We start from the raw sequence: 144,179 nt of genomic DNA, 5'->3' as shown, positions 1-144,179 counted from the left end.
CATCTTGCCTTTCAAAAAGAAAAATGGTTTCCAAATTGGATCGGTCAAAGTGCCTTGTATAAAGAAATAGTTGAAGCCGATACAAAAACAAAACAGGTGGTGCTGACTAATTTTCAAACTGATTCAAGCTTTGCACCCACCCAACCTACGACTCCACTTAAGTCAAATCAAATCCACTAAGTGGGTTTGATGCCTGAGTTCAGGGCTCTGTTTGGGAACTGGTGAACGAGAGAGTTCATGCATTTGGGAATAACTTGGCATAAAATTTTCAAAAACCCCTAAAGTTTGGGCACTGATAAAATATATACCTGTTTAAAAAAAAATCAAAAGCACCTAATTTTTGCACCGTTAATCAAAAACAAACTTCCATCCATTTAAATAAGTTATCACTAACCCAAGATTAGTTAAGAGAATTATTTTATTATTTAACTCTTTAAAAGAAATCTTCCGGCTTTTTTAGGTCTGCTTTTTAAAATATGATATTGAGAATTAAATGATAATTTTAACATGAAACTTGGCGATAGTAAACTCTTGGGCCTTTATTTTTTTAGATGTATTTTTAATTTTTTTCAAAACTTAAGTGTATTTTTTATTAATACCCAAACTCTAGGTGCTTTTTCGTAAATTTTCCAAACTTGGTCAAACTTGTTTATTCTTGCAAACTTCAAGCTGTCATATCATCTTTATATTTTCACCAAATCGTAGACTTTTTGTTTTATTGAAAGGCAAGCTGGGGTTAGGCGGAGCCCTAACAGAACATCAGCAGCCCCATATGGCAGGGGGATTCGATCCTGGGCCTAAACAGGACCCCGCATACCACATAAAAAAATAAAAATACAAAATACTCGAGTTTTTTTAAGATAAAAACATAAATATTTTGTTTAATATGCAATATTATGTTTTTGCCAAAAAAAACTCATTATAATAATCTCCATTTTTAACTTTCAAATAATTTCTGCATATATTTTTAACCTTCAAATAATTTCTGCAGATATTTTCATCTTTCAATTAATTTCAGAAAATATTTTTAACTTTCAAATACTGAAAATTTTGAGATTTTGAATTTCAAATAATTTCAGCAAGATTTTCATAAAACTTGCAAGATTTGTCACTATGGTTTCTCATTCTGAAAAAGGATTAGATTAGGATACCAACTTGACACTTTTCCATGAAAATTGCATAAAACAAAAGAAGTCTCAGTTTGCACAACGGTTGTAGTTTGAAAACAGGTAGCTGACACCTAAGGCAAGTTTGGAAGAGAGAAAAAAGATAGAAACAGAAAGTACGGGTTTTCTTACAGTTTGGAAAGAAATTACAGTTTTTCTTACTGTTCCAGACGGTAAGAGAAATTTTCATTAAAAAAAACAGCTTTTGATAAAAAATGCATTTTTTTTTAAAAGAAAACTCTTTTCTTCACCTGAAGTGGTGGAAGATTATTTCGTACCACAAGAAAAAATTTGCATTAACGTGCTCAACGCCCTCATCATAATTAGAAGCAAGAAGAAAAGAGAACTTGGTGTCTTTGGGCAACTCCTAAACGACAGAGCCATGAGGGCTGTCGACCTTGACGGGGCAGCCAAAAATGGGCTTGGCATTGAAGGTAGGCATGACTTCAAGGCAGACATAGTATAGACTGAACGGAGAGATGCTGACAGCAGCACCATGGGCGTGGTCATGGAGTGAGCAGAGTGTTCAAGGTAGAAACTGAGGCTAAGGCTGATGAGGGGGCTTGGAGGTGGGGGTGGGAACGGTGGGAAGTGAGAATGGGATTTGACTGAACATGGAAGACAATGTGGTAGTGTGTAGAGGCCGGATTGTGGGAGAGTCTGGCTCCCAATTTGGGCTCCAGTGGATGCTGGACATGGCCGCAAGTGGTGCCGGTGAAGCAGGCTGGCGAAGCAAGGTCTCCAAACCCGACACTGTCTCACCGTCATTGCACCACCCTTTCTTTGGACCCTTTTTCGAACCAAACCAACAAAAATAGGGCTTTTTCTTTTACATGCTTTTTCTTATTAATTTCCATAGAACCGAGATGATGAAGACGCAATAATCGAGAGCTAAGCAATCACTTGGTAGATCAAGAGTATAATTTAGAAATCGTTTATTAGATTATAGAGTTGGATTTTTCTAGATTTCATTTTTCTCATGCTAAACAAACAAGTGAATTTTTCATTCAAAAAAATTATCATATCAAAACTTCTCACAGGCAAAAATTTCTTTTCCTCTGAGAAATTTCCTTGCATCGAAACGTGCACTCAGATTTTACACATTTGGGAAAGGAAGTGAGGCCCCCGACTTGGTATTTGCACCAAATCTTGGATTTGGTAAGCTCATATTTTCAAATGCATGAAACCTATTGAATGCATAACAGAAACAATTAAAAATACATTTATCAATTTTGAGTTCTAAACAAATCATGGATAGAAAACAAAAAAAAATCAACTTCATCAAGCCTTCATCAAATTTATGGCAGTTTACATTGGCACTCCTGGAGCCCCAAGTTAGGCTTCAACAGGATGAACCTTTCAGATCTCCATTCTTAGTATCAATCACTAGGCTTGTTCGAGAGAGAAGACAGTGGTGAAGGGAGTGGGAGAGAGGTTATATCACTTTTAAACACTGTCTAAGAAAATATGATAAGACTCTTTCAAATGTTGCAAGAAAAAATATGTTCAGTAAGGGTGTTGATGACTCACGGGAGGCTAGATAGATAGGGGACTGACCGAAACCTGCCTGGTTACTGTCACACGTTTGATATGCATTACAGGACCCGAAACAGACCAGACAGGACAAACAGCCGCCCCAACCTTTGTTTTTCAGTGGGGCATGGTATAACCCCTGAGTAGGGTGCTTCCTCACAGGTCCAGGACAAACAACACCTGGAATGTCCAGGCTGTATTTGTAAAGTGAATCAAACACCCCCATAGGACCAACCAAAATATCAGTGCCACCAAGTCCGACAAGGTGTCAAAGCCAAACAATGTCCTAATGCACGATCCATGCCCTACTATTAGGGGATAAATTCAAGTTGATCTCAGAAAGGACATGAGATTTATACAATCTTCTGGTGAGAAGAAACAGTAAAGATTTAAGAAGGAAAAAAGAAGCCATAAACAAAAAAACGATTACCAATGAAAAAAGCAACAGAAATAGTTAAGATAAAATATGTAAAAAGAATTCTTTCAAAGCTTACCTGTTATATGCTAAGAAACAACGATGCCTTTCAAAATTGGAAGAAAAAAAAGCGAAGCGCAAGAGCATAAAGAAATCTGTAGTTGGTGGTAAGAGTATGAAAAACAATTCGTACCTAAAACTCAAGAGCAACTAATGAAGTTCAGCCTCATTGGTTGAGTAACCAAAACTTGACTTTGAATTCCTTGAACAAAAGGAAACCGAAAACACGAGGAAAGATGTGTGTATGTGTGTCCGATCATAACTCAAACCATTGTAAAATGCAGAATCTGTAAATGCATCAGAGAGATTCCCAAGACAAGTCTTCAGTCTCCATGGGAGTGCAGATGTCCCTGTCTGTTTTTTCATCACTTGCAAAAAACATTCTGATTTGCATAAAATAAGGAAGGTCGAGCCCAGAATAAAAGAAAAGCCTATCAAAAAATAGGAAAGTATATAAACATATAGCAAATACAGATTACCGAACTTGAAACTCCAAAAGGATTTCTTCCATAGTATTTGTTCAAGTATATTAAAGCCATCACATGAATAAAGAAAGAAAAATGAACAATGGGGAGTGATGATAAAATGACTGATTAATGTGGTGGAGCAAAGAGAAGAAAAAAAGATCTTAGCAATCAAATGAAAGCAGTGAAGTGAGGCAGAACAAAACTGGTAAAAACGAAAAGGTCACCAAGTTTAAATAAAAAGAAGAGTCGTGTCAAATTGCCTCAGAGGTAGTGACAATCAAATGTATCATCACTAAGTAATTCTGATAATACGTGCAGGGTCGGCGCATCATCGAAAATCTAAATCTTAAACGTTCAAAATGTGCATTTCACTGTTACCAAAAATGATGAACTAACATGAAGCACCCAAATTAAAAGAGAAGCTCGTGATACCAAGAAAAGCTTTCAAACTGAATTTAATGCTTAGTCCACGAAACAAAAAAGACTCACAACTGGTTTCAAAATACTCTGGTAATAAACACTTGATTAAAAAAATGAGCACATAATTATGGCAGAACAGAGAACATAAGAAACAGAGAAGAATGAGCCATTATATCTAAACAGAAATAATCAAGGAAAAATAAATTTTGATTAGAGGATCATAACTGTGCTCATTATCAGGTCTAAAGTTGAATATCCATTACAGTAAGTAAGCTGCACAGAATTTTGGTGGAGGAAAGGTACACCAAGGATAGAGTTTTCAATAGTGAGAGCCTGCTAAGAAAAGTAAGATGCACGGGTTCTATGGCCAATGCATCTACGGAGATACACTCATTAACAGTTAAAGAAACTCACAAAAAAATTAAGCCACCAACATACAATCTTTTTCAATCAAATACATCAACTTCACCTACATATCTGGCAGCAGAAATAGTTGAAGTCACACTATATTTGATTCAGGTCCCCAATCAGCCAATCTTAAAGGACCAAAAGATAACCATACCAAAAAAGAAAACGCAAGCTAAAAAACAATAGAAACACATAACATGGATGAAGTTTAACCCATCCAAAATGATCGCACAACTCTTTTCTTTTCATAGTAGCTACTCAAAGTATATTTAAAACCATCATGGGCATCAATCACAGCCATTCACCCATACCTGCCCCCAAATAACCAAAAAATAAAAAAAAATAAAAAAGTAGGGAACAAGGAAAACCCATCTTGGTATAACATCGAAATAGATTAAGAGATTAATTAACTTTTAACAAATCAACGAAACGAACCATTAAAAAATAACATATAAAACACTAAAAGGGGAAAAAAAAACCAAATCTTTTAAAGGAAATCATCAAACGAAAAAACACGTCCCAGATTAACACCATTCATTCTTCAAGAAAACTTTGATTACAACAAATGGACAGTAAATCCCAATAAAAAGAGGAGAAAATATCCACACAAAATAGATCTAAGAGTAGAATAAAAAAGCCACAAGCAGCATCATTAAATAGACAGAACGATCAAATCATCCATCGAGTTATCCATATAGAGAAGAAACTAAACGACGTATTGCCCAAAAATTAACAGCAACCAACCATGGACAATCAGATCGAAGTGATGCATTAGCAACAAAACGATCCAGTATCTGAAGCAACGAAAAAGTAACAATAAAACCCTAGAATTTGGTAGGAGACAGGAAAGCTAAAGGAAAGAGGATCGGGGTTTATGAAGTCCCGTCAGAAGAGAGAGGGGCTTTTATCCCCTTCACCTAGGGTTAGGGTTTTGGGTTTTGTTTGGGGTTTTCGATCTTTTAGGATGGACGGTGGATCGACCGGTGTTGGTTTTTTGTGTCCGATGTAAACGGTTAGGATTCGGATCGGATGTAGCCAATACCAGATCGGTCCCCCGAAGCATCAGGTGCCCTCTTTCACTCACATTTCAAACAGTGCATATAAGCTTGGTTTATGACAATACAGAGTATTTTAACATGTTTATTATGGAGTTTAGCCTCATGTATGGATTTTGGATTCATAAACCAAAAAAGTACATAATTTAGGTAATTTAAATAAAACAACCAGAATATTATATTATTTTGATATAAAAATTTAAAATGTAAAAACCCTTAATCAATTCAAACCCTAAATGAGAAAGCCCTAAATCAAAAAGCCCTAATTCAAAACCCTAAATCCAAAAGCTATAATTCAAAAAACTAATCAAGAGAGAGGGTATGGCTGCCTATGAGGAAGAAGAGTCGGCTTCTCGTGATCATCACTAGTAACACCTCACCGCCGAGGAGGGGGTCAAGCGGATGGTGGATAAGAGAGGCTAAGGGGACGTTCGGTTGGATCATTCAAAATCGCTTTCTCTGATCAGAAAGCGATTCTAATAGCCTGAACATGAAATTTCAGGCAACCCATGATTCCAAATTATTCTGATTCAAAAGCACTTGTCCTAGGATTTAGAATAAAAAATGAATCCGGATGCGAATCTCTTAAAACCTGATATTTACAATTAATTGTGTTCAGGTTTTAGTTAAAAACAGATTTTAATCGAATTTGAGTCGGGTTTCAATGAAAAACTCAACATGGGACCCGAATCTGATTTTTAATCGAATCCAAATTTAGCTAATGAATCCAACTATTAATCAAATATGGATTCAGGTCGGATGTAGCGTTGCATCCGACCTATTACATCCTTAGCTGGCTAGTTATTAAACAAAAATAAAATTTTCAAATACACACCAAAGCTTTCAGTCTAATTTACACGCATACCAAACTTTTAAGGAATTTTCAATCCACCAAAGTTTTAATAAGGGTTAAGCAAAGGACATTGAGATTAGTTATGGTCACAAACCCTTGATATTTATGTTTATATTTACACAAAGAAACTGCCCCCACGAACAAAGGCTTAGTTGCGCTGACTCTTCTTGTCGTACTTACAATTACTATCCTGGCTGCCTTAAACTTTGTGGGCTTACCCTTTGCGCGCATAGAGTCATCTTGCACAAGGGTAACACTCATGAGATTTGAACCTAGACCACTTGCCTAGCGGCCTAGGCCACATCCCATTATGCCAAACCCCATTAAGGTCGAACCCTTGCTATTTTTTATTAAAATAACCAATCTATCCACACAATTTTAAGATAAATCTTTAGAAATCACAAACCCTGTTAATACCAATCATGCCCTCATCTGACCTATGTCTCCCCTGTTGACTTTCTCAAGACATCTGAATCCAAGATCTCCATTGGTATCAACTCTTTTTTTGTGTGTGAATAATCTCTTTTATTTAAAGTCTTGGTTGTTTATTTTTCTCTCGTATGTAGGGATGGCAGTGGGGCGGGGCGGGGCGGGGGACAAGGTTTCCACCCCCGCCCCGCCTCCGCGGCGGGGATGGATTTTATCCTCCACCCCCGCCTTCATCCCCGTTTCATGTCCTCCACCCCCGCCCCGTCCCCGTCCCCGTCCCCGCCCCGTCCCCGTCCCCGCCCCGCCCCCGCCCCGTCCCCGTCCCGACCCCGCCCCCGTCCCCGACCCCGCGGGATGAGCGTGCTCGTCACCGGCGCCGCTGGCTTTGTCGGCACCCACGTCTCGCTCGCCCTCCGGAAGCGCGGTGACGGTGTCGTCGGCCTCGACAACTTCAACGACTACTACGACCCCTCGCTCAAGAAGGCCCGCCGTCGAATCCTCGGCGACCACGGCGTCTTCGTCATCGCCGGCGACATCAACGACGCCCGGCTCCTGGCCAAGCTCTTCGACCTCGTCGCCTTCACCCACGTGATGCACCTCGCCGCCCAGGCCGGAGTCCGGTACGCTATCGAGAACCCGGCGTCCTACGTGCACAGTAACGTCGCCCGGCTCCAGGGTTAGGAAATTAGGGAAGGGAGTTAGGGTTAGTAAACAGTTCATCTGAGTTGGGGGCGGGGATGGGGCGGGGCCGGGACGGGGATGGGCCGGGGGCGGGGCGGGGATGGGCCGGGGCGGGGCCGGGGCGGGGATGGGGCGGGGCGGGGCGGGGCGGGGCGGGGGAACGTGCCAGTCCATCCCCGCCTCCACCCCCGGACGGGGATGGATTTTAACCTTCATCCCCGCCTCCATCCCCGTTTCATACCCTTCATCCCCGGTCCAAACGGGGCGAGGCGGGGCGGGGCCCCGCTTTCCCCCGGTCCACTGCCATCCCTACTCGTATGTTAAGAGCCACTTGTGAATGTCACCAAGTTGAGGGGACATCATAAGTTCAAAACTCATAAGTGGCACCCCTTGCCACAAGGTGACAGCTGGATGTACTCCTTGATGGGCAGGGGAGATGAAGGGTTTTACCAAATGGATCCAACAATGAAAAACAACTAAGTTTTTCAACATCAAGGTGGGTTCAGGTTGATATGTGACCTCCTCTAGGTCATATTAGGGCCAGAGGTTGACTTAAAACCTATATATGTTGGACCTTGCCCCAAATTCCATCATGTAAGTCAAGGAAAATATATATTTATTTTATAATAGTTGATTTGTGACAAGTGGAATCCAGATCCAACCATTGTTTTGTTCTAGCTTGATGGATGGTTACTTTAATCACCTATATTTGGAATAATAGATGCCACAAAATGACTCTCCTACCATCAGTCAGTGTTACAAACGTGTCAGATATATGGGATACATGAGTGAGTTTGTGATGTAGGACCAGCGCAGGATGTACCCGAGTCCATGATCTATTTATGGTCCATTTTATTTTTTCAAATTTTTTTTTTAACGTTTGGATCATAGTTAGAGTTTGCATTCAACCTGGATTCATATTAGATTAGGGTTTTTTTATATAATTTCTTGTTATGTGAGGGGATTAGAGGGATGGATGATTGAACTTCATTATTTTATTCTATATTTTTTTATAATTTTATTGCCTTCTTTTGATTATTGTGCATAGAAGAAGCAGTGTAATATATAGATTTTTCGAATCTTTGGGTTTAAAGGTGCATCAATTTGGTATCGTTGTCTTGGTTTCTTCTAGGGATGTCAGATTTGAAGATTTATCAAGTATTCAACACGGGAAATTTTTTGGACCGACAACGAGCATGGTTGTTGACAAGTGACATTACATGGCTGCACTCTCCTTCAAGGCATCAAACCATGGCTGCCACCAATAATTGTTGCTATCAGCCCTATACCGTGATGAGGCAATATGATCAAACAATTTTAAGAGTTGCAGCAGTCCCTACAAGACCACCACAAGCCCAAACGTTTTGGGGTACCAGTAAAGTGCTTCTAAACCTCTAAAGGTCATTATTTTATTCAAACCCAAGTTCTGACAACTTTTTCCTAGAAGCTTCGGAAGGATCGTGTGTTGTGAGCAGAGTCCATTGGAGAAAGAGTAAGGGATTTAGAAACGGTGTAAGGCCTTCTTCAGGGAGGATCTTTATATTTTTTATCTGTTATTATTCTTGAGCGAGAACCTTTCCTTAATATAGGAGAGTTGCTAGAACTGCTCCTCCTCTGAGTAGTTGTTACCTAGCAAAGATAGAGATTCTACTGATTTTCTCTCCTTAGAGGCGATAACTATAATACTCTCTGTGTCTATCAAGATGAGGTATATTTGAATATGCCTCATTTAGATAGGCCCACTATTGGGCGGTTCATGCATTGAAGAGAGAGTAGGCATACCTCTCTCTTTAATGCATGAACCCAAGCATGAACATGACCATCCATGGTCATGTATGACCAACATTTCCTACTTGGCCATGTGAATAGTATCATGATGCAGGATTTTACCTATCACTATTGAAGTATTTCAATTGCATTAAGATTACTATAATGAGTTGTATTTTCTTTGTCAGTTATCCAACTATATGTCTCATTAGACATATCTTAATCCCATACAAGATACATGTTTTGATAACATTTCGTCTGATATGCCTTTTGTCAAAGGATCAGCAATCATAGCAGATATAGGTAAGTAACTGACTATGATTTCATTATTTTTCAATCATGTCATAAATATAATGATACTTTACCATTATATGTTTACTTTTAGAACTATTTGCTCCACTCTTCGTAAGAGAAATGACAACCTGATTATCATAATAAAGTTATACTGGCATGTTGGTTATGTCTTGCTTCAAATCATTAATAAAGTGACTTATCCAAATAATAAATATGGTAGCAACATTGCAGGCAATATACTTTGCTTCCTGAGTATGCTGAGATATGCAACTTTGTTTCTTGCATGACCAAGAAATCGCTTCTTCTTTGAGGAGAAAAATATATCCAAAAGTGGATTTACTATCATCTATACTTCCAGCCAAATCAACATCAGAATATTCAGTCAGTTCTAAGACATCATCTTGAAAACACAATTTCAAGTTTATAGTCCTTTTTAAATATCAAAATATTATTTTCACTGCTTGCCAGTGAGGTCAACCAAGATTACTTTGATAGTGACTAACGCGGCCAACAACAAAGCTAATATTAGGCCTTGTGCATAGAATAACATATATCGAGCTTCCAATAGCTTGTGCATAAGGGACATTTAGTATTTCTTGTCCTTCACCTGGACTATTATTCTTGCTTAATTTGACATCTTTTACCACAGGCGTTCTAATAGGCTTGTAATCACTCATTCTAAATTTCTTGAGTATATGATTTATATACCTTTTTTGACTCAAACTCAAAAGTTTAGAATTTCTATCTCGAGTGATTTTAATTCTAAGAACATAAGATGTTTCTTCCATGTCTTTCATCTCCAATTGGCAATTTAACTATGACTTGGTTTTGACAATCATATCATTGTCGTTTTCAGTCAAAAGAATGTCATCCATATATAGTGAGCTAATAGAGAATTTGCTTTCACTTTTCTAAACATAAACACAGTGGTCAAATTTATTTGCCACAAATCTCAATGAGGTAATTGTCTTATAAAACTTTAAGTACCACTGACGTGATGATTGCTTAAGTCCATATAAGGATTTTTTTTAACCTATATACTTTATCTTCTTGGCCTTTAACAACATAGCCTTCAGGTTATTCCATGAAAATTCTTTTCTTAAGCTCATCATTTAAAGAATGTAGTTTTAACATTCATTTGATGTAGATCTAGATCATAATGAGCTACAATAGCAAGGATTATCCTTATTGATGCAAATTTTGCAACAGATAAATATGTATCAACATAGTTTAACCCTTCTTTCTGAAAAAAAAAACTTTAGCTACTAATCTAGCTTTAAATTTATCAATATTACCATCGAATTTGAATTTTTTCTTTAAAATTCATTTGCATCCAATGGCTTTCTTTTTCTTAGGAAAAACAATCATTTCTCAAACTTGATTTTTCTTAATGGTCTCAAATTCTTCATCCATAGCTTTTACCCAAGTAGTTGACTCAAGTGATTTTATTGTCTTATTATATAATAGGCTATCTTCCATGTCATCAAGGTCTAAAGCATAACACAGTTACTCTGACAAGTAGACATAATAATCATCCAAGTATGACGGAGGAGTTCTAGACCTTTTACGGCCAACCTGAGTCTGATGTGAAGTAGAAGGAGTACTAATTGTTGGTTCGTTATTACCTAACTGTTCTTGTGAATCATCAGAGTCATAGTAGAAATCAAGTGGATCATCTCCATTTATTTCAGGAATGACTGGTTCCATGTTTTGATCTCCCAATAATACAACATCTCTACCCTCAACTAAACCCTTATCAGGATGGTGGAATCTATAACCTTTGGATCATTTGGGACATCCAATAAAGATACACCTTATGGATCTGCTATCAAGTTTATCTCTTGATTGCTCTATAACCATTATATGTGCTATTGAATCTCATATACGAAGGTGTCTTAGGTTAAGTTTTCTTCTAGTCCATAACTCATAAGGTGTAGAGACTATAGTCTTACATGAAACCCTATTTAGAATATATGTTGTTGTATGTATCGCTTCTCCCCAAAATACTTTGGGTAATGAAGCATTAGACAACATGTATTTAACTATGTCAATAAAAGTCCTATTATATCTTTCAACTACACTATTTTGTTGAGGTGTTCCCAAAGTTGTAGTTTGAGGTCTGATTTCGCTAGCCTTACAATATTCAAAAAAATTATTTGAGGTATATTCTCCTCCTCGATCAGACCGTAAAACTTTAATCGTTCTACCAAGTTGGGTTTCAACTTCTTGATGATATTTCTTATTTTTTTTGAATGCTTTGTACTTATATGTTATAAGATATATATAATTGCATCTAAAATAATCATTAATAAAAGATATAAAATATTGCATTACTTTTTGAGTTTGGGTCCTGAAGGGACCACAAATATCTGAATGGATAATTTCTAATAATTCATATGCTCTAATTGCATTATTTGAAAATAGTTTTCTTGTCATTTTTTCATAAATACATGATTCACATATGTGAAAAGATGTTTTTTCAAAATTAGGCATTAGATTTAATTCGACAAGTTTCTTTATTTTTTTTAAATTAATATATTCGAGTCTTTGGTGCCATACATTCACATCCACATTAAGAACATTATCAATATAATCAGACATAGATGAAATTTTATTCATCTCAAAATCTGAAATTTTAAACAATTTATATTCTTTGTCAAAAACCTCATCAAACAAAAACTTACCATGTTTACCCATAATAACCTTTCCATGTAAGAACCTAACATCAAACCCCTTATTGACCAGTGTTGAAACTAACACTAGGTTTCATCTCATGAATGGTAGAAATAAAACATTTGGTAACAGAACATTATTTCTTGGGGTTTCAATACGATAAGTCTCAACACCCATAACATTAGAGTAGGTGTTGTTCACTATGTACACTTGATGTTCCCTGAGTTTATACTTAACCATATCCACCATTCCTTCCTTGCTTTTGGCTATATGTCACATCGCTCTAGAATCCGTCCACCATACAGAAAGTGCATGGTTTGCATATGAGCATTCTGATATCACGCAAATTATATCATGCATCTCTTTTTGCCTATCATTTTTGTTGTTCCTACTATTGTTTTTGTTCATGCGACTCCAACAATCTTTCTTGAAGTGTTCAGGTTTTCCACACTTAAAACACTTCACTTGGGAGGCAGTTGCTTGTGGTTTACGGAATGTTGAACCCTTTTTCTTATCAAATTTGCCATTATTTTTGAAGAACTTTCTTTTAAAATGTAGGTGCTTAGAAGGACTATGGCTACTATTTGAAGCATCTTTAGCTAAATGTAATTTGCTCTTCTTGTCTTGCTCATATGTTGTTACTCAAATTTTAGCTAAGCTGGCAACTCTTTTCTAATGTCAATTTTTTATAGTTTAACCTAATAACAGTTTGGACAATCTTCTATGAAGATGGGAGGCTATGCAGAATAGTAGATATCTGCATACGATCATGAATCTCATTCTCAACGATGGCAAAGTCCTTTGACATTACTAATATTTTATTCACGTGGTCAACTATATTGTCATTTTCTTTTATCTTACATGAATTATATTGCTCCAAGAGCAATTGAATATGGGTTTTTGAGGTAGTGTCATATTTCTTTGAGATGACTTCAAACATTAACTTTGCAATAGGGTAATCCTCGAACACCCTAATGAGATCATCATTCATGTATGTGAACATGATCATTCTAGCTAACATGTTATCATTTTTATATTTGATATGAGCATTTTTATCTGCTTCAGGAGCTTTGTCACCAGGGTCTCTCATTTCAGTATTCAGAGCATTCTCGATGCCCTCTAAGATAAAAGCAAGCGGAATCTTCCTCTTTCAGATATGGAAATTGATTCCATTCGGTTTATTGGTTTTAGCTAACTCGGTAGCACAGACCCTACTAGTCATTTTCTGATATTTGTTATTATGTATTGATAAGATATGATAAAAATACGTTCAACAACTAACAAAAGGCTAAACAACATAACATTAGCCATGAATACCTGAAATATCATGTTCATAATCAAGAAATACATGATATAAAACATATTTATTAATGCAAATATCAAAAAATATGAAAGAATATTAAGTTCTTCTTGCAATCAAATAGAGGAATATGAGGCAAATTGCACAAAATGGCCACTTTTCTATAATTTCAGAAAAGTTAAAGGTAGTTCTATAAAAAAACAAAAAAGACAGAAACCATAAAATAATAAACAAAACTTTTTGAGTTAATCAGAAAAGTTCAAGAGACTTTCCGTAATTTTTAGAAAATCAGAAGTCTGCCTCAGGTATTTTCTTGTATATAGGTTTCTTTCTGAAATTTACCAGAAATCGAGGCCCCTGTTTTATAAAAATAGAGGGTATAGATGTAAATACGAAATAAATAGAGGGCCGTGTTGTAAATGTATAATATATAAGATATAAGTAGAATTAATAGAAATAATCCGAGGCAAAATAGTAAAAGACCGTAAAGGGATATACCAAGTATTTATCAAAATGATTAGGGGTATAACTATAATTTCATGTAAGAAAAAGTATAAAAATGAAAAAGAGGGCTCTCAAAACTGAATCCCTTTCAATTTTTTTTTTTTGTTTTCATTTTTGGCAGTCATACCTCCAATGCAACCCTAACTAGCGGAGCTTCCTCTGACACAATAAGTCACTAGTGGAGCTTCCTCCAGTGCAACCTCTGACCGGCGGAGCTTCTTTCAGTGCAATAGGTCACCGGTGGAGTTTCCTCCTGTGCAACCTTTGATCGGCGAGAAAACTTTTAGCGCAACCCCTGATCGGCGAGAAAACTCCTCCAGCGGAGTTTCCTGCAGGTAGCCTCCTCGATCCCCTTTTCCCTTTTTTATTTCAGAAAATAGAGCTCGCCGAATTTCGGCAACCTTCAGTGATATTTTTTTGTTTTGTTTTTATTTTGATGTTAAAGCAGAGGTCGTCGGATTTGGCGACCTTCTATGATTTTTTTTCCAGCGACAAACAAAGAACAAAATATTTTTTTTAAATGTAATACAGTAACAAAGGTCACCGAAATTCGGTGACCTTTCTACAGCTAGATGCAGACCCCGATTCGGGATCTACCTTTTCTTAAAAAAGAAAGGGAACCCCAGAAGAAAGAGGGGTTTCCCTCTGCCTCAGATGGGGGCAGACTCTGTAGGATTCCGGTAGAGATCGACACCACACGAGCCCCCCTTTTTCTGATCAATCAGGGTTAAAAAAAAACATTTTGTATATATATATATATATACATATATATATATATATATCTTAACTTGTAAAATTTAATTGTGTAATCAATTTGGTTTCATCTAATTGTTTAAATTTTATTGTTTTTTTAAGAAGTTATTTATTTTCCCTAGATTTTGCCGATAAAAACTCACTCGAGAGAAATAATTTTTTTTGAAAATCTCACAAGAAATTCATAGTCCAGAAATTGCAGTTTTAAACTTTTGTCACTATGATCATAACTTTTGATACGCCTTTCTCTTCCTAAGGAGAAGAAAAAGAAGAAAAGAAGAAAAGAAGAAAAGAAGAAAAGAAGAAAAGAAGAAAAGAAGAAAAGAAGAAGAAGAAGAAAAGAAGAAGAAGAAGAAGAAGAAGAAGAAGAAGAAGAAGAAGAAGAAGAAGAAGAAGAAGCTTATAGCTTAGATGATGAGCATCAGTAGATCCTCTTCTGTTCCGTACCTGAGGAGGGCTCTCTTAGCCGGAATCCGGCAGTTCCCCTTCTCCTCAGAGGCTGCGGCCACGAAATCTCAGTCCCAAAAGCTCGAGCGCATCGCAGACGAGCTGATCAGTCTCACCAAGCTTGAGCGGTACGATTACACCATCCTCTTCCGTCACAAACTAGGGTTCCAGAACTACGGCCCCATGGTCTCCAGCCTCGGCTCCTCGGTGATAGCCTCATCCGGTGGAGCCTCTGCTGCATCTGCGGAGGCGAAGCCTGCCGACAAGACGACGTTCGATATCAGACTCGAGAAGTTCGATGTCTCGACGAAGATCAAGATCATCAAGGAGGTGAGAACGCTCACGGATTTGGGGTTGAAGGAGGCCAAGGATTTTGTGGAGAAGGCACTTGTTGTCATAAAGAAAGGGGCAACGAAGGAGGATGCAGACGCCATTGCTGAGAAGCTCACGGGGTTGGGGGCCTCCATCGTCTTAGAGTGAGCGAACGGTACATTTTTGATGGATTTTTTTTTGTTTTGTTTTTTGCATAATGGAAATCGAAAATCATGGCTATTGGGTTGCAGATGATGTTTTGCTTCTCATCACTTAGAAGGTAAATGTTTCAATTGCTGTAAAGATTGTGGGTAGAGACTCCATGAGATGAGGCTTCTAGAATTGAATGAGATAGTTTTTCACATCTGAATGATGTGATTTCATTCAGTAATGATTTGTTTTTTTTTTCCTCTGATAAAAATGGTGAATATATGACATGCTACTGAATTTTTTTTCTTTTTTCCCTGCAATATCTGTAAATTTTTCAATGTTCCAATTGGGGAAGCTAGTATAACTCGTTTTAATTGGTAATTTCATTGTGTCATGGTTTCAAACATGCATCTTGGGATCACCAATGTGCTCCAATGTTCTACTTCCATGCTGAGTATATGTTGCGGAATTATGCATATTTGCGGAAGATTGGCTGTGACAGTTCTCCGCTACACCATGAAAGGCTGCATCAGTGTGGATGCCTTGATTCTTTGCAGAGATTTTAGATTAGGATCTATCCTGGATAACGAGAACCAGAACAACTCGTGGATGATCAAGACCAGCCCATGCATTAGACTGCATGCTGAACTGCCATTGCTTTCATCTTGTCTCATCCTGCTCTATGCCCCTTTACAGTCATGCTTGCATGCTGCCATTGGCTCATAGCCAAGTTAGCCAACCCACACTGCATGTCTTACATCTTGCATCTCCTGCACTACTGTGCCTGACTCCTGTATCCTCCTACAAGCCCTTTACACTACACTACCATGCAATATCACGTGCTACTATCTGTTGTTGCCAGCCAACAACCTGCATTATGGTGCAAGCTATCCATTCTCTAAACACTGTCATTGTTTTTCAACTTAGTTGACTTATTTTAATTGAATGAGGGATAAATCATAAACTATGAACTGTTTTTAGGCTCTGTTTGGGTGCTGGGAGCTGGAAGGAGTTTATGTATTTTGAAGAGTAGGAGCTAGCTACCGAATCTTAGATTTAGTAGCTACCACCTCTAAGAGGTGGTAGTTGCTAAATCTGGTTTTTAGTGCAAATACAAAGTGGAGACGATCTGACCTTTCTCATTTCCACAAATTACCTTCTCAACATCATTCTCCCAAACAACCTCCACCATAGTAGTTTTACCAGATTTAAAGTTTAAACCCAAATCCTCAACTCCCATCCCAGCTGCCACCTCTGAATCGAGCCTTAGTTTCTTTAGAACAAAAAAAGAAATTTTTTATCAAACTTAAAAGGTCTTGTAGGTAATTCATTTAAAAGACTAAATGAAGACAAAAGTGTTCAAAATTTATTTTGCAATACAAAAAAAACATACACTACTATTCACCCTTCTATATGCACTTCATGGATTTTATGCTACAGTTAATCTGTCAACTTATTTGTTGCTTAGTGGCTATTATGCCATTAGTGAATGACGATTTTTCTTTGTTTTTAACAATTGATATGAAATTTTGTTTTTGTGTCTAGCATACAATAAACTGATGCCATGATTATGTGATGAAGAAAGTTATTTCAAATCACATGAGCATCTTTTGGAAGGTAAACAAATAACCTCTTAATCCTGTGATGCATTAGTAGTATCATATATTACTAGTTTTATATGGCACTTCTTTCAAAGAAAAAAATTGTACAATAATGTAGACTTTTTTAGTTCTAACTTCTAAATTTTCTTATTATTTCCTTCCACCTCAAATGAACATAAAAATCCTTCATTTCTTGCTTTTGCTTTCCTCAAGCTTCCACACAACACATTGGTACTTTTGTCACTACATTTGTGCCCTCTAGGTACCTTTTTTATTTTTGATTGGAAAGCTTAGGGATACTCCCATGGGATTCAAATGTCAGGTGTGTTGGTCATGATAGTGTTACCTTATGGATCCCAATGTACTTTAGAATACGTCTCATGAGCCAAGAATACAATGTAATTAAACACTCATTTACAATGTATGAGTAGTGGTGAGAGAGGGAGGGACCTCTCTTTAAGAGATAGGGGTTATGGGGTGTGAAACGCCCACGATCCATGGGCCTATAAAAGCCCATGGGTCCCCTCTTTCTCAATCTCTCATTTTCAGTGAGAAAGAAAGAGAGAGGGAGAAGAGAGGAAGAAGGAGGAGAAATCAAGATAGAGGGAATTTGGGAGGCAGCGGTTGAGCACCATCAGTCGAGAGGTAAAACTCTCCTCCCTTTCATTGTGTTTTTTGGTTGTTTAAGAGGGAGAAAGAGAGAGAGAGAAAGTGAAAGAGAGAGGGAGAAGAAATGAAGGAGGAGAAATCGAGAGAGAGGGAGCGTGGAAGGCAGCGGTTGAGCATCGTCCGGCGAGAGGTAAAACTCTCCTCCTTTTCCTTGTGTTTCTTGGTCGTTTAAGAGGGAGAAAGAGAGAGAGGCACCGACAACCATGGTGGTGGTTGATGCCGGTCATCTTGAATGAAAGGTCAGCAACCACAAGGGTTGTCGGCACTATTGGTTGAAAATGAGTGAAAGGGGGAGATCAAAGCGGGGGGCTGGACTGAGAGCTTTTTCTCCCTGTCACAGCCTCAAACAAGCTCGTCTTGGTCTGGGCACGCCAGACTGAGACAAGCCAAAGAAAAAAGAGGGACAAGGAACTAAAGCTCCCTGTCCTGATTGGTATCTAGACCGACTCGGTCTGGGTATCCCAAACCGAGTCTGGTCACATACAGGCGAGATGGAGAGAATGAGAGATCGAGTTCTCTGTCTCAGCCCATGGTTTAGACCAACTCAGTTTGGGCACACCCAGACTGAGTTGAGTCTAAAAGGGGATGAGACAGAGAGTGAAAACTCTCTGTCTGGGAGATTGCCAGACTGAGTCATGTCAAAAAGCAGCAGTTGGGTAACAAACTTGAATTGGTCTGGATTTGCCCAGACTGAATCATGCTAGAAAATGGCGAGACAAAGATTCAAATTCTCTCTATCTCGGGTTGGAATTAAGACTTCACCTAGACCGAGCCGCATCTAAGGAGGAGCGAGACAGAGAGTTTAGTCTAATTATGGATCGACTAGGTTTGGGTGAACCCAGACCGAGATAGGCAAGTAAAAGGGGCGAGACAAAGAGTTTTAGCTCTTTGTCTCGATGCACTAACAGACCAACTCAGTTTGCGTTCACCCAGACTGAGCTGGGTTATATGATAGGGCCAAGATAGAGTTTCGAGCTCCCTGTCTCAGTCAGCAGGGCAGACTAACTCAGTCTGGGTGTAACCCAGACCGAGTGTGGTCATCGAATCGGGCGAGATAGACTGAGGCTCTATCTCAGTTTGAGGATCTTTAGACCGAAGCCAAAGACCCTGGTCTGGGTGTGAACCAGACTAGGTCCAAACCCAGACCAACTTGGTCTGGGTGAGACTCGGACCAAATACGAAAATAAAATAACAAATAATAATAAGAGCATGTAATATATATATATATATATATATATATATATATATATATATATATATATAAAGGGAAAAACGTTGACATTGGTTGTCTCAGTTTCCACTGTATCTGGGTTTGGGTCCAATTGGATCAAACCTATAACAAATCAAGTTTGGGTCCAGTTGGACCAAACCCAGAGTGAATCTGAGTAGATCCAAATCCAAAATTCAGAACGAATTTGGATCCGTTTAGCACCAAACCCAGAATGAACCGGGTCTGGATATGTTGTACCAAATCTGGATCGAGTATGAGAATTGAAGACTGGATCTCGGTCTGGTTTGGATCCATATTAGAGTAAATTTGGATATGGATCCAAGTTAAAAAATTCAGAACTAAACCAGAAAGGTCTAGTTTAGATTAAACCTAGACTAGGCTAAATTTGGGTTAGGTTCAGTGAAAGGTTAGGTTCAGTTTGGTGACTGAGCCCAGATCATGTTGGGTTTGGGTTAGGTTCAATGAATCCAGAATTTTGTCAAAGTGAATAATTGAGTATGAGAGGGTAGGGTTGGGGTTCGAACCCCAAACCTCTCATGAGAAGGAAACTACTCCTTACCTGTAGGCCAACCTAGGCTGGTTGGTCAAAGAGTGAAAATAAAATACATATATACTTGTTTTAGGTTGGATATATAAGATTCAAATCTGGGTCAGATCTGATCTAGAATTTGAGAATCAGATCAGGAAGGTCATTTGAATCTCTCAAAAATCTTGTTATCTAGATCTTGACCCGCTTGAGATGTGAAAAGATCATTTCCCCCTTGTTATACCCATTTTGTAAATCGGATATAACTCTTCACTTCGATATCGGATTTAGGTGATTTTTTGGACCCCTGAATTTCTCTCTTCGAGAATGATCCATTGGCATGGGGCAAGATGACAAACTTTGAGAGTTTAAGAACGGAGCCTGGCAATGAGGCATATTAGTATTTTTGTAATTTTACACAAACAAAGACTTTAATGAGGTTTTTTAGTAATTGCTTAGGATTTATGCTCATTTCGTATTAGGATTTGCAGAAAGACTAATGTTGATATCTAATTTGAGATTTAGGTGATCTGGGGTAAGTGAACATTTGCAAATAACTTCCTAGATAAATAAGATACAGTCTTGTTCGTAAATGCATCATATTATGTTATTTCATGTATTTTATAAGTATGCAAATTATTACATTTATATGAATAAATCGATTGAATTGCATGCTTAGGAATCTATACAACTGATGTTTTCAATAAGATGCATGAGAATTATGGTACATATTACATATTTATTTTGAGTAATTGATCACGTCATGTAAATGCTAGCAGATGATATGACTCGTATCATGAATGTGCTTATTGTGAAAATAAGAATTAATATTTTAACGTGTAATATGTCATGGAAAATAGAATGTGAAGCTCTGATATTGGAAAGTAGAGTTCCAAGGTTCTTAGAATATGATTTATTTTGAGAATGTCACGTGTATACCTTGGGAAGGGTATTGAAAGTTTTGTGACATGATGAATTGATATTGTGCCCCTGTGATGGATTGTTATCCATAGAACTAAGGCATGTATTTGTGATTACATATTGAACATTACTTAGTGAGCATACATTTGATATTATACAATACACTAACAGTGTAAAATGAAAGGAAAAGAATAATGCACCTAGGATAACAACACAAATAATGCTAAAAATCTTTACTAGGAAGGACATGGTCTAGGGCTTTCTTTGAGGTGTGTATCTCGTTTGTGCCCAGAATTTTTGAGGAATTCCTAGGTAACCCTTAGGGGTTAAAAAAACATTTCATATTAGACACATATACGATATAACATCAACCACAAACCTTTGAGGTAGGTATAACTTCTCGAACAGATTGGGGGTAGGTATTGCCTCTCAGGCTCTTTGGCTAGCTATCGATGGGCATTTTGAGTTCTCTGGCTTACAATCGATGAGCAAAACTGCAATGATAAGAAGTCCATAGTTTAGACAGGTTTGAACTATGCTGTTGTGAGTAGTTCATATGCTTGACCAACACTATAGACTCTAAAGTTGTCTACATGGGTTGCTATGCCTCAAGAGGCTATTTCCAGAATAGTCAATTAGTGTAGAGTACGACATCGAGAACGTCTATTTTGAGAATGAGGAAAGACAAATGACAAAGGGGGATAAAGACATAAACAAGTGTCCTTAGTTAGAAAATTAAACTAAAAATAGGAGCTTAGAGCTCACTACAATTGTAATGGCCGTGTCTTATGTCTATAAATGGAATTTTACTGAGTTTTAAACTCAACCCCATTTGGTTACAACTTTAGGATCAAGAAGCGTTGCTGTGAGGAGGACTTGACTCGTGGACTTGGACTCAACTATTGGTGGATCAAGAAGTACTTGGAAGTACTTTGTTTGTATTTTTGCGTTTTTCATATTTTAAACTTATACTTTGAACACTTTAGTTTTGAGAAGTTTGGATGGTTGTTATTGATGTTGAATGACTAGATTGATAGTTATATGGTGATCTTGTTATAAAAAAAAATTCTAGCATGGTTTTTTAGGTTGTTTTTTTAATTTCTCTGAAAATTAACGTCCACAAACCCATACTCGAGAGGCCCCGGTTCAAGTCGTTACAAGAATTGCCTGCAAGTACATATCTTTATAATTAAGCATGCTAACCTTTCTATTAGGAAAATAAGTTTACGATAAATAAGTGGGAATAGTCAACTTTAAATAAGAAGATTTTCATAATCCTCCAAGTTATATTAATTCCATTTGTTTCTTTGTGTCATGAATAAACAACCCCTCAAAAGTATTGAATTCTTTACAGAATGTGTGTAGTGTCACTAAAACATTGATTGAAATACAAGGTTAAAGTTCCACAGTATCAAGACTAGCTTAAGTGTAGATACTATGGAACCTGGTTTATTCGAATGTTGTCACCTCAACAGGATACAGTAAGCTAATAGAATTGCTATGCAAATGTGAACCAGGTGCCATAGTTCTGATTTCAAGATCTGAAATCTCAAAAAAAAAAAAACTCCTGAATTCAAGATCTATTATGTAAACGAAAAATGCAAACATGAACCCGGTGCCCTAGTTCCGATTTCAAGATCTAAAATTCAAAAATAAAATAAAACCTCTTGATTTGAAGATCTGCTATACAAACGTGAACCAAGTGCCCTAGTTTTGATTTTAAGATCTGAAATTTCAACCAAAAATAAAAAATAAAACCTCCTAATTTTAAGATCTCCACTATAGACCTACACAAGATCAAGGTATTTAAGGAAATAACCAATGATTTCCTCGAAAGATTCTGATATAATGTGGAAGCACTACCTACTATCAATCACTTATACGAGACCAAACAAAAGAAAGATGATAGTGCAACAAAATTCATACATAGATAGAGAATAGTTTTCAAGAAGATGTCTAAGCCTATTTCAGAAAAGAATGCTCTCACCATAATTTTAGATCAGAATAACAAGAGGACTTTATGTGGGGATCATAATAAAGTCAAGTTCAATAAATAAGGGTTATAAAAAGGGGACTATTAGAAAAATCAAGTCAATGTTGTCAAATATAACAACAACAACAACAATAACTATCATAGAAATGGCAACAAAGACTGGAAACCAAAAGGGGACCAAAGGGATTAAGGACAAAACCAAATCCAATTAAAGCAGACTAGTCAGAAACCAAAAGAACAAAACAGGCAGACAGGACAGAGGCAATACAAAAATTAGTGAGATAGGAACTAGATATTCACAAAAATTTGCTAAAGTTATGAAGAAGTCATGAACATCTTATTCTAGGCAAGTGTATTAAAGATTCCACTAGTCCCAAACCCACCGGTCATGAAAGAAAGAGATCTAACCAAGTTTTGCAAATGTCATCATCTAGTCGGACATGACATAGAGGAACACATGATCTTGAAAAATATAGTTACAGATAATTTAGACAAAAAAGCGCTAGTCTTAACTTGAAAAAATAAATCATTTACTTCTAACCAAGGCTTAGGAATTTATCAAAATCCATTCTCCAAACACCAAATCCAAGAAGTAGACATTGGGGCATTAGAAAAAATTGAGAATTGGCCCCAACCTAAAAACCCCCAAGAAGTGATTTGGGTCTCATCCTCACTTGAACAATCCTTCTAACCTATCTCAATTTTCTCTGTTATTCTTGAAGAAAACATTTCAATAACCCCTTCAAAGAAGAACAAAGTTTTTCCATAAAAAAACTTATTTTTTGGGGAATGTTATGATTCACCATCTCCATCCACATATCCTTTCAATACACCACTACCCTCTCCAAGTCCAAACTTACCTAGCCAGTCAACAACAAAATCAAGAAGAATCATATGGATCAAATAAAATAAGGGAAAGTTTGGACTCAAAAGGAGAAGTGACCTTAAAAGGAAGAATCAAAACCCAAGTCATGTCATCCCCAAGTGCCTATTTAAACAATATGAAAATTATTTCAAAAGTTCTGGTGGATCTAGAAGACAGGGCGAGAGTTATCCCAAGATGGACCCAAATTCTAGTCATAGAAGTGGGGTCCAGGCCAAACAAAAAGTCCAACAGGGAGTCATGATCTAAAATAAATAACATTTACCTAGACCATGATGTCAGGAAAATTACTCGGGGGCCTCCACTAAATGACTCTCAAAAGCCGATTACCAAAATTCTCTCAGAGGTATCCCATAAATCAAATCTAAAGAGAGTGAAAAATGTAACCCGATCAAGGATGATTTATCAACCTGAGAATCTTTATAAGTTCCTCCACCACCTTGTTTAAATCCCCCACCTCAAAAAGACAATCTAGCTTTATTGTTGAAATCAAACTCTGGTAAAAATAAGGTGTATGACATTGAAACCAAGCTCTTTATGACTTTGCCCATATATCTATTTTAAACTTGATAAAATCTTCTCTAGAGCATAAGAAGTCACTCAATGATATTCTCCACAAAATAAAAGTCCCAAGATCCATTGAATCTGAGAACCTGTTTACCTTAGTTTCTCAAGTCATGACTAACCTACCTCTCACATTCTTTAAAGAAAATAATCCCAAGCCAGTGTTTCACCACACAAAGGCCCTTTACATAACTATCCAAGTTAGAGGCATTTTAGTACCTAATTATCTGGTTGATGGAGGGGGAAAGAATGTTTGTTCTGGCCTAATCGCCAAAAGGTTAGGGATACCAAGGTCGGAATTTGGAACCACTAAATTCAGATAATTGGTTATGATGAAAATACAACCAGTGAAGGAACCATTATGTTTATAATGCTTAGCATTTTTGAAAATTCGGAATTTAACTTAATTTAATTTAATATAAATTATTTAATAATTAATTAATAGTGTTTAATTAATTAAATGGGTTAGTATGCCACATTGAATCATATGAGTGGATCTTATATTGAATCATGAACCTTTTAGATGGAATACATAATCCATGTAGGAGCCTATTATCCATAAAAAATAATATTTAAAATTTTAAAGAAATTAATTAGAAACCCTAATTAGGATTAGGTTGACTTTTCAACCTTCCTTGTAGTCTTCTAGAGAAAGAAAAGATGGACGTCCCCTTGAAGGGATCTCTCTAGAAAAGAGGGGCACCACATAGTATAAGGGTGAGAGAGCCTTAATTGTTTAGGTAATTAAGTAGGATTGTAATTAGGAAAGTAGTGGACTGTGTTGATTTTTTATTTCACTTAGAGGCCACATAGAAAACTTTCTAAAGGGGATTTTTTAGAAAGGAATCCGCTTTGGAAACCAAGGTGGGACGTCCTTAGTGAATCCACTTAGGATAGAGTGGTTCACAAGTAGGAAATCTAGAATCCCAAGGGTTGGGCGTCTCCTACTGGAATCCTTAGAGGATTAAGGTTAGGTAGACCTAACCTCCACTATTTAAGTTGAGGTCTAGCCTCCTAAGAATCCCCTATTCACATTTTTGTTAGAAGAGATAAAGAGAGAAGCGAGAAAAAGAAACATGTTGGGAGAGAAGGAGAGCTAGGAAGAAGAAGACCGGCCAAAGCCTAAATAAATTTTGTATTTTTTTTTATGACCAGTCGTAGGGGCTGATCACATTTTTTTTTATAATTTGGTCTGATACAAGGTCTAAACCTTGGCCTTAGATAACAACCTTGCTTCAGTGAAAAGAGTTTAGACCTTTTTCGGTGTTTTGGAAGTTCTTCATGGCGTTTTGATTTTCATTCACATTGTTGTGTTTCATTCAATTATATTCATAACAAGGTACGAGATTTTACAATGTTTAGCAAGTTTAGAATTTAGAATAGATTGATTAAACATGAAATCATGTTTCTACGTTTTGATTTAGGTTGAATTAATATTTAAAATCCTATTTCAATTTTATGGTATTTATTTTAATTCGTAGGAGCGATTTAACACATGTTTTGGTGAAAAATGATTCAGATCCAAGTTTAAATTTATGTTATAGGCTAAATTGAATGTTTACAACATGCTTCGATGATAAATTATAATCGTTGGATACATGTGGTGTTTTTGATGAAAAACATAAAGTTCTTCATGTGTTTTCTTAAAAACTATATTTTGTCATGTTTATTTATTTTGACCAGTCGTAAAGAAAAATCTGGTTTTCCAAAATGGTGAACTCATAAATCCTGGAAAATCCTTGAGTAATTTCAGACATATGGAAGCAATCTTAAAAAAAGTTTGAGCTCAAGTGAGTTTCTGGTTGAGAGATACAACATTTGCAAGTCGACATAAAATTTATCTTTTGATAGGAAATGTGTGTAGGTTGTACGTTTTTTGTAAAAATCATAGCTCTCAATATATTTTGGATTTGTGGATGATATTTTTATGTGTGTGAGGCTATATATTGAAGAATACACGATAAAAATCTTGTGGTCTGATTCTTTAAGGTTTCAAAATTAAAAATCTTGAAAGTTCAGTTTAGAACTTGTAATTTCTAGAGAATAGTCTATTAAATAACATAAATAACCTATATTGCATGGATTTCAGTTATCTGCATAAAATGAGTTTTAACTCAAGGTTTTTAGAGACTTGTGTAAGTCACATCAAGTTACCCTCAATAAAAATACCTGAATTTATTTCATTTTGTGTAATGCATGACTTTTGTTTTTTTGAAAAGGTTAAACCAAATAGGATTGTTTTGTGAACAAAAAACAATTAGTAGTATTTGAATTTTTGTTTTCTAATCCTAAATGAGTTAAGAAAACCAAGTGTATTATGTGTATCATGATGTGAATTATATGTGATTATGATAATCATGTACAACATGTTGTTATGGTATGCGGCTTGTAAGCATGATATACCACATAATGTGAAATACTTATTAGAATGCATGAGACCGTCCAAGAGGTGAACCATATTATATTGTGGCTTATGGTTGAGCTACATGGAGGCCTATTGAGGTTGTGTTTTGGTGCAGTATTGTTATAATAAACATGTGAACGCATTATTTGTATTGTGTTATGATGCATATGATTAATTGCAATTGTTGGCACACAATGATACACCATTATGACTAAGCGAGTGGTAGCCCAATAGGATGATACATGGTAAGTTGCATGCTGTTGATGTGTGGATTCATTATGTTCTTATGGAAAGAACGTATGATAATTTAAAAGAGGAATAAGAGACCTGAATAGTGATTAATAATTTGATTTTTTTGATGTCGGTTCATGATGGTGGGATCCTTAGGTGGAGGTAATGGGTGACCGCGAGGATACTGAACGCCATGTGCATTGTTTGCTTCAAGAACCTGATATAGAGGTTCATGTTCCTAGCCACGGTTGCAGGAAACTTTTCACCATTTTGCCTGGGGATGGTGAGGTTGGCTTAACTGTAGCATATTGGTATACCAAGAAAAGTGACATCGGAGGGTGTGGATGCCCTTGTCATCCTAACATTGGGTGCGGATGACCGATGTTCTAGCCAAGGGTGAGGATGCTTGACGTTGGTCGAGGAACATGTGTGAGATTCCAGTTAAAAATAAAGTACAATTATGTATGATTAAGATACAACTGGGATCTACCTTAGACCTCGGGTTTTACCCATGTCAATATGATCAAGATGAGAACTTAAATTAGTTTGCATTAAATATATATATGCATTCAAAAGCAATTGTCAATAAAGGAGATAAAAGTTATTAATGCAAATTGCACTAGTTAATGTATTTAATTTGTTCAAGTGGTAAGCATATCTGAATTGTTATGTATGCATAAATATTTTCTAAACTTAATGTTTGGTGGATTTATGCTATATTATGTACTATTGGATAATGTGAGATTTCATACAAGAGTTGAACCATAGATAAGTCATGACATCATTCACTTGTTTTTTTTTTTTAATCAAGTATTTTCAGGGGTAAATTTGGGGTCATTACAATGTTAGATATTACCATTAGTTTGATCACCCATAAGACTATTAAATATAGTTGATGTCCTACATCCTACAACCTATTGTTGGATAGACCTTAGATACATGAACTGAAAGCAGCACAATCTACCTATCACCAATGTCTTTAAAATTCCTTAGGAAGATCAGGTTGTGGTAGTGTTCGTCGATAACCCAACCATCAGGGTAACTCAACCCATGCTTCCCAAGACAGATGTTGACACAAATATGCTTACAGTTTAAGATAAGGTGGAAATGATAGCATTGGGAGAGGCTGAGCCAACCAAGATAGCAGTTATAGATTATTCTAAAAGAGCTAAGTTCTTCAAGAATTGAGGTAAGGTCAATTATTTAGATCTCAAGCAAGAAGAGTTGTATCCGGATTTCTCAAGATCAGACACTGGTTGGCCATTGATACTGAAAAATAGCTATCTACTATTTCAAGGCCTGAAAGCTGCCAATCAATTAATAGTAGAGCCAATCATTCCAGAAAAACACCCAGACACTTGCATTGGATTTTGGAATAACCCTTGGAATGGTCCATTCTTTAACTCTTATATACGAGAGAGACAAATTGTGTCTTTCTAATGTTAAACAAGTGTTTGTTAGGGAAGGTCTTGGCTTTTGGGGGACATGTGTATGCTCCCTTTTCTGTATTAGAGAATATATGGCACCACTTCTTTTCTTTTCATATGTCTCATGGAAGAGACTAGTTATGGTGGAAGGGTGATTGTAGTGAGAAAACCGTTACCAGGAAGGATACCTGGAACTCTATTCATAAGGAAACCTCTTTTCATCAGTGGCATAAGCATATCTGGGCCAAGAAGGTTTCCCTTAGATCCTCTTGGGTGGTATACTTGGCATGTTACAGGAGGTTACTAACACAAGATAAGCTGCAAAGTTTTGGTGTAGCCCTTCCTAATCGTTCTATTTTGTTGCAAAGATTTTTCATGCTTGGTTTTGCAAAATACATGAAAGCATTTATATAGCAGGTTTGGGAGAAGAAGAGTTCCACGTTCAGATGTTATTTGTAAGCCTATGTGGTGGATGTTTCATCCAATTTATGGTGTTTCATGTGGTGTTATGGAGGATTTGATGCTTAAGGAACACATCTTATCATGAAGGGGAGTTTCTTGGGAGAAAGACAATTGTTGAGAGTGTGGACAGATTGCAAGGACCAATTTACTTTGTGGGATTCAGGTAGTTTCCAATAGAAGTCATGGTGTAAAGTCCTGTATGCTATGTGTGAAAAATGTGGTTCTTTTCCTCCAGCCCTATCCTTTTCATAGCATGGTTCACATGGAGAGCTTTGTTCTTGCAATTCTTTATTTTGGAATAGCAAGCCACCTGATTGGCTCTCTCCTAGGGTGATCAGATATAATTGATTATCATCATTTATAGAATTTAGGGGCAACCCCCAACGTTTTCCTCTAAAAAAATGGATATTATAAAGTAAATGGACCATGATAAATCAATCCATGTAATCAAATTTACTTAACCATGCATGAATAATGAGATATTACTCATTGATACTATATTTGTATATACACACGTGTGTGTATATACAGATATAGTATCAATGAGTACTGTAAAGCCTGTATTTTTTTGAGATTTTAAATAAATAAAGAATTAACTTTACCTTCTAGTTAAAAATGTGCTTCTATCTTTTAAATGTCAAATATGGGCATTTTATATGCCTAATTATACTTTTTTGACCAATAAGGGTAAAATAGTTATTTTAAGATTTTTTTTAGATAAAATACTATTAAAACATTTAAATTATCATAAAAATAATTGTTTTAAAGAGTCACAACTTTATCTAGGTGTTTTCAATGTCTTTTGAACTTAACTAGATGCAATCCTGGTGGTTTTCAAAACAAATTCAAATAAAGGGCGTTTTAGTTATGAAATAATTTATGAGAAACACTCTAATCAATAAATTGCTATTTTTGAAAATACCAAAAATCCTTAGACTATTTAAATTTAGATGAGTAATTAATGCAAATAAAATGTGAGAAACTAATTTGGAAAAAATTTGAGGGATTTTGAAATAGACCCAAATTCTATACAAATGAGATCCAAATGGATTGACCTGAATATTTCATTTTAAGGGTGTCATATAATTAAACAAATATTATATTATATTTTTCAACCATGATTTTGTTTTAAAACAAATATTTGTTTAATATATATATATATATATATATATAAATTGTTATTTGTTAATTAGGTTTAGGTTTTAATTCTTAATTTTTTTTATGTGTCGTTTAGTTTTGTACCAAACCGGACCCTACTTGGGACCCGATTTGGCATGCGCACCCACCCTTAACCTTCTTCATTTCCCCCTAGTTTACACTCAGCTAAAAGCCTCCTCACGCTCTTCTCCCCCTTCGCTTCCTCCTTCCTCCTGTTTGGGCACCGACCGGAGGCCGACACCACCAACCTCTCCTTTCAGCACCTCAGTAGCAGCACCCTCCCCAAAGCGAGTTACTCTCTACACCATCCTTCGCTGAAATCCTCGCTGGATTTTCGGTTCTCATCTTGACGTCGAAAGGGTACTCCCTCCATCCCTTTTTTGTATGCTATGTGTGAAAAATGTGGTTCTTTTCCTCCAGCCCTATCCTTTTCATAGCATGGTTCACACAGAGAGTTTTGTTCTTGTAATTCTTTATTTTGGAAGAACAAGCCACCTGATTGGCTCTCTCCTAGGGTGATCAGATATAATTGATTATCATCATTTATAGAATTTAGGGGCAACCCCCAATGTTTTCCTCTAAAAAAAGGGATATTATAAAGTAAATGAACCATGATAAATCAATCCATATAATCAAATTTACTTAACCATGCATGAATAATGAGATATTACTCATTGATACTATATTTGTATATACACACGTGTGTGTATATACAAATATAGTATCAATGAGTACTGTAAAACCTGTAATTTTTTGAGATTTTAAATAAATAAAGAATTAGCTTTACCTTCTAGTTAAAAATGTGTTTCTATCTTTTATATGTCAAATATGGGCATTTTATATGCCTAATTATACTTTTCTGACCAATAAGGGTAAAATAGTTATTTTAAATTTTTTTTTAGATAAAATATTATTAAAAATTTTAAATTATCATAAAAATTAATTGTTTTAAAGAGTCACAACTTTATCTAGGTGTTTTCAATGTCTTTTTACTAGATGCAATCTGGTGGTTTTCAAAACAAATTCAAATAAAGGGCATTTTATTTATGAAATAATTTATGAGAAACACTCTAATCAATAAATTGCTATTTTTGAAAATATCAAAAATCCTTAGACTCTTTAAATTTAGATGAGTAATTAATGCAAATAAAATGTGAGAAACTAATTTGAAAAAAATTTGAGGGATTTTGAAATAGACCCAAATTCTATACGAATGAGATCCAAATGGATTGACCTGAATATTTCATTTTAAGGGTGTCATATAATTAAACAAATATTATATTATATTTTTCAACCATGATTTTGTTTTAAAACAAATATTTGTTTAATATATATATATATATGTATGTATATAAATTGTTATTTGTTAATTAGGTTTAGGTTTTAATTCTTAATTTTTTTATGTGTCGTTTAGTTTTGTACCAAACCGGACCCGACTTGGGACCCGATTTGGCATGCGCACCCACCCTACCACCCTTAACCTTCTTCAATTTCCCCTAGTTTTCACTCAGCTGAAAGCCTCCTCACGCTCTTCTCCCCCCTTCACTTCCTCCTTCCTCCTGTTTGGGCACCGACCGGAGGCCGACACCACCAACCTCTCTTTTCAGCACCTTAGTAGCAGCACCCTCCCCAAAGCGAGTTACTCTCTACACAATCCTTCGCTGAAATCCTTGCTGGATTTTTGGTTCTCATCTTGACGTCGAAAGGGTACTCCCTCCATCTCCTTTTTGTTTGTTTTTCTCATGTTGTTTTGCCGAATTTGGTTTGGGGAATCGTGTCCCAACCGGTTTGGAACCTCTTGCAGCTTTGTGGATGAGTATAGATATAATTCTACTTTTTTTTTTTAGCAATTTCCCATCTCACTTTCCATTTTTTTTAGCTAAGAATTTTCTCTAGCCGATTTACCTTAACTAGGGTTCTCTCTGATTTTTTGTGTTTCCCTACATATGGATCTGTACCCAACAGATCGAAGTCATTTTCACACTAGTTGGGGGGTTGAGGTACATATTTTATATTAATTACATTTCTAATTGTCATTTTTATTGATTTTGAACTTTCTCATTTTGCGTGCCTGATTCCTAGCATTGGGAATCATGTCAGGTTGTTGTCAACAACAATTTTAGCCATGACAACAAGTGTATCCTTTGCTTCGCTAGAATTTCTTTACGTGTTTTCCCATTTTTGGATTGGATTTCCAAGAGAATATAACTTTTCTCTTAAAATCATGTGCCTTGATCTTCGTGTCATTGCCATGGCGATGCATTAGACAGCGTGCAGACCAATGGAGATGCTCCACACTATGGTCCAATCATGTTTTGGACTTTTAGTATTTTATTTCATGTTTTTCACTATTCGGATTAACGATTTACATTGTAAATTTTGTCGCTCGTGTGTGAAAGCACATTTTGATAAATTTATCGTTATGTGTGCATCACTGTAGCACTCTTCTACAATGAGGGGATGCCCACCTGACTATGTTTTGGTATTTTTGCTTGGTGTTGCGTGTCGCACACCAAGTATTCAGTGTTTTACATATGCGACAAATTTGTTGCGGTTTTCACGAACTTCTTGGTTTTTGAGTTTTCACTATATTTATCGCATCACAAAGGTAGGATCCTTAAACTAAATTTGTAAATTCTTGTTGTTTGGTATTAATCTAATGTATTTAAGTACTATGTTGAGTAAGAATCATTGTGTAGTACAAATTTCGTAACTTAATTTAGAATTGTTTAATTAGATGGTTTTGCATGAATTAAATTAGTAATTTTGTTTATTTTGTCATTAGCGTGATTAGTGTAGTGTATTAACATTGTTAATCATGTCACATAATGCCAAAGTTTGAGTATGTCTTAAGAATTTTGCCACACGCGAAGTGTTTGGTGAAATATCTATGTGAGATCGAAACACGCACATCGCTAATGCGATCTTCGCATACGCACATGCATAATTTATGTTCACAAATAGAATATACTTAGATGAAATCAATAATTTGGTTGTAATAGTAGAAAATGCTTAGAGGTATATATATTGCACTGTACCAATTGTATTGCAGGTACAAAGATGAGAAAATAGATGATACTTAATGCTAAGTATTGCTTATAGCTACAAAAGCCAGTGATAGGTATATGGTGCAAATGCATCACACAATGAATTTATTTTCATTATATACAACACTTTTCTGCTCACACGTGCCACTTAGTTGTGGATATCTAGGACTATTGTGACTGTAGTTCGAAGATTATGCTGAGCATGATTTGAATGTATGAGAATAGAAGTGATTTTATTGTTGTAGTTCAAAAATCATGCTCATCATGATTTTAGATAGCGGAATATGGAGTGTGTTTGTTGCAGGTACATGTTTGAGCATGCATTATGTGAAATGTATGTTGCACAAATTGATGTGTTTGACATAACCATATTAAATGCTAGTGTGAAATAATAATTAGGTAAAGCATGTCATATATGTAAAGTATTTATCATGAGTGTATGTTTTAAAATAAATGAATCATGTGTGTGAACACGAATACGTGTTAATGCATATCTTGTTTATGTGCTAATTATAATGTGACATGTATTATGCATGAAAAATTGAATCATTTGTGACGTGTTTCATGCATAACAACACATATAGAAGAATCATGCATAAGACGTGTTGTAATTGAATCATACATGAAAGTATATTAGAAATGGATCATGCATGAGAGCATGTGTAGAATAAATCCTGACGTGACAGGATCATGCATGAAAGTAATTATGGTTATGTCATATACATGCATGAAGGCATGTAAGTTTAAGTTATGCATATGTCATAGATTATTTTAGTCATGCTAGAGGGCATGAACTGTTCATATCATGCATGAGGATATGAGAGGGCTATTCTGTGAGATAATGACACTTGAATATGACATATGACTTAATAATAAAGATAACTTTGAATTATGGGTCCATTTAAGGCATCGATGAAGCTGAGCTCTCTGAGATGACTGGGTCTATCCCCGATCTCGTCCTCCCGAAAGAGGGAAGAGCGGTACAAGACTTGTGTGACATTGAGTTTTTGAAGGCTGAAGGAGCATCTTGTCCCCATCCCACGAAGGTTAGGAGACAAATGTACCAATGAGTCATAGGTGGTAATACCACGACTTTGCAGAGTTAAGGATGCATACTCAAATTTTTTACCAGTGATTTTGGTTTGACGTAGGCTAAGACCTGGGACTTTGGGTTTGTTCTACCAATCACTGCATTGCAGGGTTGAATCGCTTGAGAAATGACCAGTTAAGCCATACAAGGACAAATAAAATACATAGAATAATAAATACTTCATGATTGTTTTTAAATATTTATACCCTCTTTTGTAACAAATGAGTTTGAATAAACAAGAGAAACAATGAATTAGATTTTTTAGAATCACGTTTATCATATGGTTAAACATATAGATGTGAATATGTAGAGACTACTAAGGTTTGCATAATTATTGTATATGATTTTTTATATGTTGATGAAAAAAACATGTTTATTTTGGTTATGTGATTGGCCTTTTGATACAAGCCACATGCTTGGTTGTTTCACATGAGGTGCTTGTGTGTGTGTGAGATACAAGGGAAAGGTAAAATTAGGGCATGTTTCATATTTATATTTAAATGCAAAGTACATAAATGTTCTGAGAAATGACATGTGAATTAATAATTTAGATAATGCATGTCTTAGTCATGAGTTGAACGTGAGTATGCTTCTTTTGAGGATAAATAAAGTGAAAGTTTATATTTTCATGAACAATTGTATTTTACTTCACTTCGAAGCATGCTTTGAATTGTGAATTTTTATTTATGTATGCGAACACCTATAATGGATATGAATGAATGCAATGTTTAATATCATGGATGAGAATAAATGTGAGTTTGAGTTTCATGCATACAACTTATGCAATTATGAATGCTATGGAATGAATAATGATAAATGTGATTGAATGTTATGTAAATGTTTTGATGTGAATTCTCTTGAACCTTACTTTTAATGATAGAGATTACACTTTGATTGTACCAATACAAACTTGATATGTATTCTCTAAGTTTACTTTTGGGTTTTCTACGGGCAAGTGGTTGATGTCGTACAACCTTACAGATAACCTAGTGGAGGACTAAAGTGAAGTGCGAGTTATTATGCGGCTAAAGGCTCTACTCTTACCTATTACGATTCTTAGAGGACCCAGACAGTTTTTTATGGTTATAAACTTGTAACAATTTAACTCTTTTTGTCTGGATCCTTACGTTTTAAAAATTATAATATTTTAGAATGAGAATATTTCTGAATTGTCCTTTCATTTATGCAATGGTTATGCTTATGGCTTAAAAATTTTAAATCTTTACGTAACTCCTCAATTATCTTAAACCCTAAATAAATTTCGTCTTTCGCATTTTTTCTATGTATGAAAATCCTTAAAGTAATAACCCCAATCAAGTTGGAGGTTAATATACACTCATCCTTGCGCTTAAGTAGGCCGTCTAGTATTTGGAATGGTTGGAATGTAGTCATAGATGAACTTGTTAACATATTACTTTCGAGAATCATGCAAAACTTTATAGTGAATAAAAAATTCTAATTTTTTCTCAAAATTTTGGGTTTGAGAAAGTTTTAAAAGGTTAATTTTTCTAAAGACATTACAAGTAATATGAACAATGTGATAATAAAAGTAGGGTTAAGCCCACGATGAATTTATGATTATAGAAACAACAAATAGGTGAAAACGAGGTGACAAAAGTTGGATAGCCCGTGATGATGGATATTGGATCAAGTAACACCCAAGGTAAAATCTTATGTGCTAAAAGAAAATGTGTTTCTAATGTCGTCCCAAATATCAGCCAACTTTTGAAAATATCATGATTTTATCGTGTGACATTTTCAAAAAACTGATATAATCTTGAAAACAACATTTTCAAAATATATTTTAAAAGGTATCATGTTTTTTATCATGGTATTTATCACTTTACTAATGTGATGTTTATGTTTTAATAATTTTAGTATTATATGGGATAACATTTGCTACCCTCGTTGCTAAGGAACTTTCTAGTTGGAACTCCACAATTGATGGCTCAAAAATTTTATATACTTTTCAGCATCCAAAGTTCATGTTTTTTGTCAAAAAAAAACATGATTCATTCCTATCAAATGGACCATATATATATACATACATTAAAAAGTTGTAACATTGAATGCTTTGGGCGTCAAACAAAATCAAACCAGCAGTCACATGCTGTGTGTCTAATTATTTATGTGTTAGAGGTGACTGTTGATGGTCGTTAAGGGTTTGTTTGATGGCTTGTCTAGGATTGGATCGAAATGAACAAAAAAAAATAGACAGAACGGTTCTGTTCATTCCGTAACAATTGTACCAAGTCCAATGTTTGTATGGACCGTACTTGAAACTTGTGTTCCAAATGTCCGTTGTTTGGTGACTAAACGAAGACAACTTAGACAGACGTGGATAATTGATCAGATTACTTTGTTTTAGATTGTATGACTCGGTTAGTCCATCATTTTACATGCTTTAACAAGCTTATTATGGATTTTTGGCCCGGATATGGATCCAATTAAGAAGTATATTTAAAATCCAGAAGCTCACCAACCTTAGATCCGTCTGATATTCTCATTGTAGAGGAAACACAGAGAAACACAAGCACTGGAATTGGGTTCTCCCACTCCCAGTCTGCATGATCTATTTACACCGATCCCTGCAGTAAGTCACGTTAATAACAGAGATTTTTAATCACAAATCCCTGCAGCAAAAGACATTAACACTAGGACAATATTCAATATAAGTCCCTGCAGCATCACAGTTTAACAAAGAAATTCCTCGAGCAATTTCAACATAATTACCCATTATAGTAGAAAAGGTGAATAACATTATGTATAAAATTTTCAGTATGAAACATGAACAACGATATATCTATTTTTCAAACAAAAATTCAGCAATACATTTCATCTGAGAAACACATCAATAACAAAGGTTTATCATATTCTAATAACAGAGGTTTATCAACAATGATTTCAACAGAAAAAAAAATCATGTTATAATATGAACATGAACCACAAAATATTAAAATTTTCTATTACAACCATAAATCAAACCCCTGACAGAAGAGGGAGAGCATATCAAGACCCAACATTCGATCTATCTTGATTGGAGGTGACCTTGGCAGTAGTGACTGTCAACAACAAAAGGTTGAGTTGAGGAAAGGGCAACAACAACCTTGATAACTGTAGGTTGAGCACAAGCGAGGAGCTAAGGCAACCATGGGTTTTGCTTAGGCAGAGGGCAGACACTACCTCAGCAGTGGGAAGAGCCCATGCGCACACGAGAGAGAGAGAGAGAGAGAGAGAGAGAGAGAGAGAGAGAGAGATGGGGGGAGGGAACCTGATCGAGCCATTTTGAAAATGAACCTAAAATTTGCCTGAGCATTGTGATTGTTGGTCACGTGTTCCCATTGAATGCCACGTAGCATGAGTTTCTTTTTACCTTTTCTGTTAACAATATCACACCATTAACAATTTGAATGTAAAAAAATAATAATAATAAAAATGTATGGACCCTGAAAGATGAGGCATCTCTCTCTCTCTCTCTCTCTCTCTCTCTCTCTCTATATATATATATATATATATATATATATATATATATATATATATATATATATATATATATATATATAAGGAAACTGAAATATGTAAACCCCCCAAAAAAATATAAACTGGCATGGACCTAGATTTTCATAGTTTTTTTTGCAAATCTAACCCTACAAATGCATTTAGCATGGTCCATTTACTTGGATCGACTATTGGATCATTAATATCGGATAAAGAAATATAATTTTTTATGCTTGAATATTTACATAAATTCTGAGTGGTTGATTTTCAAGCCTAATTAGAAGATCCTTCTTACATATCAAAATCAAATGATCCAAGAGTTTGTTTCTATAAAACCAAGCATCTCGATCACATTCATAATCGGATGATCCAAGAGTCTGATTTTCAAGTTTGTTTCTATAAAAACTATGAAAATCTCGTTGCATAACAGTTTACATATTCCAGTTGCCCTATATATATCAATGGACTTGGTATGAGAGACTTAGCGGTCTCTCATGTACTAGGCAAATAGTTTTTTTATTGATGAGTAAGGGCTTCTTTGATGGCTTATTCATAATTGAATGAAGTAAACAAAAAAAACAGACAAAACACTCGTTCTATTTGTTTCGTAACAATTGTACCAAGTCTAACATTTGTTTCGACCATACATAAATGATGTATTTTAAATGTTCGTTGTTTGATGACGTGCACAACTTGGACAATCATGGACAATGTGTCTGATTACTTTATTTTAGATCATATGACCCGATGTACCTACAATTTTACATGTTTTAGCAAGTTTGTTATGGATTTTGGTCCTGAATATAAATCTTGAATTGGATCCAAATATCATAACATAAAAAAAATTAAAATCTAAAATCTCGGATTAGAACTAAAAACTAAAAACTATTTAACATTTGAGTATTTTGAGAAAAAACAAGAATTGATATTTTTTATATATAAATGATTTAATCAATATCACATCTAATTATGAAAGTTTAACATAAAAATATCAAATCTTAAAAGCAAATTAGCTATAAAAAATCAAATTATTAAATCATAAATGCTTAAAATGCAATAATATAAAAACCCCCTAATTCAAACCCTAAACAAAGAAAATAAAGAATTTCCCTAATCAAGTTATAAAACCTTTAAATACAATAAAAAATCATAAATGAGCCAAAAAAACCCTAAATTATAAGGAAAAATATTAAATTAAATAAAACTCCCTAATTCAAACCCTAACCAAAGAAAAAAACCTAATCAAATACAAACAAATCCCTAATCAAATTAACTAATCTTAAAATATAATAAAATAAATCATAAATAAACTAAAAAACCCTAAACCATAAGAAAAACCATAGAATTAAATAAAAAACTTTAATTAAAGCCCTAACCAAATAGAATCAAAGCCCTAGTCAAATAAAAAATATCCTTAATCAAATACAAGAAAAGCTTTAATCAAATTAACTATAAAAAGCTTTAAAAAAATTTGATTCAAAGCCTTAATCATAAATAAAATCAAAGAAAACTATCAAATCAAAGAAAACCCTAATCAAAATAACTATGAAAAGCCCTAATTTAAAAAATTTGATCAAAAAACCTAATCAATGAAAAAAAGCCTAAACAATAGAAATGAATACTAAGAAGAAGAAAAACAAAAAAGAAGAAGAACGAAGAAGGGAGAGAGAGAGAGGAAGAAAGAAGGGGAAGAAAGAATAAGGAGAGATAGAGAAGGGGGGGGGGGAGACCCCTTCCGCGACTTTATTTTTAGTAACACCCTTCCGTTCCCCACATCCACGTTCTAAACATAACAGAGGGAGTTACAAAAATTATAATACTTTTTAGACGTGGCAAAGGCATTATGCAAATCTGCCCTGTCCAAAGTTTGTTTCATCACCCTGTTCCCAACGTAATTTTCATCCGAAATTACGGGAAGACAGGGGATCAAACAAGCTCTAAAAGTAGAGGTAAGGTCAGTTTCCATGCTCACGGTGGGTGGAGTTGGACCAGCAACTGTTGACACGTGCTTGGATCATCCTTTTGTCACTGGTACATTTTTGGGATTCAAAGATGCGAGCCAATGGGATGCCTCCTCTTTTATGAAACTGTCGTTACTCTTTAAGGCAGACGCCCTTTATTCACTATATTCAGTAGCCACTCATCAATGTTTGCTTCCATGAGCATTTTATTTGTGTGTTTCCCCAAGGGTGCCAACCCAACCCGCTTCTTAGGCGGGTTCGGGTTTGGCTTAAGCGGGTTCGGATCGTAAACGGGTCGACCCACCTAACCCGTTTATTAAACGGGTCGGGTTCGTGTTAGGGGTACGCCAACCCGCCTGACCCGTTTAATAAGCGGGTTAGGCGGGCGGGTCAACCCATTTACCCGAACCCGACCCGCCAACCCGTTTACCCGACCTGACCCGTTTATTAAACGGGTTAACCGTGTCGTGTCGGGCTACTCGTTTAATAAACGGGACGGGTTCGTGTTGGGGTATGCTGACCCGCCAACACGACCCACCAACCCGACCCGATTGCCACCCCTAGTTTCCCCTCTCTCTGTCTGGCCCTGTGGTCGTACCTTCGCTTGGTCACGTAGGTCGTTCCAGCACCAAGGACCATTCTGGCCGACCCACCAAGAACAGCTTTGTTTGACACACACACGCATTGACAGGGTGGCTTGAAGTTGGGCATGCATAAGACACGATCAAGCCCCCACATAACAGTGCATCGAATTCGAGTTGGGTCTTGCTAGATTCAGATCCGAGGAGGTAAGGTTGAATCCGACTCTAAAATACATGTGGTAGTACTGGATCTGGAAAAAGTAGATCATAAACAAGCTATGTACATGTAAAAAATGCAATCAGGTCAGATTTTGTTCGAATCAACTTCAAATCCAATTAAAAATGCTGATCTGAATCCGATCTGAAAGTAACCCGTTTGAACAGATCTGAATGCACATTTATCCGTTGCCTCCACAGGGTGGCCCAGTTGGTTAGAGCTAGCTTCCAAATTTCCTGAGGCTTCGGGTGGCACAAGTTCAATTCTTCTTCTAATTGTGAGCAACAAAACATTAATAATCACAGTCACTATACCACAAGAACATGTCCTTTTGGGCGTGACTCTCTGGTAACATGGACACACTATTCTATTAAAAATATTTCGATCGAAATACAATTTTCTTATTAAAACATCAAAAAATAGTTTCATTGATTAAAAAAAAATGTGCCCTCATGCCTTATTTTCTCAACAAGTTATACGAACAAGTGTCACAACGTGTCTTTGTGACATAAAACAACCACGACAATTATTTCTTGGGTGGTTGACAATAGGGGTGGCAATCGGGTCAGGTTGGCGGGTTGGCAGGTCAGGTCGGCGGGTCAGCATACCTCAACACGAACCCGACCTGTTTATTAAACGGGTCAGCTGTGGCACACACGAACCCAACTCATTTATTAAACTGGTAACCCGACACGACACAGTTAACCCGTTTAATAAACAGATTGGGTCGAGTAAACGAGTTGGTGGGTTAGCGAACGGGTTGATGGGTTGGGTTCGGGTAAACGGGTTGGCGGGCGGGTTGGGTTCGAGTAAACGGGTTGACCCACCCACCTAACCCGTTTATTAAACGGGTCAGCCGGGTTGGCGGGCGGGTCGGGTTCGAGTAAACGGGTTGACCTGCCCGCCTAACCCGTTTATTAAACGAGTCAGCCGGGTTGGGGGGTTGACATACCCCTAACACGAACCCGATCGACCCGTTTAATAAACGGGTTAGGCGGGTTGACCCGTTTATGACACGAACCCGTTTAAGCCAAACACGAACCCGGCTAAGAAGCTGGTTGGCGGGTCAGGTCAGATTTTGCCACCCCTAGTTGACATAATCAATGCTTTTGCTTTTGAGGATGGCAATTGCCAAGTTGGTGAGGTCAGGTACTCCTTCAAAGTGGGAAGCAGATCAGGTCATGCTGAAAATGAGAGTTTTCGCTCATGCTGACATCGTAGCCATCCGATTTGCATTTTTAAAAGCTCAAAAGTCAACAAAACCACGTGGCATTCATCCAAAATGCAAACAGACGGCCATGATGTCCGCATGAGCAAAAACGCTCATTTTCAGCGTGACCTGATCTGCTTCGTTCAAAGTGGGTCTCCCATATCCCTCAAGGTTTGAGATTTTTAAATGTGTTATATTTATATTTTCTTATAAATTTTATTTTCTTTATATTTTTTAATTTATTTATTTTTTGTTGAGATTTTGTTGAAAAAAATGCAAGATTTTTATGAAAAAATTCAAAATCTCCAGAGTTTTTGACTACTGAGATTTTGCCGTTTTTAAACTTTTGTCACTATGCTTGGAGGGGAAGTGAATGCCAACATTACACATGAAAGCTTATGCTTAGCCAATGTATCATGTGCTTGGTTGGTACCTTGCAAGTGGGTCCTACCTTTCTCCAAAAGTTGCCAGAAGGCCCTCGTTACACGTTTGGCATCACACAAACAGTTAACTAATTTGGTGAACTCACAACCTTCCTATGAGTTGGAATTCATTTAACTTTGCATGGCAGTAAGGTGGTTGTGAGGGCCCTGAGATGAAGGCACCAGATCAAATCTCGCTGGTGTATAACATTTAGGAGTGAACTACAGATAAGGCAGGGTGGTCGTGGGATCCAACCCAGGGTTTTCCGTAGCTTCGGTGAGGGTTTGGTCGTGGGAGCGACTTGTGAATGTCACCAAGTTCAAAATTCACGAGTATGTGTCATTTGCCATGAAACTGAAACTGGGTGTACTCTTTAGTTTACAAGGAGAGCCTAAGGTTTTTAGGCCAATGAGCTTGGGTGGTTTTTTTTTTTGGAGACATTGAAACAAACTATATATATTTTCTAAAGGCAAGCTGGGGGTTAGGCAGAACCCACCAGTTATACAATGTACCACTGGGTTTTGAACCTGCAACGTCACAACACACAAGGTGACTTGCACTGACAGCTCCTGCCAAACAAGCGGAGTAGCCCAAGTTGGTATTGAAACAAACTATCTTACAATTGACTATAAGACTACTTTTGACAAACATATGTTCCTAAGCAACATTCACTGTACAGCATAAAAGAGACTCCTATGTTTTGAAAGAAGCTAAAGGTTCTTGAGAAGCATAATTTTGACTAAATACCTAAGCCCATACAGCCCAACCATCAAGTCAAATGATTAAGCCAGCCATGTTCCCACTGACAACACCATGCACTTGGCTTGGTCATCTTTAAGGATGGCGGTGGAACCGGGAAATGGGGGCGTTTGGACTAGGGATGAAGGACATGAAATCGCGATGGAGGTTAAAATAAAAAACCCGTGCGGGGATGGATTTACTCTTTCTCCTACCCCGGCCCGTCCCCAATCCTTCTTTAGGGATGACAATTGATCGAAAAAAAATGAACCCCACCCTTCTTACCCTTATTTGGATCGAGAATGAAGGACATGAAACAAGGATGAAGGCGGAGACGAAGGTTAAAATCAAAACCCGTGCATGGATGGAAGGCAAGATTTTGAGACGGGTCGAGAGTGGAGACCTTGTCCCCCACCCCAGTACACTGCCATCCCTAGTCATCTTGTCAAATTGACCAGGCTCGTTTCCACATTCCAAGCCAACAAAGATCAAGTCATCGATCACGATTCAGACCAAGATTTGTTTTGCAGGGCTATGGAACTATATCCTTGTATCGTCGCAGAGACGTGCTAGCCACTAACTTGGTACGGGCCAAGTTAAGTTAAGTGGTCAACAACGTCAAAAGGGGCATGACTGTAATTTATGAAAAAAGCTAGGGCAAATCCGAAAGATAAATGAGCGAACTTCGAGGTGAACCGACGGAGACCGGACCGTGGGGGAAATCAGAGACAACGAAAACGCGGAGTCATCGTACGACGAAGTAGTGAATACGAAAGTCAAGCCTTTATGTAAAGCAACCAGCTGTACAGAACAAGGAACGTAAATGTAAATTTAGAAAGAAATAGTACATTTCATGTTAGAAAAGTTCCTACGTCTTACGTGGCGCTTTTATCTGAATAGGCTTATTTTACAAGTATGATAGGAAATAATCTTTTGTTCTCACTCGTATTTTCACGTTACAAACCCGATAAAATCCGTCGTTCGTAAACCGCAATCCTCCCCCCCCCCCCTCTCTCTCTCTCCTCTCCAAATTTCGACGCTACTAAAACCCTATTCTTCAAATTCGCTGAGTTCATCTTTTTCTTTTTTTCTGTAATTTTTGGGTTGTTTTTTTTTTGTTTCTTCGATGGCGAGTGAGGAGCAAAGGAAGGAACAGACGAGAAGCGACTCCTACAAGATCAAGATGGTCAGTTTCTTCGATCGGACGGTTCCCATCATCTTGCAGAATGATAACGGCCCGTGCCCTCTACTCGCTATCTGTGAGTTTTTTTTTTTCCTTTTTTTCATTATTTTTTGAAAGCCCATTTTGAGAATTTGCTCGTTTTATAGGCATTTTTGCTCTGTTTTTTTAGCTTTTCTAGGTTTCTTCCCTTTTCTTCTTCGTCGTTTATCGATGCCGGGAAATGATTTCTTTGTCTTAATGTTCTTCGGGGGTTTGTTTGTTCCTTTGATTAATTTCCATGTTGTTACGATAATCATTTTGCGATGGTTTTTGCCCTCATTGGCACCATTAATTGCTAGGACTGAAACCAACTATCGTTTTTTTTTATTCAATTTGTAACGGTTTTTGATATTCAACATTGCGGTGGTGAGAAATAATGGGGTATTGAATCGAGAGTTTTTGTGTTTTGCGGATTGTTTGCTGATGAGACGGTTTTCTTCTCTGTGTCTGTTGGCATTCGCTGTGATGGTTGATGTGGTGGACATTGCAATGAATTTGTTAAAGGGATAATGTATGGTTTCTGTGATTAGGAGTTGGTTGTTGGACTGTTTTGTGTTAAAATTAGAAAGCGTTTCAGTCTGGTGGGTTGATTATTTTGGGGAAAGTTGGAATTGAAGAGATGGAAGCATAATGGTTGAAGCTTATTTTGTCTGGTGCCCATAAAACTTGGGGCACCTTCTTCTTCTTCGTCCTCTCTCTCTCTCTCAAGTGGAAATTGCAGTGCTGAAAGTGGCATAAGAAAGAGGAAAAAACTGAAGAAACCACCTAAATAATCCAATGTGGCAACTTAAACATGAACACTAAGACTGCCCAATGGATCAGTACAAGTTTGACAACAAGCAGTCTTCACGATAGTTGTTGGAAACTTCAGTAGAGGTTCGATAGCTAGAATCTTAAACTGGATCCAGAGATTGGACAAACGATACCTATTGCTAGAATCTCTCAAGTGGATGATTCTATTGCTTGTTTCGGAAATTTTCTTATTTTCTCAAATATTAAAAAGAGTGACTTTTGAAAGTTATTGCAATTTGATTTTTATAAATAGAACTATTTTGATATCCATCTTATTTTGAATGCCTTTAGAAAACATGTTTTCTTTTAGGGCGAATGAAATTCAATGCATAAATCTGTTAAAGATATAGTAGAAAAATATTTTTTTTCTTGGCATAACTGGGCCATTAATGACTTGAACTAGAGACCTTGCCGATGAAGAACCTATGATCAACCAAATACGCGCGAATTATTAAATTCTTTTTGGGGGAAAGATTTGTCCTTCTACAACACAACACACAACTCTCCATTCCATTTGTGCTTTTTCCCTCCTTATGAATTAATGGCAAGTCCTTATGAAATAAATTTCTTTAGAAGAAAAAAAGTATAGTAAAAAGTGGGTGATATGGAAGTTTAAGGAAACACTTATTCAAGGGTCTGGATTGTCCTTAAGATCCTCCAGGTACTAAAAAACATTTTCGTTAAATTGGAAACAATGAACTTTAACTAAGGCAGAAGGAAATTTTGCAAGTATTTAAAGAATGGAGGAGTTCTGTGATAAGAAGTCAACAGTAAACGCAAAACAAGTAATGAAAGGTTATGTACTGTTGTTGTGAGCGTGTGCATATATTTGACAAGTTCAAAAGTAAAACCTCTAATGACATGTACATGATGACTGAGTAGCCAAAAGTGCTACTCGGCACCTAGGTGCCAGTCCCCTAAAAGGCCAAGTTGGGCTACTCAGGACCCAAAAAAAGGAAAATAACCAAAAAATAAAAAATTAAATGAAATAGAGCCCCTTTGAGGTTTTCTATGAAATGAGGCTTGGAACAGAGCCACTGCAAAGGATGGAAAGCTGACCTTTCATGGATTCACCTATATATTCACGAGTCCACGACTAAGGTTGCAAAAACCATCATAAATTCTTAAAAAGTAATAGAAAATATATATTCAACAAAAGTTGTGAAGCTAAACAACTGAATCAAACACTTCATTAACAAAGCTAAACTATTAAAACATAATTACATTTCTAACATTCAAATCCATGTAAACAAATATTTGTTTAGTTGTGTAGCCTAGAGAGCTAGAAAATAATATAATGATTTAAGATAAACATATAAAAACATAAAAAAACATAAAAAAACATAAAAAAACATAAAAAAACATTGAAGAACTTAAATGTTTCAAAATATACAGCCAAAACATGATTATAATGTTTTAAACATTATAAAAAAGACAAATATATAAATTATCAACCTTGGTGTCCCCCCACCTAGGCACTCCTAGATAGTAGACTTGCACCTAAGTAGCCTAGGCGACCCAGGAGGGAGCTTAGGCTGGCTTTTAACTGCATAGCATGATGATAGGCTAATATGGAATTGACCGTATAATCATAACAAGTGCAAGTCTGTAAGGGAAGTTCAATAGGGGAATCATGGATTGTTTTTTGCTGAGATTCTTTTCCAAGAAAGGTAGCCACAACAAAATTAAAAATTAAGAGTCTTTTTGTGCTACCAAGAGGCATGGTCAGCCCATCCCACGAACTACACATAGACAAAGAACAAAGTAATATGTATGTTTTCTGCCCTTTATCAATCTTAACGTCTAATGCAGTGAACTTATTCACCAACTCATTAAAATTATTCAAATGGTTTTGAAAATATTTATCTTCACCTATTTTCAAATCATAGGTTATTGGCGAAGAAAAGTTTAGTTAAAATGGGACTCTTAACTTCGTAAGTTTCTTGTAATTCCTTACATAAGGATTTTGTTCAATGATTATGAGCAAACATTGAAAAGAACCAATTTGTTTAGGGTCCTAGCCTCAGAGTTTTACGCAGCTGGCACGGCAACCGTAGGTATGGAAGGCTGAGCCAGCGTGACCAGGTCTTCGTGCCGGGTGCAGTTTCTTCGGGTTATAAATTAAAAAAAAACTTCTTTTTCACTTTTGTTCTTTCCCTTTTAGGGCTTCCATGCACCCAATTTTGTCAAAATTGAAATGAAATGGGGATCTTCGAAACACGTGCTTTGATTAACAAGAGCAAGTGTCAAGAATGACACTAAAGCATAACCCTTAAAAAGGGTATAACTGGAAACAAAATAAAAATAAAAATGTATTCTTTATTGATATGAAAAACCAATTGCTTAAGAAGCATTGGGGTAAAATACAAGAGGGGCTGCACCCCTTTATATACACAGCTGAAAGAGGACTCAATAGAGCTGTTGGAGCTGTTGGACTGTGTCAGTCCAACAGCTCTATTGCTAGTCAAGTCTGGACAGGACTTGACTAGCAACAGTCATTCTAGTTCAAACTGAACTAGATGACATAAAGACAAAAAAATAAAAATAAAGGAAAAAAAATACAGAAAAGAAAGAAATTAAAAATGTATTTATATATATATATATATATAATAATATAATATTATTATATATACATATATGTACAGTTTTACATTTTAACACTCCCCCTCAAACTTACGGTACAATGAGCGAAAGTTTGTCTAAGAGAAAGTGAAATCGGGGAGCAGCGAGAGGCTTTGTAAAGAAGTCTGCTAACTGATATTCTGAAGTGACATATGGCAGATCAATTATCCCGTGTAGATATTCCTCTCTGACGTAGTGACAATCCATTTCGATGTGTTTGGTGCGTTCGTGGAATGTTCTGTTACTGGCAATGTAGATCGCACTTTTGTTGTCACAACACATTTGTGAAGCCTTTGTTGCTTCAACTCCCATGTCAGCAAGCAGTCGTCGGAGCCAAACTACTTCCATGGTCGTGGTTGCCATGGCTCTGTATTCAGCTTCGGTGGATGAGAGAGATACCTTCTGCTGCTTTTTACACCTCCACGAGATTAATGATTCCTCTAAAAAGACACAAAAGCCAGTGGTTGAGTGTCTGTTATTGGGATCACCTCCCCAATCAGCATCAGTATATGCAATTAAATCAAGAGAAGAGGAGGAAGATAAGAAAAGTCCTCGTGAAAGAGAGGACTTGATGTATCTGATAATACGCATGACTGCTCCCATATGAACAGAAGTAGGAGCATGTTGAAATTGACTTGCTGTATGAACAACATGTGCTATATCTGGTCTGGTAATGGATAGATAGGAAAGTGCCCCGACAAGCTGTCTGTAAGGAGTAGGGTCTGCAAGAAGTTCTCCATCATCAATCTTCATTTTAACATTAACAACTTCTGGAGTGTCAACTTTCTTATCATCAGTAATACCAGACCTGAAAACAATATCAAAAGCAAATTTAGTCTGAGATAATAAATATCCTCTAGGAGAATAAGCAACTTCAATGCCTAAAAAATATCTCAACAAGCCCAAATCAGTCATTTCAAAATGAGATTTAAGAAGTGTTTTGATTGTTTTAACTCCCTGTTTATCGCTTCCGGTGATGATCATATCATCCACATAGAGAAGAAGCACAATGATCCCTGCATCAGAATTCTTAATAAACAAAGCAGTGTCAGTTAAACAGAATTGAAAACCAATATCAATCATAACACGACTAAACCTATCATACCAAGCTTTTGGTGCTTGTTTAAGTCCATAAAGAGCTTTTTCTAAGCGAAGGACTTTACCCTTAGGAATACTTAGACCAGGAGGGGGTTCCATATATACTTCTTCAACTAGCTTTCCATTTAAAAAAGCATTTTTGACATCCATTTGAAAAATAGACCATTTTTTGATAGAAGCTAAGGCAATTAAGGTTCGGACAGTAGTCATACGAGCCACCGGAGCAAAGGTTTCTTCATAATCAATCCCATATTCTTGGGCATAACCTTTGGCTACTAAACGGGCTTTATATCTTTCAAGAGTACCATCACTCTTGGTTTTAATTTTATAAACCCATCGACATCCTATAGTTTTCTTCCCTGGAGGAAGATCTTGAATATTCCATGTAGAAGCCTTTTCAAGTGCATCTAATTCAGCTTTCATGGCTTCTATCCATTTGATATCATTTTTTGCTTGAAAATATGTGGATGGTTCTTCATATGAGTGAATTAATGCAATAACTGCCCTATATGTGGGTGAGAAAGACTCGTATGATACAAACTTTTCTGGAGGCCTCGAGATTCGGGATGATTGTCTAGTTGGAATGTTAGAATATTTCTCAAGTGCACATGGAGTATTAGACTCTTGTCGCCTGGAATATTGAATACTAGTATCTCTATGAACTTCTTCATTTTCAACATTAAGATCAATAATTCTTTGATCATCATCAAAGTTACAGTCAAGGTCATATTTATCAGATGTTGATGTTAGATCTAGCAAAAAGGAGTACTCAGTGACGTCTTTTAATTTTCTAAAATCAAAGAAGCTCTCCTTTTCAAGAAAGGAAACATTTCTAGACACATATAGTTTATTATTTTTGAAGTCAAAACATCTATAACCTTTCTGGTTTTCAGCATATCCTAAAAAGGCACAGGGAATCGCACAAGGGGAAAGTTTATCATTTTTGTCAGTAAATATAAAACATTTGCACCCAAATATTCTTAATCTAGAGTAGTCTGGAGAAATGTTCATTAGTTTTTCAATGGGAGTGATATTTTGTAACGAAGAAGATGACATCCTATTAATGAGATAGGTGGCAGTTAAGGCAGCTTCTGCCCAAAAGTCTTTAGGGACTTGATTTGCTATTAATAAAGTTCTAGTGGTTTCTATAATATGGCGATGTTTTCGTTCTGCCAATCCATTTTGTTGAGGTGTATAAGGACAAGATCTTTGATGTGTGATGCCATGCAATTTAAGATAATTTTGAAAATCTGTGGATAAAAACTCTCCCCCTGAATCTGTGCGAAAAATAGTAATATCATTTTGAAATTTGTTTTTAACCATATTATGAAAAGTTTGAAAGTATGAAAATACTTCAGACTTATGTTTGAGAAAGTACATCCACGTATGTCGGGAGAAATCATCGACAAAAATAACATAGTAAACAAATCCTCCTTTAGAAATTACTGGTGCAGGACCCCAAACATCCGAGTGTATTAATTCAAGTGGTCTTGAAGAGAAAAAGGTTCTGTTCTGAAATGGTAATCTTTTCATTTTGCCGAGAATACAATTTTTACAATCAAATGATTCAGAGTTACAAAATTTTCCTAGATTTGGAAAATGTTGGATTTTGGCTATATGTGGGTGACCAAGTCTCTTATGCTACAGTTCCAACTCTATTTTTTGAATATTATAACAAAAAGCTTTCTTCGGCATTTCCAAAAAATCCATGTAATAGAGTCCTCCTTCTCTATGGCCTTCCCCAATCAGCTTGCCTGACTGGCGATCCTGTACCCAACAACCATGAGAAGAAAAAGAAATATTACACCCATAATCAGAAATTTGAGATACAGATAAAAGATTTAAATTTAATTTGGGAACATGTCTAATTTCTGGAATAAAAAAATTTTTTGTTTTATAAATTTTTTCAAAATTTCCTATTCCTTCTATTTCAAGAGAAGTCCCATCAGCAGTAAAGACCTTTGACACACTTGTTTTATTTTTAACACATTTGGATAGACTTTGATTATTTGGGGTCATATGAAAAGATGCACCAGAGTCAAGAAGCCAAGAAATTTTACCTAAATCAGAAAAAGATGAGGCTGCTGCACCGGTTGAAGCTTCAGATGAGGAAGAGGCACCTTTGATGAGAGGCTGAAGAATCTCCATTAGTTGGGCCAGGGAAACTGGTGCATCCTGATCTTTAGGCTCCGATCCAGCAATTGCAGCTCTTTTTTCTCTCAGCTCCTTAAGTTTGGGACATTGTGGCCTGTAGTGTCCCGGTTCATGACAGTGATGACAAATAACTTTCTTCTTATCATAGTCACCATTTTGTCGGTTAAAGTGAGGAGGCCTATATGATCGAACATGATTCCCTGGTCTAGACACGGCTAAAACGGAATCATCTTCAATTTTTAAAGAACCTTTCCGGAGACGATTTTCTTCCATTGTTAACTCTTCAATAGTTTCAACAATAGAAGGAATTTTTCCCCGGTGAAGTAGGGGCGATTTAGTGGTTTCAAATTCCGGCCTTAATCCAGTGATAAACTGGTAAAAATGTTCAGCATCGAGTTATTTCTGACGAAGCTCGATGTCTTCCGCACAATGCCACTTTGGTTCTAAAAGGGAAAGTTCTTCCCAAAGTTCGGACAACCCATTGTAATATTCACGAATAGTTTTGTCTCCTTGTGTCATCATTCGAACTTTTTCTTGGAGGTTGCACACGTCTGCAATATCTTTAAGGGAATACATATTCTTAAGGTATTCCCATGCCTTATCGGCATGATCAAATTTGGCAAGACTTGAGCATTTTTTAATGTCAACGCTATTGATAAGCCATGACATTATCTTCGCATGAGATATTCTCCATTCTTTCCATTTCTTCTCGTATGAGGCAATAGCCTTGATTTTCTCTTCTTCCGATAGAGGGACCTCTTTATCTCCCTCCTTTTTAGTAAGAGATAGCTTAGGTTCCGAATCGGAACCATCCACAATCCCCCATAAGCCTTTTCCCCATATATGGTGCTTCATGATTGAAGCCCATGTTACATAGTTCGTATCGCTTAGTTTCATAGGCATGATGGTGACTTTATCATTGTCATCCATCGATTACAAGGAGAGAAAGAATAGGGATAGAAGAGAAACAAGAAGGAAAATGAGAAAGAAAGAAAAAAAAACAATACAACAAGATGTGAAATCTTCTCCAATGAAGTGATAAAACACTTCTCTTCAAGTGGCGAACACTTTTGCAAACGGGCATGGAAACCGAGGCAGCTTTTCCTCAAGATTTAGTACTTCCGCGGCTCTGATACCATGAAATGAAATGGGGATCTTCGAAACACGTGCTTTGATTAACAAGAGCAAGTGTCAAGAATGACACTAAAGCATAACCCTTAAAAAGGGTATAACTGGAAACAAAATAAAAATAAAAATGTATTCTTTATTGATATGAAAAACCAATTGCTTAAGAAGCATTGGGGTAAAATACAAGAGGGGCTGCACCCCTTTATATACACAGCTGAAAGAGGACTCAATAGAGCTGTTGGGCACAGTCCAACAGCTCTATTTAGAGCTGTTGGAATGTGTCAGTCCAACAGCTCTATTAAGAGCTGTTGGACTGTGTCAGTCCAACAGCTCTATTGCTAGTTAAGTCAGGACAGGACTTGACTAGCAACAGTCATTCTAGTTCAAACTGAACTAGATGACATAAAGACAAAAAAATAAAAATAAAGGAAAAAAAATACAGAAAAGAAAGAAATTAAAAATGTATTTATATATATATATAATAATATAATATTATTATATATACATATATGTACAGTTTTACATTTTAACAAAAATGACATGCATCTTCAATTTTCAAGTTGCAAAATTCTGTCTATTGGACTTGAAAGTTGAAACTTTTCAAATTTGAAGGAACTTGCAAAAGTCATCTTGGATATTGTTGCACAACAACCAATACCATGCCAGTAGGAACCTCAAGACCTTGGGGCTTTGATACCATATGCAACTAAATTGGCATAACCTCTATGTTTCATGAGTCATGATCTGGCAAATAAAAATCACAAAAAAAGGTAAAAGCAACACGTAAAGACAATAGGTGCAAAACATACGTAGCTCGACCATATCCATGTCCACAGAGAAGCAAAAAAGAAATAACTTTTTCACTATGTCAATAGTAATGCAAGTGCAAAATTGATTAAATTTTATAAGTTATCTTTCATTCATGATCCTGTAAAATGAGTTAGGAAGAGGCTTTCCTAACTTTGTTGGCGGTTCATAACATCAGATGAATCCTCCATCTTTAAGTAATGGGAGGTTATGATTCTTGGGTGTTTGATAGGCATGCATGGAGTTGTTCTGCTGAGTATGTCATATATGTGCAACAGCTAATGTTCTTTCTAACATGTGCAACAGGCAATGTCCTGTCGCTGAGGAACAATTTAAACCTTAATTTGGATGCACCTGAAATTTCGCAACAGAGATTGCTCCATCTTGTTGGTGAACGATTACTTGATGCCAACAGCAATTCTGAGGTAGCCATTTTCTTAAAATTTGCTAGTGCCTTTTCAGTTTATCAGGTTCACTAGAGCATTCTAAATTTAGGATTTGTGAAATGGTCCTTATTGTTATTTGGTGCAGAGCAAAGATGCTGGATATGTGAAAAATCAATTGCAGAACATCACAGATGCAATCGACCTTGTCCCTTCACTTGCAACTGGAATAGATGTCAATGTTTGTTTCAGGAAGTACGCATTGTTCTCTTTTTGCAATACCTTATTGCCTTTTGTTATATGCTAACATGGATCTTTTCTTACATAAAAGGGATACCTGTTGAATTGGCTAAATTTGATTCATTTTTTCAGCATACGTGACTTTGAGTTCACACCAGTCTGTGCCATATTTGATCTTCTGGAAATTGACCTTGTTCATGGTTGGATAATTGATCCGCAGGTATGCTTTTCTCCAAGCTGTTTGCTCTTTATAAGAGTTCTCACTACTATCTTATCTTGATTTTAAGAAGACTGAATAACTTTCTTTTTTCTGATCATTGATGAATTTGCTTTGTTATTCATCAGGATGCTGATACTGCCTCTGTAATCGGATTAAACTCGTATAATACCCTTATGGAGAAACTTGTGGCCCTTGAAGCAAGCAATATACTGCATGAGAGAAACTCTGAAGAGGATTATGTAGATTTTGCTGCTGCAACGACTGCAACTTTGGGAGTTCCATCCCCATGCCTTTCAACTGTCAGATCTTTTGAAGATCCTCCTGTTGCAGTCTCTCTTCATCAAAGCAGAGGCGGAGATGCCGAAGAAGTAGAACAACTTATGAAAGTCTTGGAGCTCTCAAAAGACGATGTTTCAATTACCGTTGAAGGATGTCTATCTCCTGATACAAATGCACTGCCTTCATCAAATATGAGTGAGAATACACATGTTTTAGGTTTTGAACCTGTTGGAGTTTCCAAACTCTCAGAAGAGCATAAGGGTGGTGAGGGTGATAGGCCTTTGGAGCCAGAGGAAGGTAAACGTGAGGAATGCACCACATTTACTGCTTCTAATAGCAGCGGATCTTCATCAGAATCTACATCTGAGGCGAGTATTTCATCACCTAAGGAGGCATCTGCAAACTGCATGGTTCAGACATCTGGAAGTCATGTGATATCTAGTTGTTTGGAAGAAAATGACATAACTAATACATCCTATCAAGTTGAGCCATTCTGTTTCCCTGATGGATCAGGTGTCTCTCCTTCAAGCAATATATGTGAGAGTCACACATATAGCTTGACAAGGGAGCAGGAGTTTCTGCAGACAGGCTCTGAAGATTCTTCAAACCCATTCATCAAGAAATACAGAAACAATATTCCTTCCATTGCTGCAGATACAACTGCAGACTTTTCTGTTACTGATGGTGAACGAGATCTTGTTGATGTGCCTGTGGATACAACTTCTAGCTTAGATGGTAATGAGCCAATATATGAAGGTGAGGACTTTGTGCAAGATACGGGACTTTCTATATATGAAAATCAGGAACCCATGTATGAGGGTGAAATGGTACTTGCCAAGCAAGCAGATAGAGAGAAAGAAGATTGTTGCGGAAGCCAACCCATTGATAGAAATGAGCCAGTAAGTCTGGCTGCAAGAGAAGGTAAATGGTATTCTGTCATTTGTTTTGTTGTTTGTTCTTGTATCTTGTTTGGTTTTTGGGCATCATAAGATATAATTTTTTATTCTTTTAATCTTTTTTCAGGAGAATTGATACAACATTTCTTGTCAAATAATGCCAGCCAGTTGACTATATACGGGTATATTAATTTCATATATGCCACATTATCTGGTTGTGTTCTTTCTTTTCTGCTCCCCCCCTAAATTCACAGTTTTTGTTGTTCCTGTTTGCAGCTTATTTTTCCTACAGGAACATCTGAAGGAACACACGCTCTGTGTTTTTTTCCGTAATAACCATTTCAGCACTATGTTTAAGGTAAAGTCATCTCACGTTCATTATAGATCCTGTATTCTTCATAGGGATGCAAATATGTCAGAGCTTTGAGTCAGATCTGTCCATAATGTTGGATCCAGGTAGTTTATGTTTAAATCAGCATTGGCTTCCAAACAGATATGGTCAAGTCTAGTCTGATCCAAGTCGGAATCATGTCTAATCTAACCCAATGTATTTATCTTTTCCCATATGAAAGTAATAGATTTTACCTATTTTCAGCAGACTCACTACCATAGGGACTTGTATCATAGTCATAATGGGGACTTTACTGTGAGATCCAAGACAGATCAGAATGCAGAATTGGATCCACTAGTCAAAAGTCAGATCCAGTGTTGGTTCAAGCATGACCTGATCTATATCTGACCCATTTTCATCGCTATTTCTTTGTGGCTTTTTGGGCAACTGTGGTAGCCTTTTGCATATTAGAACTGACCTTCTTAACTATCAAATTTGACTAATTTGCTTTTCTCTTTTTGCAGCATGAAGGGCAACTTTATTTGTTAGCAACCGACCAGGGTTACATTAACCAGCCTGATTTGGTGTGGGAAAAGTTAAACGAGGTAATTTTATGGTTTCATTCATAAAAGGTTCTGAATCCCCTCTTCTTTTCCTGCTTTATTGTGTGCACCATGCACTGCTCTGAAGGCTTAAGGTGTCAAGGTATGAGCTTCACAAACAAAGTTTATAGTACATATTTATATGCACCGATAAAGGAAAAGAAAGCCAGAAAAGTGTAAAATAGTAAGAGCTCTGAAGATTGATGACTAATTACAGGCACAAGTTGAAAAGCAAAACCATATTTACCAAAAGAAAAAATACACTCCTAACATAATGCTGAAGCCCTAAAGCTGATTCCATTGTCGTATAAGTGAAAAATAGGGCATTACACTCAAAATTTACAGTAACTCCATTTAGGGGGCATTTGTTTCAGGCACGACATAGAGAAATGGGTTTCATGTGAAATTCATTTCAAGGGGAAAAGTAAAATAATACGAAATGGGTTTCACAGGAAACAATATTTTTGGATGTGATTGTTTCATGGTGAAGAGGTAAGTAAATTCCTACATGGAATAACCCCATTCACAACGGCTATGCATGCACAGCCAGGTTTTCTACAGCCCAACGGAGAAGAAATGGGGGGTTAAGTACAATCCCAACAGAGATAAAAAGTGGATTTTTGCAACACAAAGAAAGATCGTTTCTTTCATCCCTTGATACAGAGAGAAAGAGGGGGTTTCTGCAACTCTAAAACAGACAAGAAAGGGGGTTTTCTGCAACCCAAACAGAGAGAGAAATAACATTTGTAGAGGCAGGGAGAACTTACATGGTGGAGGAAGGGCTGCAAGGCGATGGTGATAGAGACAAGGCATGAGAGCTGCACGCGTAAGGGTTCGCTCCACATGCCGATTTCATGTCAAAATCATTCCCCGGGGGGAGGTATGGATGCATTTTTGCACGAAACCAGTGGTCAGTGGGAAATTGGCATCCTCGTTGACTCTGGGCCCCATAAAATCTCTCCCCAAGCGTGTTTGTTTCACTGTCTTGAGAAACTGCTCATTTTCATATGAAGTTCAGCTGTTTCACATGAAATGAGCGTGAAACAAACGCCCCCTTAGGATAAGGGATAATTGGTGTTGACTTTTTCATTCCTCAGTTTAAGAAAGCTTAGTACCCTATACTATAGGGCCTATAGGGCTACACATGAGCCTTTAGTAGCCCAGGTTTGGCTAATACAAGCTTGGCTGGTCAAGATTCTACCTAGTAGTGCTTGTCCCAAGCAGAGAGAAACAGATAGAGAATGGGGGACAAAGAAACAAGCCCTACCTAACCTTAATCCTAAAATCTTAAACTCTATGAAGGAAGATGGAAAAGCATACCTCATAAAGGAATATGAAGAATGGAGGAGGTTTTTCATCTCCAAGGAAGGGGTAAAATTGGAGTCTATGGCGGATACCTCATCAAGGAATAAGAAGAATGGAGAAGGCTTTGTATTTCAAAGGGGTAAAAGTGTAGTCTGGGGCACTGAAATGCCACCTTTTTTAGAAGGCGATGCCCTCAAACCTGAGCATCAGCATAGCAAGGAAGTGGGATACCTTGATGCAGGAGTAGAATTGCTTCTTCTCAATGTCTGCTTTTTTATCGTCATTGCTGAAGGAGGAGATTCAACATTTGATGGTAAAGCCACGGCTCCAAGTTGCAGAAGCGATGTAGGCGAGGCACCTGGCAGCGTTGTGGGCATTTTGGATTACCCATGTGAGCTATTTTGCATTCATCGTCATTGGTGTCTCTCGCGGCTCTCCTTCCCTGACCAATCCACCACTTCAGTGATCTCACCAGGCAATGAGTTTCATTGATCAAAGAGGCATCGGTTTGGCTTTAGGCAGAGAAGACAAAGACTTTGTTATGATACAATAATAATAATTGCATAGCCACACACATATTAGATGACTTGATCAAATGTGCTCGAGCTTAACTCATAACACTGCTTAAGTGTATCTCAATTAAGTCAAATGAGCCTGGCCTCAAGCTCGAGCTCAATCCATTTATGTAAAAGGACAAGATTGGCTGAGCCTAAACAAATCAAGCCTAAGTTTTTTGCGAAAGACTGGCCTTGTTGGCAGCCTTAGTGGGCGATCTTTTTTTTTTCCTCTCTTGCTATACAATTCCGGATGCACAATAATAACCCTTTACTTCTAATAGTCCTATTCTATGGATGGACATCAAAGTATTTTTCAGTTGATAGGTTGCTTTGTTCCCATCTTATATAAAATGACATGCATCATTAAGTCTTTGATTTTCAATTGTTCGAGTAATAGCCTTAGTTGTTATAGGCGCTAGGTGGAGCCTATGTAGTGAGCCCCTAAAAAGGCCTAGGCAGGGCCTAGGCAGTACCCCAAATAATTAAAAAAAAAAAACATAATAAGAAACATTTATACAACATAAAATCAATCAACAATAAGCAATAGACAAATAATATGTTGTTGGACACTCTAAAGCAATTATATTACATAACCTTAACTTGCTCAAACAAATTAAGAATAAATTAACAATTGAATAAACAAACAATACAACTACCAATGTGAAGAACAATACAAAAAAAACGGTCATATATACAAAAAAAATTAACAACAATAGATATAATACAAGCAATAGACAAATATAGTCTTCTTCTTCCTCTTCTTATTCTTCTTCTCAACAATAGATATAATACAAGCAATAGACAAATAATATGTCTTCTTCTTCTTCTCAACAATAGACCTAATACAAGCAATGGACAAATAACATGTCTCCTCCTCCTTGAAGAAGAAAACAAATGATATATCTTCAAAAAAAAAAATCTTCAAAAAAAGAAAAGCATTGGCTCTAAAAAAAGCCTAGGCAGTTATATAGCCCACCGCCTAAACCTGGTCGTCCAGGCGGTGGGGTGAAATGAAATAGGGATCTTCGAAACACCAACTTAGATTCACGAGGGAAAGTGTCATGAGTGACACTAAAGCATAACAATTAAAAAAGGGTATAACTGAAAACAAAACAAAAATAAAAATGTATTCTTTATTGATATGAAAAACCAATTGCTTAAGAAACATTGGAATAAAATACAAGAGGGGTTGAACCCCTTTATATACACAATTGAAAGAGGAGGACTCAATAGAGTTGTTGGACACAGTCAGTCCAACGGCTCTAAATAGAGCTGTTGGACTGTGTCCAACAACTCTATTGCTAGTCAAGTCTGGACAGGACTTGACTAACAACAGTCATTCTAGTTCAAACTGAACTAGATGACATAAAGACAAAAAATAAAAATAAAGGGAAAAAGTTAAAGAAAAGAAAGAAATGAAAAATATATTTATATATATATAATATTATTATTATTATTATATATATGTACAGTTTTACATTTTAACACTTCCCCTCAAACTTACGGTACAATGAGCGAAAGTTTGTCTAAGAAAAAGTGAAATCGGGGAGCAGCGAGAGGCTTTGTAAGAAGTCTACTAACTGATATTCTGAAGTGACATATGACAGATCAATTATCCCGTGTAGATATTCCTCTTTGACGTAGTGACAATTCATTTCGATGTGTTTGGTGCGTTCGTGGAATGTTCTGTTACTTGCAATGTAGATCGCATTTTTGTTGTTACAACACATTTGTGAAGCCTTTGTTGCTTCAGCTCCCATGTCAGCAAGCAGTCGTCGGAGCCAAACTACTTTCATGATCGTGGTTGCCATGGCTCTGTATTCAGCTTCGGTGGATGAGAGAGATACCTTCTGCTGCTTTTTACACCTCCACGAGATCAATGATTCCCTTAAAAAAACAAAAAAACCAGTGGTTGAGTGTCTGTTATTAGGATCACCTCCCCAATCAGTATCAGTATATGCAATTAAATCAAGAAAAGAGGAGAAAGATAAGAAAAGTCCTCGTGAAAGAGAGGACTGGATGTATCTGATAATACGCATGACTGCTCCCATATGAACAAAAGTAGGAGCATGTTGAAATTGACTTGTTGTGTGAACAACATGTGCTATATCTGGTCTGGTAATGGATAGATAGGAAAGTGCCCCGACAAGCTGTCTGTAAGGAGTAGGGTCTGCAAGAAGTTCTCCATCATCAATCTTCATTTTAACATTAACAACTTATGAAGTGTCGACTTTCTCATCATCAGTAATACCAGACCTGAAAACAATATCAAAAGCAAATTTAGTCTGAGATAATAAATATCCTCTAGGAGAATAAACAACTTCAATGCCTAAAAAATATCTCAACAGGCCTAAATCAGTCATTTCAAAATAAGATTTAAGAAGTGTTTTGATCGTTTCAACTCCCTGTTTATCGCTTTCGGTGATGATCATATCATTCACATAGAGAAGAAACACAATGATCCATGCATCAAAATTCTTAATAAACAAAACAGTGTCAGTTAAACAGAATTGAAAACCAATATCAATCATAACACGACTAAACTTATCATACCAAACTTTCAGTGCTTATTTAAGTCCATAAAGAGTTTTTTCTAAGCAAATGACTTTACCCTTAGGAATACTTAGACCAGGAGGGGATTCTATGTATACTTCTTCAACTAGCTTTCCATTTAAAAAGACATTTTTGACATCCATTTGAAAAATAGACCATTTTTTGATAGAAGCTAAGGCAATTAAGGTTCAGACAATTGTCATATGAGCCATCAGAGCAAAGGTTTCTTCATAATCAATCCCATATTCTTGGGCATAACCTTTGGCTATTAATCGGGATTTATATCTTTCAAGAGTACCACCACTCTTGGTTTTAATTTTATAAACCCATCGACATCCTATAGTTTTCTTTCCTGGAGGAAAATCTTGAATAGTCCATGTAGAAGCCTTTTCAACTCCATCTAATTCAGCTTTCATGGCTTCTATCCATTTGATATCATTTTTTGCTTGAAAATATGTGGATGGTTCTTCATATGAGTGAATTAATGCAATAACTGCTCTATATGTGGGTGAGGACTCGTATGATACAAACTTTCCTGGAGGCCTTGAGACTCGGGATGATTGTCTAGTTGGAATGTTAGAATATTTTTCAAGTGCACATGGAGGATTAGACTCTTGTCGCCTAGAATATTGAATACTAGTATCCCTATGAACTTCTTCATTTTCAACATTATGATTAAGATCAATAATTCTTTGATCATCATCAAAGTTACAGTCAAGGTCATATTTATCAATAATTCTTTAATTTTCTAAAATCAAAGAAGCTCTCCTTTTCAAGAAAGGAAACATTTATAGACACATATAGTCTATTATTTTTGAAGTCAAAACATCTATAACCTTTCTGATTTTCAGCATATCCTAAAAAGGCATAGGGAATCACACGAGGGAAAAGTTTATTATTTTTGTCAGTAAATATGAAACATTTGCACCCAAATATTCTTAGTCTAGAGTAGTCTAGAGAAATGTTCATAAGTTTTTCAATGGGAGTGATATTTTGTAACGAAGAAGATGACATCCTATTAATGAGCTAGGTGGCAGTTAAGGCAACTTCTGCCAAAAAGTCTTACGAGACTTGATTTGCTATTAATAAAGTCCTAGTAGTTTCTATAATATGGCGATGTTTTCGTTCTGCCAGTCCATTTTGTTGAGGTGTATAAGGACAAGATCTTTGATGTGTGATGCCATGTAATTTAAGATAATTTTGAAAATCTGTAGATAAAAACTCTTCCCCTGAATCTGTGCGAAAAATAACAATATCATTTTGAAACTTGTTTTTAACCATATTATGAAAAGTTTGAAAGTATGAAAATACTTCAGACTTATGTTTGAGAAAGTAAATCCACGTATGTGGAGAGAAATCATCGACAAAAATAACATAGTAAACAAATCCTCCTTTAGAAATTACTGGTGCAGGACCCCAAACATCCTAGTGTATTAATTCAAGTGGTCTTGAAGAGAAAAAGGTTCTGTTCTGAAATGGTAATCTTTTCATTTTGCCGAGAATACAATCTTTACAATCAAATGATTCAGAGTTACAAAATTTCCCTAGATTTGGAAAATGTTGGATTTTCGCTATATGTGGGTGACCAAGTCTCTTATGCCACAGTTCCAACTCTATTTTCTGAATATTATAACAAAAAGCTTTCTTCGGCATTTTCAAACAATCTATGTAATAGAAGCCTCCTTCTCTATGGCCTTCCCCAATCTGCTTGCTTGACTGACACTCCTGTACCCAACAACCATAAGAAGAAAATGAAATATTACACCCATAATCAGAAATTTGAGATACAAATAAAAGATTTAAATTTAATTTGGGAAAATGTCTAATTTCTGGAATAGAAAATTTATTTGTTTTATAATTTTTTTCAAAATTTCCTATTCCTTCTATTTCAAGAGAAGTTCCATCAGCAGTAAAGACCTTTGACACACTTGTTTTATTTTTAACACATTTGGATAGACTTTGATGTTTCAGGGTCATATGAAAAGATGCACCAGAGTCAAGAAGCCAAGAAATTTTACCTGGATCAGAAAAAGATGAGGCTGCTGCGCCGGTTGAAGCTTCAGATGAGGAAGAGACACCTTTGATGAGAGGCTGAATAATCTTCATTAGTTGGGCCAGGAAAACTGGTGCATCCTGATCTTTAGGCTATGATTCAGCAATTACATATCTTTTTTCTCTCAGCTCCTTAAGTTTGAGACATTGTAGCCTGTAGTGTCCCGCTTCATGACACTGATGACAAATAACTTTCTTCTTATCATAGTCACCATTTTGTCGGTTAAAGTGAGGAGGCCTATATGATCGAACATGATTCCCTGGTGTAGACACAGCTAAAACGAAATCATCTTCAATTTTTGAAGAATCTTTTCGGAGACGATTTTCTTCCATTGTTAACTCTTCAATAGTTTCAACAATAGAAGAATTTTTTATCCGGTGAAGTAAGGCCGATTTAGTGGTTTCAAATTCTGGCCTTAATCTGGTGATAAACTGGTAAAAATGTTCAGCATCGAGTTGTTTCTGACGAAGCTCGATGTCTTCGACACAATGCCACTTTGGTTCTAAAAGGGAAAGTTCTTCTCAAAGTTCGGACAACCCATTGTAATATTCACGAATAGTTTTGTCTCTTGTGTCATCATTCGAACTTTTTCTTGGAGGTTGCACACGTGTGCAATATCTTTAAGGGAATACGTATTCTTAAGGTATTCCCATGCCTTATCAGCATGATCAAATTTGGCAAGACTTCAACATTTTTTAATGTCAACGCTATGGATAAGCCATGACATTATCTTCGTATGAGATATTCTCCATTCTTTCCATCTCTTCTCGTATGAGGCAAGAGCCTTGATTTTCTCTTCTTCCGATAGAGAGACCTCTTTATCTCCCTCCTTTTTAGTAAGAGATAACTTAGGTTCTGAATCAGAACCATCCAGAATCCCCCGTAGGCGTTTTCCCCATATATGGTGCTTCATGATTGAAGCCCATGTTACACAGTTCGTATCGCTTAGTTTTATAGGCATGATGGTGACTTTATCATTGTCATCCATTGATTACAAGGAGAGAAGGAATAAGGATAGAAGAGAAACAAGAAGAGAAATGAAAAATAAAGAAGAAAATACAGTACAACAAGATGTGTAATCTTCCCCAATGGAGTGATAAAACACTTCTCTTCAAGTTGCAAACACTTTTGCAAATGGGCACGGAAACTGAGACAGCTTTTCCTCACGATTTAGTACTTCCGCGGCTCTGATACCTGAAACGAAATAGGGATCTTCGAAACACGAGCTTAGATTCACGAGGGAAAGTGTCATGAATGACACTAAAGCATAACCTATGTCACAGGGATTCGGCTAGCAGGGTGCTGCACCTGCGTCGATGCGGGTGCGGCACCGGGTGCGGTCAACCCGACCCTGGGTGCGTTGACCGCACCTAGGGTCATTTTTGTCCATTTTTTTTGGATTTTTTTCAAATTTTTTTTTGCCCTATGAAATGGGAGCCCCCGAACCCCCCTTCCTGCAAGGGCAAAAACAATGAATCAGGCTCCACCACTCATCACTTTCATCTTTGGGGACAACCGTATAAGATAAAAAAATGGTAAAAAGCAAGTTGGGCACACATTCAGATATACATCTAAAAAAAGTCAATGCCTCTGCAAACATAAAACAAAAGACTTCTCATGAAGAGGGATCAGTCTAGGAAGTTAATAAGTGTGTTGACTTCCATAGCCATCTGCAGGTGTTAACACATGACCATAAAATACACCCTTGAAATTTAAAAATGACTTGGTGGTTCCATGCATTAATGGACACCAGCAGCTATTTTTGCAACTTTGTGTAAAAATAAGTTACATACTTATTAGCTGTACATTCAAAATGCACAATTATTAATATGTTTTCCTAATAAAAATTACTAAAATGTCCATAATTGTGACAATTAATACACCTAATCACCATATCAATTTTTAAATTTGTTAGGGGCATAAAATTGTGGTGAACGTGCTAACATGCATAAATGTCATGGACCTTAACAGCTACCATACATTCATACATATACACTATACATGATATATATATATATTTATATTTACATTTTTGCCCCTGCCGCACCCCCGCACCCGGGTTTTTTGGAAGTGCCGAATCCCCGCACCCGCAAGCATAACCCTTAAAAAAGGGTATAACTGGAAACAAAATAAAAATAAAAAGGTATTCTTTATTGATATGAAAAACCAATTGCTTAAGAAACATTGGAATAGAATACAAGAGGGGCTGCACCCCTTTATATACACAGCTGAAAGAGGAGGACTCAATAGAGCTGTTGGACTGTGTCCAACAGCTCTATTGCTAGTCAAGTCTGGACAGGACTTGACTAGCAACAGTCATTCTAGTTCAAACTGAACTAGATGACATAAAGACAAAAAATAAAAATAAAGGAAAAAAGTTACAGAAAAGAAAGAAATGAAAAATATATTTATGTATATAATAATATTATTATATATATGTACAGTTGTACATTTTAACATGGGGCTGTGCCTAGGCTGCCTAGGCACCGCCTTTGATAACTAAGGTAATAGGCATCAAATTTCTTTGAAGAAAGTAACCAGAACCATTTAAATCCACTCCCAGAAAGCACCAATTGCAGTATATTGTACTGGTGCAAGAGGTATTACTTTGAGGAATATAACTAGGCCTGACTGTTACACATACTTCTCTCAATGAATTGTTCCTGTACCACAAGAATCCTCCTTTTTATGAACTTCTAGGTTTTTCTAAATCTAAGTTGAGTATGCTTGGATGCTGGTCCTATTGACATTTCCATCTCCAGAAATCCTTTGACCTTGTACTTCCCATCAAGTATAGACTACTGGATAATCAGAGCCTAAGTGGCTCTACCCAGTTATACAGTTTCTGATAGCTTCCAACACCATGTTTCCTTACTTTTCTTGTTTACGTGACAAGTTCCTTCCAGTTAGCATTTGGTCTTCCATTGTTAGGTACCTCTTTGCAACCTACTCTGCCTCTAGTCACCTTTTTTTTTGCTAAATTGTCGGTTGATGAGTACCTCAATTTCCCCTGCTGCATCATTAACTCCTTTTTCATGGGAATGAAGCACTAGGAAATGGGATCCATGGAAATGAGTTTGGATGCTAAGCAAAAAATGATAGAGAACAAGCAGAGCAGTGAATCAATTGTAATGAAATATGCGAAAATAAATACAATGTCCTACAATGGATATTCACATATAGAAAGCAAAGAACAAGTCCAAAATGGACATACACAAAAGCCAACAATGGCTTGCAAAGAGTAGTGAGAGAAAGGGAGAAAAGAAAGAGAGAGAGACCACATTGGGAGGCTCAACAAGGTGTCGTTGGGCTCCCAACGGTCACAATTGTGACCATTGGGGGCCCAACGACTCTTAGTTGGGACCCCAATGTGAATGCATTAAATGCATTTCATAAAAAGAAAAACAAAAAATGAAAGAAAGAAAAAGGAAAAATAAGAAAAGAAGAAAAAATATGAAAATGACTACAATGCCCCTATTGGGCAGAATTACAGGAATGCCCTTATCGGGTATGATTGGATATACATATATATACTATATATATTGATTACATGTATTTTAACACCCTCCCTCAAGCTTTACGGGGATATAACCAAAAGCTTGTTGAGAAGGAACATAAAACGAGGAGCAACAAGAGCTTCAGTGAAGAAGTCCGCCAACTGGTACTCGGATGTAAAGTAAGGTAGTGCTATGGTTCCACTTAGGTATTCATCACGAACATAGTGGCAGTCCATCTCAATGTGTTTAGTACACTCATGGAAGGTGTGATTGCTTGCGATATAAATTGCGCTTTTGTTGTCACAACACATCTTTGAAGGAGTAGAGATGACTATGCCCACATCACTGAGGAGACTTCTAAGCCACACAAGCTCCATGGTTGTAGTGGCCATTGCACGATACTCCGCTTCTGTTGAGGACAATGATACTTTGTGCTGCTTCTTGCATCTCCAGAAAATCACAGTCACCTAAGAAAACACAAAAACCAGTAGTTGAGACTCTATCATTGAGATTTCTTCCCCAATCAACATCAGTATAAGTAGGGGTGGCAATCGGGTCGGGCTGGCGGGTCGTGTCGGCGGGTCAGCATACCTCAACACGAATCCGACCCGTTTATTAAACGGGTCGGCTGTGGCAAACACGAACCCGACCCATTTATTAAACGGGTAACCCGACACGACATGGTTAACCCGTTTAATAAACGGGTCGGGTCGGGTCAGGTTAGCGGGCAGGTTGGCGGGTTAGCGGGTCGGGTTCAGGGTTTTACATTGAAAAGTTTACGGGTTGGCGGGTTAGCGGGCGGGTCAGTGGGTGGGTTGGCAGTCGGGTTCGGGTAAACGGGTTGACCCGACCCGCCTAACCCGTTTATTAAACGGGTTGACAGGTTGGCATACCCCTAACACGAACCCGACCCATTTAGTAAACGGGTTAGGCGGGTTGACCAGTTTACGACACGAACCTGTTTAAGCCAAACCTGAACCTGGCTAAGAAGCGGGTTGGCGGGTCGTGTCAGAAATTGCCACCCCTAAGTATAATCAATTAAATTAAGTGATGACGAAAAGGAAAGAAAAACTCCCTTAGTTATGGTGTTTTTAATGTATCTGACTATTCTTAAGACTGCACTCATGTGCACAGTTGTAGGTGCATGTTGAAACCGACTGACTGAGTGAACAACATGAGCTATGTCTGGCCGAGTGATGGATAAGTATGTTAGAGACCCAACAAGTTGGCGGTAGGGAGTAGGATTCTCGAGAAGTGTTCCATCTTTCAACCTCAAGTTTGCATTGATAACCTCAAGGGTTTCTGTTTTCTTATCATCTGAGATGTCAGACTTAGAACAAATGTCAGCAGCAAGTTTCATCTGAGAGAGAATGTACCCTCGGGGAGAGTACGCTACTTCAATACCTAAAAAATATCTTAAGAAACTAAGGTCAGACATGTCAAAATTTTCTTTTAAAACTTTTTTAATATCATTGTAGAGTGATGATCATTGTTAAAACATATGTAATAATACCATAATACCCGATAGGGGTATTATGGTCATTTCACAAAGTACCCCATAGGGGTACTTATTTTGTTTCTCTTATTTTACTATTTTTTATTTTTATTTTTATTTTTAAAATTGTATTTTTTGGATACCGAAAAGGGGCCCCACAATGGAGTCGTTGGGGCCCCCAACGGTCACATATGTGACCGTTGGGGGCTCCCAACGACTCTATTGGGAGCCCCTTTGGTCTCCTTTTCTTATAAATAGGGGGAACCCCCCATGTATGTTGTATTGCTCTTGAGAGCTCCTCTTCAATAATAGTGATATTATTTTTCATGTGTGTAGCCTTTTTATAAGGCCTTTCGTATATCCCTTAGTGGATTTTCTCTCTTATGCTTGTTGCATTTGTCCGTGTGGGACATAGTGAATGCTTTAGCATTCTTGGATTCTTCCGCATATTTCATTACATGGTATCAGAGCCATACGATCTTCTAAGGTAAAATCGTGTATCTCTCTACTTTTTTTTTCTCTCTCACCTCCATTTTGTAGCAATGGAAGTCAAGATCGATCTATCATTCAAGCTCAATGGGAAAAATTACATGATGTGGGCATCCGCAATGGAGAATAATCTCAAAGGGAAGAAGCTTTGGGGTTATGTAATGGGGACCATTCCGGAACCCCAACTTAAGCTCACAAAGATGGAAGAAGATCAAGAGAAAGCACTTGAAGGCGATGCTCGTCTCAAGGCTATTGAAGACTATCATCATCAAATGGAAGATTGGGAGAGTAACCATGCAAAAATCCTAGCATGGTTTATGAATAATGTTGAACTTAAGGTATGTGCAAATATTGCTAAATTCCGCCGGGCAAATGAAGCTTGGTTTTTTATGAAGGGTATGTTTACCCAAAAGGATCTTGCAAGAGCTTATTTTTTGCAAGAAAAAGTGAGAACCACAAAACAAGGTGACATGAGCATACAAGACTATTATAGTGCTCTAAATCCTTTGTGGGATGAATTGGCTCTTTTAGAGCCTAAATGAGTATCTATGGAGGATGTGGTACTAAGACAAAAACAAATGGAACAAGATAGATTGTTTCAATTTTTATTTGGGCTTCGTCCCGAATTTGAACAAGTTAGATCCTCACTCCTCCATAGATCCACGTTTCCTCCCTTAGAAGAGGCTATTGCCGAGATTACTCAAGAAGAGACTAGACATAATATGGGTAAAAGCATTGATGAAGTTCTTGCTGTATCTAAACCCGGCAATCATGTCAAAACATACAAACCACCTCATTTTGGTAAGCAAGAGAGTGGTGGGAGAAAAATGATTATATGTCATCATTGTTATGAGCCGGGACATATTAAACCCGTTTGCCCAAAGTTAAATGGAGCATTCAAGCCAAAGGTGGCTTCCGTTGAAGAATCATCCACCAAAGAAGATGATGGCAAGAACGGGGATCTCCAAGATACTCTTGGACAAATTTCCTTAGCTCTCCAACAAATTCTAAAGGCTACTTCTTCCACCTCCGGTGCCGCAATTGCCTCATCATCACCTCCCGGTACGTACTCTTGGATTTTAGATTCCGGAGCTTCTTTTCACATGACCCCTCATGAAAATGCATTAACCAATGTGCACACCAATTCAAAAATGTCTTGTGTCTCTACGGCCGATGGAACCTTTCTCAAAATAAATGGTGTTGGAACTCTTGATTCTAAAAATGTTCAAAATTTCCTTGTTCCAAAAGTTAGAATAGTTCCAAAATTAAATCTTAACCTCTTTTCCGTTTCTCAAATAGCCGACCATGGATGTGAAATATCTTTCTCATCCCAAGGGTGCTTTGTGCAGGATCTCCGGTCCGGGAAACGGATTGGGCAAGGCCATAGGAAGGGAGACCTTTATTTTATGGATAATTTAATGCTTCCAAATACCTCATTTTGTACTTATGTCCAAGACAAAAATATTGAAACTTGGCATAAAAGGCTTGGACATCCAAGTTACTCTAAAATGTATCTTTTTCCTTTTGGACACAAGTTTTGTAAAGAAAAAGATATCAATTGCAAAGATTGCATTTTTGGCAAAATGAAGTCTACTCCTTTTCCTATTAGATCCTTTGTGACAACAAGACCTTTTGAATTGGTGCATGCCGATGTTTGGGGGCCATCTCCGGTTCTATCTAAATGTGGTTATTCATATTATGTTACTTTTATTGATGATTATACTAGATATGTATGGATTTATTTTCTTAACTTTAAATCGGAAGTTTTTAACTTCTTTAAAGAATTCCATGCAAAAATTCAAAATCAATTTCAAAGTCAAATATCCATTCTTAGATCCGATTCGGGTGGAGAGTACTTATCAAATGATTTTCAATCATATCTAAAACAACATGACATTTGTCATCAAAAATCTTGCCCAAGAACTCCTCAACAAAACGGTCTAGCAGAAAGAAAACATAGGCATATTTTGGAAACCACTAGATCCTTACTCATTTCTAAAAATATTCCTAAAAATTTTTGGGCCGAAGCCGTGTTAACCTCCACCTATTTAATCAATAGGATGCCATCTTCAAAATTGAATAATATCTCTCCTTATGAAAACTTTTTAATATGACACCCGACTACAATCGTCTTCGGATTTTTGGGTGTAAATGCTTTGTTCTTTTACATAAAAGAGATAAATTGTCACCTAAAGCAATAGAATGTGTATTTTTAGGATATGGTGAAAATAAAAAAGGCTATAGATGCTTTGATCATAAAAACAATAAGTTATTTGTCTCCAAAGATGTAACCTTTTTAGAAGATGAAAATGGATTTGACATATTGGAAAAATCAAATGAAATTGATTATATGTTTATCAATGATCTTTTAGAAGATTCAAATGATGACTCTTTGAGTCATCCGGAAGTTTTAGAAAATACTCATGATTCTCATGATAATGATGTATTACCAACTAATGGTGACAATCTCCAAGTATACACTCGGCGTGAGGAAGCCCAACCTATTAGTGCTTTAGAAAAATTCTTGCGGCTTAATGAACCCCTAGAAGAAACCTCCCTTATGCGTTCTTCTAGAGAATCAATTCCACCTAATAGGTTTGTCTCATATGAAACTCTTTCACCTAAATATAGAGCTTGTCTAATAGCCTTGCATTCTTACTATGAACCCTCCCATTATAATCAAGCAAAAAGTATACCTCATTGGGTTGAAGCAATGAAAGTTGAACTAGATGCTTTAAATAAAGCTAAAACTTGGGAAATAGTTCACCTTCCTCCAAATAAGAAAGCTATATGATGTCGATGGGTCTACAAAGTCAAAACAAAAAGTGATGGTTCCCTAGAGCGTTATAAAGCTAGATTAGTTGCTAAGGAATACTCACAAGAATATGGCATCGATTATGAGGAGACTTTTGCTCCCGTGGCTCGCATGACAAGCGTTAGAACTTTAATTGCGGTAGCATCATCTAAGCAATGACCTATATTCCAATTAGATGTTAAAAATGCCTTTCTTAATGGTCAGTTGAATGAAGAAGTATACATGGACCCTCCGCCGGGAATCAGTGTTAACCAAGGTCAAACCCTTCGGTTATTAAAAGCCTTATATGGTCTTAAACAAGCCCCTAAGGCTTGGTATGATAGATTTAGTGCTATCATGTTACAATTGGGATTTCACTCATGTTATACTGACACTGCTCTTTTTGTTAAACATGCAGGTAATAGTATCATCATCCTTCTGCTTTATGTTGATGATATGATCATCACTGGCAATGATGAAAGTGGTATTCTTAAAGTTAAAAATATGTTAAAACATAATTTTTATATGTCTGATCTGGGTTTTCTCAGGTACTTTCTTGGTATAGAAGTTGCATACTCTCCTCGAGGGTATATATTGTCACAGATGAAGCTTGCTGCAGACATATGTTCCAAATCTGGGATTTCAGATGATAAAAAGGTGGAGACTCCCGAGGTTATCAATGCTAAACTACGACTGGAGGATGGAGTTCTGCTGGATGATCCTACGCCCTACAGGCAACTCATAGGCTCCCTCACCTATCTGACTATCACCAGGCCCGATATTGCTCATGCTGTGCACTCTGCAAGCCAATTTCAGCATGCTCCTACATCTGTGCATATGAGTGCTGTGCTCCGGATCATTCGATATATTAAAAATACTTTGACTAAAGGGCTATTCCTATCCTCAATCTCTTCCTTAGATTTACTAGCTTATACTGATGCTGACTGGAGAGGAAACCCAAATGATCGAATCTCAACTACTGGCTTTTGTGTGTTTCTAGAAGATTCGCTAATTGCTTGGAGGTGCAAGAAACAACAGAAAGTCTCATTGTCTTCTACTGAAGCAGAATACAGGGCTATGGCAACCACTACAATGGAGCTTGTGTGGCTTCGAAGTCTTCTTCAAGATATGGAAGTCGAAATTACCGGTGCTTCGAAGCTTTGTTGCGACAACAAAAGTGCCATCTATATTGCCAGCAACCACACCTTTCATGAAAGGACTAAACATATTGAGATGGACTGTTATTATGTACGTGATGAATATCTTCATGGGACAGTTACACTGCCATATGTCACTTCAGAATATCAACCTGCAGATTTCTTTACCAAAGCCCTGACTGCTCCTCGCTTCTTGTTCCTTCTTGGCAAACTTTCGGTCATTCCCCCGTAAAGTTTGAGGGGGGGTGTTAAAACATATGTAATAATACCATAATACCCGATAGGGGTATTATGGTCATTTCACAAAGTACCCCATAGGGGTACTTATTTTGTTTCTCTTATTTTACTATTTTTTATTTTTATTTTTATTTTTAAAATTGTATTTTTTGGATACCGAAAAGGGGCCCCACAATGGAGTCGTTGGGGCCCCCAACGGTCACATATGTGACCGTTGGGGGCTCCCAACGACTCTATTGGGAGCCCCTTTGGTCTCCTTTTCTTATAAATAGGGGGAACCCCCCATGTATGTTGTATTGCTCTTGAGAGCTCCTCTTCAATAATAGTGATATTATTTTTCATGTGTGTAGCCTTTTTATAAGGCCTTTCGTATATCCCTTAGTGGATTTTCTCTCTTATGCTTGTTGCATTTGTCCGTGTGGTACATAGTGAATGCTTTAGCATTCTTGGATTCTTTCGCATATTTCATTACAGATCATGTCATCAACATAAACTAGTAGAATAACTAGTGAAGACCCTACACTTTTCACAAATAAAGCAGTGTCAGTATAACATGGACGAAAATTTAAACTTGTCATTACATTGCTAAATCTATCATGCCAAGCCTTTGGAGCTTGCTTTAAACCATATAATGCCTTTTTAAGTTTTAGAATTTTATTTTCACCAATACATACTCCGGGTGGAGGATCCATGTAGACCTCTTTATTTAATTCACCATTTAGGAATGCATTCTTAACATCTAATTGATAAATAGGTCATTTTTTAACTGACGCAACCGCAATAAGAGTCCTAACACTAGTCATCCTAGCTACGTGAGCGAAGGTTTCTTCATAGTCTATATCGTATTCTTGAGCGTATCCCTTGGCTACCAACTAGGCTTTATAGCGTTCTAATGACCCATCACTTTTAGTTTTAATTTTGAAGACCCATTTACATCCAATAGATTTCTTTCCAGTGGGTAATGAGGTTATTTCCCAAGTTTTTGCCTTCTCAAGGACACTAAGTTCTAAGTTCATGGCTTCAACCCACTGGAAAATGTTTTTGGCTTCATTATAATGTGACGGTTCATGAAAAGAGTGTAATACAATTAGACACACTCTATACTTTGGTGTTAGAGACTCATAGGAAACAAGCCTATTAGGAGGATTGGAGATTCGGCCGGATCTTCTTAAAGGTTTCTTTTATGTTGGAACCTTGAGAGTATTTTTCTAAGGCACTCATGGGAACTTGTTGACCACGCCTAACATAGGTTTGAATTGGTTTATCACTTTCATTTTCAACATTGTTAAGAGGAATATCCTCTAGGTTATTCAACAAATCATTAGAAATTTCCTCTTCTTGAGGAGTCACATCTTCTTGAGGGAGAAGATCAAATAAGAAAGCATATTCACTTTCATCAATATCTTTAGTTTTCTCAAAACTATTTTCATTTTCTAAAACGATTACATCTTTAGAGACATATAGTTTGTTATTTTTAATGTCGAAGTATCTAAAGCCCTTTTGATTTTCTCCATATCCTAAGAAAACACATTCAATAGCTTTAAGAGATAATTTATCCTTTTTATGTGTAAAAACAAAACATTTACACCCAAAAATTCTTAATCTATTGAAATCGGGTGTTCTTTCATATAATTTTTTATTTAGAGATGTATTTTGTAAGGATGAAGATATCATTCTATTTATCAAGTAAGTTGATGTTAAAGCGGCTTCGGTCCAATAACTTTTTGGAATTTCTTTGAAAATAAGAAGTGTCCTGGTGGTTTCCAAAATGTGTTTATGCTTTCTTTTGGCTAGACCGTTTTGTCGAGGAGTCCTAGGACATGATCTTTGATGACAAATTTTGAAATTCATTTGATAGATACTCTCCACCCGAATCAGATCTAAGAGTAGAGATATTACTTGAAAATTGATTTTTGACTATCATATGAAATTTCTTGAAGAAGACAAAGACTTCAGATTTTAAATTAAGAAAATAGATCCACACATATCTAGTGTAGTCATCAATGAAAGTAACATAATAGGAGTATCCTCCTTTCGATATGACCAAAGAAGGGCCCCATACGTCCGAATGAACTAACTCAAAAGGTCTTTTGGATACAAAAGTTATATTTGGAAAAGGAGTGGATTTCGTTTTCCCAAAAATACAATTCGTGCAAACAAAAAGTTTCTCATTACAATTTTTTTTCCAAAAGGAAAGGAGTACATTTTTGAGAAACTTGGATGTCCAAGTCTTTGGTGTCAAGTTTTAATATTTTTATCTTAGACATGATTACAAAAAGAGTTAGTAAGAAGTTTCAAGTTGCTCATGTAATAGAGATCTCCCCTCCTATGGCCTTGCCCAATCTGCTTTCCGGACTAGAGATCTTGTATAGAGCAATCCTTAGTTGAGAAGGAGATTTCACATCCATGATAACATATTTGAGAAACAGAAAGGAGATTTAAATTAAGTTGAGGTACCACTCTTACGTTTGACACAAAGAAATCTTTGAAAAAATTTAAAGTTCCAAAACTTTTTACGTGTAAAGATGTACCATCGACGATTGAAACATAAGAGTTTTTAGAGATATTACAAAAATTGGATAGCCCATTTTCAAGTGGGGTCATATGAAAGGAAGCTCAAGAATCAAGAATCCAAGAGGACATACTTGGAGGAGAAGAAGAAGCTATGATGACACCTGAAGTTGATGGCGATTTGAGTAGAATTTGAAGTGCCTCCGATAGTTGAGCAAGAGAGAAGGACTCCTTCCCTTTGATGGGATGCTTCTTCTTTTGTATAATTTCTTCAACTGAGACAACCTTACCTTTTGGGGCTTCATTTAGCTTAGGGCAATTAGGTCTTATATGACCCGGTTCTTGGCAATGATGGCAAATGACTTTTCTATAGTTGCCATTATAATTATTTTGCCTCCCAAAGTGTGGAGGCTTATAAGCTTTCACATGATTGCCGGGTTTAGACATGGTCAAAACTTTATCTCCTCCCTTAATTATGCCAAGACGAGTTTCTTCTTGGCATATTTCGGTTATGACATCTTCCAAAGGAATAGGCTTAGATCTATGAAGTAGGGATGATCTAACTTGTTTATATTCGGGCCTAAGCCCATGTAGAAATTGGAAAATTTTTTCTTTTTCCATTTGTTCTCTCCTTAGTTCCACATCTTGACTAGAGACCCACTTTGGTTCTAGTAGGGATAGCTCATCCCATAAGGGTCCAAGGGTGCTAAAGTAATCTCTTACACCCATTTCTCCTTGCTTAATAGTACGTATTTTTTCTTGGAGAAAGAATTGACGAGCAAGGTCTTTTTGAGTATACATACCTTTCATAAAGAACCATGCTTCATTTGCCATTAGAAATTTAGCAATGTTGGCGCAAATTTTGAGCTCCACATTGTTCATGAACCAAGCAAGAATTTTTGCATGCTTGCTTTCCCAATCTTCAACTTTAGATTGGTGATCTTCAATAGCCTTTATGCGGGCATTTCCTTTAAGTGCTTTTTCTTGATCACCATTCATCTTGGTAAGTTGGAGTTGCGGTTCTGGAATAGTGCCCATGACATATCCCCAAAGCTTTTTACCCTTGAGGTTGTTTTCCATGGCGGCGACCCATATCATGTAGTTGCTACCATTAAGTTTGAAGGAGAGATCAATCTTTTGTTCTCCTTCCATTTTAATCTCAAGAAGACAAACCAAGAGAGAAATACAATATGAAAATTATAACTAGTTAACTAGCTATATTAAAAATCAAGAACATACACCTTGCGCTGATACCATGTAATGAAATATGCGAAAATAAATACAATGTCCTATAATGGACATTCACACATAGAAAGCAAAGAACAAGTCCAAAATGGACATACACAAAAGCCAACAATGGCTTGCAAACATAAAATCTTATAAATGCAAGAAAGGGCTTCAAGAAGCCATGCTTTACAAAGGAGGAGACCCCACTTATTTATAGGCAAGGAGTAGTGAGAGAGAGGGAGAAAAGAAAGAGAGAGACCACATTGGGAGGCCCAACAAGGTGTCTCTGGGACCCCCAATGTGAATGCATTAAATGCATTTCATAAAAAGAAAAACAAAAATAAAAGAAAGAAAAAGGAAAAATAAGAAAAGAAGAAAAATATAAAAATGACTACACTGCCCCTATTGGGCAGAATTACAGGAATACCCTTATCGGGTATGATTGGATATATATATATTGATTACTGTGAAGTTTGGTAGTAAATGAATTTAATATGTTTCCTATGTCACAGGGACTCGGCAAACTGGGTGCCGCACCCGCGTCGACGCGGGTGCGGCACCCGGTGCAGTCAACCTGACCTTGGGTGTGGTCAACGCACCTAGGGTCATTTATGTCTAATTTTTAGACTTAAAAAAAAATTACGCTCGATGAAATACGCTGGCCCTAATCCTCCCTCTCCTCCTGAAGCCTCCGCCGGACCCCGACACCGCCGTCGACCGCTCCGCCTCTGCTCTCCTCAGATACGCTCTCTCCTCTCCGACTCCCTTTGCTCTCCTCCTCTCCTCTTCGCCCACTCCCCTGCACAAAGAGGGCACAGGGAGAGGGATCGGTCCCTCCCCTGCACACAGAGAGCACAGGGAGGTTTTTTTTCATGAAATCTGGAACGAAACTGAAAGGGTTAAATATAATTTAATTTGCACACTTTGCAACGAAAATCAACATATCGTAAGTGGTGGGGTTCGTTACCCCTTAGGTGGAAGACCTTGGTTCAAAACCCCTTGTGCACGGAGTTTTTTTTGCACTAGTTAACTAAATCTTTTTGCTTGTTTAAAAAAAAAGGAAAAAAAAAATTGTGGGTTAGTTAAACCCCTACCTCCTAAACCCTCTCCCACTATAAATGTGTGGGAGTTGGCCTTTTTGCTTCCCCTTTTCCAAGAAACATGGGAAATCCCTCCAAATGAGGTAGGGGTACCACTAAAGCAATCAACAAAGGTAGTTAGAGAAACTTTTGCTGAAGGGAAGAGGGGGCAATTTAGGAAATGCTTTGCACCCTCAAAAAAACGTGGGATGGGGGTGGAGAGTTGAGAATTTGAAACTCTCCTAAGAAGGGGGGGGGGGGGAATTAAATGAGGAAGTTATGATGGGGAGCTACACTAGACGACCCATCTCTCTCTCTCTCTCTCTCTCAACATTTCCTATTCCTCCTTCTCTTCCATTGTGAGGGTCGACCTTCATTGCTGGTCGTGTGGATCTCTATTGTTGTACGACTGGACTCCATTGGCAATGTAGTGCGCTCCAACGTGAATAAGAAACCACCATCGTTGCCAGTTGAAGCTTCAAACAAGGTAAGGCCCTCCCCTGCCAACAAGGAGCGCAGGGAGGGGGCTCGACCCCTCCCCTGCCAATAGAGAGTGCAGGGAGGAGGCTCGACCCCTCCCTTGCTCAAAGAGGGAGGACAGGGAGGGGGCTCAGCCCCTCCCCTACACACAGAGAGCGCAGGGAGGGGCTCGTCCCCTCCCCTACCAACAATTTTTTTTTACATATATATATATATATAATTTACAATTTCCATATATAAGCAATGTTAACTGATAAAACTTGAAAATTATATGTTATAATATATATATAATTTTTACATTTTTTCCCCGCCGCACCCCTGCACCCAAGGTTTTTTAAAGTGCCGCACCCGCACTCGCACCCATGTGACATAGTATGTTTCCTATCATTCATTTGCATGCTCTCATGTGTCAAGTTTTCAAACATAAAAAAGCATACTTTTACGTTGAAAAACTATGATCCAAGGCTCGTTTCCTACTATTTTGACCATGTTGAAACATCCATGAGGTCAGATTTGGTCAAAACAACCTCCCCCTAAGTTCCAACTAAGGGATTCCTTACCCACGAGGGTAGCGAATGCTACGACACACACACACATGTATATATATATACACTTGTCAAATCCAAGATCAAATTCTCTTTCTCTCTCTCATTTTAAGGTTGTTTCCTTTCAATTCTCTCTCTCTCTCTCTCTCTCTTCTTCTTCTTCTTAAGGATGTTTCCTACTCTCTCTCCTAACTTTAAGGAGTTTTATTAATTTATGGATAATAAATTTCCTATTTTACTCTCTCAAGTTTATGGACGTTCCCCATTTTACTCTCTCTCTCTCTCTCTCTCATGTGCGTGACAAGGACATTACCAGAAAATTTTAAAATATTTCTGAAAAAGACATCTTAATCCAACAATAACCTGTTCGTTTTGAAAAGTTTCTGAAACAAAGCTTTTTTGTGCACCAATACCCCTCATCCATCTTTAAGTAGTAATATATATACATATATACAAGCGTATCGTCGAACGACGCATGTAAAAAAAATTTCTGCCAAGGTCTTTAGCGGTGGTCAAGACTGCTGCTAAAGCGCTTTATAGCACACAAAAAATTTGCACCACTGATCGTGCGTGCAATCAGCGACACAAATTTGTCCGATTTGTGTAAGACAAAATGGGGTTTGATGATACACCCTAATATATATATATATATATATATATATATATATATATATATATATATATATATATATATATATATATATATATATATATATATATATGGGTAAATATTGGCTACTAATGAAGGTACAAAACTAATGAGCTAGAAATCATAGGTGCAAGTTGTATAGACTCAATCTAACCACGTAGATGTGTTCAACATAGTTTGTTTGCTAAGGATCAAGCCTTGGATCATGCTTTTCTGATGTAAAATGTGATCTTTTGAGTTATGAAATTTGGGCACATTGTGGGCCGTTAATTTTTGGACCCATTTAAAAACCTAATTAGTTGTCCTAATCACATGATTCAAAACAAGTTTCCCACTAAACAAACCATGTAGATCACATCTGTAACATTTAATCTACAAAAAATTGGAAATTTTGAAGAAAAGAGTGATTTCTAATTAGTTTTGTACCTTCATTAGTAGCCAATATTAACCATATATATAGGATAAGTCTCTGGTGTGGATGAGTATATGGTATCAATGAGTTGAAACGAGAAATATCTTGCTTCTCGTGTCTTTTTAAGTGAATCTAACCTTATAGATGTGATCTACATTGTCTATTTGGTGGAGAACGACTTTTAAATCACTGGAATCTAGCTTCTGTACAGGATTTTTTCGTGCTCCAAAAATCAACGGCCAGAACTGCACTGAATTTTCATGACTTAATATAAGACACTTTTATGTTGAAAAAAACATGACTGAAGGGTCAATCTCTAACAAATTGACTGTTGAACACGTGTGCAGAGTCAGATTGAGTCAAACAACTTGCACCTTTGAATTGAGCAATATCTTGTTTCTCATGTTTTTTTAAGTGAATCTAACCTTTCAGATATGATCTACATGTTCTTTTTTGGTGGAGGGAGAATGACTTTTAAATCACTGGAATCTGGGTTCTGTACAGGATTTTTTCATGATCCAAAAATCAACTTTCAGAACTGCACTGAATTTTCATGACTTAAAATAAGACACTTTTATGTAAAAAAACATGACTGAAGGGTTTATCTCTAACAAATTGACTGTTGAACACGTGCAGGTTCAGATTGAGTCAAAACAACTTGCACCTATGTGTTCAACATAGTCAATTTGTTAGAGATTGACCCTAGGGTCATGTTTTTTCGACAAAAAAAAAACCTTTTGTAAGTCACAAAAATTTAGTGCATTTACAGCCATTGATTTTTTGACACTAAATTTCGGTCAGTCAAAAGTTGCTCCCACCAAACAGAACATTTAGATCATATTCGTAAGGTTGGATTCACTTAAAAAAACACGAGGAAAAAGCCAATGAGATATTACTCATTTCAACTCATTGATACTGTATGCACATCTGCACCAGTGACTTATGTGTGTGTGTGTGACCATCAACTTGTCAACTTAATCATGCCTCACACCACATTCCTTGAAAAGTAATTTTTTGTTATGCGCTAGATTGGCTATCTGAAAATGACACTGCGTTTGAGGTTCAAAATGAATCTGCATGTGACACTTCTAAATCATCCCCAGCTTTAACTTTAGCAAAAATTATTCATGGACAGTTGCAGCTGTACTTACCTGTGGCTACCAGCTTCATGCTTTATGTGCATTATGTGATGCTTCTTTCTAAGGCTACTAATTGAACAAACTAAAATTCTTTGTCTAGTTTCATTTGTAGACTACTTCAACTCTTATGAAATATCTTTTTTACTTTATAGTTTATACCTTAAATTTCAATCTCGTACATCTCAATTCGTCTTTCATGATTCTTTATTTATTAATCAGAACTTTTAGCAAAAGGAAGACATAAATTCTTTGCAAAAGAAGTGGAGGAAATTTGTGTAACAATTGTGTTTTACTTGTTAGTGGCTATGAACTATTAGTGGAAGTATTCAACATCGATTTACTAAATTCCACATTTTGGAAGTGGGGTATAGCTAAAAGCATGCCCATAAAGATTATAAGATAACTAAGATTGACAAAATAGTTGTAGCTCTCTCCTCAAATTTGAATATAAAAGAATCAGAAATGCCGAATAGGAACTTATGCTGTTGGTTGCATGGACATTAGTTGTTTATTGAAGTTTGAGCTTCACCATGCTTGACGCCTGCAAGGGTTAGGCACAAACCTACTCTTAGTGTGTCTGGGAACTTGGTTTTTTGATGCCTATGCATAAGCAATGAGATAGATTCATTGCCATTTTATGGTATACTATTCTGTAAATTTGATGCTGATCACCCATTTGTCAGGTCAATGGAGATACAGTGTTTATGACTGGAAATTTTGAAGAATTCAAGATTGGAAATGATGCCAGTAGCTCGTGGGATGAACAAAATGCCATGAACAGTACTTCTGTGTGTAAAATTCTTTAGATTCAAACACTGAGTTGCAGTTCTTTATGTTTTTATGGTATTATCAATGTGAACATCTGATTGTTAACTTAATCCATGGTTCAGGAATATCTTGCCAACATGGACAAAGCTACATTGACAGATTCAGCCATGAGGTACACCTTCAAAGTACTTGCTAGTCATTCACAAATATGATAGAAAGGAAGTTTTTGAGAACCCAATGACATTTAGTTTTATTGTGGTCCATCTCTTAAACATTCTTTGATTCTTTTTCCCTAATAAGGCATGGGTGCTGAGCATAGTTACTGGAAGCGCTACTATAATGTGGGAATCCCAATTCCTAGGAATCGGGAACCAGAAGCTGTGTAGAATCACGCTTCCTATGCATGGGAATCACGATTCCCCAACAAGGGATTCATGATTCCCATGGATGAGTTTTTATTTTCATTGGAATTCTAATTCCCAAGTTGAGTATTTATATTCTTCATATATAGGAATTCTAGTTCCTGACCATTTGTAGTGTGATTTTGTCTAACACAGCCACAGCCCCTCTTTTTCTTAAATATATGCACAGATTTACATAGTATGTAGAATATAAATGCACATGACTTTTGATTTTAGTCTTATTGTTTCGATTACAAAAACAGTCCCTTTTTTTTTTTTGAATTACCATATCTAGTTTGATATTTTTTCTATATGCATGTTGGACTGTTATGCTTTCTCTTAATTGCAGCTGTTTGTTCTCTATTTCATAATATAGCTACATCTATTCAAAACTTCAAATTGCTGAATTCTTGAACAGTGGAGAAATAGCTTATCAGCCTAATTGGTATTACTTTTTGCACAACAAATAAGTAGCTTTTATGCATCTTATATGCAGCTTTATTATATTATAATTACTATATTCATACCTACATTTATATAAAAGCATTAGCAATACATAATTAGCTTTATGTTAGATGTTTTATTAGCATATATATATATATCATTGTCCACTCTTGTACATTTCATATTGTTTAAATGTATCGTACAATAGTTGATTATATTGTTAGGCTTAGTTGAAGTTTCTTAAAATTGTAATATGTGATGTGTTACAAATCAATCGTTGCACATATTTTTTGTTATTTCAATGCTTTGTATCCAAACTCCGAAATAAACTTATGGATTTGTAGTTTAAGGGCTTTGCATGTTTATTGATTATGTGTGTTATTTAGCTATTCTATTAAATGATCTTTGGTAGTTTTTCTAATAAGATGATATAATTGTCTATTGTAGACATCGTTGCTTAATTATTCATTTGGACTCACTTCCTTTTTCTTCAAAGAACTTCATTATTCGCTTCTCTAATCCTCCAAAACTTTGGATTGACTGCTTCTCGATTCTGATTCCTGTACCGCTTCCCGTTTTCAATTCCCGTTCTGGCAACTATGGTGTTGAGAGTAGTAAGAAGAGTTCCTTATTAGGATATACTTCTGAGAGTTGATTCCCTTTCCAAAAGAAGTGGCTAAGTAGCTAAAATAAATTCATACAAGAGACTTGATAACTTGTGGGCTTATGGAAATCACACCATATATTCTAGTGACAACTGCACAAACATCCTTATAGCAGAATCATATGTTTTCTATCTAGGTATCATTTGTGATGTGCGTTTTGCTTCTAAAGGAATGACAAAATGTGTATATGCCTATGGTCTTCATTAACAGCTCTGATTTGCAATTGGCGATAGCACTTCAACAACAGGAATTTGGAAATCAGCCACAACATAATTCACAAAATTTGCAGCAACCATCTGTTAGTGGTGGTTCAAGGCTTGTTACAGGTCCAGAGGTAAAGACTGGAATGTCATGGAACCAAATATTCTTCATATTAGAGTTCTGCAAGTTGAAATTGTTGATCTCTGCATGCATTTTCTGTGGTATTTAACTCTTGTTTGCTTCTTAGTACACTTGCTACAGTTTACCCTTTCTTATCTTTTGTGAATTAAAGTATGTGTGCAGAAACCAACAACTCCTTTTTCTTTTTTCTTTTTTCTTGTGCTTTGAAATTTAAACATTTTCCTAAAAAAGTACTTCAAAATACAATAGCCATTGAAGAAGCTCTATGGTAACACTGTGGCAGGATATACATGTCTCTTTAGTGGTTCTCAATTTCTGTTTCACTTATGCATGGTTGTGAAATGCACCAGTTGAGAGTTGAAAGGGAACTTGAGTGGTTACTGTTGCTCCGTTGGTTTAGTTGGATGCATTGATGGCTGTTGAAAGCGCATGCCATGCTCACGATTGAGGGATATACATGTCTCTTTAGTGGTTCTCAATTTCTGTTTCACTTATGCATGGTTGTGAAATGCACCAGTTGAGAGTTGAAAGGGAACTTGAGTGGTTACTGTTGCTCCGTTGGTTTAGTTGGATGCATTGATTGCTGTTGAAAGTGCATGCCATTTTCACGATTGAGGGATTAACAAGAAAAGAGGAAGACCCACTAACCTTGTCATTCTAAGTTGGATCAGATGCCAAGAAACCTAGGCATATAATCTTTCAGCCTTGCACAGATACCCAAGCTGAAAATTGTAATTTCACTGTTGTAAAAACTCAACCGCCCCGTCTTAAGTCTAGTAAGGTTTTTACTAAAAAAACACTCACATCCTCAGTTTTTTTTATTTAAAACCTTCCTAGCCTTAAGAGGGGGCCGGTTTCTTTCATGAGTTCAATGATATGGGAAAGATTTGAGAGAGGGAGAGAGCGGTTTCTTGCAAGAGGCGTATAATATGGGAAACCCTTTTTTTGTTTCCTTTTTTAAGTGGTCCATGGTAAATACTTCCACTGAACCTACATGCTTTTATCCACATTCTCCCTAGCATCAAGCCAAATCTCAGATTGCTTTACTGTAGGTTGATCATGTTCATTCTCTTGTAAACATATTCAAACCTTAGTGGCTTTTCTTGTTTCTGCATCTGCCTAAATATTAAGGCATGCAGGAAGTGAACATGATAAAGTGAGGATTAGTTATGTGGCATTTTATTCCAGGAATCTTATCACTCAAAGTCTCAAATCCAATGCTTTGCAATTTATGTCTAGAAAATGTTGGCTAATTGGGCAGATGCCATAGAAGCTTCTAATAATTCCCGCTCCTTTCTAGTGTCCATTTAAAGATGTTGCCTTTAGATTTCATCCTGCATGCATTATTGTGTTTGGGCTTGGGGAACATCTATGTCATAGGGATTCGGCTAGCAGGGTGCCGCACCCGCATCGACACGGGTGCGGTCAGCGCACCCAGGGTCATTTTGGTCCAATTTTCGGACTTAAAAAAATTGCCAAGAAATTTTTTTTGCCCTATATGTCACAGTGATTCTCCAACTAGGTGCCCCACCCGATACGGTCAACCTGACCCTGGGTGCAGTCAACGCACCCAGGGTCATTTATGTCCAACTTTTGGACTTTATATATATATATATATATATATATATATATATATATATATATATATATATATATATATATATTTGCCGCACCCCCGCACCCAGGTTTTTTGAAAGTGCCACACCCCCGCACCCGCACCCATGTGACATATGTTAGAAAGTGAGTTGGAATACATTGGGTTCAATAATGAACCCATACATATGCACGTGAAGTGCAAATATACCCATTAAAGGGAAACAACACAAGCACATAATGTGCTAACCCATAAAAAGGGAAAAATATGACATAAAGTCATAAGTTGCATATCATTGAAGAAACAATGGACAAGGGGTAAAAACCCCATTACAATGGAGCATAAGCTCCCTCAAGAAGTGAGAAAATACAAAGGGGAGAGCCCCTATTTATAAGCAAGAAAAGGAGCCACAAAGGGGGCTCCCAAGAGAGTCGTTGGGAGCCCCCAACGGTCACATATGTGACCGTTGGAGGCTCCCCAACGACTCTTTGGGGAGCCTCCCTATGTGGCACAAAAGCCGAAAATTAAAAAGGAAAAAAGAAGAAAAATAAAAAATAAAAAATAAAAAATAAAAAATAAAAAATAAAAAATAAAAAATAAAAAATAAAAAATAAAAATGGAAAATTACATGCAATATTCCAAAGTGGAATATGCGCAAAACAGGAATTTACAGAAATACCCTTTTGGGTGAATAAAGAATATATATTTATATTCATATATATATATATATATAGAGATATACATATACATATATATATATATGTATATGTATCTATATATATATGAATATAAATATATACGAGATTACAAATGACGATAATACACATATTTTAACATCCCCCCTCAAACTTTGCGGGGAAAAACCCCGAAAGTTTGAAAAATCAAAGGGAAGTCTTGAGACGAAGTCCAATTCTTCAAAAGTCTTTAAGAAAAAACTCCATCTTCATGACAGTTTGAGCTAGGTCTTCAAGTCCAATTCCCCATCGATCGAATCCATGATGCATCTAATGTTCCACATCTTTAGCGATCCTGTAGAGAATCAACAAAGAAACAAGTAAAACATATCTTTGCATTTTTACTCAAATGGACCATTTCTAACTAGCATAATTATGGATGACCTATGTTAGAAATTATGCAAATTATGCAGAAATGACACTTTAAGTTTCAAAATCATACATCATGTTAAAACAAACTGAGCGGAAGCAAATTATGCAAAAATAAATTGCAAGAATGCATAATGCATTCATAAGGTCCAACATTGGACAAATATAACCCCATAACGGGGAATAACAAAATGATCCACAAAGGGATACCACAAGAAGCCTACGAAGAGACATAAAATACCTATGCTTTATTGAATGAGAGCCCAAAAAAAGGCCATAAAGAGCATATGCATATACTTATCATTAAATGAATTAATACTCAAAGAACTCATTAATGATCATGCTTCAAACATGTAATGAAGTCCCAAACAAGAGAAACAAAGTCTCCAAGCATACTTTAGGCAAAATAAACCTAAGAGTTCACAAGGTTTTAAAATCATTTATGAAAGTCATACTTAATTGACAAAATCCACATTTTGCATATAAGGGTGGCAAAAACCATAAGCACTTAATATATAAATTAAATGCTAAGAAATCAACTTGATATCCATATCAAAAAATATGAGTTACTTGAAAAACACAAGTCATGAATGAAATTTTGCAAATTTCAACAATAGTTTATCCATTACAAACAACTTCCTCATTAGTCCTCCAAAACCCATAAATCAAGTGTATAAGCTACTAGATCAAGAATGTAAAGCCATTAAAGGCCAAAGACACACACAAAGGTGTGTAAAAGAACCTCATGTCTACATATAATAATACTTGAAATAAGTGCATCTACGACAAGAACAAGAGAATACATGCCAACATGGACTAAAAAGTATCTCTTGTCTACGTAAAAAATACACTTAAAACCAAGTATGTTTAGCTACTAGAACAAGAGTAATAAGCCAACCATGGGCTAAAACACAATGCATATCTTGTCTACATAAGATGGCACTTGAAATGAGTGAAATAAGCCAACCATGGGCATACATCAAAGCGACTAGAACAAGGACACAAACGCCAACATAGGCTAAAAATCACACACCATGGTGTGAATCAACGTGCCTTGTCTACATATAAAAACACTCAAGTCAAGTGTGTTCAGCTACTGGATCAAGAGAGCAAAAGCCAACAAAGGGCTAAAAACACACGAAGGTGTAATAAAATTCTTGTCTACATATGATGACACTTAGATAATGGGCATAACAGGAAAAAACCTTTGAGGCAATAAACTTGTAATGAAAATAAACCTCGAATAAAACAATACTCCTTTTAAAATGATTTCTCATAACAATAAATGCATGCAAAAAATATATTCAACAAGATACTATAATTGATAAAATAAAATTCTTGAGAACAAATGTGTGAACATACACACACCAAGAACACTTAGAATACTTGTGCAAAACCACAAGAATACAAAATCATAAATGTGCAAATGCACTCATAAGATTCATAAACAAGAAAAGGTTGGGCAATAATCCCAAAACCCTTGATTTTAATATACCTCAAAACATTTTAAGGTTTCAAACATCATATATCCATCACATTTATATATAAATAAGAGCATCCATAAGATCAATGGCCAACATCAAACTAGTGACACACTCATATACCAAATCATTCTAGAGTCCCAAGGTGCCCATAACTCACCTCAACCCTCATCTATAATATGGTAAGTGGACAATCTAAAAAGACATAACAACGAGTGTCACACTCATAATTAGAGATCATATACCAAATCATTCTAGAGTCCCAAGGTGCCCATAACTCACCTCAACCACCATCTATAATATGGCATTTTGGACAATCTAAAAAGATATAACACGAGGTGCCCATAACTCACCTCAACAAACATCTCTAATAAAACAATAATAAGGCCAAAACAATGATGCATTAAATAACATGTGATGGACAAATATAAATGCCACAAAAAGGCAATAAACACTTTATGAATCATTTTTCAAAGAAAAGAGGACCGATTAAAAAAGGTCCAATAATCAATAATGTGCTTTATAACAACAATTTTGTATAAACACAAATTATGCTTAATCTTCAAACAAGTCATTTATACCAAAAACTTATTAAGCAATAAACACAACAACATAAAGAATTCATCAAGACAATCAAGCTTTTAATCAAAGAAATCATAAGAACCGTAATGGTTCACAAAGAAGGCTTTAACACAATACTCAAGGAAAGAATATTTAAAACACTTGAAAATTTATAGATTTAGGGATTAAGTCCCATACAACAATTTTAAAAAAACCTTTGATTGTGATGAGATATGCGGAAACATACAAAGTGCTAAAAGCACTTACAATGATTTAAAAAGGACTTAATATATAAATTCATTATATTTTTCACAAAAAGAAATGTGCATAAAGGATCCATAATGCAAAAATGTCTACGAAGAGACAATACACATGTAAGCACAAAAGGCTTTATAAAAGATGTGCATGAAGGCACTCATACAATACTTGAACAAATACACACCAAGGTGTAAACAAACATGCACTAAGGCATGTATTTCATAAAAAAGAGGGAATGCATATAAGCGCAAATATTTGAGAAACAAATGTGCACAAAATACAAAAATACACAAAAGTGAGCAAGTATGCACTTTATAAAAAGAGCAATGCTTGAAATTCTCAAACTTTAACAATTGCAATTGAGGACAAAGAAAACCATATTATGGCCAATGTAGGCATTTTTAATAGATATTATTAAGAGGTTTCGAAACCTTATGAAAAATACAAACCAACAAGTTTATAAAGATGAAAAATGAAATCATTTATACCAAAAGGATGCAATAGATGAACTATGCACTCTATGTAGTGTGAGAAATTCCTTTTAAAAAATCTTTCCTAATGGTTTATCATAAACAATTTTTCAAAAAAGAAACATTGAAAAACTTTTAGGAGTTCTTATAAGTTATCATTAACAAGAACTATTTTAGGATTCAACAAAGATTTTAGATGTGAGAGATTTTCATATAAGGATTATATCAAATTTTTCAAAAAATGCACTAAAATTCATAATAAAAAAGAGGAACTCAAATCAAATTAGGGTTCATATGAGAATTAAGAAATTTTAAGCAAAGATCATTACTTTAGCAAGAAATCATATATATAATTTAAAAATTAACTTATAGGTCAATCATGAGATACTTATATCGGAATTATAAATCTCACATAATTGAAGGTAATTTTAAAAAACATAAATTGCTATTATATGCGATGAGTAGTCAGATAGATGCAAATTATATATTTGAAAAACAAACGAGTTCACCAAATTTAAGGGAGATATTTTTAAAATATTCGAGCATACGAAATGTGAAAAGACATAATTCAACTATCATAACCATTAAACGAACAAACTATATGCAAGAAACATATTTTCAAATGCATAATACTTTAAGAAAAGGGATACATACCGAATAACTTCAAAACAAAAAGGAAGAGCAATGAATACTTCACCATTTCTTGAGCGACACGCTTTCCGTTGCACCCAAGGACAACCCCATCGTGACCTTGCTCTGATACCATGTTAGAAAGTGAGTTGGAATACATTGGGTTCAATAATGAACCCATACATATGCACGTGAAGTGCAAATATACCCATTAAAGGGAAACAACACAAGCACATAATGTGCTAACCCATAAAACCCATAAAAAGGGAAAAATATGACATAAAGTCATAAGTTGCATATCATTGAAGAAACAATGGACAAGGGGTAAAAACCCCATTACAATGGAGCATAAGCTCCCTCAAGAAGTGAGAAAATACAAAGGGGAGAGCCCCTATTTATAAGCAAGAAAAGGAGCCACAAAGGGGGCTCCCAAGAGAGTCGTTGGGAGCCCCCAACGGTCACATATGTGACCGTTGGGAGGCTCCCCAACGACTCTTTGGGGAGCCTCCCTATGTGGCACAAAAGCCGAAAATTAAAAAGGAAAAAAGAAGAAAAATAAAAAATAAAAAATAAAAAATAAAAAATAAAAATGGAAAATTACATGCAATATTCCAAAGTGGAATATGCGCAAAACAGGAATTTACAGAAATACCCTTTTGGGTGAATAAAGAATATATATTTATATTCATATATATATATAGATATACATATACATATATATATATATGTATATGTATCTATATATATATGAATATAAATATATACGAGATTACAAATGACGATAATACACATATTTTAACAACATAGGGGAACATTTAGAAAAGATATAAAGTGGCAAAAATGGCATCTTTGGATAAGAGTGCCTTGGAAGCATGTTTGGATTTTTAAGTTTATGAGGTGCCACCCCTTGAGTTTTCATAAACGTCTCATTACTGATATCAGTGCCATTATTCTACATTGACAAAACTGTGCTTGGAAGCTTTTTGCATACAACTCTCTAAAGCATGGATTTTTTTGATATGCTATTCTGAAATGATACTTATATCTTTTGAAACCAGTGAAGCTTATCACTGTTAGTCATCTACTTGAGCGGCAAAGAACCTGTGCATTCTCACAACATACATGTGACATTGCATCCACTGGTTTGAATTTTAATGAATAAATAATGAATGGCAAGTCTCATAGAAACAGACACGGGGGTTTCATGCCCACCCACCTTTAATTAAAAAAAGGTGGGTCTGGGTCAAGTGTGGACCCTAATAGAGATCCACACTTGATCTAGACCCAAACAAAGAGAGAGAGAGAGAGAGAGAGAGAGAGAGAGAGAGAGAGAGAGAGAGAGAGAGAGAGAGAGAGAGAGGCGACTTTCATGCCCTCTCAATCGAAACCCACCCACCTTTTTATTAAAAAAATGGGTCTGGACTAAGTGTGGAGCCAAATATAGATCCACACTTGATCTTGATAGGAGATCTCTCTCTCTCTCTCTCTCTATATATATATATATATAGATATATAGATATATATATATATAGTAAACCATGTGTTTGATGACACGTCAGACATGCCTGTCCGACGTTGCAGGCAATCGTGTGTATATATATAGCCGCATCCCTGTACCCATATTCTTTGGAATTGTCATGTCGTACCCGCACCCATACCCAGGTTACAGGATCAAATAGAAATGAGTAGGCTACTTCGTCCTTAAGTTTACTTTTATCATATCCATTTTGTTCTTCCAAAAAAGTTAATTTCTAGAGACATACAATTTATCATTTTTTAAATCATAACACTTATACCCTTTATGACTTTCTCCCTATCCAGTAAACATACATTCAATGACTTTTAATAAAAGTTTGTCATTTCCTTGAAAGAGTACAAAACACTTTCATCCAAAAACTATTAATTTTTTAAAATTCAAAAATATTTTGAACAATTTTTCAAAAGGTGAAGTGTTTTTTGGGGAAGAGGAAGGCATTCTATTAATTAAATAAATAGAGGTAAGTGTGCCTTCGATTTAGAAATTCTTAGGAACATACTTTGAAATGAATACGGTTCTAGTTGTCTCAATTATATGTCTATGTTTTCTTTCCACGTAACCATTTTGTGGAGTTTTTGGACAAGATTTTTGGCGAGCAATTCCGTTTTGTTTCAAATAATTTTGAAATTCATTTGACATATGTTCTCCACTCGAATCTGAGCGAAAAATAGAAATATTTGTTTGAAATTGATTTTTGACAAGCATGTGAAATTCTTTAAAAAAAGGTGAAAACATCCGATTTGAACCTAAAGAATTAGATTCATGCATATCTTGTGTAATAATCAATAAAAATAATATAATAAGAATATTCTTCTTTCGACATGACAAGTGCAGTTCCCCACACATCCAAGTACAACTCAAAAGGCCTTTTAGAGACAAAGCTACTATTTGGAAAATGGAGAGATGCATTTTTCAAAGAATGCAATCATTGCAAATGAACTCCCTTTCATTACAAAAATTTTCTAAAAAAAGAAAAAGATATAGTTTAAAAGTACCTGGATGATCAAGTCTTTTGTGCCAAGTAGCAATATATTTGTTTTGAACATAATTACGAAAATATTTAGAAGGGAGGCAAAAAATCAATGTAGTAGAGATCTCTCTTATGGCCTTGCCCAATCAGCTTCATGGACTGAAGATCCTACACAGAGCAACCTGTAGGTGAGAAGGAGATTTTATAATCATGGTCGAAAATTTATTAAAAACAAAAAATAAGTTTAAGATCAATTTGGGCTAATTATAATTTTGGGAACAAAAAATTCTTTAGAAAATTTCAAAACTTTTTCTAAATTTCCAATTCCTTTGATTTCCAAAGAGGTTCCATTGACGGTGGAAACAATATGTATATGAGAATTGGTGCATTGATCAGATAGTAAATATGCATTAGGTGTCATGTGAAAAAGAAAGTCTCGAGTCATCCATGAAAACATTCCAGGAGGGTTGAGGATGAGACCACGACATCAGATGTTGATGGATTAAAGGTATTAGTCCTCAAAAGTTATTGGAGAGCTTCCACTAATTGAGCAATGGATAAATATTTAAAATAACTTCCTTTCTTTGAATCATCACTTGCTTTGGTTGATTTTTCTCCAACGGAGGCCACTTTCCTTTTGAGCTTAGAACAATTGGGTTTGATATGTCCCGATTCATTGTAAAAGTGATATAATTTTCCTTGTCCCTCCATTGTTTTTGCCTTCCAAAGTGAGGATGCTTGTAGGTCCTTATATTATTCCCCGCTCTCGATATGGCGTGCACCTCATCTCCTTCCTTGGTCATATAAAGGCACATTTCTTCTTGACATAGTTTTGCAAAGGTTTCATTTAAGGGATGAGGAGATGTTCTATGAAGCAAAGAGGCCCGAACTTGTTCAAATTCTGGGCGAAAACCATGAAGAAATTGAAAGAAATGCTCATTTTCAACATGTCTTTGTCTTAACTCAATGGCGACTCCTTCCCATTGAGGTTCAAGTAGACCAAGCTCATCCCATAAAAGCGGATAAAATGCTATAATAATCACACATAGACACTTGTTTGTTTGCTTTGGAGATCTTACTTTTTCTTGCAAAAAATATTGTCTATCAAGATCTCTTTGAGCATACCCTTCATGAAGATCCATGCTTCATTAGCTTTCTTAAACTTAGCAAGGTTGGCACAAATCTTTAATTCCACATTGCTCATAAACCACTATTGGTTTTTAAGTAACAAGATCCTTTTTTTCATGTGTACTTCATCTTGTGCAGGAATAAATAGGAATAGGAATGGAGTAGGGATTGTTATGAGTCGTCAGTTTATAGATAATGTAGTTGAGGTCCGTAGGAAGGGTGATAGAATTTTACTTATTAAATTAGTATTAGGTACGGATATTATTAATATTATTAGTGTTTATGCACCTCAAGTAGGTTTAGATGATTCCATTAAGCATCAATTTTGGGAAGATTTAGATGGAGTAGTACAAGAGACATCTTATGGAGAAAAGCTTTTCATCGGCGGTGACCTTAATGGACATGTAGGCATTAGTAGGGATGGATTTGAGAATATCCATGGAGGCTATGGTATAGGAGAAAGAAATGAAAGTGGAGAAAGGATTTTAGATTTTTGTTTGTCCTATGATATGATCTTAGCAAACACTTGGTTTAGGAAGAGGGAGTCTCACCTAGTAACATTTAAAAGTGGGGTTAATACGAGTCAAATAGATTTTTTCCTACTTAGAAAGAGAGATAGGGGTTGTTGCATCGATTGTAAGGTTATACCAGGAGAAAGTGTAGCTACACAACATAGAGTCTTAATTTTAGATCTTAGAATTAGACAATGCCGCAAAAGGGATAGACATAGGATAGATCCTAGAATTAAGTGGTGGGCACTGAAAGGAGCTAAACAAGGAATGTTTGTAGAGCAGGTAGTTAAGGAAGTTGATTGGTGTCTCGAGGAGGATTCAGAATCAATGTGGAATAAGATAGCGGGTGGTATGAGAAAAGTAGCTAAGGAGGTATTGGGTGAGTCTAAAGGCGGTGCACCACTAGGTAAGGATACATCATGGTGGAACGAGGATGTCAAATTAGCTATTAAGGTTAAAAGAGAGTGTTTTAGAAATCTAAGTAAGAGTCGTGATAATGAGAATTTGGAGAAGTATATGATAGCAAAGAAGGAAGCTAAAAAAGTTGTTCGAAACGCGAGGGCTAAGGTATATAAGGAGGTTTATGACAAGTTGGATACCAAAGAAGGCGAGAAGGATATTTATAGGCTTGCAAAGATGAGAGATAGGAAATCGAAGGATTTGGGTATGGTTAGATGTATCAAAGATGAAACGCAAAGGGTTTTAGTCAAAGATGAGGAGATTAAGGAGAGATGGAAAGATTATTTTGATAAGCTATTTAATGATAGTCATGCTCAAGATCTTGGAGACTTCTCCATTCCTTTTCATGAGATAAATCGTGACTTCATGCGCAAGATTCAAAAGAAAGAAATTGCAGAGGCTTTGAAGAAAATGAAATCAAGAAGGGCAGTTGGCCCAGATGGTATACCTATCGAGGCTTGGAAATGCTTGGGAGAGAAAGGTTTAGAATGGTTGACAAATCTTTTTAACTTGATTTGGCGAACAAATAAGATGCCTAATGAGTGGAGGAAGAGTACTTTGGTGCCTTTATATAAGAATAAGGGTGATATACAAGATTGCACAAACTATCGTGGTATAAAACTCATGAGTCATACTATGAAACTTTGGGAGAGGGTGATTGAGTCTAGGTTGAGGAAGGTTGTCATGATATCGGAGAATCAATTTGGTTTTATGCCTGGAAGATCAACTATGGAAGCTATACATCTTCTTAGACAACTTATTGAAAGATATAGAGAGAGGAACAAAGATTTGCATATGGTTTTTATTGATTTAGAGAAGGCATACGATAGAGTACCTAGGGACGTTCTCTGGTGGACAATGATGAAGAAAGGTGTTTCTCTCAAGTACATTAGTATAATTAAAGATATGTATGAAGGAGTAGTAACCAATGTCCGCACTTGTGGAGGGGTGACAACCAATTTCCCGATAACGGTTGGGTTACATCAAGGATCTGCTTTAAGCCCTTTCCTATTTGCAATAGTGATGGATGAGCTTACGAGATCATTTCAAGAAAATGTACCGTGGTGTATGTTGTTTGCTGATGATATTGTTTTGATTGATGAGTCTAGAGCTGGGGTTAATGGGGTTAATGCTAAGTTAGAATTATGGAGACAGACATTGGAAGCTAGAGGTTTTAAGTTGAGTAAGAGTAAGACTGAATATATGGAATGTCGGTTTAGTAAGCAACGAAGTAGTGATGGGAGTGTAGTGAAGCTTGGTGAGCAAGATATACCGGTGAATGATTATTTCAAATATTTGGGATCCATCATTCAAAAGTATGGAGAAATTGATGGAGATGTAAATCATAGGATAAAGGTTGGGTGGATGAAATGGAAAAGTGCTACTGGAGTGCTGTGCGATCGTAGAATGCCATTGCGGTTGAAGGGAAAGTTTTATAGGACGACTATTAGACCCGCTTTACTATATGGTACGGAATGTTGGGCTGCCAAGAGACATCATATTCAAAAAATGAGTGTAGCTGAGATGCGGATGCTTAGATGGATGTGTGGAAATACAATAAAAGATAAGATTCGGAACGAAGAGATACGTAAGAAGGTAGGTGTTGCACCCATTGAAAATAAGATGCGAGAGAATCGTTTACGGTGGTTTGGACATATTCGGCGAAGGCCTAATGATGCTCCAGTTAGAAGGTTGGAGAAATGGGAAAATATATTAGTTAAAAGAGGTCGGGGTAGGCCTAGGAAGACTTGGATGGAGATGATAGGAAAGGATATGAATGCTTTGAACCTCACCGAGGACATGGCGTTGGATAGAAATGATTGGAGGAAAAGGATTCATGTGGAAGACCCAAAATGAATTTCTTTTTTGGTTCATATCGCTGACCCCAATTGTTTTGGGATGAAGGCGTAGTTGTTGTTGTTGTGTTGTTGTACTTCATCTTGTGCACTTAGGATTTCAGGTTTCGCTAGATCAGTAATTCTTTAATGAATTTTCTTTGGTTCTTTTATTTGCTAAACATATCTAAAGCAACTTCTTGATGATGTCATCTGAAGCAAATGAAACCAACAATTTTTTCCCCCTGCGAGCACACATGGTTGGGGGTGAAGCCAATTCAGATTGCTCTCTTTTTATTCAATCATTACTTTTTCCCCCTTTTTGCCCTTTAAGTTGCAGAATTAGGTTTACATGTTATAATAACTAGTAGTCAATTGTTGAAAAGAATAGGATTTGAAACAATTAAGGCATGTCTCTTAGTTGAATGGATTATCCTTGCTGTTAAGATTTTCTACATTCTTATTTAGACCATTCCTGAGTGATGCAAGTTCGCACAAAGGCCTTGGGTAATCTTGAAAAGCATGGTCATTCTATTACAATGAAGGGCATGCCACAATATACAAAGGGGCACCATTGAATATATTTTCTTTGGTCCATATTCTAAATATCCTTCGAATTCCTTGGTGGGGCCGATCTATCAAAGTATGCCTCCCACTGCAACCATTTTGGCCTGGCATATGGTTGCCTATTGAAACCTTAGTCATTGATATCACTGATATTTTGAAAATACCACAATACTTTAAGCATTATAAGGTATGCCAATATTATCGGCAACATATCACGATAATTTGAAGTATTAGTAGAATCTAAAATATAGCGATTTTATCACGATATTTTTGCGATATTATTGAAAAACTATTTTTATATTTTATGCCTACTTTTTACATTTTTTTGTTTCTTTTATATTTTACTTGTTTCTTTATATTTTTGCAACAAAAGTAATGTAAAACTTACTATTTTCTTATGTTTTTATGATTATTTATATTTTTTCAATCTTTAAAGCTTTCGAGATTTTCTCGAGACAAACCACCTTTTGAAAAAAACTCTGAGAAAAACCCTTGGTGAGAAATTGCCTTGAACGATATAGGTGACTATGGTTGAATTTTTGAAACATTGTCTTCCTGTTGTTTGAGTTGTTTCTCTAGAATTACTAACATATTACCTTTGTTTTCGAGATGGACTTAACCTTCGTGAATATGAATGAGATAGGCATTTCATGCAAAAAGGCATCTAATTCTCACCATTAAAAAGCCAACTTTAAAGTGAGTTCTCTTAAGTTCACGTGGTCCCATTTTGGTTGTGTTAAGAAATTATATCCTATGCCATCAAACAATAATTGATATAAATATTTATTAGGATTATCCTTTGCTTACCTTTTCACTCTAGTTGGTGCGTCGTAAGACTCAACCGTATAGCCTAATTTCTCACAGAAAGGGATTGCTCATGACAAGATTATTTTAGTTTCTTAAAAGTTTTTTTTCAAGTAAAATGAAAGCTTTAAAAATGACTAGATTATGCCATGGATTTTAATGAGAAATTCATTTTTGAGAGGCTTAAGCCTGTTTAAGAGGCATAGGCCTCTTTGCCTACTAATGAGGCCTAAGCCATTGAAGCATATACCATGAGGTGTAAAAGGCATAAGCCTCTAAAGCCTCAACCATAGCTTCTTAAAACCATGATAATATTAAGTAGGTTAGCTAGCAATTACACCAGTATCATAAGAGTGCTTTCTTTTCTAATCCAAGAATCAAGAGTTGATGAGACAACCTATTCTGCAACTCGTGTTGTAACAACCCCAAATTCACCTCCAAAAATTCAGGATTTTTTTTAAAGGAGGTGAATTGATTCCAGGACTAATCTATATTCTTGCTCCAACTGTACCAACGCCTGAGCGCGAGCGCGATCGTGCCTTAGCCTCTTAGTATCAGGTCCGGTACGAAACTACCAAAGACGAGACCTTTTGTCAAAAAATCAAATTATTATTTTATTTTTCAAATATAGAATATAACCCAAGGGTTTAGGGTCCATCACAAATTTAACACCACCATTCAAACTATTTATTTCAAACCATAATTTAAAATAAAAAATTTTAAACCATAATTAAACTTAATAAACTTTCACTACAAGTTCACCAAGTTTAAGACCATCCCAAACGTTTAGAACCCAACAACAAATCATAAATCATGCCATATCCAACAAACCCGTTCTGCCATCGCGTCGCTCAGTTAAGCCTAAGTCTCATTGTCTAAAAAATGTTAACTTAACGGGTGAGAACTCATAATTTTTGTACAAAATCTCACATTATATAACAATTAGGAATAAAGCATAAATCAACCAAACGTCAAGTTTAGAAATCATTTATGCATACATTGCAATTCAAATAAGCTTGCAACATAACTCAATTTAAACGTACTTACAATATCACATGATCTAGGAATCAATAAGTATATGATGCATGTACCACTGTATATACAATGCATGAGCCAATACAATTACGATGCATGAATAACTTTTATCTCTTTATTAATACTTGCTTTTAAATGCATATATATGTTTAATGCAATCCAATATAAGTTCTCACGAATACTGAAATGGAAAAACCTTGAGGTTCAAGGTAGATCCCAACTATATTTTAATTACAAACAATTGTATTTTATTATGCACTAGGATCACACACATGTTCTCGATCGATTTTAGACATCCAGTCTCTATCGGAACATTGGGTATCTTTACCCAATGTTGGTATGACAAGGCCTGTACATCCTTCAACGTCACTTTATTTGGTATACTAATATGCTACAATTGAGCTAACATCACCGTCTCTGGGAAAAATGGTGGAAAGTTTCCTACAACCGTGGCTAGGAACATGAACCTTCATATCGGGTTCTTTGGGTAAACAATGCTCACGACATTCAGTATCCTCACGGTCCTCCATGATCACCATCTAAGAATCTCACCCATAAGCGAGCAACCAAGGAATGAAATTAATACACTGCTTAGGTCTCTTTACCTTTTTTAAATTATCATACGTTCTTACCAAAAGAACAAAATTGATTCACACATCCACAACATGCACCTTGTTATGCAACATCCGATTGGGCTTCCACCCCATTCGGTCATAATAGTGTATTATGTATACATTATAACACAATATAAATAATGCATTCACATGATTAATGCATCCATATGCACTAGCACACAACCATTAATAGGCCCACATGTAACTTACTCATAAGTCACATTACAATTCAGTTCATCTCTTGAGCCAATTTATGCATTCAGGCAAGCATTTACCTCATGCGGCATTCACAAGCCACAAATCATAACCACATGCTGCTCATGATCAACATAAGTATATGTACATCACATATGTTGCACAAATAAGGTTTGGTCCACATTTAGAACTTTCATGTTCTTGTAAATCAACATATCATATGCAATTAGGTCAAAGCACTTTACATGCAAAACTGTAAAAACAAAACTCTTTTTTGTCAATGTAAATTTTGTCATGCCTTACACCGAATGAAATAAATTCTAAGACTTTTACTGTAGATAGACAAATATGTTAGTTGTCTATAGGCGAAAACCTAGGGCTAAAAAAATTCTGAATAAGGGAATAATATTTTACTAAAACATCTTTTTTGTTCGTAAAACAAACCTGCCCGGTTCGGCCTTACCGAAGAAATATCAACTAACAAATTTATATAATAAAATAAATTTTATAATTTTTACTGTAATTAGCTAGATGTGTCTAATAAAAGATCCAAGAGAAATCAGGTCTAAACTTTATTCTAGTAGAGAATTAAAATTCACGCACTACATTTTATTTTTGTTTTTTGGACAGACTAGGTTCCAGAAATTTCAGGTTCTTGAACAAACTTTCATGATTTTTAATTCTCAAACCGTAATGAATCAATGCACAAGATTTTTATCGTGTGTTTTTTAATATATAAACTAACACATAAAAATATTGGTCATAAACATCAAATAAATTGGAAGAAATAAAATCAGCAAAAATGTGCAACATTCACAAAATTTTTGTTAGGACAAAAATTTTGTTTTGACTTGCAGAGGTCATATATCTCAATCCGGACCTCAAATGAACCCAAAAATTTTTTATGGGTCTGCTCCTACATGTTCTGGAAAATCCCTCTAAAATTTGAGAATTTTTAGGTTTTAGGTTTACCGTTTTGGAGAATCATAATTTTTTTTAGGACTGGTCAGAACAGAAAAACATAACAAAATGCATTTTTAAGCACATAGATAATATCATGTTTTTTGTAAAGAAAACACAAAAAATATGCATCTCATGATTTTAATTTAATATAACCACATCATATACATGCATGTACATGATCATGCTGGAAATATAGAGGTCTAACTCATAACATGAATCAAATATAATATTCAACATGTTTACGTAAAATATTCCGTGCTTTCCAAAACCGATTCCCAAAAAAGATATCGGGTTTATAAAACCTTCAAATAAATTTCTAATTCATCAAAACTATATTAAATCTAGGCAATGACATATCTAACATGAAACATGAATTTAAACATTAATCCTCATTGTTGCATAGGAGAACATATTAAATTAAGCCTACAATTAAAAATGAATATATAGAATCGAAACTAGGGTTTTAAAAATCAATATAACTTAAATCGAATCGTAGAAACATGATTTCATGCTTAATCAACCTATACTATACCTTAAACATGCTGAATAATGAGAATTCATATACCTTTGATGCATAAACGAATTAATAACACAACGAACATGCGAAAGGGTATCAAACCGCGACGAAAAAGAACCGAAACACTGTAGAAACCCGAAAAGAGATGGTAGATCTCTTTCTCAACTCAAGTGAATGCTGTCCAAGGACAAGATACAGTCTTTGTATCAGACCATACTACAAAAATAACTAAAAAAAATTATGGAGGAAGGCTTACCTTGTCCCTCAAGGTTGGCCGACCTCTTCTTCTTCTTTCCCTTCTCTCTCTTTGCTTCTCTCTTATTTCTCTCTCTCTCTCTCTCTCCCCCAAAATCGTGTGGGAGAGAGGAGGCCTCCCTCCTCTCCTTGTATAGAGGAGTGAGGGTTCTTTGGGTTTGAGTCCTTGGTGGGGGACTCCTCCCCAAAGCAGTCTTACCCTTGAAGTCTCCCACTTGGGTTCAAACTTCATCTAAACCGCTTCTAGAAAATATCTTAATTAATTTCTAATTAATCTCTAAAAATTAAATTCTTAATTATTATGGATTATAGGTCTCTATATGGATTATTGATTCTAAGGTCCATGATCCGACATAGGATCCAACGTGATATACTAATTCACCATTAATTATTTATTTATTAAATGAATTAACATTAATAATTGAATTTAAATTAATTTAAATTTAATATTTGAAATATAAAAAATATTAGGCATTACACGTGTTGTCTTATATTGTTGGCATTTTATCAGCTGGAAGAAGGGCTACTTCTAGATCCTGTGGCCATTTGTCCAGCCTGAACTTTCGGGAGTTCTTTGGGCATAATTTTAAACATATTAGTAGTTGATTGCTGTTCAGTTTCCCTGGTACAAATCAGAAGTTAGAGTGCCCACCAGCAGTAGCTGTTAATCACTATCTTGTCCACTTCCTCTTCCAGTTGTCAACTATTTACATATTTTGGTGCCTTCATACTTGGAAGCCATACAATGTGAAAGTTTTAGGTTGAGAGTTTTGAGGCTCAGACTTTTGATACTTTATTATTTTAGCTATATACTCCAATGCCAACATATCAGGAGAGCTGTTACTACCTAGGTCACATGGATGCGGATACGCTTAGTACAATACAGTAATTTTCAAAAATTGGGACACGGGGGCATGACCATACACACATACATAGATGTATGTCTGTGTGAGTGTGTATAAAACAACAATTTTAAATCATTGCAATTAGCATAATCAAATAATGAAACTATGTTGAAATTGAAATGTAATGTAATTGATGACAAATTTAAAAAAAAATAACTCAATTGAATATAAAATAAGTAAATAAGATCATAAAAGAAAATGGATAAAGTTAATGAGACAATGTTGATAGTGTATGAAACTGGTTTGACCAAGGTTGTATGTATGATATCGTTACCCGTATCAGTCGGGCCCATAATAATACAATATCGTATCGTAAACGTATCATAATTTTTTTTCAAAAAAATCCAAAAAAATCAAGAAAATTCAGAAAATAGCAAAAATTCTAAAAAAATCATATCACATAAAACAATGATGAATTGCACAAAAACCAACCCTAAAATCGCATACGAAGCATTTATGTCTCTATGAGCTGCATAAGACATCATCAAACATCAATTAATATCGAATCCTATATAATATTGCATGTATATCTCAGAACAACAATGCAAAATATTAAATATCTTGCAATCAAGAACATGACACAAGACTCATACTTTCATATTACATAAACAAAAACAAAATAATCAAGTTTATGAACATTTAAGTGTTAAGTTCTTTTAAGACATATTACATGATACCTCAATAATCATACTCATCTTCATCATCATTATCTTTTTCTTCTTCTCCTCCTTCGACATCCACATCGTCTCCAAGATACGTGGGGTCTTTATCATCTACCTATTGTGCTCCTTCCATAGTAATCCACAGAATGTCCTCTTCATTCAAAAGAGTTTCTGCTTCATATTCAACTCATGCATCTAATTGATAAAAATGTGTCAAACTGATGGGATCAAATCACTCTTTGTGCCTCTTTGCTGGTAACTTTTCGATTTGCCTAAAAATATGACATAAAAAAATTAAAATTAGTTGGGTTTTGAATGAAAATAACAAATAAACTTTATAATTTTATATACATCTGTTTCAATCATAAGTTGTAGCGAACATAGGCGAAGTCATTGAGCCTTTTGTGCTCCAATCTATTTATCTTTTTTGGTATGAATTTGCTCAAAGACACTCCAATTTTTCTCGCATTCACTTGCATTACATGTTTGGCTAAGAATGTGAATGACAAAAGCTCTTAAATTTGGAACATCACTTCCAAACCTGGCCCACCACATGTCTGAAAAAAAATAAGAAAATAAGAAATCAATAACACAATAACAGATATACAATCACACAAAATATCATGACTAAATAACAAATTGAAATTAAAATTGAAATAGACAAAATAAATTACTTGGACACATTGTGGCATGGTTTCACACTGTTGCAGGTCTCTCCATATCATACAATGTATTATCATAAGTTTTCATTTTCTTATGAAATTGATTTTGAATGTTATAATCAAGGCTCAACCTTTCGATGCAATCCAAAAGTCTCATGTTGACTTTCCTATCCATTTTAAATGTAGGAGAGTATCTAAATGCAAGATTTAAATAATATGCTGCAATATGAAGATGTTGATTAAGTTTCTGAGTCCATTTATGATAAATAAAGTTTCATATAGATATGTATAATTTTTCTTTCCCTTTAAATTATCTCTAATGACCCCTTTTGCCTTATCTATGGTCTCATAGAGATAACCAATGGCTGGTTTGTCTTCACTGTCAACCAATCAAAGGACATTCATCAAGGGTATAGTTATTCTCAACAACTTCATGCATGAATCCCAAAATTCACTTTTGAATACAATATCTACAATTTCTCTAGGATTTCTTTTTTGTTCATGGGGACATGCATTCCATTCATATGATGAAAACATTTTTTTAGTGCAACTCTATTCTTTACTAGACTTTGTGCACTGTCAAAAAATTTGTAGCAAATCTGGTAATCGCACTAATAATCATCTGATCCCCACCAATGTACTTTCTCATTAGGCTCAAAACTCATGCATGATTGTAAATAAATTTATTAATTTCTTGGCTGCATTCAACTGTTTGATGTGCCTCATCCATGCTGCCAATGTCTTCAAGCATGAGGTCTATGCAATGGGCAGCACACGGAGTCCAAAAGAATGACCCAAAATTTTCTGCCAGTTCTTTACGTGCTGCCCTATAATTTGTTGCATTGTCAGTAATTTGTACAATGTTTTGAGGCTGAACATTTTCCACAACTTGGTCAAAAACTCTCAACCATGGTTTTAAAACCCGTGACTCGGAACTCGACTCGTTCTTTATGGACTCGTGACTCGGCGGGTCAACTCGGTGACTCGGACTGGGTTTTGTTAACTTTTGATTTTAAAAGAAAAACAATATATAAATTATCATTTAAACATATAAAAGTTTGTAGAATGCCTTAATTACTAGTGTAATTGATTAATAATTAAAATAACATCAGGTAAAACTATATCTAACTTATAATTACTCATCTAATAGCAAAAAATCGAACAACCAAGCAAAACAATAATTCAATATTTCAATAGAAATAACCCCTTAAGTAAAGTTAAGTTACAAAGTTCATAAATATAAAGTTAATGATCATAACACAATGACAAAATCAAATTTCATTCATCCAAAATTCATCCACTTTTACAAAATATGATATCTCAATTCTCAAGTCAAGAGTCAATGACTCAAATCTCAAATAGAGGCGAAGTGCTATTATTTGGAACTTCATTTGAATAAATTCTTGAGTTGGAAGTAGAAATTAATGGCTGAATTGGAGTACTAGTGGTTGCATTTTCCCTTGCATCTTCATCTTCAACTCCATCACCACCTTCGTCATCAATAAGATTAGCTTCTTCAATGTTTTCAACTTCCATCTCCAAGTCTCTTAAGAAATCCTTCATTCAATAAAATATGACACATTTGAGTTAACATGCAATAGAGAAAGACAAAAAACTAAATTAAAACAATTTTAATCAAGTTAAAATATCCAACAAACTTTTACGATTTTACCTCATCTCCATCTAAAACTCCTTCTTGCATGACCCATTCATCCATTGGTGTTTGCAAATATATATTGTCCAAAGAAATTGGGTCAAGACGTGTTCTCTTTAATTGCTTTTCTCTCAGACATAAATTATAATGGACAAACACTAAGTCATTAAGTTTCTTTTGAGCTAATCTATTTCTTCTCTTAGTGTGAATTTGATCAAAGGTACTCCAATTTCGTTCACATCCAACTAAGTATACGAATAGCAATTTTTTGAAGATCGGGGGCACATATTCCATGCATTTTCCACCACATTGCTGCATATAGCCAAAACACACAAAAATGAAAAGTTGATTAAAGAAATATTCTTTTGCACAACACAACAATAATGTTAAAGATAAATCACCTGGCTTATGCTCATCTCTAGTCATAACAGCTATAGAAGTACCAAAATCTGCACTTGCGTCTTCAAATAACTCAAGTTGCTTGCATGCGCTTACTCTAGCTGAAATATTTGGCTCCAACTTCTCAATACATTGAATTAAACCACGCCTTACTTCAGGATGCTTTGTGAATTACATGAAATAGTGCAAATAGTCAAATACATTAAATTGGTAATTGATAAAAGAAAGTTCATATTAAAAAATTAAAACAATTAATAAAAAGATATAAACAAATACATACCTTAGAAAATTGTGGACTATAGTGGTATTTGGGATTGAGATAGTATGTTGCTGCATGAAGAGGGTGATGAAGTTGATTTTCCCAACGATTGTCAATTATTTTCCAATAAGGTTTATACTTTTTCTCGTCATTGTCATGAATTTCTTTTATAGCCTCTTTGGCTCTATCCATAGCTTCATAAAGATAACCCATTGTAGGATTTTCTTTACCATCGACCATTCTCAAAACTTTGACCAGAGGTTCTATAGTTTTAACAGTTGATTCTACGACTCTCCAAAAATTACTATTCAATATAATATCCTCCATCTCTTTCCCCTCAGCAAATGATGAATATTTTGAATTGTTCCATTCATCTGATGCCATCATTTTTCTAAGACCACTTCGATGTTCTAGCAAAGATTGAAGCATGATAAAATTAGTGGCAAATCTTGTAGTAACCGGTCTTAGAATTTCTTTCTTATTAGAAAATTGAGTCCTCATTAGGTTCAAAACAAAAGTATGATTGTAGATGAACTTCGTGATCCTTTTTCCTTTTTCCACATATCCAGCTATGCTTTTTATCTTAGAAAAATCTTCAAGCATGAGATCTATGCAATGAGCTGCACAAGGAGTCCAAAATATGGTTTTCCTCCTATCCTCCAACATATTTCCAGTTGCTTGATAGTTGGCTGCATTATCTGTGATTATCTGTCATTTTTAAATTTCAAAACATTATTAACATACTAGACAAATTATAAATATCAATGTTTAATAGAAAATTACAAAAGAACAAAATAATATACCTGAACAACATTCTCTGCACCTACTGTTTCCACCACTTCATCAAATAATTTTAATAAATTTTCTCGGTTCTTCACGATACTTGTTGCATCAACTGATTTCAAGAAGTAAATGCCCCTTGGACAATGGACCAAAAAATTTATCAATGTTCTTTGTGTTGCATCTTTCCAACCATCAACCATAATAGAACAACCCATTTCAGCCCAAGACTCCTTGTATTCTTTGAAATAATCATCAATTTTTTTAATTTCTTCTTGTAACAATCTTTCAGAAATCTCAGATGAAGAAGGCGGCTTCAATCCCATTCCTACTGAGGAACAAACTTCAATCATCTTCGTAAAGTAAGGAGAATTGGCTGCGTTGAAAGGAATGGCTGAATGATAAAAAAATCTCGCAATAGCTGAACATAACCTATCTTTAGCTTTTTTATCCAAAGCTGCTTTTATTCCAAGTTGTTTCATTGATGGAGACCCTGTCTTCACTTTAACAAAAGCATCAAGATTATGCTTTGGGGCATCGTTCATCAATTTTTTTCCCTTTATATATCTTTTCTCAGAAGACTCATCACTTTCATCTGACAAGTCCATATCATTATCATTTACTTCAACAAAGGAACCAATCTCATTTACAACATTTCTCTTATATATTTTGTGTTCCTTAAATGACTCCAAATTCTTACGATTTTTTTTTCTTACAGATTCTTCGACTTTGTCACATGGTTCCACCTCTCCTTTAATACCAGCAAGATGATACTTAAGTCTATTAATGCCACCACTCATTTGTTTTGTACACCAAGTACATTGTACCCTCTTCTTTTTCTTATCAAGTGGTAAACCAAAATCCCACACAAGGTCCTTTCCTTTAGTGAATGCTATTGGAGTCCTTGAAGATCCTTCTTCTGACATTTCTTTGATGATTTGATAAATCTAAAACTTTTAAATTTGAAAAGTTAAAAACATACGCACGGTTAGTAGATTATGCACAAACCCACCAAGGAACAACGTTTAAAAACTTAAAAACATAGTGTCATACAAGTATAAAACTAAAACTATACATGGTACACTACATAACGCACACAAACTGAACACTGTATATGCTCATCAGCATAAGCAAGTTATCATTTTTTTTTACTATTAACATTTGCACGATCAAGTTATCAACAACAAAAAAAACCATTAGTGCATGCTTCGTTGCCAAAAAAAATAAATAATGGATCCATGCTAATTTTTTTTGTCAAATTTGTTTGGTTAAAATAGCGAAAGAAATGATGGCATATTATGTCACAACTTCAGCAACCTACATCTTCAACAGTGAGAATAAAGCAAACCCAATCTTGGCTGCATCTATCAAGGATAAGAACAAGAAATATGCAATGCTATTGATTTGCACACAAACTACCAAATAGCCACATTGAATTTCTCCAGAATATGATGGTGAAAAAAATAAACAAAAGCCTTCAAAGAAAAGTGTCCACAGAAAAAGAAGAGGTCTACAACATTGACATACACACAAGCAGAAAAAATAGAACTGCATCTCTTATACAAAGTACAAACATGGATAATAGAAATGTTCAAAACGATATTTATATATTTGACAGGCTGCTATTCAAAATGGAAAAAAGTACCCCTGGTAACCATGTGGAAGTTCTCAAAGCAAAAATCCAGTGAACTTGTCATATATTTATTAAAGGCTGAGGAATTTGACTTGCAATATTTGTGTGTCTGTGCCTAGTTTTCAATGTGTATTTCAGTGTGCAGGGATAACAATTCAGCTCCTGAAGTCATCAGAATTTGGTGTGGAGAAATTCTACTCTTTTTTCGCAGGTCACCCAGTATTAAACCCCAATCAGGCTTGAATGTTTTTTTATGGGACATTTAATCTGTTTATCACCCTTGCATATGCAAATAAAGTGTTCTAAATTAGAACATTTAATCTGTTTATCACCCTTGCATATGCAAATGAAGTCACCAGGGATAACAATTCCCCAAGATGTGTACTAAGTAGTAACACAACATTTTAAGGTATGAATCAGGTGTCTAAGTAAGAACTAGAAGAATGTTGCTACATCTAGTACCAAACTAGAACATTGTTGTTTCCCCAAAAAAATTGAACATATGGTGGAAAACGTGACTGTGCTGTCACAGAATTCAGAGTACGTTACTTGCAACGCTTGTTGAGGCCCTTGTTACTTTGTGACATAATATACTTTCCAGGATTGCAAAACCTATGTTAATGAAAGAACTAGCACATTCTGACAAACTACCATTTCATACAAAAGATCACAAACTAACAAGGGCCTAAATCCAATTCAATAAGAAAATACATGTTACAAAGACGTGAAACTTGGTCAGTATATCAGACTACATCCTGTGAGGCATACCTGTGAGGCGTACGCTTCAAGAATTGAGGCGCACGCCTCGCCTGTGAGGCGTACGCTTCAAGTGCTGAGGCGTACGCCTCACCTGTGAGGCGTACGCTTCAAATACTGAGGGTACGCCTCACCTGTGAGGCGTACGCTTCAAATACTGAGGGTACGCCTCGCCTGGGAGGCGTACGCCTCGCAGGCGATGTCGCAGCATCCGAAGGACCACCTTGAATCCAACGTTTAAAAACTCGTCGGAAAATCTTGCCGGAAAAACATACCTGGTGGCGTCGAAAAATGTCGCCGATGGACTATTTTTGCTGGAGAAGACACGTCGGAGCTGCGACGATGTGCCTTCGCCATCGATATGCCTTCGTCGGCGACCTGGCGTCACTGTTCACGCCGGAGTTAATGTTCGCGATGCAAATACAAAACGAAGAAAAATTCCACTGTTCACGCTGGCGTCACTGCTCACGTCGGCGTCACTGCTCACGCCGGAAACTCCTTTCCGGCGGCGCTTTTCTCGCCGGATGGCTACAGCTGCAGCCGCACCTTCTCGGCTTTTCCCCTCTTCAGTCGAGGGTTAAACGCAATGAACAATGAAAACCCTTTAGGTTTTCGCATTTCGTTAACCATTTAAAGGGTAAAATATTTAATATTGCGAAACTGCCATTAAAACAAACCCTCCGAGTTGTCCGATTTTTTTTGACCCATGACTCGTCCCGAGTCGCGCGAGTCGTCCAACGAGTTTTGTAAGAAGGAAAACGACAGACCTCGCCCGAGTTCTACGTGACTCGGCCGAGTCAGGCCGAGTCTAGCCGAGTCATGCCCGAGTCTTGGTCACCCGAGTATGCCTTACCGGGTTAACCCGCTGGAGGGCCGAGCCGAGCTGAGTCAACAAGTTGACTCAGCGAGTTTTTAAACGTTGCCCTCAACAATACATCTGTTGTCTTGGGCGTATCAGACAAATCAATTGATTTCAAAAACATGGTTCATTTGGGACAATAGACAAAGAAATTTATCAAGGTCCTTGACTTTCTGTCTGTCCATTCATCTGCCATGATGCTGCACCCAGATTCTCTCCATGACTACCTCATCTCATCACAATATGCCTTCACTTCTTTCACATTAATATATAAAACTTTTTTCTCTCAAAGCATGATATGAAGGCATTTTTATATCCAAACCCGATACTAGTTATGGCCTGAAAATGAAAGGAATTTGCTTTATTAAAAGGAATGCAAGCATCATAGAACCATTTCCCAACCGTGGCATCTGTTTGCTTGACTAAATGCTGATGACTCGTCGCAGTACGAATGTCAGGTTGCGCTCCAGGGGCAGTCCTAGTAGGGAAAAAAATCCTACTATCAAGGTCCTTGACTTTCTGTTTGTCCATTCATCTGCCATGATGCTGCACCCAGATTCTCTCCATGACTACCTCATCTCATCACAATACGCCTTCACTTCTTTCACATTAATATATAAAACTTTTTTTCTCAAAGCATGATATGAAGGCATTTTTATATCCAAACCCGATACTAGTTATGGCCTGAAAATGAAAGGAATTTGCTTTATTAAAAGGAATGCAAGCATCATAGAACCATTTCCCAACCGTGGCATCTGTCTGCTTGACTAAATGCTGAGGACTCGTCGCAGTACGAATGTCAGGTTGCGCTCCAGGGGCAGTCCTAGTAGGGAAAAAAATCCTACTAGAGTCTCTAGCTCTACATTGTGGTCCTCCTCTTGAAGAATTGCGTCCTCTTCTTATTTCTCTTCTTTTTGTGTCCATGGCGGCAATTGCGGCTCTACTACTAGCACCATTCACATCTTTTCCCTTCACTGTATAACTTTCTACTTCTGATCCTATGTTATGGTCTGTAGGATCATAAGTAGGGAGCTCATCTTCGTAATAGACATCCTCCCAGGGCTCTACATACCCCATTTATGCCCCAATCATCTCTCTTTCTTGTCTTTTTTCTCTCAGATCATCAAGTAATTGTTAGCATTGCCATTTTACGACATTCGACAATTTTCTTAACTTGCATGCTTGCATATTATGATGTGTCTCGGCTAAATGATGCTTGAAAATAGAGATACCATCCGAAAAAGAAATTTAACAATAGTTGCCCTTGATTTTTAATCGATTTCCATTCATTACTTGAGTGTCCCATTGCCATGCCGCATCCTCTGATACCATCTTTCCTCAAAAACACTCAATAAGAAGCAAAGAGTAGGGATTTTTTACCTTAACCCACTTTCTTGAGTGAAAAAATGATAGAAATGCACTCTTACTTGAGAAAATCGCAAAAGCCCTCTTCCTTGCGCACGAATCGGCCCCCAAATCTATCTCACGAAACCTAGGGTGCATGGGTTCCCTTCTAACAACCTTTAGACATATGGAGAACTCGGCCCTTAAAAGGCCTTTTAAATCCAAAACAAAAAAAATTGAGTTTCAGATCCTTTTTAAGTGCGTCACCCCCGTATGATACAGGGGTGTATCGTACAATACACACTCATATCGCGATACGAGTGTGTATCATTTCATAAACCACAAAAGTAACGATACATATCATACCATACTGTATTGTACGATAGAGACAACCTTGGGTTTGACTATGTTGATGAAGTGTTCTATCATATCCGAGCATCATGTTGTGTTGGTACGGAATACACATGCTAAGTGAAGTGCCTGTGTGACATAGGTCCCTACAAGCTTTCCTTCAATGCTGCTTGCCAAAAGTTTAGCATATTCACTTCAACGTTACTTGGATATATCTCGGAATCATTAGACATAAATATACATGTAACTTTTTGAGACCTATAACAACAATAGCTTTGTTCTTAAGCAAACTGACTTCTTGAATCAAGCTAACCACCTAAACCACACTTAATGAGGCCAGGTTTTCTCAAAATGCAGAAAGAAAAGAGAGAGAAACACAATGGAAGAGGAAAAACCGGTCTCTAGACCCAACCTATCTAGATTAGTTGGTTAATGTGATGCTATATGTATGCCTTGCTCTTTGCTTGGTCTATAATCAAAGTATGATGCTCTATGCTTTCCGTGGCGAGTTTGGTATTATCAGCTAAGGCCAAATGTTCATTTATCTACCAGATGAATCTTGTGAGCCTATAGAGTATTGTTTTCTTTTATTTTATGCATCTACCATTTTAAGCCTGCCACTCCAATATGATTCTTATATGTTGGCAGTATGCTTGCAGTTTGGCTCATGGATTCTATTTCTCAATCCTTCGTTGGTTTGGATTTTCTGCTTTGATATCAAGCCGAGGTTGACTGAACAACTTGTTGGTGATTTGCAGTCTCTCACTTAATACCATATAAGATATGGATATGTCTCTTATTGCAAGAACTGTTTTTTGAAATCTTACACAATAGTTGACATCTCTCTATGGTCTACTTATTGGTTGCTTACAATGTAGTTCCCAAGAGATCAAAGCTTGTGGTTCAAATGGGTGTAACCATCTATCATGATGCTACATCAAGTTTCTCTCCTTGACTGCCTCATCTCATCACAATTTGCCTTCACTTCTTTCACATTAGCATCTAAAACTTTTTCGCTCAGAGTATAATATGAAGGCATTTTATATCCAGACCCGATACTCGGTTTGGCATCTGTCATAGCATGAAAATGAAAGGAATTTGTTGCATTAAAAGGAATGCATGCATCATAGAACCATCTCCTACCATCCGCCTGCTCGACTAAATGCTGAGGAGTCATCGTAGTACGAATGTCGGGTTGCGCCCCATAAGCAGTAGTCCTAGGAGGAATAAAGCTCTTAATAGAGCTTATCGCTCTACTTCTTGAAGAACTCCTGCATCCTCTTCTTTTTGTGTCCGCGACGGCTGTTGCTGCTCTACTACTGGCACCATTCACTCCTTTTTTCTTCGCTGTATAACTTTTTACTTCTGATCCTATGCTATGGTCTGTAGGATCAGAAGTAAGGAGCTCATCTTCGTAATAGACATACTCGAGCTCATCTTCGTAATAGACATACTCTCAAGGCTCCACATACCCCATTTTTTCCTCAATCATCTCTCTTTCTTATCTTTTTTCTCTCAGATCATCAAGTAATTGTTGGTATTGCCATTTTACGACATCCGGCAATTTCCTTGACGTGCATGCTTGCACATTATGATGTGTCTCGGCTAAATGATGCTTCAACATAGAAATACCATCCGAAAAAGAAATTTGACAATAGTTTTCCTTGAGTTTTAATCGGTCTTCAATCATTACTTGAGTGCCCCATTGCCATGCCGCATCCTCTGATACCATTTTTCCCCAAAAACACTCAATCAGAAGCAAAGAGTAGGGATTTTTTACCTTAACCCACTTTCTTGAGTGAAAAAATGATAGAAATGTACTATTGAGAAAATCGCAAAAGCCCTCTCCCATACACACGAATCGGCCCCCAAATCTATTTCACGAAACCTAGGATGTGTGGGTTCCCTTCTAACAACCTCTTGACATATGGAAAACTCGGCCCTCAAAAGGCCTTTTAAACCCAAAACAAAAAAATCAAGTTTCAGGTCCTTTTTAAGTGCGTCACACTCGTATCGCGATACGAGTATGTATCGTATTGTAAACCCCAAAGGGCCAAAAGTAACGATACATATCGTATTGATACAGACAACCTTGGGTTTGACTATGTTGATGAAGTTTTGTATCATGTTGGTACAGGATACACATGCTAAGTGAAGTGCCCGTGTGACATAGGTCACTACACGCTTACTTTTAGTGCTTATTGCTAAAAGTTTAGCATATTCACTTCAACGTTACTTGGATATATCTCGTAATCATTAGACATAAATATACATGTAACTTTTTGAGACCTATAACAACAATAGCTCTGTTAAGCAAACTGACTTCTTGAATCAAGCTAACCACCTAAACCACACTTAATGGGGCCAGGTTTTCTCAAAATGCAAAAAGAAAGGAGAGAGAAACATAAAGGAAGAGGAAAAACTGGTCTCCAAACCTAACCTATCTAGATTTTTTAGTTAATGGGATTGCTATATGCCTGTCTTTGTCTTTGCTTGGTCTACAATCAAAGTATGATGTTCTATGCCTTCCATGGCAAATTTGGTATTATCAGCTGAAGCCAGATCATTTATCTGCCAGATGAATCTTGTGAGCCTACAGTTTATTATTTTCTTCTATTTTATGCATCTACCATTTTAAGCCCGACACTCCAGTATGATTCTTATATGTTTCCAGTATGCCTACACTTTGACTCATGGGTTCTATTTCTCAATCCTTCATTGGTTTGGATTTTCTGCTTTGATATCAAACCAAGGTTGACTGAACAGCTTGTTGGTGATTTGCAATCTCACTTAATACCATATAAGACATGGATCTGTCTCTGATTGCATGAACTGTTTTTTGAAATCTGACACAATAGTTGACGTCTCTCTTCCCAAGAGTTCGAAGCAGGTGGAGGTTCAAATGGGCAGTGTAACCATGTGATTTTTTTTAGGTTCCAAAGTTGATACCCCACCCCCACCCCCACCACAAGGAGTTAGCCATGTATATTTGCTAAGTTGTAAAAAACTGCATAGGTTCCTCTGTATTATAGGCACTTAGGAGACCAGCTTCCAACAGTTGATTGTTTTTGGGTGGTGGCAAGAAGTTAAAGTTCTAGTGCTAATCATATCAGGCTTGGGTTGCAATGTCTACCTCTTCTAGACAACAGCTCATAAGAAGGTTTTGTGGATGAAAGGGTAATGATTCTTTGCTCCAAAAACCAGGACGATTATGTTTTCCACTCATGATTATAATGACACTCTTAATGTTGGCATCACGGACAGGATGTGTCATAGAAGTATCAGTAACTTGGTGTTGTGGACTTTGAATTATTTCATGCCAAGGGCATTGTCTTGTCTTTTTCTCCTGTTTGTCTATCCATGTATACATCCCTGTGATGCATGTGAGAAATGCATCAATTAGGAGTCTTTTGGAGATGACAATCGTTTTTGTTTTCTACTCAACCTAACGTGTTGGCTATGTGCTTGGCTTGGGAGTAAATGATTACGAATTGAGTAGTTGAGTTGACCATGTGCTTGAGCTCGTGAGTCAGGGTCTTAATTCCCCCTGTTCTGTTATGGAGAAAGAAAAAGATTACGAATTTTGGGTAGTTGTTTGATCCAATTCTGTGATCCATTTTTTCCATCAGCCCTACTGTATGGTGTCCATAAACTTATGTTACAGCAATATCATATGTTTTCCTTGCACCATCATTAGTATGAAATCACAATTTTGCATGTGGTGTTGATAATCTTACTACATGGCATCGTATTTCTAAAGTTGGTGTCATCCATGTTATTGAGTGCTCGGTACCGTGTTTGCTTACAACTCATGGTTGCGTTAAACATCGATGCATGGGTTGTTCCTTAGTACCATGGGGCCTGCAATGAGGCAATGAAACTAAAATGCCTTCTAACCAAGTTATGCATGAACACGTTAAGATGGGCTGTGATATACATGCAGAATATCTTATTATACTAGTGTCCTAGATATCCTTGTTTCGATGGACTAGATTACATGGGCACCAAATTGCCATTTCTTCTCTGTTCAAAATGCATGCGGAAACATCATTGATGGCATTGCTTTGCAGGTTCCCAGGAGCACTGCTGCTACGATTCCTAGACATGAAGCAAAATCAAAAGAGAAGTGTGTTGTGATGTAACACCAGGATTGCAGTTGACATGTATTTATACTGTAAAATGATCTCTTCATGTAATTGTGGAAAATCTTTGCCCCCCCATCTGTATCTTTCGAGCATTTGGCCAGTTTGTACATCAGAGAAATAATCAATCCATGTATTAAGCAAAACCATTTTTGGGTGTAAATTCCATCATTCAATGGGTATTTCCCAACTCTTGAGAGCATATAACAGGCTTGGAAACACACAAACGGCTTCATATTACTCTAATCATCAAACTAATTGAAACTTAATCAACAGCAGATCAATAAACCGAAGGAAATAGGACAATCCGTACAAGTTTTCCCCGTACAAGTTTTCCCCTTGAAAGCAGGTCATAAAATCATTCGAACTGATTAATCCATCTTTGTCCATGTCAAATAACGTGCATAAATCGTGCAACTTCAGCAGACATGAGAATCTAAATAAGCGTTCATTTTTTTTGCTGGCGAGTTTAATAGCTATAAATACTTAAGAATGTCTACTGTATGAGAGCAGAATCATGCATTTTCCTCACGTATGGATCTCTAGAATCAAACATCTATATCTCAAATCAGTTTGAGCAATTGCATGCCCTTCGCATGCCTGAACTCAGCCTTTAAGACATTAATAACATTCACTGTTTAAGACAATTGGATATTTGCCAAAGGACTGAGCTTGATCAATGGTGCTTAAGATAAATGCCCATTTTCTACAAGATGCTCATTATTTAATTCAGTAATTGCTTCTAGTATATTACTTCAAACTGCTTGTTTAACTTTACACTTAACATTTTATTTAGCTTTGAGAGTAACTAAGTAAATGTTGCCACTAAATAACATTGATTCTACATCATTATTGTCCAAGATATCTATCCATATATGCATATATGTTGGCCATCTAATTTTGGAGAACAACTATAATGGATGATCATTGACTCTTCTATGTATCCAATTTTACAAAACATCAATGCTATAAATTCATTATAGCTATTTTTTTTATACCATTATAGATCTCCAAGCAGGGTGATTAGTGCTACGGTTGTATACTTTAACCCTTTCAGAGGTCATCATTAACTGTTTATACAAAACACACAATATATCATTCATCTAATGAAAATAATATGTAAGAAAACACCATCAATATACATTTCATAAATTCAATTAATATAACTACCTACAAGAAGTACTCTGAAAACCAACTATCCACAATAACCCTGAACCCCTATTCAATACTTGTGTGCAGTTAACTCTAACCCCATTATACCAACACAAAACCATTAAATATTAACTAAAGGATAATCAAACAAACATAAATCATTTACAAGATAAACAAATATATATGTATAAAAAAATTCTAAACATAATAAACCCTAAACAGTAAATTCGATGGTAAATACTAAATAAAACATAAAAAAAACATACAAAATGACAATCAAACACAAATACACGTGGAATGCTCAAATTTATAAAAAATATATTGATATGCATATATATTGTTTGTATGAAACTTACTTTTCAATATAACAGAGGAAGTTGCTTACAATATACCACAATCTCATTGGAATGCAACAAAAAATTTGACAAAAATAATTGCAAGAGAAAATAAAAATGTTGAGGGTTCTAGAGGAAAAAAGGGTTAGGGTTCTTTATAGAAAACAAAAGAAAAAAATAAATTAACAAAAATAACTTTATATATGATTCAATAAATATGCAAATATACATAAATTCACATACCTAATATTTGCATACATTGCCACATATTTGTGGATTTTCTTGATGATCAATTACTAAAAAGTGGTTTGTTTGATATCTTGTGAATGTCATACTATATATGTGAATTTAGTAAGGTATTTGTGAAGTTACATAGGTTTTAGTTACAAGAGGTTCATAAATTTGGTTTTGCGAATTTCACATGTTATATGCATAGATCACCACATATTTGTGGATCTCCTTGAGGTTTGCTTCTGTGAAGGATAAAAATATCCTAAAGAAGTCCGACAGAAGACATCTAAAAAATTATGCAGCATTTTAGAAAATGCCATTTTTTGTTGTATAATACAATCATTTTTAAAAAAATCAATGGTTGACAAAACACATGATTTAAAAAAAAATCATTAAAAAGTTACAACCTAAAAGTTTGGTCAGATTTGATCAAAACAATCAGAATTAATAAGATCTCGGGGATACAAAGATAGAGGATGACATAGGGTATGTACACTAGAATATATATATATATATATGTGTGTGTGTGTGTGTTATAATTTGGTCTCATTTTTGTTAGGCCTCAATTTTGGTCCTAGCAAAAAAAGTGGCTGCGGATCATTTTTTGCTCGATCTAAACCAATAGATGTGTTTAACATAGTCTACTTAGTAGATAATATGCATTCAATTAGGTACTTTTTTATAGACATGTATTTTTTGTAGAAGGTTGAAAAATCAACCGCGCATGTTGAGCTAAAATTTGATGAAAATAATTCTAAATTTTTTGGTAAATTGATTCTTCCAAAACATGTTTTGTGGTAAATAAACAATTGTGAACACGTCTATAGGTTCACATTCGACAAAAAACACCTATAACCATGTTTTTTTGCTAGTATTTAACTTGAGACCTTACAAAAAATGAGACTTCACTAGAACATTTCTCTCTCACACACACATATGTGTATATATATAAAACATGCTTTTATATATATATATATATATATATATATATATATATATATATATATATATATAGAGAGAGAGAGAGAGAGAGAGAGAGAGAGAGAGAGAGAGAGAGATCATCAAAGACATGAAACCAGACACTTTTTCGTCATTGATTGCATACAATCAGTGGCAAAAATGTCATTTTTTTGCAAAAAATGACCTTTAGCATTTTTGAACGGTCAAGAAAAGCAATTTTTCTGCCAAGGCCTTTAGCTACGGTCATGGCCATTGCTGAAGGTCACAAAACTGAAAAAAAAACAATACGTGATGAGATGGCCGCGTGTCTGACATTACTCTCTCTCTCTATATATATATATAGAGAGAGAGACAAAAATATGTCAAAAAATAAGATTTACTTTTTGTTAAACTCTATTTTTTCCATTTGTAAACCTTATGATAGGATCCAAATCCAAATAACGAATGATAGAGAAAAAAAGCAAAACCCACTTCCTTTTGGTTTTTTCATTTTTTTTCCATAAAAAATTATTGTCAACATTACAAGATGACCCGTTCTATATTATATTTAACTTTAACTGCTGCTTTGGTTTGGACGAAAAACTAATTGCACTGACTCAATCATTACCAACTTAACTCATTCAGTTCTTGAGTGTCTAGTTTTGGCCCAACATAAACAAGAGGTAAGCTAGGTTCAGTTCACATGACAGGCTTATCTGAAAAAACTGGGATAAACCAAGATATTGTAGTTCTTTTTATTGTGGAGGAATTTCAGTCCTTTTTGTACAAGTGGGTGAGTCCAAAATCCAGATAACGAACCCACAAAGACCAGACTCAAGCTGGTTTATTAACAAGTGGGTGAATCCATATGTTTCTCCTCTGCAGTGGACACGTCATCGATCCGTGTGGTAAAGAAAAAGAAATCCCTTCTGAGCCGTCTTAGTGTCCAAAATCCAACGGTCGAAAACCCTTCCCTCCAAATTCCCAAAATTTCCAAACCCGCCGTTCTCAACTTAAATACCGCTGTCCCTTGCTTCCATCCATTCATCCCACATCCTTTGTCTCTCTAGAGTTACGCACACTCCCTTCCTCTCTCACTCTCAATCAGATGGCTCGCACCAAGCAGACCGCCCGGAAGTCCACCGGAGGGAAGGCTCCGAGGAAGCAGCTGGCGACGAAGGCTGCCCGGAAGTCGGCCCCGGCCACTGGCGGTGTCAAGAAGCCCCACAGGTTCCGGCCGGGGACCGTCGCCCTGAGGGAGATCCGCAAGTACCAGAAGAGCACTGAGCTGCTCATCCGTAAGCTCCCGTTCCAGCGCCTTGTCCGCGAAATCGCGCAGGACTTCAAGACCGATCTCCGGTTCCAGAGCACTGCCGTTGCTGCTTTGCAGGAGGCGGCGGAATCCTACTTGGTGGGTCTCTTTGAGGATACCAACCTCTGCGCCATTCACGCCAAGAGGGTCACCATCATGCCCAAGGACATTCAGCTGGCCAGGAGGATCAGGGGCGAGCGCGCTTGATTTTGTTTCTTCCCCTTTTCATAGACTTCAAAGTTGTTTCTGTAGGGAGGATTTTCTTTGATGTGTTGTGTTTTGGGGCTATGGTTGCTGTAACTATCTCTGGTGTTGTCAATGAAATGGCTGGCTTTCTGATTTTTTTTTTTAGCAAAAATGATCGATTCTGAGCGGTGTCTCAAAATCGTTTGTTCAAGCAGGTTGGTGTTTCAATTCTTTGTTTGGGGATTTGGTTTTGATTATTGCTTGCTTACTTTGGATTATGACAACAAGGGAGAAGTCAGCCATGTTGGTGATCTTTAAATAAGGATGAATTTTGGCGGTAATGCTTTAGGATCAGTGGCTTTTTCTGAAATTTGTCTGCGATCGACCAGTTTTTGATTAGCCTTGATTTCTTGAGTATTAAGTCTGTTTGATGTTCTTGGATGATGGTGTATTTTCTATTTGTCTTGGTATGTAATCGGAGAGGGTTCGATTTACCATAAAATCTAACTACTTATCTAGGAAAAGCTGAAAAATACCAGAAATTGCTAGAAAACACAAAAATTAACCTAAAAGCAGGAATTAAATCAAATTAACAAGAAATACTGTATTCAATCTCAATTATGAATTCTCAACCTGACTGTTAATATTAGATCTTTCTTATATTTATAGATGATAATCCACAACTTATAATTTATAAAACCTGGATCTTGAGTTCAAAATCCATTACAATAATTCAAATACTGATATCCACACTAAATAATATGGAAATGATTTAACAAGAGATGTGAGCCCGAGTATATATTGCGCTGCTCTTGCATCACTTAGTTGTCTATTCTTTAGAATGTATTGTCATTCATGTAAAGCATCAATGGTGCTGAACTTTTTGTGAGGTCCAGTTGATTCTCATGGATGTACACCATCAAAGGACCCCTGGTCTCAAAGGTACCCTTCACCTGATCTGCACTTCACCAAGTGAAATGAATCTTTAGTTCACTGCGTGTATTGTGTTCAAACACATTGCTGAAAAATTTGGAATTTCGGATACCTTTCTTCTTCCCCTATTTAACGCATTTGGGAAGTTGGATCTCAACTCCTGATATGAGGTGGTGCTGAAGTGGTGTGCATAATTGATGGAGTTGTCAAGGCTTTGCAAGTTTTTATAGTATTCTTTCTTAAGTTTATTGATATGGATATTGTCCTTTTTTGTAGAGTAATCATTGAAATTGCTCTGTTAGTGCCTTCATAATTTCTATTGTTTAAGGACATTTCTTAAGTCAATCATGAGTTTCTTATTTTCATTTAAGTGCATTAGAAATTTGTTTCTTTTTCTTGATTTTTGATTTAGGAAAGAAGTTGTTGATCTTCTGCAGTACACAGTCTAAGTAATTCTCCAGTACTTAAGGTAGAAATGCGACTTCTAAACTTTTTCTTATGCATTTTAAGTATCAACCTTTTAAGGATGAGAACTCCTGATAGGGACAATAATGGCATTGAATGCTCTTATTTACAATGCCGCATGGTTCTTGCAACTCTATCGGGAGTAGGGTCATGTTCGGATAAGATCCTGATTTGTCCTTTTTCTCCCCTTAACTGAAATTTGGTTCTTTCTCTTATTATCACAGGGCTTGACTTATATGACTATTATCTCATCTAATGCAGTATCTGTGTAGATGGTTTTTCTTCTTGGAAAGGGAGGAGAGGGGTGGTGGGTGAGGGCGGTTGGTTGCAGAAAATTGGTCAGCCATTTCAGAGCTTCAAGATCATAACAGAATGTTATCTTATTTACCCTCCCCCCCCCCCTGGGTGGGTGCATGTGGATATGTGTGTGTGAACACAGACACGAAAAACATTTACTATACTCTTGGCTTACTTTACAATATTAATTGATGATTAGGTGCATCAGGCAGTGTTGTACTTGATGAATTGATTAACCAAGTTAGCCTATTTGACAAATTCAAAAGCTTGGATGGATCTCGGAAAAGGCACAAAAAGATCATCTACCTTTCTGAAATTTAGGTTAAGTGCATGAAAGTTGGGGAAGGGCTGGGGGGTGTTCTTTTAAGCATTTTTGTATTCATCTCTTATTGAAAATAACCACTCTCATGGTTGATGTTGGCTGAGTTTGTGTGAGTGTGTGTGCGTGCAAGTGCATGCATGCATGTGTGTGTGTGTGTGTGGTGCAACTCAGCTACCACATTCAAAATATAAGTTCAAATGTATGCATGTATTTATCAGCATGTATGCATGTATTTATCAGCATGTATGCATGTATTTATGTGTATATGGGTTAATCTAACTTTAAACCCTGGTTTAAAGTGGAGAGTGCTTGAATAGCTTAAATTTCCAAAACACCCTTAAGGTGGTGGCATTTTGAAATGCTGTTAAAAGGGTCTAGTCTACTCTAAATATAACAACAAAAATTGTTTATAAACATGTAAACCTATCCTACATATTGTATAACATGTCTGTGAGCGGGAGCACCCAGAAACACCTGGCACCAGCACCTAGAAGTACCAACATCAACGTCAGTGCTCATTTCAACATAAGGGGATGTGACATGGGAGTGAACTGGGGTATCCCTATGACATAAACTGAAATATGTGAACTAGGTTTTTTTTTTAGATGAATCACGACTCAATTGCACAAATCTGACGCTTTTTACAAAGGCACAATTACTGCGTTTCCCATATTCATGTATCATGCTTCCCATAATATAGGATGGAAGCTTTAGAAGTGCTTAGTTTCTGACTTCTGAAGCATCTTCCATGGAAGATTCCAATGATGAGTAGAAGCTTCTGGTGACCATGATTCAACTATAACCAATTGCAGCCACAAATCCTGTTGAATAATTTATAATTCTCTACTGTAAAGTGATACCCAGATTAAACATCACCATCTTGTCATATTTTTGGTTCTTCTATTGATGGTTTTAGCATCTCTGGGTCCCACACTGAAATTTTTAAGTGTCAGAGTGCTGATCTTGTGCAGTCAACCGTGGCTTACCATACCTCTAATTTTCATGGGTAAGTGCGGTCAACATTATTAATCTGGTCTCTGTTTTGTAAACATAGACCACAGAAATGGCAGTGGTGAGTGGAGTTGAATGCGTTGTTTTTCTGAAAAAGATGTGTTCGAATTGGTGTTCATCTATGCTTTGTTGATTGAAGTGAATTCGGATGTCCTGCTTTTATTTAATTACTGTCTGATGGTTGTTGATTATGATTAATGCTTCTAGTTGTACATGAAAAAATAACTGGTCTAATTCCCCAACCAAATCAAATCATATTTGCAGGATATTAAGAATCATGTGGAAAATGAACTTTTTCCTAATATTACTGTTTTAAACAGCTGATAAGTGTTCCTTTTGTTGCTTTTTGTCAACTTGTAACTTGCATGGCTGTGTCTTGTCCAGAGTGCTCCTGATGCAGTTTTCAGCACTGCTGTGACATCTTTAAATCTTGATGATGGAATGGACCCTAACCGTGTCAAATGTGTAGTGGACAAGCATGATTATGCTATCTATTTTTCACCGGGTCTGATCCCATTTAACAAGTGAGTTTACTAAACTGTGTTTTTATGTCATGTGCTTGATTCCTTCCAAGCTAGTCTAAATTTTATATTGCAGGTCTGGAAAAGTCAATTCAAAGTTCCCTTATTTACTTCATCTTAGTATCCAGGTAGTGCAGTCTCCGTTTTTTGGTTCCATCTCCTTCCTTAGAGTGTTGTGTCTATAGTTTTGTCTTTCTATTTTGTCACTTTCTGTTGAAAATATATACATCAGTTCTATCCTTCAGATACTTTATGCTAATTCTTTAACCTTTTTCTCCAGAGCTATGATGCACAGTTTTTAAAACTCTACCCTCAACTTCCACCTACACCTTTGCAGCTAGAAGAAGATCTGGAGCAACTTAAAGTTCTTGAACATGGATACAAGATAAAGGTATTGTGAAAGTATCTTCAACAAGATACTACGATCAAGACTTCAATATTCTTGATAAAGAACGGCACACATGCACAATCAGAACACTTAGAACACTTGTGCATAAAAGCACAAATTCACAAACTCTCACAAATGCACAAAAAACATAAAAATAAATAATCAAACTTTATTAGGAACTTGGGCTTTGACTCAAAGCCATGAAAATACAAAACGGATGAAACCCCTATTTATAACCTTACAAAGGAGCCACATAGGGGGCTCCCAAGAGAGTCTTTTGGGAGCCTCCCTATGTGGCACATATTACAAAAAAATAAAAAGAAAAGAAAGAAAAGCAAAGAAAAGGAAAAAGGAAAAAATAAAAGAATTTAAAGAAGTTACAATCATATTCCAAATGGAATATGCGTAAAATAGGAATTTACAGAAATACCCTTTTCGGGTGAAAAATGAGACAAAAAAGAAATAAATAAATATATTTATATATATAGATAGAGATACATATACATATGTATATGTATCTCTCTTTCTATATATATGAATATATATACGAGATTACAATGTTGATACATAATTTAACAGTTATACCTGCAGCAAATCTGGATTGCTTAGGACCAGAAGTTTTATTTGATGAGTAGCTTAGAATAGCATGAGTTTGCACCTCGAGAACCTTAGTTTTGTTGAAAAATTATGTTGTCAAGGTCTTTGAAATTTTATGAAGGGGATTGTGTTTGGGAATCTTCTCCTTATTTTCTTTTTATTAAAATAACCCTGCTCAAACAGTGGACATCCAAATTTTCTTATATGGGTTTATTGTGTTAATTATTCATCATGGAGATATCTCAATAAAGATTTTTGTAAACGAGTTTAAGCCATTGCCTAATTTTGATTAGGCTGTATCAACTTCAACTAAGTTATACTCTCTCTCTCTACCCACCAGCCCTTTTTCATTCATTGTTTTACCCAGGAAGGGAAGCGAAGGAATAAGGATTAACCTCATTTTGTTGCATCTGGTGTGAGATGCAAAAGTGGAAGCTTCATTTATCAGTGAACAATAGATATCCTTCCAGCAAAGACTGATCGTGTATGCATATGACTGAGGCAATTCATCAATCAAAAGAAAGAGTAGCTCCTGTATATCTGATCAATCAAAGATCAAATTTCCATTCAAACATTTAAATTTACAGTTACTAGGTTCTTTATTTTATGTAGTTCCGAGCGCACTGATACTTGTTCTAGTTCAAATGATCCTAGCCCAATGTAGCTCTTTGGGCCTTAGAAACTTGCAACCTGCAGACATTGACTCTGGTCCATTATACTATTTATGCTCTTCATGGTAGAAGAAAAACTAAGGGTTTATTTTATACTTTTTGAATAGATATGCTCTTACATGCTAGAGCTCATTCAACAGAAAATGAAAATAAAAATTCATTGTGTTAAATAGGCATCACTTAAATTTTTGTGTCTGGTCTCCTCAATGCCCCTTTAATCTGTTAATGGATGTTCCTGTCTCTTTAGCATAGCCAGGCAATCAAATTCTTTGTGGAAACCATCAACCTTATAATGTCTTAAACTCTTGGATGTTTTAAGTAGCATGGAGGCTTCTTCATAGCAGGCTTGAGTAGGACCCATGCATTCAAGGAATATGCCTTTAATACATTGGATCCTTCATGCTAATTCTAAGTCAAGAAGCCAAAGCGATCTCTTTACCAGGGTTAGAGATTCCAACATAAGAGACTGCAGCTTCGGTCGATGAGTCTCTTTTGAGTAAAGGTTGAAGAACTTCTACAAGTTGTGTCAAGGACATGCTCTCAATGGTTGATTCTTGTGTAGTTTTGAGCTCACTTGACTCTTGCGTGATTCAGGCTACCTTCTTCTCATAGGGTCTCTTTAATTTAAGACAATACACTTTGATATGTTTCGGTTCACGGCAATAGTAACAAATAATTTTTTTCTTCTCAAATTCATTCCCTTGTTTTCCATAGTGATCATTGTCTGGTCTCCCATAATGTAGTGGTTTGTAAGCATGGACATGGTTTCCTGGCCTAGATATGACTAGGACCTAGTCATCATTATCTTTAGATGTCTTTTTTTTGAGTCTATTTTCCTTCATACTTAGTTCTTCAATGGTATCTTCAATAGAGGGGACTTTCCCTTTATGTAGAAGATCCAATTTATTTAACTCAAATTTCGGTCTTAGACCATTGATGAATTGATAAAAATACGCTGCATAATTTGTCTTTGGTCGAGTTCTATGTCTTTGAAACAATGCCATCTAGGCTCAAGAAGAGCCAGCTTGTTTCAAAGGTCGGATAACTCACTAAAGTATTCTCTAATACTTTTTTCTCCTTGAGTCATATTATGTACTTTGTCTTGCAAATTGCATGTGTGCAATATCCTTAAGAGAGTACATTCTCTTACGGTAGTTCTATGATTTATTTGCATTTTCAAATTTAGTTAGACTTGAATACTTTTTGATGTCAACACTACTTATGAGCCAAAACATAATCTTTGCATGCCCCATTCACCATTCTTTTCATTTTTTCTCATAAGTGACCATAGCACTTCTTTCTCTCCTTTTATCTTAGTAAGAATTAGCTTGGGTTCCGAATCGGACCCATCCACTAATCTCCACAACCCTTTCCTTCATATGAGGTACTTCATGATTGAAGACCATGTTACATAGTTTGTGTCATTGAGCTTGGTGGGTTTTATGATAGCATTATCATTGTCATCCATGTTTACCAGGGCTAAAAGAGAATAAAATGAAGATAGAAAGGAGGGAGAAAAAGAAGAGAGAGAGGAAAAACAAAGAAGATCACAAACACTCCACGACCAAGAGATCTCTATAATCTCACAAGCACTTAAATGGATTTTGCAAAAGAGGCTTTAACTCTTCCAAATCTTGATTGGCACGCTTCCTGATGTACTAAAAAATCAGCTTGATCTCCAAGCTCTAATACTACAAAAGGAGAGAAGGTTTCCCAAAGATGTTCACCGAATCAACAAAGTGGACACTCAAAGCGTTCCACCAAAGCACCAAGAAATCATACAAAAGCCAAAAAATGGTCTCACACCTATGTCACAAGTGCGGGTGTGGGTACGGATGCGGCGATGCGGCACTTTAAAAAAACTTGGGTGTGGGGATGCAAGGAGGGTATATATATAATTTTTAACAGTTTTAAGTTAACACTACATGTATGTGTGTGCATTTACGTATTTATATATATGATATAGATAAAAATGAACTTTATTAGGGTTAACTGAATCTACTTTTGAATAGAAACATACCTCAGTGTGGTTGACTTCACCTAACACAAAGGAAGCTGTGTCCAAGTGTCACACCCGCCTGGGTGCGAGTGCTACGTGGGTGCGATGCGGGTGCGGTGCCTTGTTAGAAGAGTCCGTGTGACATAGTCTCACACATAAAATACACCCAAGGTGGTTAACACAACAAGATAAAAATAATATTTTATTGATTATTGAACAATGCAAGAAGCATACAATGAGAGGGGAGCCATCCCCCATTTATACACAGCCAATAGTCTCTATAGAGACGTTGGGAGAGACCTCAACGGGAGCCATTGGGTCTCTCCCAACGTCTCTTATTTTTTGAATTCTAACTAGTCAACTTTGTTGACTAGTTGGCTTTTGACAATAACTACAAACCTAAGACTAACCTAATTTATATATATATATATATTTACATTTTTAACAGATCACATCCATAGGATTTAATCTGCAAAAGAAATTTAAGACCTATGATTTCCAACTCAATAGTTCCATATAATTCTATGCCTTCAATAACACCAAATATTAACCCATATACATAACCATGTCCAAGTGTTTAGTTTTTTAAGACCTGTCGTGTGCGACACTTCGACCTGTGTTTTATATGGACATCTGTGTCAGTGTCCAAGCTATGTCACACGGACTCGGCTAAGGAGGTGCCGCACCCGAGTCGACACGCCCCGACACGGGTGCGGACTCGGGTGCAGCTTCGGACTCGGCCCAGACTCGGTCAATGCCGAGTCGGACTCGGTCAACGAGTCGATGCCGAGTCCGTCCACATTTTGGACTCGGTCAACTTTGACCGAGTTCAAAAATGTCCATTTCGATTTTTAAATTACATTTTGGATTCGGGTCGGGTCGGGTCCGGACCCGACCTAGATCCAAATTTCTTTTGCAGTCGAACCCTAAAAGGGGTTTATCGACAGGGGGAGGGGCTTACCCTCTCGATTTTGCCTCTCCCCCACAGCCCCTACAGCTTTCTCCTACACCCACGCCGGCGATCCAGACTCCAACGACGGTACGCACAGGCAGCCACCGTCTCCCCCTCCGTCAACACTCAACAGGTATGTCGATCGATCCTTCCTCTACTCGTAGCTTCCCTCCTTGCACCCTCTGCTCGCAGAAGAGGGGCTCGACCCCTCTTTGTGCCTCCTATTCATAGAGGAGGGGCTTGGCCCCTCGTTTGGCTTATGTCAGGCAACCCCCCCCCCCCCCCCCCCTCCTTCGTACCCTCTGCTCGTAGAAGAGGGGCTCGCCCCCCCTCCCTGCACCCTCTGCTCGCAGAAGAGGGGCTCAGCCCCTCCCTGTGCCTCCGATCCATTAGAGGGGCTCAGCCCCTCCTCGTTTCCCTTTTATCGCAGGGGTAAGAAATAGGAGTGGGGGAAGGAGGGGGCTCGACTGACAGGCCGATCCTTGCCCCGTCGAACAAAAGGAAAACGAGGAGAGGAGAGGCCCCTCCTCGTTTCCTCTGATGCCTTTGGCTTTTTGGCAATGGCGAAGCCCCTGGCACGGATAAAGTTCAGCAGGGGCTTGCCTTGCCCCTTCTTTTTGCGTTAGATAGGGGGTAGGCCCCCTATCTCGAACCTGGTTTGCAGAGGAGGGCCTGGTTTGAACCTGATTTGCACAAAGGGAACAAACCTGGAGCTCCTATTACTATTATTTTGAAGTGTTTATTAACTTTATTTTATTTACTTATTTTCTTTTCAGTTTTTACTTTTCAGATATAATGGCGAGTTCTAGCGGTAGTGTCAATACATTTGGTTCAAGTTCTAACCCTGAATTAGAAGTTTGTCAACCACTTTGGAGGCTTGTGACAAAATGGGTAAAAGCTAGTAGTGGTGGTGGTGTGAATGTGCAGTTTCATTGTAATCTATGTAAGACTGTTTTCACAGGTTTTTATACGCGTGTGAAAGCACATCTTTTGCATATTCGTGGTCAAGGAATTAGGGCATGTTCTGGGTTTGACAAAGACATGTTAAAGCAATTAAAAAAAGAACAAGAGGAAGCTTAAAAGAAGAAAATTGCAGAGATGAGAAGCGATTCGATTAATTTGTCTTTTCCTACTGCTAGTGATATACAAGAAGAGCTTTTAAAGAAAAGAAAGATGAAAAGCAATAAAACAATACAAGTGTCATTCAAAAACATGGCAAGAGCAGAAATTGATAAAAAGATTGGTCGATTCTTTTACTCAAGCTCAATTCCTTTTAATGTAGCTAGAAGTCCATACTGGAAAGATATGATTACATCTTTGGCTAATTGCAATTTGAGTGGTCATGTGCCTCCTAGTTCAGAAAAACTAAGAACAATCATTCTTGCAGAGGAAAAAAATAGAATTGAAGACTTGTTAGAGACCCAAAAATTTGCATGGAAACGACATGGAGTGTCGATTGTTTCTGATGGGTGGACTGATATACAAAGGCGACCACTGATAAACTTCGTTGCTTACTCACTTAATGGGCCAATCTTTTTTAAGACTGTTGATGCATCTGGAGAGTATAAAGATGTTGAATATTTAAAGAGATTATTTGTCAAAGTGATAAAAGAAGTGAGTGAAGAAAGTGTGGTGCAAATCATTACTGACAATGCTCCAGTTTGCAGTCGTGCAGGAATGAATTTGGCAAGTGAAGATACATATTCACATATTTTTTTGGACTCCTTGTGCAGCACACAGTTTAAATTTGACACTTAAGAGTATATGCAATCCATCAAAAGATGATGCACATGCACATGAAATGTGCTTATGGATTGAGGAAATAAAGCATGATGTTCGAAATATTAAAATTTTTGTTGTAAACCATCATCATGCCCTTTCTATATTTAATAGGTATTCTGATCTCAAGTTACTGAAAGTTGCTGAAACTCGTTTTGCTTCTCTCATTGTTATGATAAAAAGAATTAAGCAACTCAATAATGCATTGATGATGATGGTGGCTGATCAAGATCGAGATTTTTATCGTACTGAAGATGATGTCAAGGCTCAAGCTATCAAAAAATGCATCTGTGATGATTTTTGGTGGGATAAAATTACATTTTTTGTTGAATTTACAGAGCCTATTTGGGAAATGTTGAGAGAAGTTGACAGGAATGTACCCATGCTTCATAGAATTTATGAAATGTGGGACAATATGATTGAAAAAGTTCAAAGTATCATTTTTAAACATGAGAAGAAAGATATTGCACTTGATGATTCAGAATTTTACAATCATGTATATTCAGTTTTAGTGAGAAGATGGGATAAAAGCAATACACCTTTGCATTGCATGGCACACTCTCTCAATCCAAAATACTACGCAAAAAAATGGTTGACAGCAGGTGTTGGTCGTGTTTCTCCAAATGAAGATCCTGAGATATCAAGAAATAAAATGATATATTTGGGAAGACTTTTTAATGATCCTCACATGTTTAAGGTTGTAAATAGTGAGTTTGGCAAGTTTTCTACTGGGAGATTTGATTCTTTAACAGTACTTGTGGTAAGGGACGAGGAAGATTCCCTTAATTGGTGGGCAACATATGGATCAGAGACACCAAATCTACAACGTCTTGCAATGAAGTTGTTATCCCAACCTGCTACATCATCTTGTTGTGAAAGAAACTGGAGTAAATATGCTCAAATTCACAACATTAAAAGAAACAAACTCACTAGTAAAAGAGCAGAGAATTTGGTTTATGTTCACTCAAATCTACGATTAATTTCTCGCCGCACCAAAGAAGAGTATAGGTACTTTTTTTTCTTTGTATTCAAAGTTTGTATTTAAATATTTGTATTCAAAGTTTTAAGTTAGATACTAATATAATCATTTTTTGATGCAGTTGTGGACCATCTAAGAATTGGGATGTAAATCCAGAAGATTTTGACTTGGAGGGAAAACATAATTTACATACTCTCAATATGGACTACCTCGATCCTGTTCTTCCCTCGAATTCAGACTATGAAGCAGATTTATGATAAGTTTTGTTGTTTATCACACTCACAAGCTTCTTTATGTGTTATATTTTGGTAAGTTTGTGTTGTTATTTGTTAAGAATTGCTTTTTTATTTTTGCTTTAAAATTTACAATCTTTATGTGTTAATTTATTGTTATATATATAATTATATATATTTAAAAAATATATATATATATATATAGCCGAGTCCCCGTGTCCATTTTTTTTGGAATTGCGCCGCACCCGCACCCGCACCCATGTGACATAGTGTCCAAGTAACATGGGCCGATGCTATGTGAATCGTGAAGATTAATTTTTTTCCTGATGCTTTTGGATTTTGTGTCACATTCTCTTCTGAATCCTGTCTAATCTCTGTGTTGTTCCTGACACAAGAGGAAAGGTCCTGTGATTCATGTCTTAAGAATTAAGACACTTGGAAGCCATGTATAAACTGATCTTCTGCATTGATAGTCGTCTTTTTTTTTTCTATTTTTCCTGTAAGAATTCATACAGCTCCAATTAGGTCTGACAAGAGCTCTGGCTGTGGTTCCAATATTTTGGTTGAAGACTAACATAAATGAATAATTGGTGATAAAAGTGACTGCTATTGAATCTAATAGCCAAACCATGCATGATGCTGTCACAACTACAGAAAAGCAAGAAAAAGAAAAAAAAGAGACTTTTGGGAAAAACTTTCTACCTTTAAACATGGCATCCATCAATGCGGATGCTCATTATTCAAGTATAGACATGTTGTCATGCAATCATTTTAATAAATATGTCATTACTTCCATGCTGCCTTTTATTCATTTGTCAATAAATTGTTACCGTATGTGATTATTGATGATTGAGATATGTCAATGAACTGATCAGAATCTGAAGGGTGTGAAGTGTCATAGCATGCGGTAACCTTGACTTTTAATCTAGAATTTGCATAAACTAAAAAATAAGGACTAAAAAATTCTGGAAACTTTTTGCAGGTTATTAAGGTTAATCACGATTCACATGGTGTGGACGTGCCAGAAGATGTTGAAAGGATTGAGTCCTTCATGAGACAGAGAAATATATCCTAGTCACTATCTGAAAGTTAAGCATCAGGGTATAATCATGACATCATTTTTGTCCCAACTTACGTTGAACACATCATGCATTGGGAGTGTCAAAACAGCGTCTCTTCCTAATTTGCTTTTATCAAAGAGGTCATTATTGAATGTTTATGTTGCAGAGTCATCCAGGCGATTATTGTTCAATTCCTTTTTTCTTCTCTGATCAGTTTTAAGCTTTTACTATTTTTGTCATTTGTGACCGTATACAGATACTTCTGGAAAAGCTTGTACTATTTTCTCATGTTATAAATCTGTAAAATCTGATAACCTTTCAGTATGCACATATCAAGCTGACAGATATGCATCCATCTAATTTAACATTCTGCAAAGGTGACTTGCATGCTTTTTTTTTTATTTCCTTTGATATTTGATGATTTTTCAGGAAAAAACATTTTTCTAATTTGTTTATTTGTACAGACATCTCGTGGTAGTTGTAGCAAGATTTCATTATCGGTGTTTGATATCCTTCCATTTCAGTGCTCCATATTCCTATTCATTCTTATTTTCACTGTTCAAAGATTTGAAATTGTAGGAAGCCTGGTACTACATTATGGAATAGCATTTTATTGAGCACTGTCAAGTACCTGTATTTTGCTTTAAACTGGACATTCTATGGTTGACAATTGGGTTGGGCACAAGCTAATGATCTATGTTTCTTTGGCCTCCTTTACAGTTGTTTCTAAATGATGTTCCTATTGCATGATGTCCAACCTTTTTGTCTCAATTGGTGCTTTAAGAGATCCTTTTTTTAACTGCAGTGTAGATGTTAAGAGAAGTTATTTAGTCCAACCAGATGCATTTTGTAAAGCAATTTAGGATATGGTTTGTGAGGTTGGTGATATTTTATCATATAGATGCATAAGAGAGCTCACTACATTCTAAGGACTTACCATTATTGAAAATGAGCCACGGTTGGATGTTAGAGGTGAGAGCACATTGTTTTTCGACAGACACATGGTTGCATTCATAATGTGTTTCACTTTTTTCAAATTAAAATCTGTCATTGCATGTAAACATTATCGGCTAGCCTTTTGACCCAATGATGTTGCCTTCATAACCGGTATCTACTATAGTACTTCGTCATTTTGAGCAACACTAAAAGACTTCGCTTGATTCTAGTGGTCAACTCACTTGTTGGAGGCTGAGTAACATGACACTACATCTCAGAGGTCCTTCAGATGGCATGCCACTAAGTTAGAAGCTTCTATATATGATTTGTTTCAGAACTTTGAGATGAACCTTGCTAGTGGATCTTGTTGGATGGTGTACAATTTCATGCCACCTCCTGCTCAGCTGTTCCTCTTGCAAAGGCTCTGACCTTGCTTTGCTCATCTGGAATTCAAAACTTGGAAGAAGATGATCTCCCATCTGTCTTGCTGAACCTCAAATGGTGTTTCTCACTCTTTAAAGGGACTTGTCATTTCCACATTACCGTTTGAAGTGTCTGATTCACACGGAGTATTCTAAATGTGAAGCATTTGCATATTCTCTTTGTTGGCACCCATACTGTGTATTCTCCTCTGGTTTCCCTTGAAAGGGATGGGACTGCTTGTCTCTCCAGATAGAGTACTGTTGTACTCTCTGTTCCATTACTTAAACTTGCTATTATGTACAAGGTAGATGAGGTCGGCTGTGTTGAAATTTCCAAAACTAGCCATAAAATATGTACACCAGAGGGTGATTGCATACCTTAAAGCTCGAGTCATTGAAGATCCATTGGAATAATGCGCTGCTTAGCTTCCCCCTATCTTCTTTTACATTCATTTTGTTGAAAATGTTAATGCCTTTCTAAGTTTGTAGACAAACAACTTCATTGTGTGTGTGTGTGAGAGAGAGAGAGGGGGGGGGGGGGGGGGGGGATGTTGCAAAGGGTGTTGTGACCCTCCACTGTTCCTCTTCTTCCTTTGTCGTTGCCACGATCTGCTGGAGAGGGGATCAGTCTGCCATAATATATATACACGAAAATTGGTAGCTGATCACTTGTTAGGTGCTCAAATGAAGGTCACTCATGCTGAGCGTCCATCGTGCTGTGTGATGCTAATGTCTTTTTTAAGCAAAAAGAGTTTTAGTGCCAATAAAAGTCTAGGTGAACACTTTTAGACTTTTACTGGCGCTATTTTAGTGCGCAAAAAAGATGCTGACTAGGGGTGGCAATTTCTGACACGACCCGCCAACCCGCCTCTTAGGCGGGTTCGGGTTGGGCTTAAGCCAACCCGTTTAATAAACGGGTCGACCCGCGTAACCCGTTTATTAAACAGGTCGGGTTCGGGTTGGGGGTATGCCAACCCGCCAACCCGGCTGACTCGTTTAATAAACGGGTTAGGCGGGTGGGTCAACCCGTCTGCCAACCCGACCTGTCAACCCACCAACCCGACCCGCCAACCCGTCTGCCAACCCGACAACCCGACCCGTCAACCTGACCCGCGAACCTGAGAATCCATTTACCCGACCCAACCCATTTATTAAATGGGTTGGCGGGTTGTGTCGGGTTACCCGTTTATTAAACGGGTCGGGTTCGTGTTTGCCACAGTCGACCCGTTTAATAAACGGGTCGGGTTCGGGTTGAGGTATGCTGACCCGCCAACCCGTCGGGTCGACCCGCCAACCCGACACGATTGCCACCCCTAATGCTGACTGTTCATCACGCCACACTATGGTTGCTCATCGTTAGTGACTTCCGTTTGAGCACCTAACGAGTGAGCAGCTATATGTATATATATGAGAACTTATTGTGATTATAAAACATATCTAACAACAAATATCGGATCCGTGCTATATATATATATATATATATATATATATATATATATATATATATATATATATATATATATATATATATATATATATATATATGAGAACTTATTGTGGTTCTAAACCATGTCTAACAACAAATTTAAGATCCGTGCTAAATATGGCACAATGCTAAATAAAATATTTTATTGTTTATAGTGTTTTTTCAAAAATTTGACCGTACACATGTGATCTATATGCTTGTTTTTATAACAATCAATAGGAACATTTGATTTCAATGCATGAATAAGTTTTTGTAAGGTTTCAAAAATCAACGGCCTATAATTTTCATAAATTTTTGAGGCTCAAAATGCCATTTTTTCATCCAAAATGCATGATCCAAGTGTCAATTTCTAGTAAATCAATCAATCAAAATTAAAAAAAAAACACCAAAACACCAAAAACCCAAAATGTTTCATTTAGCATGGTGCCATATTTAGCAAGGATCCTATATATATATATAATGTGTGTGTAAAATGCTAGGGCTTCGGGAGAACCTACTCCCACGTACTAGAAAGAATAATTGTAGGTTGTATCTTCTCAGTTAGACCTTAGACCTTATGGATGTACTCAACATTGTTTTTGACATAAAAATAAGATTTTTTAAGTCATGAAATTTTAATACATTATGAGCCAATGATTTTTAAGTCTTAAAAAACCTACATGTATGCTATAATCACATGATCTAAAACTTGTTTCATACTAAATTATGCTTATAAATCATATCTATAGGGTTTGATCAACAAAAAATGTTCATGAAATTTGAAAATCTAAAGCTTTAGGTGCTATGGGAGCACCCTATCATTACTACATCTATGAGTTTGGATTAAGCAAACACTTCAAATTTGTCCATTTGAGGCGATTTGAGACGGCTTAGAAGACAAGACTATTCAGGAATGTAACATGGCTTGGTAGAATCAATGCTTACGTCCATGAGAAAATCAGCTCTCTTTTTAGATGATCTGAGAGCCTTGCATGATATCTTTTTTTATATTAGAGAGGCTCTTCAATGAGAGGAGTCTTCTGAGATGCATGATTTCCCTTAAGGGAATCCTCATTAGAATATGTTTCAAACTCCTTAATGACCTTGAACTGTTGATCAACCTTATCTTGGAGAGTTCTGAAAGACTGATCAACATGGGACTCTTGAGAGAGTCTTCTGAAAGGTCGATCTGTATTGAACTCTTGAGAGAGTCCATGTCCAATGTGTCCTCAAGTTCAATGGGATATGGAGTGCATTGAGCTTATGACAAAGAGTCTCATGACATGGTGAGGGGAGAGGCTTGGTGAGCACATCAACAAGCTGCGTGAAAATATTGTTAGAATATCTGAAGCTACGTCTGAGATCCGAGATCCTGATCCAAAGCAAAAGTCAGTTACAACCAATTACAACAGTAAAAATGAAAGTGATAAGGGTGACCATGAGTTGGTTTGCAAGGACAACTCTACGCAGGAGCTTAGCAAATATATATTGGATTCTATTGCTAAAATAAAGGTGGGAAGATCATCTAAAATTGAGGAAAGCGTTACATCCTCTAAATATGTTAACAGTTCATCTCTATCAAATGAGAGAGCCTCCTCCACTATGTAACAGACTCCTTTTATTTAGTGAAAACCTTGCTTCAAAAAAAGAACGTGAGAAGCAAGGCAACAACTCATGGACGTAGGTGATTTCACCGAACCACGTTATATCGGTTTCTTTCATGGTATAAAAGCGCCAGGGTTCAGCCATGGCCGATTCCTCAGCTAGCGGATCCTCACTGTTTCTGGCTCTGCCAACTCCCAACAGCTTTCAGCACTTTCTCAATATCAAGCTGACGTCTGACAACTTCCTTCTATGGGAATCCCAGTTTACACCTCTGATGGTGTCTTATGATCTATTTGGTTATGTCGATGGATCCAAGGTATGTCCTCTAAAATTCAAAAATGATGGAGATACCAGTGTCATTAATCCAGATTATCTCTTGTGGATTAGACAAGACCAACTACTGTTAAGTTGGCTCATATCATCACTATCCGAGTCTGTCCATGCTCAAATAGTTGGACTTAAAACCTCATATGAGGTTTGGAATCACCTTAAAAATACCTATGCAGCCTTCTCTCGATCTCGTGTAATGCAGTTGAAAGAACAACTGCAATGCCTCAAGAAAGGAGCAAAATCCATTGATGATTTTTTCTAGCGTGCTAAGATGATCTCACATCAACTTGCTGTGGCATCCAAGCCTGTTGTAGAAGATGATTTAATTCTTTATATCTTGAGAGGGCTTCCCTCAAAATATGCAGCTTTCAAGACATCGATCTACACTCGAGCAGACCCAATAACCTTAAGTGAACTACATAGTTTGCTTCTATCCCATGAAGCACAACTCGGAGAAGCTAGCCAAGATGACATTGAAGTTGAAAACCCCACTGTAAATCTGGTCGAGCAGCAGAATTCAAATTAGTTCAAAGGAAATGAAAAGTTTAATCCAAAGAATAATACAGGTCGTACCTTTAGAGGAAGATTAGAAAGACCCATCATAGTTTGTCAATACTGTGACAAGCCCGGGCATGGAGCTAAGTCATGTTTCAAAATCTCCAAAAACAAGAATCCATCTAGATCTTCCTCTCCTCAAGCATTTCACTCAAATATTAGTTCTCAGTCATCGGCGATTGATGAATGCAACTGGTACCCAGACTCAGGTGCCACACACCATGTCACAAATAATCTGAATGCTTTATCTATACATGAACCATATGAAGGAAGAGACGTGGTTAGAGTTGGAAATGGTTCGGGTTTGCATATTAATCACATTGGATCTTCGCAAGTTTATCACTCTAATGCAAAATTTTATCTTAAGAATATTCTTCATGTGTCGCAAATCACTCAGAATCTGCTTTTTGTAAATAAGTTTACAAAAGACAATAATGTGATTTTTGAATTTCACCCTCAGTATTGTCTTGTGAAGGACCAGGTGACAAAGAAGGAACTCGCTAGAGGAACGTCTGATCAAGACCTCTACAAAATCAAGTTTGAAGGAATCCAATACCCGACAGCTAATAAGGAAGTTCTTTTTAGTCTTAAAATTACTTTAGACCGCTGGCACCAAAGACTTGGTCACCCGACATATCGTTCAGTCAAACAAGTTGTTAAGAAATTTGGTCTGCCTAGCTTTGATTATTTTGAGTATTCTATTTGTGATGCTTGTCAAAAGGGTAAATCTCATGCCTTGCCCTTTCATTTGTCTGAAAATAAAGCATTTGGACCCTTAGATATAATCTATTCTGATATTTGGGGACCTTCCCCGGTTTCTAGCATGGGGCACTATCGATATTATGTTCACTTTGTGGATGGTTTTTCTCGGTTCACATGGATATATATGTTGGCTAACAAATCAGATGTGGCTATGGTATTCAAAATTTTCAAAACCAAGGTGGAAAATATTTTTGACAGAAAAATCAAATATTTTCAAACGGATGGAGGTGGAAAATTTAAAGCTTTAGATCCATTTATGAAAACATGTGGCATTGAGCACAGGGTATCGTGTCCCCATACCCATGAGCAAAACGGGTCAGCTGAGAGGAAACACAGGCACATTGTGGATACAGGACTTTCATTAATGGCACATGCTCATCTACCAAGGGTGTACTGGAGCTATGCCTTTGCTACTGCGGTGTTTTTGATAAATCGGATTCCCTCTACCACCAACAGAACTCAATCCCCTTTTGAGATTCTTTTTAAGCAAAAACCAGATTACCATTTCCTCAAAGTTTTTGGCTGCTTATGTTACCCATGTCTTAGACCTTATCGTAAACACAAGTTGGATTTCAAGTCTCAAAAACATGTTTTTCTTGGGTACAATAATACACACAAAGGATATTTTTGCCTAAATCCTACAACCAAAAAAATCCTTGTGTCACGACATGTCATCTTTGATGAAACTCGCTTTCCTTTTGAAAATGTCGAACTTGTTCAAACTAAACTGTCTACTTCACAACCGGTTCTGGTTAGTCTACCTATACTCTCCCCGTCTTTTACCACACCTCAAATCCAGCCTGATCATTCCCCCTTGCCTCATACCTCATCGACTGACCAACCTCTTGAAGCCACATCTCCTCAACCAGATGTTCCTATCCCAAATCCTATTATCAGAACTCATTCGATGGTAACTAGGTCCCAAAATGGCATTCAGGTACCCAAGGTTTTTCTGGCTACCACTCACACGATTTCCCCTACCCTGGTGGCTGTTATCATCGCAAAATTTTTTCCCCTCCCTTGCGAGAGAGAAACAAATTTCGCGAGTCAAACTCGACCAAAGTTTTGAAAATTGTTTTGAAAATTTACTCGCCTCCGTTTTGAAAATTTACGGGAAAATTCCATGGAATGGGATCCGCCTGTCGGTACGAGGTTCAACCGTTCCTGGCGCCTTTACCAGGGGTAATTGAACCAAGGATCAATTACGTTTTTTAACTTGACTCAAATATCTAAATTATGCTCTATTTTTCCTAGAATGCACAAAGAATCAGGCTTGTGCTATGAAATTTTGAAAATAATGCAAGTTTGAGAAAATATGATGTTTGCTTTGGAAAATTGAAATGCATTTAGACAAGGACTGGAAAATGCTTGAAAATGGAATTTCTGGGAAAATCATTGAATTTTATTGGAAATAAGAAATTTGCATTGGAAAGTGATTTCTCAGGAAAATTTGAACTTTAGAAAATCGATTTTGAAATTTGGAATTGCTTTTCTGAGAAAATGGATTTGAGAATTCTGAGAAAATCTAAGAAATTCATTGGAAAATGACTTTTGAAATGGAAAATGAATTCTCAAGAAAACTGGAAAATCTGAGAAAATCAATTTCTGAAAACTTGAGATTTTGAAATTTGAGAATTTAAAAACATAGGAAAATCTTGATTTGAACTTGGAAAATGCTTTGAAATGTCATTTGAAAACTTAGGATTTTGAGAAAATCAGATCCTGAGAAAGACTTGGAAATTCTTGAGAAAACTATTTTTTTTTTTTAAATTGAAATTGAAAAATGAATTTGAAAGCAATGCAATTTGAATAATATGAATTTGAAAAGGGAATTTCATTGAGGAATTGAGAAATTCTTTTGAAACTTTGAGAAATGCAGTGCATTTTTGAAGTTAGCCTAAGTGTGTAGGCTGAATGTGGCTAATATGAAGATCATAAATCTTGATTTTCTTCGTATTCTGACTATAGCCATAAATACAAATCCCACCGAGTTTATAAACTTCATAAGAGCTTGTGCACGTGCCATTCGTATAAACCATAGTGAATTTGAAATAATGTGCATGAATCATACATCACATATTGAAATATGCGTAAATTAAACTATATGCAATGCAACCCTATTCTAAGCAGAAAAGTAACTCTTATTCCAAATTATTACATTTGAGGTTACATTGAATTGAAATAAAAAAAAAATAAAAGCTAAGTCTTCTTCTTGAATGTTCCTGCAAAACTAGAAAACAAGGTTAGCACAAAAATGTAGGTTTTTATGAATTTATCCGAAAATATGGGAAATTATTAGATATTATTCAGATATAAACCCAAAATCATACCCCCTTTGATATAAACATGATAAATAATGAATAAATTTCGAAAATAAACTTGAAAATTCGAAATTGGGGTCAAAATGACCAAAATACCCCTGATGACCTTGAAATCAGGGTTTTCTGAAAGAATTTTTGTAAATTTTGGAAATTTGAAAATCAAATGAAATAAATCAAACATAATATGATGAAACATGATGATATGCAGAAAAATTTATGAAAATTGGAATTTGAAATTTCGAAATTTTGGTCAAAATGACCAAAATACCCCCGATAACAAGACTATGGCCTTGAAACCATGGTTTTCTGAAATAAATTTTGCAAAATGGAAAAATATGAAATGCAAATGAGATTAAAATTAGCCCTAATATGATTCTAAATGCTTATGTACATGATAAAAACCCTAAAATAGCGAAAATATCATAAAATATCAAATTTAACCTGATTTTCGCCTGATTTTAAAGATAAACTAACACATGGAGCAAATGGACTTGGAATTAAACCAAATTTGGCATGGACACCTAAAATAACCCTATAAACAGAATGGAGCTCGAAAATCTATTTTTTTTGTTTTTTTTTAAATATGAAAATTCAAATAAAAACCCTAAATTTTGTGATTTTTGCCTAAAATGTTGATTCTAAAGGAGATTTAGGATATCAAACTTTCATAAAAATTTACCAAATTTTATGGGGTGACAGAGGACATTAAGGCAAGATTTTTTTCTTTTTACACTTTCTGGTTTTGACCTATGGTCGGAGCTGTGCCACTCCGGCAAGTCGGATCGGAATCCGGCAACTCTAGGATTTAGGGGAAACAGACAGGTTTCGGTAGAAAACATGGGAAAAATGGAAGACTGATGGAAAAAAGGCTGACATTGTGGAAAAATGTCCCTGACAAACAGAGTAAGATTTTCTCTTTTGACACTATTGGGATTCAGGTTACGGTTTGGAAAAGGCCACACTGTTATCAGAAACCTAAATCTCTGGAATTTCTGGACATTGGAATCTGTTAGACAGAAAAAGAAAATCCGGGAAAAATAACGAAACAGATCCAAAAATTTCCAAATTTTGGGAAATGACAGGAAATTATGTTAGGAAAAACTTTCATGTTGAAAGTTTTTGCAGAAGGATTACAGATTGTATGGACTCGGTGCATTAGGGTCTGTCTATACCCTGACAAAAGAAAATCAAGATTTTCCTAGGAGTCTGGGAAATCCGATTTTTGAAAGGGGCTAAAACTTCTTGTAAAAACCTCAAAATTTTCAGATCATTAGTAGATTAAATCATGAATCTATTATGATTTTTGAAGAATGATTTGAATCCCACAAAAGGGTGAATCTGAAGGTTTTTGTCTGCTAAAGCAGGAATTGAAATTTTTGGATGACAGAAAACCCGATTTAGGGTTTGATCGGTTTAGAAGGGTTCCAAAACCCAAATTGAATCAAATTTTCGGCAATAAAACAAAGACATATAATCCTACTTGATCTAAAATTTACAGAATTTATTGGTGCAGAAATTCTCATAAAATAATGCATGGATTTTGCACAAAATTGAAATTCTTATGGATTCTAAATCAACTATTAATAGAACTATATGAAATGAACAAAATACATACTGGAATTTAACTAAATGCAATTTTTAAATCTAAAATTGTATGAAACATGGAAATAAAATCAAAACCATCATGAAGGGTGTATGACCTATTTTGATGTTGGCTCTCAAAACGAGAGAATCAATCCCATAGATAGACGAATCTCATCGTTTACTTAGCCTAAATACGTGAGATGAAACTACTATCATATTTTTTTTTAATTTAAGAACTATATATATATAAAAAAAACATTCATACTACTGCCAATTCAATCTTCGACTTGACTTTATAGCATCCATAAAAATAAAATAAGACTTGGATTTACCTTTGTACTGGTGGGAACGATGGTAGTGAACCGGTTGAGGATGAGGTTTCGAGGCCCGAAAGGGTGGTTGGAGATAATGGTATGGATGTGGACTGATTGCACTTGATGGGGTTGTTGTAGATGATAACCAGTTGCAAAGGAGAGGAAGCAAAAGGCTGGGCGCCAATGAGGCCTATGATGCTGCCAACATGGAAGGGTGCTGTTGGACTCAAGGTTGGATGGCTTGGAGATTGCTGTCGTGATGAAGGATGAAGGATGAAGGTGGAAGAACTGCAGCGGCTGCTTCAAGATCACTGCTACTATGCTGAACCAGTGGTGGAGAAGAGGCTGACGATGGCTGGTTGCACTGCTGTGTGGCTGGGCAGGGCGTCCAATGTGGCTGTCTTGCTGTAAAGAGGCGTGGCAATGGCTGCTACAAAGGAAGGAGTTGCTCCCTGATGAAGGGTTGCTGCTGGAGGTGGCTGTGTTGCTGTCAAAGTGTGGTTGACACAGGTGGCTGGAGAAGGCTGCTGCTGTGGAGAGCTTGAAGTTTGAAGGTGCTGCAATGATGGAAGTTGGAGCTAATGATGATAGTATGTTGCTGCTGCCTTGATTAGGGAGGAGCTTGCTGGAACTTGAAGATGAGGCTGCTGTGCTATGGTGAAAGATGGGCTGCATCAAGTGTAGGTGGTGCTGTCAAGGAAGGAGAGGTGGAGAAGCTGCTGTGGATGTTGCAGTAATGGTGAGGAGCTGCTACAAGGAGGATGGATGTTGTGGCTGCAACAACCAAGAGAGAAGGAGAGAGCTCAAGGGAGAGAGAGAGAAAGAGAGAGACGTGAATTGAGCTTGGGAGGGCAACCGTTCTTTTTTTCCTTTTGTTTTTGATTGGTAACTTAGGAAAGATGATATCTTTCCCTAAGTTACCATTGATTAATGAAGAAGGCTGTGTAATGCCCAAGGCTACAGCCGTATGGCTTTGGAGGAAGAAAGGAGTAAGGAAGGGAAGAAGGAAAAGGAAAAGGAAAGAAGAGGGGAGAAAGAAAAGGAAAGAAAGGGAGGAAAAGGAGAGGGAAAGAGGAAGAGAAGGGGCTGGATAGGGTATACGTGAGTGGCTGGGAGAGGAAAGAAAGGAGGAAAGAAAGAAAGAAAGAAAAAGAAAGAAGAAAGAAAGAAAAGAAAGAAAAGAAAGAAAAGAAAGAAAGAAGGAAAGTAAAAAAATAAAAATAAAAAAGAAAATGGAGGAAGAAAGAAAGGAAATGGGCTGGATTGAGGGCTAGGGTGGTCGACCCCCTTGTGGGTCCCACCTTAGGAAAATAAAATAATAAAATAAAAAATAAATAAATAAAATAAACAAAAAAATAGAGAAAAAGGTAAATTTTTTTTCTTTTTTTATAAATTAAAACAGAAAATGCAAATGGATGGGCCATCTCAGAGCGGGTCCAAATTCCACTTTTGAAATTCATTTTGACGATTAAAGGGGTAAAATAGTCTTTTCAGAAAATTTCCAGATGAAACGAGCTATTTTTGGCAGTTTTTGAAACGAGCTCGGATTTTGAAGTTCAATACCTCGTTGCGAAGCAAATCCAATGTAGAATTTAAAATTTTAATTTTGGAAGAAATCCAAATTGTTTTTCTTGAGAAAATGCTTCCAAATCTATTTTCAGACAAAACGAGCTATTTTTGGCAGTTTTTGAAACGAGCTCGGATTTTGAAGTTCAATACCCCGTTGCAAAGCAAATCCAATGTAGAATTTAAAAATGTAATTTTGAAAGAAATCCAGATTGTTTTTCTCGAGAAAATATTTCCAAACAAAATGATCTATTTTTGGCAGTTTTTGAAACGAGCTCAGATTTTGAAGTTCAATAGCTCATTGCGAAGCAAATCCAGTGTAAAACTTGAAAATTTGATTTTGAAAGAAATCCGGATTATTTTTCTTGAGAAAATATTTCCAAATTTAGACTCCCGGGGTGAAAATGTCAATTTTGGAAACCCGAGGTTTGAAATTGATTTCTGAAAACTTTTAAAACTCAATCTAGATTGAAATTTATAAAGCTGGAGTTCTGGACTTCGAAAATGAAATGAAATGTGATGAAATGTTATGAAATGCTAAGAAATGATATGAAATGATGAAAAATGACATGAAATGCTATGCGAAATGCTAACCCTGAATGAAGAATTTTGGATGTTAGACCCCGATTGACACTTGTACCAATTCAAAAAGTGTTAAAATTGACAAAATTTGCAAAAATGGTTGAAGAAATAATTTTCGAGCTCTGCCAAGCTAGAGTAACACTGAAAATTAGGGTTTGAGCTGGATTCAACTGAAATGAACTGGATTGAGCTGGATTTTAGAGTTTCAGAACTCAAATGAACTCAACGAACACTGACTCAACTGACCTTTCCAACTGAATTTTCAAGAAAAGCTGTCATTTTTAGAGAAATGGTATGGAATGGTCATTGGAATGAAGTGAATTACGAACCTGAACTGGGTTTGAGCTAAAACAAAGGTCAGTAATACTGAGATGAACTAAAATCAAGTCTCAAACACTAGCTCAACTGATTGAACTCGGCTCAATTTCAGCTGAAAGAGCTGAAATGGACTAAAATGGGCTCCTGAACACTTAGAAATGGTTTTGAACTGAAATTGGAGCACTTGAACTCCTGGTGAGCTCAAGTTAGACTCTGAGGAATATGACTGACTGACTCGGAGGCAATTTGCTTGGATTTGAGTGAGAAGTAAGCTCATTTCTGAAGAAATGATCCCATTTTGGCAGGAATGGTCAGAAATGGAAATGGTTTGTTCATTGTGAGCTCAGATGAGCTTGAAATGACTGATATTCTAACTATTCTAAACTGACCAACAAGTTTGGTTGACTCCGACTAACTGGGGTTCGGGATGACCTAAGGGTAAAATGGTAATTTTCCTAATGAAAATGGGTAAAATGGTGATTTTCTAAAACAGACTCGGGGTTTGACTCCTACACTGTCCTAACAGGGTTGGCACTGCACGAGGAGGGTTGTTTGAGAATGGATGAGGAAAATTTGGGGTGTTTACAGTGGCCCAATACCTTCAAGCAGTTGAACCAAAATCTTATCACACAGCCTCTCAAGATCCCAGATGGAAATATGCAATGGAAAGTGAGTATCGGGCCTTGATAACTAATGACACTTGGGTTTTAGAGCCTCCTCGGCAAGGACAACATCTTGTTGGAAATAAATGGATTTTTAAAATTAAGAAGAAATATGATGGCCATATCGAACGGTATAAAGCACGCCTTGTTGCAAAATGGTATACACAAGAAACAGGGGTTGACTACTTTGACACCTTCAGCCCGGTTGTCAAACCCACCACCATTCATACCGTTCTTACCATAGTTGTCAGTCGCCAATGGCCCATCAAACAACTTGACGTTCAGAATGCCTTCCTTCATGGTGACCTACATGAAACTGTGTATATGAAGCAACCACAAGGCTTTGAAGATCCACATTATCCTCATTATGTTTGTAAATTGAAAAAGGCTTCATATGGGTTAAAA

At 36.5% G+C, this 144,179-nt stretch overlaps 2 protein-coding genes, 2 non-coding genes and 1 pseudogene across 5 annotated transcripts; 3 read left to right on the top strand and 2 right to left on the bottom strand.

Annotated features, from left to right (window-relative positions):
• Positions 1 to 3,466: 3,466 nt before the first annotated feature.
• LOC149842609 (small nucleolar RNA R44/J54/Z268 family) lies at positions 3,467 to 3,550 on the bottom strand. The gene has a single exon (XR_016431281.1). It is a non-coding gene; the product is annotated as a small nucleolar RNA R44/J54/Z268 family (small nucleolar RNA).
• A 348-nt stretch (positions 3,551 to 3,898) lies between these two features.
• LOC149842608 (small nucleolar RNA snoR122) lies at positions 3,899 to 3,978 on the bottom strand. Its single transcript, XR_016431285.1, has one exon. It is a non-coding gene; the product is annotated as a small nucleolar RNA snoR122 (small nucleolar RNA).
• A 10,221-nt stretch (positions 3,979 to 14,199) lies between these two features.
• Positions 14,200 to 15,958, top strand: LOC149842607 (uncharacterized; annotated as a pseudogene). The gene is made up of 2 exons (XR_016431079.1): positions 14,200 to 14,360; positions 15,036 to 15,958. The product of XR_016431079.1 is annotated as an uncharacterized LOC149842607 (transcript).
• Positions 15,959 to 43,626: 27,668 nt separating this feature from the next.
• LOC149842606 (uncharacterized) lies at positions 43,627 to 114,177 on the top strand. Its single transcript, XM_090001513.1, has 12 exons — positions 43,627 to 43,781; positions 52,652 to 52,770; positions 52,877 to 52,983; positions 53,101 to 53,188; positions 53,314 to 54,388; positions 54,491 to 54,545; positions 54,640 to 54,721; positions 55,219 to 55,299; positions 80,159 to 80,263; positions 80,366 to 80,415; positions 81,964 to 82,087; positions 113,918 to 114,177. The coding sequence occupies exons 1-12, from the start codon at positions 43,649 to 43,651 to the stop codon at positions 113,987 to 113,989; spliced, it is 2,091 nt and encodes a 696-aa protein (XP_089857639.1). The 5' UTR covers positions 43,627 to 43,648; the 3' UTR covers positions 113,990 to 114,177.
• A 3,550-nt stretch (positions 114,178 to 117,727) lies between these two features.
• On the top strand, positions 117,728 to 118,202 carry LOC149842605 (histone H3.2-like). The gene has a single exon (XM_090001512.1). The coding sequence runs from the start codon at positions 117,755 to 117,757 to the stop codon at positions 118,163 to 118,165; it is 411 nt and encodes a 136-aa protein (XP_089857638.1). The 5' UTR covers positions 117,728 to 117,754; the 3' UTR covers positions 118,166 to 118,202.
• The last annotated feature ends 25,977 nt before the right edge of the window (positions 118,203 to 144,179 follow it).

This window comes from Nuphar pumila, chromosome 3 (genome assembly GCF_984573655.1).
Source record: "Nuphar pumila chromosome 3, dmNupPumi1.hap1.1, whole genome shotgun sequence".
Classification (NCBI taxonomy): Eukaryota; Viridiplantae; Streptophyta; class Magnoliopsida; order Nymphaeales; family Nymphaeaceae; genus Nuphar; species Nuphar pumila.
Note: the sequence above shows the minus strand (reverse complement) of the source record. Positions and strands in the feature narration are given on the sequence as shown.

What these genes read in the sequence shown, in the direction of transcription:
- LOC149842606 (XM_090001513.1), top strand. Translation starts at nt 43,649, where the DNA reads ATGGCGAGTGAGGAGCAAAGGAAGGAACAGACGAGAAGCGACTCCTAC. An exon ending in GTGCCCTCTACTCGCTATCT is followed by an intron (nt 43,782 to 52,651) that starts GTGAGTTTTTTT and finishes CATGTGCAACAG; the next exon opens with GCAATGTCCTGTCGCTGAGG. An exon ending in ATGCCATGAACAGTACTTCT is followed by an intron (nt 80,264 to 80,365) that starts GTGTGTAAAATT and finishes TCCATGGTTCAG; the next exon opens with GAATATCTTGCCAACATGGA.
- LOC149842605 (XM_090001512.1), top strand. Translation starts at nt 117,755, where the DNA reads ATGGCTCGCACCAAGCAGACCGCCCGGAAGTCCACCGGAGGGAAGGCT.